At 38.9% G+C, this 144,179-nt stretch overlaps 1 long non-coding RNA gene across 1 annotated transcript; it reads right to left on the bottom strand.

The window, feature by feature from the left end:
* Nucleotides 1–27,412: 27,412 nt before the first annotated feature.
* LOC125162998 (uncharacterized) lies at nt 27,413–109,736 on the bottom strand. Its single transcript, XR_007151228.1, has 3 exons — nt 109,625–109,736; nt 38,432–38,491; nt 27,413–27,785 (listed from the first exon to the last, which is right to left on the bottom strand). It is a non-coding gene; the product is annotated as an uncharacterized LOC125162998 (long non-coding RNA).
* Between the last annotated feature and the right edge of the window lie 34,443 nt (nt 109,737–144,179).

Genomic DNA, 144,179 nt, shown 5'->3' with positions numbered 1-144,179 from the left:
GAATAATTAATGTCAATCCTTCTCAAACTCTTTCAAAAAATTAAAGAGGAGAGAACATTCTCAAACTCATTTTACTAGGCCAGCCATTACTGTGATAAGTAAACCAAGTAAGGATTGAAACTAAGTGTCTAAATTGCAATGTATACATTTTTATGCTCTCTGAAAATTTTACCAAGTGCCTATTACTTTTCAACAAATTAAACTACTGAAAATTATATAATTAAAAATAAAAGATGATTCAGGAAAACAATTCCAACCCTTAGATTGAATTGTTGGTTGTTAAGTCCCATAAACAGTTCCCTTGGATCCTGGAAGAACACTGTTCTTTCAGGTAGAAACAGGTTTTAATAGTTTGTTTTCATTTTGTTTTGTTTTATAAGGCGAGTAGGTCTTTAAAAGGGTGTCATCCAGGCAACAAATGCACAGACCTTTTATGTAATAGATCAGTGCTCTGCAAACCATAACACTCAAATAAACTGCTTGGGAATCTTGTTAAATGTAGTTTCTGGTTCAGAATGTTGGGTGTGAACAAATAATCTGCATTTCTGACTAGTCCCCAGGAAATGCTAAGCCTGCTCATCCATGCACCACACTCTGAATAGAAAAAAAATCATCTTCAGGAAAGTATAAATGAATCCCACTTTTTTGCAAGGGGCACTCAAGCTATTTTGTTCTCTCCACTAGTAAAATGGAGTTATAATTTCAGATGAGAAAGCTCTCTCTTTCAGCAAACAGCAAACACTGGGTTGGATTTTCTGTCTTGGCTTTTGGCTTTTGGCTTCTACTCTGTCATCTGGCAAAATGGTTTCCAGATAAATTCTTTATCTTATTGCCCTGATCAGTGGGATTGCGTAGTTATCATTCTCTCCAAGCCCTGCTAATGATATGTAAAAAGCCATCCGTCATTTAAATTGCCACAGACATGATTGAAGAATGGAGGTCCCTCTATGGAGGGGAGAGCAAGAAACAATGAGAAAATTTTGATTGGAACCCAGCCAGGGAAGATTTGGGTTAAGAAGAGGCCCACCTCCGGCTTCTTGATTGGGTCTGAAAGATGGGAGTTCATGGGGAGGAGACGGAACAGTATGGCCCCTAATTGTCCTGACTGATGAAGGCGCAGTGATTGAGAGGAACATAATCTGTACACCACAAACTGCTCCCCACGTCGGAAGGCTCACCACAAACCCACTTTCTGGCTGTTGATAGTAAATCAATGTGGGCTGAGGTCCAAGATTTTCCTAATAGCTCTTTCTAAGACCTTTGGGAATAATAGATGGGGAAATTACATCAGATTCTCTCAGCAGCCAGAGAACAGCTTTAGGTAGACTCTTTCCATCTGTGCATAAAGGAGGATGAGTGAACACAACCTGAGAATGTTGCAGCAAAAAGTACCTGTTTTCACCCTCTTATCTGCGACTACACATATGGACCATCATAAGAGAACAAGTCAAAGTCATTGAGGCCTAGAGGGCTGCAGATGTGTTTGTTTCCTCTTTCAAGGTTACCATAGTTCCATGTCAGAAAATATACATATTTTGGCTGTTGGGCTCTAAAACTTTTCCAACTGAGGATACAAAATTAGAACTAATGCTTCAGGGAATGCAACAAACTGGCTACAAAAGTGGTCATTATGGCAATTGTTATAAGAACAAAAAAGATGGCAACAATGTAAATGGCCACTGATAGGGCAATAACTAAAACAATTATGGTACATCAGACAATGGAGTATTGGGAAGTTATTAAAAATCATGGTTTCAAAAGATATTTTTTAAAAAGCAGTGAATTTAGGGGCACCTGGGTGGCTCAGTCAGTTAAGTGTCTGACTCTTGGTTTCTGCCCAGGTCATGATCTCACGGTTTTTGAGTCTGAGCCCTGAGTCAGGCTCTGCATTGACAGTGTAGAACCTGCTTGGGATTCTCTCTCTCTGTCCCTCCCCCTGCACCCCCTCCTCACGTGCGTGTGCATGTGCGCACGCGCGCGCGCACACACACACACACACACACTCTCTCTCTCTCTCTCTCTCTCTCAAAATAAATAAATAAACTTTAAAAAAGAAAAGCAATGAGCCTGGAGGGCAATTTCATTTATTTTCTATATGTAAAATGGCAGTTTATTTAGAAAAGATATATAAAATATAAAATATTAAGAATGATACTAGAGTTGAGGAACCAGATGAGAAGATGATTATTGCAGGGGGGGAGGAAAATGACCTGGTTTGGGGCAGCAGTCAGATTAGATCAGCCTCAAAAGGCCCATCAGGGCTACAATCCTACCTGTGCATATCTGAACGGAAATACAGAATAATGTAACATTGTGTGTCAACTCCTGCCATAAACTGTAAAAAATAATGTATTCCACAAAGACAATAACCATTCCAAACTAATGGTGTGCTAAATGCTACTTTTGGAAAGGGGAGGATAATTTTGCCCTGGGAGTGAAGCCAATGAACCCAGTCCAACTTTATTTATGTTTCACTGTGTTTAGGACTGTTCCTCCTGCCCCCAGTATTCCAGAGGCTCTTTGATATTTACGAGCTTTAAATCTCTTTCTCCAAGCTGTCTGGCTTTTAGAGCCTGGCAATGTCAGGCTCCCTTGTTCTTTCGGAAAGCGTAAGTTGCTGGTCTTGCAGTTTTCTCTGAATCAGAAAGTTCTTTTCTTTCTGGGGAAAACATTCTGTGGTGGCAACAGGTTGGTCGGCTGAAAAGCATTACAGCAGAGCTAGAAATACAGGCAGTGGGCTAGGAGGAGAACTTATGAATTCCTGTGAGTTTGTTGTGTGTTCAATTATGTTGCCCCCAAAATATGTTGAGTCCTAACCCCTGTTAGGACCTATTTGGAAATAGGGTCTTTGCGGAAGTAATCAAATTAAGATGAGGCCATTTGCATGGGCTCTTCATTCATATGATTGGTGTCCTTTTTTTAAAAAACAAAATTCAACCAAGTAAATTTGAAGATGTAATTGGCTTTATTAAATTTATTAAATGATTCCTGAATCTAGCAAGTAGAAGGGAGCTTCACTGAGCTGAAAGAGAGAGAGAGAGAGGGAGAGATTTTTTAAGATAGAGAGAGGACATAAAAAAAAAAAAGAAATTTATTAGCAGGAAATGCATTTGTTTAGACAAGGTGGCCTTCCTAAAGGGAGTGGATGGGGTCTATCAGTAAATTTCTTAGGATTGACCAGGAAATTCCATGTTAACTGGTTAAACATTACATTCCCAGGAAGTTGAAACCATGGTAGGTTAGGTACTGGTCTTGGTTTGTTGTTTTGGACTAAGTGATGCTATTTTGGACCTGTGGTTCTCTTTTTCTTTTTTTTAAATATATTTATTGTCAAGTTAGCTAACATACAGTGTAGTTTGGACTTCAGGAGTAGATCCCATGATTCATCACTTACATAAAACACCCAGTGCTCATCCCAACAAGTGCCCTCCTCGATGCCCATCATCCATTTTCCTCACCCCCTCCACCCCTGATGCACCTCTACCCTCAGTTTGTTCTCTGTATTTGAGAGTCTCTTATGGTTTGCCTCCTTCTCTGTTTGTATCTTATTTTTCCTGTGGGTTTCTTTTTTTTAACACTTTATAAGAGAATATGGTCATGTGAAGACTTAGACTTAACAGGGAAAATGTCCTGTGAAGACAGAAGCAGAAATCGAAATGATGCTAAGGAATGCTAAGGATGCTAAGGAACAAGCTAAAGAATGCCAAGGACTGACAGCTACACCAGAGCTGGGACAAAATAAGGAAGGATTGTCCCTTACAGTTTTCAGTGGGAACATGGTCCCGCTGACACCTTGATTTTGGACTTCCAGCCACCAGAACTTTAAGAGAACAAATTTCTGTTTTTTAAAGTCCCCCAGTTTGTGGCACTTTGTTACTGCAGCCCTAGAAAATGAAGACAGAGTTCATGAAATATGTTGATTCAATGGTAAAAATAATGGCCATTGAGTGTTGAATTTAGATTCTTTCATATTTTTATTTCTAATCTTTACAATAATCCCAAGCAGTGGAAATCATCACCTGTATTCACGAATGAGGAAACTGTTACTCAGGCTAAGAAAATTTTCCAGGTGGCCCAGTTAATATGCATAGAGATTTGAGCCTGGTCTTGATAGCACCAAAGCCTGGAGAATGAGCCAAACTATAGAAACAAAATGTATCTGTAGTTATGCCAATGAATTCTCTGTGTAATGTCAACATTTCTCTATAATAATGAACAGGTATAATCCTATAGAATATTTGTTTTCTCTGGGAAAGTCACAGTATCTGCTGCCATTAAATGGCAATTACCTTGCAAAACTCTTTCGTCCTTTTGATCTCAAACTTGCCAAGTGCCCTAACAGAACAATACATTGCAATTTCCAAACCATTTAAAAAAAAAACCCAAAAAACACCACCTGCAAAAAGGTTTAAGAACTTAGAGGAGAAAGGGAGAAATAAAATCATTAGTGTAACCTCAATTTCTTTGTTAAATATGTTTACCACTTGCTTACACGAAGGACAGGATAAGGTATATGTGATTTCTAGAAATAAAGCCATTAGGACAGCAGGCTAATACTTGCATTCATAGATTCAAGAAATATTTATGGCAGTCCTACTGCGTGCCAAGTGGCCAACACAACATAGCCTGGGCTCTCACTGAGCTTTTGTTCTCTTGTGTGGAAACAAATACATACATGGTTTGATAACATGTGATAACATGGTGGACAAAAGTGAAAAGCAGAAAAGAGGAGTTTCAGGGAATGGGGAGGATGCTGCCATTTGTGATGAGTAATCTGAGAAAGCCTCTCTGGCTCAGGGATTTGGGTTTGTTACTGTGTGTTACTATGTAACACAGTGTATTAGGAAAAATTACTACAATGCATTTTAAAAAGTGCCCTTGAAGTCACTGGTGAGCTTTTGCGTAGGTGCAAATCCTTTCCTTGGTGAATTTAATCTTTCCAAAATAACATTCCTTCTCCATCCTTACAAATGTAAAATGCAGCTTTCACTTTTAGTAGATTATGATTCCCATTTGGAAAGTAGGTACTGTAACTAAAGGGCTCTATGTGTTTTAATCACGTACAGCTAGAAGCCCATGCATACACCACCAGCAGTAATTCTATTGCAAATGTGTGGACTTGGTTAATAATCCCAGTTTCTTAGGCAGTATATACAAAAAATAATACATCTGTCATATGTGACAAAGCAATGCCAAAAATGGTGGCTCCAAGTCCAATTCTACTGAATACTACGTATAGGAACTCCCCATTTTTAGCACTCTCCTGGCCTTCAGGGAAAGAACATGCTGTGGCAATACCAAGAGTGTGGGATAGAAATCTCTGGTAGGCCTGGAAATGAGCATAGAGCCAGACCCACATGCAAGCAGATGGAGTCTCAGCTTTCACCAAGATAAATTACCTAAAGGTCCCTCCTATTTATTCACAGAAGTAACATAATTTCTCAGTTTATTTAAATCACTTTTATGCTAGGGAGGAATTTTTAGAAGGGTTTGAGGCTTTTAAGATGTTAATGGTTTTCCATGAAAAAGACTACAAAAATACCAACAACAACAAAAACCGAAATACAACTGGAATCAATTAAGTTAGGAAGACTGCAGATTAAGTAAAGTTAATACTGTTTTCAGCCCAAATATATCAGAGCCTTTAATAACTGAATGCTTACCGTGACTCTGAAAGGAAAAGGCAATATCCACCATTCTGAAAATTAGGTGATAGGACTTTTCATGAGAGACAAGTTCCTGGGAACACATTTTTGTAAAAACATTTGGCTAGTGTTTTCTAGAAGGGCACGATAATGGAATTATTTCCTGGCTGAAGAAAGACTTTGTACGTCATAGCCATTCTCATTCATTGTTAGACACATGGCTGTCAGGCCATCAGCTAGCTTCAGCCTAGGTCCATCCTTAGTGGAGAGCTGGAGTTATTTGAGACATGGAAGACTGAGATACAGAATGCACTGAGAAGCTTGGGATGTGCAATTCTAGGTGGGTTGGGGAGATGGCAGCATTAGATATTTGAGTAAGATGTTATAAGATCAGTTGAGATTGAGGGTGGCAAAGCATATCTACGTTTTAAAACTTGTTACTAGCTGAAACCATATTTAAAAGTAACATGACATCCAGGGTCCATTCTGCTCACCCAGTCTACCAGTAGGATGGGCAGTGTCTACGGTTGGGATGCTGCCATTTGATCCTTTGCACGCAGTACTTCAACACTAAATCTATATTCTAATTGAATAGGAATTCAGTGTTATTTGTTTGTGAATTTACCCAAACCCAGAGATTTCTCCTAGTTTTAGGGGACGTATGTTTTTGCCCTTTCTCGGCACACTTTTGCCCCTCTTTTAGTAAATAAAAGCAGGACCCCAGAGTCCCTCTGGAGAACCACCTCTCCCCCAATGTCAGTCCATGTGGTTTAGGTAAGCTTATCATTTGGACTTTCCTAAAAGTAGCACATAAGGTAAATAGAGACAGGTAGTTTATTTGGGAGGCAGTTCCTGGAGCAGGGTGAGGAATAGGGAGACAGAGACAGAAAAAGAGGAAATGTCTGCACAAAGTCAACTATAGAGCTGGTTTTCACAGTGTGCAACTGGAACAAAATCCTACTAGGACTCTCAAAGAAACTTTATAGAAGACACCTAATAATTGTCTGAAAGCTGAGACATGGGGACCGCTACCCATGAATCCCATGACCTATTATTTGACAGATGCAAGGGCATCAATGCTTGTGCACATCGAGACTGCATTAAGTTCAAGCTGAGAGAGCCTGCATGGTTTTGGAGTAATCTCTGATGCAGAAAAACAGATATGGCAGGTGTCTGAAGCCCTTAAATCTAGAGGTAGGTCTAGATTAACCTAACCTGATTGGCTATCACATCCGTAGGGTTACTGTAAAAACAGTGATTGGTTCAAGATGATCATGTTACTCAATTACAGCCAATAACAGTGAGAATTTTTCAGCAGTTGAGGGGGGAAATAGTCCCTTTTCTCCATCGGGCTTGGAGATTTGAGAATATAAGGCCGGGAGCACCACAATCCATTTGCAGCCATGCGGGAATTGCCAGTTCAAGGTCAATGGAGCCAGGAGAGGAAGAGAGACAAACTAGAAGCCCAGGATACTGCTTGAGTAGATGGAATTTGTCGTGCAGAAAGTCAGACTGACAGCCTGAAGTTTTAATTTTTACAAGCCAATACATTTTCTGTTTTTAAGTCAGTTTGTGTTAGGTTTCCAATTGAGACCCTTGATTTGGGTGTTAATTAGAGTGTAGTACCAGACCAGCAGCATCAACATTACCTGGGAACTTGTTAGAAACGCACAAGCTCAGGCCCCAGGCCAGACTTGAGGATTCAAAGTCTCTGAGAGGCTCAGAGAACCTGAGTTCTCAGGCTCAGGAACCTGTATTTTAACTCGTGATTCTTCTAGATGATTCTTAGGTATGCTAAATGTGAAGAACCACTGCCCTAACAAATGCATTAAGTTAACCTGCCAGAGGCCAAAATATCATAGGTAAAAAGAATTGGAAAACCTCGCATCTAAAAACACAACAAAACAAACTAAAGGCAATCTTAAATGTGATTTGATATTTGGAGCAAGTTGCTTTCAAAATGTACAAAATGTACTCAGAATCAAGAGCAATCACAGTAGCTTTAAAAATTCCAGGGTGACCTGGAAGGGCACTGCAGAATAACTGCCATATATTTTTCATTTTTTCCTTATTAAAATTTTAGATTTATCTGCACAGCTCTGTCTCATTAGAGGGCTTGAAGACTGAAAAATGAAGACAAGAGCTTTAGATTTATTTCTTTGGATTTTACTTATTCTGACCCAAACCAGATAGAAGAACAATTACAGTGGATTTTTTTTTTCCTTTCCTTCATGGCAAGAGTATCTGATGAAATTTCATTTATATCCTCAGGTTTGCTAATGCTACTAAACACGGTCACCTTTCAGACCTTGAATGGTACAAAATGACTATTTTCTATTGTCTGATTCTACAAAAATAATTACTCTGAGGAATTACTGGAGAGAAATAAACCCAGAATTTGATAATATTGTCCTCTAAAGCTACACAAGGAAACAAAACTTGGTATATTGGCCAAATTCATGGCTGCAGTCAAATCTTATCAAATCATAGAATATGAGGGAAGACCAATGTCCATTAAAGGAAGTAGAAATTATAAACATTTAAAAAGAAATAGAGATTTATTACTCCTCTATGGGAATCATAGCCTGTTAACCAACTGTTTACAAGCAGAAGTCCAAAAAGATCCCTTTTAATTCCTAATTAAGACTTGCAAAATTCATCCATATGGAAAATAGTCGATTTCTGGCATTGCTTAAACAATGTTTCTCTCAAACATCATGCTATAATTTGCCAGCAAAATTCTTCCATCATAGATTTAGAAGGTTTCTAATCCCCACAGGAATTGTGTTTCTAGGGCTTTTAAAACCGGTTATTTAGAATCTCAGAATACCTTTTCCAGAGACACTATGTCATAAAAAGTGATTAGTTCCCAGGTTGATTATGGAATGTTGTCAGCCCACAAAATCTTATTTCCTCTCTCCTTTGGACATGCGACTAAACTACGTTTCCCAGTCTCCCTTGTAGTTGGGTGAGGTCATGTGGCTTGCCCGAGGCTATGTGACTGTCCTTTAAAAATATTTACCACACTCTTCAGATCTTCCATTCTCCCTTTCCCTTGTCCGCTAAGGAGGGCCAGTGGAGGACTCTCAGACCATAGGGCAAGAGTCTGCAGGGGCGCCTGATGTGGCTCAGTCAGTTGGGCATCCGACTTCAGGTCAGGTCATGATCTCACCACTCATGAGTTCAAGCCCCATGTCAGGCTCTATGCTGACAGCTCGGAGCCTGGAGCCTGCTTTGGATTCTGTGTCCAATTCTGTCTCTCTCTGCCCCTTCCCCACTTGTGCTCTGTCTCTGACTCTCAAAAAAATAAATGTAAAAATTAAAAAAGAAAAGAATCTGCATACTACATCCTGTTTTTGGTAAATAAAATTTATTGCAACAGAGCTTATGTCCATTTGTTTATGTGTTGTTTGTGGAAACTTTGGCATACAATAGCAGGAGTTGCAATAGATTGTATCACTCAGAAAGCTGAAAATATGTACTATCTGGCCCTTTAAAAATACAGTTCGCTATCTGCTGAAAACTTGGAAGCAAAAAAGATGCCTGACAGATGAATGGATAAATAAACTGTGGTACATCCAGACAATGAGATATTATTCATTGCTAAAAAGAAATCAGGAATCAAGCCATGAAAAGACATGGGAGAATCTCAAATGCACATTACTAAGTGGAAAAGTCAATCTGAAAGACTATGTAGTGTATAATTTCAACATTCTGGAAAAGACAAAACTATGGAGATAGTAGAAAGAGCAGTGGTGGCCATGAGTTTAGGGGAGGATGGACAGAGGGATGACTAGGTGGAACACAGAGGATTTTTAGGACAGTGAAAACTACGACACTGTGAAGGTAGATACGTGTCATATATTTGTCTGAACCCACAGAATATACAACATCAAGAGTGAATATAAACTGTAATAATGTAATTTAATAATATAATTTAATACATTAATTAATAATATATTTTGATTTAATATAATACAGGGTAAACTATGATGTGTTGGTGTGAGTTCATCGACTGTAACAATTTTACCCCTGGTGGGGGATGCTGACAGGGGGCAGCTGTGCGTGTTGAGATGGGGACAGGGAGAATATGGAACATCTCTGTATCTTCTGCTCAAGTTTTCTGTGAACCTAAAACTGATCTCAAAAGTAAAGTCTAGAAATATAAATATAGATGATAGATAGATGACAAATAAGTATTCCAACCTCTGTCTAAGGGATTGTGGAACCAACAGATGGAAAGAGCCTGGTTTTCTGAACGACCTTGTGATCTAGTGTCTTTTGCCGCTACACTTACATGCTTTTGATTTTAATGCAAGCAGCAAATTAATATTTTGTTACACTTCAAGATCTGGGGGATAAGACCAGTTGTAGATGCCAAGCTGGGCTATCTGAACTAACACATCAGGGTACCCCTCAAAATTATTTGTTTCAGTGGCGATAATATAGTAAACCTGACCCCTAAGTCATTCTGAGGTCTTCCACAGTCAGTGAGTAACGCAGGGCCCCTTGGAGCTATGTTGGAATGGAGGGTGTGGGGTGGGCTGCCCCCACAGAGTCTGGCCCTAAAGGATGTGGCATCAACACTGAAGGAGAAGGTGGGTGAGGTGTTGGTTATTCTCATGAAGGGGATGTGGACAAATTGCATTCATGAATTGACATCTTTCTTCACTGAAGAAAAATCTGTAGATGGACCTGATTGTAAATACCAAAACTACGGATCTTGATTAAATAATTTTTTCTACATTTGGAGGTACCTTCAGTAGTAGTTTGGGGTCCAGAATAACAATCTTTTCATAAAATGGAGAAATACATTATTTTCCTGTCTTCTGTAAAACAAAACAAAACAAGACAAAACAAAACAAAACAAAAACTGTGTGTTTTTTCCCCCAGCCTTCATTTTTCAATTCCCCTGGATTCAATTTGCCCCAAGAGCTCTGAAATGCTTAGATTTTATTTTATTATCTTTCCTGAAACACACATTTGCTACATCTTTCTTATATTTTGCTGATATTATAACTCCTTTGGAATGAATCCTAGCATCTCCAATGTTGCACTGAGAAACTTGAGAGACAGGTTAGCCATTTGCTCTACATTAATGGGCAGAGAACTCTATCCTCGGGGTAGCTTCCTGATTGCTGACTATAATAACCAGTGTCACTTACACAATAAAAAGTTTTATGTGAATTTTTTTATTGTCTCCCTCCTGGAAAATTATAGTTGTTGCTCATCCAGCAGATGTGTGAGGCCGCAGGCTGAGTGCATCTGCCTCTCCTTTACATGGTCACTCTGGTCCCTCCCCCAACAGAGAGGCAATTTTCCCAAAGCTTCTTTGCAAATCAAATCTAGATCACAGGACACTTTTGCAAGCATATTTGTGACTCTGCTCCAGAGGTCTAAACTGACCTCTGTCTATCTTTTCCTCATGTATAGTTGAAGAGGACTTCACCTTTTCCTACTGTTTTAGTGTAGGTTTCCCTAGAGGCTGACCCTGAGTGAGAATTTCAGTGAAAATACTTTCTCTCAGGGGTGACCCCAGAAAACACTGGTAGGCTTATGGTAAATAGTAAGATGGGGTGAGAGGGAAAGCAGTCAAAAAGGGTGTGTTACCAAGCCAGTTACCACTGTAGACTCAATCCCAATGGAGAATTCTAGAAGCCCTTAGTAGAGCATGCAAAAAATTTATCTTATTCAAAGGATGGGGAGCCACATCCCACCAGCCACAGATGGATGCTTTTTGGTGGTGTCAGTTCCTTGGAACTTGCAGCTCATCACAGGGGTAGGCAAAGTGGGCTTCTTAGTCCAGAGAAAACCCTCAGGCAAAGAAATGCAGATAGTGGGCTTTGAAAACTGAGCTGATTTGCACCAACATGGGATGTGGCAGGCACCGACAGCATCTGCTACTTTGGAGGAGGGTTCAGTGTCACCTCAGGGCTTCTCCTCAGGTCTGAATTAACAGGCAGAACCTCAGATAAAACTATCCACTGGAAAAAGGGGTTTCTGCCACCTTGCTTTCTCCCTCCCTAAAGAGTGGCTTTGTAAGTAAACAGGGTATATTGTTGCTTCGATAATGGAGCTTCAGAGGAAGCTCGAACACTTAACCTTCTAGACTCTTCCCTTCCCAGCACTGTGATACCTAAAATTCCAAAGTTCATCAGTTAAATTATAAATTCTCTGGGGGCACAGAAAGTGAAGAAAAAACGTCACTTGCATTGATCTGCGGCATGAATGAGCACTTTGAAAATGTGAGGAGGTAGTGGATGAGAGGTGTGTTGAACGTGTACGAGGGGGCTTGTGCAGTGTATGTTGTGAGTATGCAGGTGGCCTGTGTATTGTATATTTGTGTTGACTGTGTGTGTGTGTGTCTGTGTCTGTGAAGCTGTTCACCTGAGGTACTCACCATCAAAGTGGTACCTGAATATATGGGTTTCACTGAGAAAGGCAAATATTTGAGATTCTAAGAACATCTCTGCCTTCTCCTTAAGGACCTGGCTGGCCGCTCGCTGTGAGGAAAAGCCCCTTAAACTATTTACTTTACAGCTCTCCCATCCCCTCCCCACCCAATGCTGTTCAATTCCTGCTGCTTTCACATCAGCTTCAACTGCAGACTCTGCTGGCTGGGGTGTGAGGAAGGCTCTGAAGTGCTCTTATATTCCCAGGTAACAGTCATGGATCCTGGATCTCCAGAGACCAGAAGAAAAGGCTCAGGCCCTGGGCTAGAAGACTGTCTAAGGACCATAAATACTGACTAATTTAAGTGAAGAATGTGTAAAAGAGGTGCCTTAAGCAAGAAGGCCAGACATTTCTTGAACTTGGACAAAGGGAAGTGAAAGTACCCGAAGAGCCAGAGAGAACCTAGGAATTATCTATTTTCTAGCAATAGTGCCTGCCTTGTTTCCAGTTTCCTTCCATCCATCATGTCCCCACAACTCATAGAGTGTGCCATGACCATCCTGAACCCAGAAACCACTGGCGCTAATGAACCTGTTTCCCAACCCTTGCCATGCATTGGAATTAACTGAAGGATTTTGAAACTGCCAGTGCCTTGGTCCACCCTGGAGATTTTTATATAACTGGTTTGGGAATCTTGGACATCAGAACTTTTAAACCTCCCTAGGTAGTTCCAATGTGCAGCCAAGGTTGAGAACTACTACACTGAACCAAGTCAAGTTTAGAGAGGTATCCCGGAGAATGTCCTGGCTATTGTTGAACATCTGATTGTCATCTTAAAATTAATGTCTCCAGACCTACACTCATGATTTACCCCAAAATGCCCAAATCTGCTCTTCCCACCGTTTCCCATTTGCTCAGGGCAATGACCTTGGTGTCATCCTTGAGGTTTCTCCCACACCCCACACCCCTTCTGTCACCAAATATTGAAAGCTCTGTCTTCCTCATTCACCTGGAAAGTGATGCCCTTTTGTTATCTACACCTTTACCATCAGGTTCAAATTAACCTTTTTGCTCATCTGTATTATTGTGATAGCCTTCTAACCCATCCACCTACTTTCGTCTCCCCAGGCCCCTTTAAACCACATCACACAGCATTCACATGAGCCTTATCAATCACAAACATCATTTCCTTCTTCTGTTCAGAGCCCTCCAATTGTTTCTCATCTTATTGTGGGTAAAAGCCTGAATCTTATATACCCTTATGTGATCTGCCTCCAGCTACCACACAGTGGGAAATCCTCTATGGAAAGAATTCCTTGGTTAGGAAAGTATGAGAACTTCAGTGTTAAACCAAATTAAACAGGCATGGTAGAACTTCTCCAAAACTATAACATGCTGTGTATCAGTATGAAGTCCCCAAGGACACACGGTATGCAGCACCTTCCAAACTCACTCAAGGAAAACTTTTTTGAAAAATACCATCTCCACTTCCCATTGACTATGACATTAACCTGCTTTGCTGACTCATAGTAAAGGGAACTGGATGGGCCTGCTAAACCCCATCACCTGAGCAAAACCAGGAGGGCCTTGAAGAAAGTGGCCAAATTCCTCACTTTCACAGGCCAGGCCAGGAATATGGGCTGAATGGTTGGGTTTCTGTTTATGTTCTTCGTTCTAGTTTCTGAATTTGGTAATAAGAAGCACAGCTGGTGGATTAACTGATGTTTATGAATTAAAAAAAGATACAGAGATTCAGCATATTGTTAAGAGTGGTGGTTAATGTGGGGATTGGATAGTCCAGATAGAATAATGACACCCTATGTATTTAAATTACACCCTATTTTATTTGAAAAGGCATATGTCTCTTTAAAAAGTTAATAAACAGGGGTGCCTGGGTGCCTCAGTTGGTTAGGCATCCAGCTTCGGTTCAGATCTTGGTTTCATGGTTTGTGGGTTCAAGTCCCGTGTCAGGCTCTGTGCTGACAGCTCAGAGCCTGGAGCCTGCTTCGGGTTCTGTGTCTCCCTTTCTGCTCATCCCCCACTCATGCTTTGTCTGTCTGTCTGTCTCTCTCTCTCCAAAATAAATAAAAAATATTAAAATAAAAAAATTAAAACGTTAACAAACATATTTTGCTACTTAGCTGGACTCAAGAAATATTGAATATGGTAAAAGCCCTTAAAGAAGCAGGTAGCATTTAAGTAAATTGGTATCTATCAAAAATGTCGACCATGCGGACGGAGTTGACTGCTCTTGTTTAGGGGATAGAAATCAGATGGTTTAAGAACCTTATTGCTATTGTGCATGCTTGTAACCAGTGCAAGGCAAAGATTCACTCTTTCCCAGGGTAGGTGTAGAGAGAATATTTTCCATCCCTGTATCGCTTGAAGCACCCTGACAGTGGTGGCATTTTGAAACCCAGAAATAGCTTTAAAAACCTGCCATCTGAACTTGGGAAAAGTAATAGGTTTTGATACGGCATAGACATGCTATGAATTTAGCAACCAATACACTAGGCTCCAGCCCCATGCTACCCAGTCTCACGGGCCCTCCTCCTTTATTGCTAGGCTTCTATTTGAGGGCAAAGAACCTCAGAGTCTGAGACATAACCTGACCCAGCTATCCTCTTCAGAAATTCATGCCTGCAGCTGTCCAAATGGTGCTGTTGTTTTTTCTTCAAAACCTGATTTCTCTTCCTATTCCCCAGCTGAGCTCAAACAAAGACGAACAGATGACATATTTCTACAAACGTAGCATGTTTGTTTTGTTGTAAATACATGCAGAGATCAAGAAAGTTAAGCCAAACTTTGCAAGGCCAGAGGTGTTACCAAGAGAATGCCATTACAGTCACCTTACCAATACACACACACACACACACACACACACACACATAGTTCGCCAAAGATTAAGAAAGAGAAAGCTCACAGTCCCCCACCCCTTAACATTTTATAGTCAAAGAGGGAACTGCAAACTGTCAGGAACTCCCTTCTTTCCAAGTGTCTTTGAAGCAGATGGATTTCAGTTAGATGCATAATAATGCAATTAGGGTTGCTTTATGTTTAATTATAAATCAACAGAAATAACCGTTGTTCTCATTGTTGACTGGGTTACTTTGCCATTTTGAAACTATCCTCAAATACTGTTTTGCTTATATTTTCCATTATCTTTGGAGATTTTCACAAAATCTCACGCTCAGAAACAGATGCATATACTGGTTTAAAAAATTAAATGTTTCCATTTTCATTATTTACTGGTATAATATTTATATAGTAGAAGCTTTCCTCCAATTAATCATGCACTGTGAGTGTTTGATCTAGGGATCCCCTTTAGGAAATAGAGGAAAAACGTATGAGTGAGGTCAGCGAGTGTATGTGGCAGATAGGAAGGATGCATTTGAGAGAGCAAAAGAAAATATATTCAGGAACAACTGAAATACTAGGGAAGAAAAGAAATTGTGTTTAGTGGAGGAGAGTGGGTCAGAGAGAGAGTGGTATATGCTTCATACCAGAAAGCGTCTGCATATATGATATAGGACTTGAATGACTTGAATGCCTTACTATGTAGCTGGTGGAACTCTAGGTCCCGGGAAAACAACAATTAATAACAATAAGAAAAATTTATATATATATAGATATAATCTATCTATCTATATAGATATATACAGATATATATATATATATATATATATATATCTGTCTTCAGGGAGCATACCTTCAGGTGAAAGGTATAGTCAAATGCATAATAATATCTTTTTTTTTTTTAATCAACGTTTATTTATTTTGGGGACAGAGAGAGACAGAGCATGAACGGGGGAGGGGCAGAGAGAGAGGGAGACACAGAATCGGAAACAGGCTCCAGGCTCTGAGCCATCAGCCCAGAGCCCGATGCGGGGCTCGAACTCACGGACCGCGAGATCGTGACCTGGCTGAAGTCAGACGCCTAACCGACTGCGCCACCCAGGCGCCCCATTAAGTGGAATATGTAATATATTAGGTGATAAGTGCTATAGAGAACATTTTTATAAAATAGGATGAGGGATAAAGAGTAGGGGAAGAAATGAGTAAAATCTTTTTTTCTTTAAGTTTTTTTATTTATTTTGAGAGCAAAAGAGCATTAGCAGGGGAGGGGCAGAGAGAGTGGGAGAGAGAGAGAATCCCAAGCAGACTCTGCACTGTCAGTGTGGAGCCCAATGTGGGGCTCGAACCCATGAACAATGAGATCATGACCTGAGCTTAAGTCAGACACTTTACCAACTGAGCTGAGCCACCCAGGCACCCCAGAAATGAATACAATCTTAAATAGGGAGCCAGGGAAGACCTCGCTGGTGACATTAGAGCAAAGACCTGAACCAGGTGAGGGATGAGGGAATGAACCTGATATACAACACATAGAAAAAGAAGTTGGAGTGGTGGAAACAAGTCCTAAGGTGGGAGTGTGCCTGTCAGGTTCAAAGAGCAACAAGGAGATCCATGTGGTTGGGTTGAGTAAATGCAGGGGAGAGTGGTAGGGGATTACTACATAGGGGTAATGGGAGGACCAAGATGCTGGGTAGAGCTGGAGCAGTTGTGTAGCATGTGCACTGCACAAAGACACAGGTTGAAGGAGCAAGTGGAGTCTGTCATCCAGCCAGCCCTTGACTTGCCCAGGTGTAAGCTCTGTTGTAGGGCTGCATCTGCCAAAGGAGATTAGAGCATTTTCATTCTCACAAAGGCACCAACCACTCAAATAAGGTTTCAGTAAGCAGACCTAAGAAGTATCAGAGTTGGACCCTTAAAAATGTTTTTTGACTAAAGACATTCTATAAACTTCTATACCATTGTGATGACATTGGTTTGAACTCTGGAGAAATAGAGGGTTTGAGCACAGATGTAACATGATCTGACTTATTTAAGATCAAGTTTTCACCTCTGTTGAGGATAGACTGAAGGGGGCACCATCAGATGCTTGGAAATCAGTCAGCAATTTATGAAACATTTAGCTAAGAAATGATGATGACTTACACTGGCATGTAGTAGACAATATGGTAAGAAATGGTGGGATTTGGGGTGTTTAGGAGGTAGAAGCAACAGAACTTGTTAATGGCACAGACTGTTAACAAAATAGAAAGGTCTATTGATACCGAGTATTTAGCCTGAGCAACTGGAAGGATGGGATTTCCATTACTTAGATGGAACATCTCTGGAAGAGCAGAGTTGGGGACATATTAGGTTTGAGATATTTATTAGCCATCCAGATAAACAGTCAAGGAGATACTGGAATGTATGAATTTGGAGTTGAAGGTGGAAGTTCAGAATGCAGAAATAAATTTGGAACCAGTATATGGATGTTTTTAAAACAAAGAGACTGAATGAGGTCACACAGAGAGCAAGTGTAGATGGATAGAGAAGAGGTGGAAATCCTGAGTCATGTGATTCTCCAATAGTAGGACATCATGGAGATACAAGCAAATAACTACCAGAGTCTGAGAAGGAACTGCCAGTGAGTCAGAAGGAAAACCTTAAATGTGTGAAGACCTGAAAGCCAAATGAAGAAAGAGTTTCAGGGAGGAGTGAGTGATCAACTGCCAAGGATCCACCTTGGGTTTAGCAATGTGACATTGATGAGAGCAGTCGAACTTCATGGAGCAGTAGAAAAGAAACCTCATCAGAGTGGGTTTAAAAGAAAATGAGAAGTGAGCAATTAGAGAGGGAGAGTATTGGACACTTTTGAAAGGGGTTTAACTATAAAGAAAAGGGAGGGAATGGGACAGTAGAAGGAGAAGTGGATCAAGATTGTTTCTCAGAAGAAATAATGACATATTGGTATACTGAGAAGGAAGATCCAGTAGATAAAAAAAAGCTGGTGAAGCAGGAGAGGGAGAAAATAATCTTCTCACACTTATAAGTAAAGTATAAAAGGACAGGATGTAGTACATAAGGGTACGGTTTAGCCTTGGATGAAAACCAGCCTGGGAATTCCATGGTAACAGAGAAAACAGGAGCTATGGGCACAGATACAGGTGAGTAGGTAAACGTGATGGTGGGAGTTTGTGCAAGTTTTCTTCTGAATGCTTCTATTTTCTCACTGAAACAGAAGATACATCATCAGCTGAAAGTGAAAATAAAGAAAGCTGTACTGAAGACTTGAGAAGAGAAAAGGAAGCATGAAACAGTTGTTCAAGAGAGCAGGAGAGTAAACTGAGTAGGAAAGTGCAGCATTATTGCCAGGCAATGCTACAAGCCAACTATGCTCAGCTAAATGAATAGGTAGAGAATCTAATTTATGGCTGGAGTTTTGCCAACAGAATAGGCCAAAGCAAGAGAGAAACAAAGGGATTGAGGGTATATCCAAGGGAGCAATTCTAATAATTAACTTTAGAATTGAAGCCAGGAAAAGGGTTCAAAGGCCATAAAGAGGTTTGGGACAGTGAAAAGATGATAGGAGCAAAGGACTGTAGATCCTGACCCAGGGGTTGAAGAACTGTTGGAGAAATTACCAGATAAAGGAGAGAGATGCTTGAAACTGAGATCATGAAGATCTTCTTGAGTGGTGATGATAATGTCTGGGGTGTGACCAGCAGTGTGAATGGCTAAGTTGGGGAGGAGGACAAGATCACTGGAGGAAAGGAGGTCAAGGAATGGATGGCATTGGAAGGATATCTATGTCAGTGTCTTTCAAACAAGAGTGTTATCACCTGGGAGGAGGTAGTTGAAAATATGTTAGGGAATTTTTAAAAATAAAATTTTTATTTTAGAATAGTTTCAGATTTACAAAAAAAAATAGGAAGTTAGTACCAAGTTTCCATATACCCTACACCCTATTTCTCCAATTATTAACATTTTAAATTAGTATAGTATATTTGTCACAACTAATGAACTAATATTGATAATTATTAACTAGATCCACACTGTATTGACATGTGTTTACTTCTGACCTTTTTTTTTTCTGTTCCAGGATCTCATCCAAAATGCCATATTACATTTAGTTGTCATATCTCCTTAGGCTCCTCTTGGCTGGGACAATTTCTCAGGCTTTTCTAATTTTTGCTTTGTGTTTTGAGAATACCTACATCAGCTGTTTTGTAGAATACACCTCAATTGGGATTTTTCTGATGTTTTTTCTCATTATTAGACTGGAATTATGGGTTTTAGAGAGAAAGACCCACTTTACAGAGGTAAAGTGCAATCTTCACATTGTATCATGTGTACATGCTATCAACGTGGCTGATCACACTTGACGTTGACCTTGATCACTTGACTGAGGTAGTTCATGTTTCTTCACTACAATTTGATTCTTTTCTTTCCCTTTCCACACTCCAGTCTTGGGAAGGAAGTCATTGCATGCAGTCCACAATTAAGGAATGAGGAGTTTTCTGGAATGCAAAGTAGCTACACGAATTATTTGGAAGTCTTCTGCATAATAGATTTGTATATTTTCCTTCATTTGTTTATTTATTCAATTATTTATTTATATCAGTATGAGCTTGTGGATATTTATTTTACACTTGGTGTTGTAATCCAATACTACTTTGCTTATTGTGTTATTCAAATTGTCCCAGACTTAGGAGCTCTTTCATTTGACTTCTGTGCCCCTTTGACATACCCCCATCATTGTGGAAGTTTTTTTTATTTTTAGCACTTACTTTCTAGTCCTACCATATGCACCAGGTTCATCTTGTAGATTTCCTGTTCCAGACTATAGTAGCCATTTCTCCAAGGAGCTCTGGCTTCTTTCATTGGAGAATGGTATTAGAAATGAAGATTAGAGTGTTAGCTTTGTTCATTATTGTGCTTGTTGTTGCTTCTAGGGCCTCTCAGTTGACAAAGCAAGAAAATATATGTGCGTATACACATGCACATTCACAAACGTACATATATATGCTCACACGCATATATGTATATATGCTTATGTATATGCGTATATATGTATCTATGCATATACATGTATAGATTCACTTATGTTTATACCTATATACACACATACACATATGTATGTACTTATATATACCCATATGTGTACATATACAGACATAATATGTATGCATATACATAGATATACCTGCATATATACACATATGTATATATACACATGTGTATACATACACACATATAGAAATAGACATATCTATACACACATGTATACATACACCCATATCTGTAAATATTTCTATATGTAACAGTTTCTATAGTATCTATATTAAGCTAAGCATGAATTCATACTGATGTTTCTGACTCCAACTCAGTATCATATGGATCATTCTAGCTTCCTCCACTTGCTTATCTGTGACCTCCTTCTCTGATGGGGCACTTTCAAACCTGGAAGCATTACCGGCAATTAAAGGGCAGGATTAAGACAAGTCAAATACTCTGCAACCCAAGAGATAGTTTCATATTTGTGAAGAATTTCCTTCCCCTAAATAATATCAGTGCCCCCTTGGGAACACTGATTTATGTGGACATCACATCCCCAAGAATTCCAATGGGAATAACATTGTATAGAGTGACAATGAGTGACAAAAACTTCAAGAAATGAAGGGAGTGTCCTGTAGGTGGGTGAGTGACTGTTTCAAGGATATGAAGTGAGAGTATATGAAGTGAGGGACCTTACTAACAAACTTACTAATTTGATTTTATTAATGGCCCCAATTTTCCAGACCTCCCTATATTTATGGCCTTTCAAATGTGGCCTTGCAGTGTCTCTTGTCAGCTATGGAATCTATTCCCCCACTCATTGAATCTGAGCTGGTCTTATGAATTACTTTGGCCAATAGAATGCAGTGAGAGAGATGCTGTACCAGTTCTGACCCTGAATCTCAAGAGTCTTTGGGTGTTTCTGCATGTCTTCCTATGCCTCTGGTATAGAACATGGCCCAGTTAATTTTCCAGAGGATGAAATACAGAAGTCTCAGAACAAAGTCATACATCCCAAACCATCCTAGATCAGCCAACATCAGCTGATCCCCAGGTATAGGATAAGTCCAGTCAAAACTAGAGGAAACTCCAGCTGAATGTGGCTGTATCTTGGATGGCTTACAATGATTCTGGTATTTATGCCCTGGTGAAAGCTTTCCTTTGAGTATGGGCTGGACCTAGTGACTTATTTCTAATAAACAGAATACAGCAATGTGATGAAATGTCACTTCAAGATTAGGTTACAAAAGGCTGATTTCTGTCTTGCTCATTCTTTTGCTTCTCTCCTGTAACCCTTGCTCTGGGGGAAGCAAACTGTTGTATTGTGAGGAGCCCTATGGAGAAGCCCACATGGTAAGGAACTGATGTGTCCAGCAAGAATCTGAGGCCTGCCAACACTCAAATGAGTAAACTTGGATGCTGATCAAGCCCCAGTCAAGCCTTGAAACAAATGCAACCCTGGCCAACATGTTTATTGCATCCCGTGCCAGACCCAGAGCAAGAGGACCCAGCTAAGCAGCACAAGATTCCTGACTCAGTGAAACTATGGGAAGATAAATGCATATTACTTTAAGCTGCTACATTTTGGGATAATTTGTTAGCTCAAAAATAAATAACTAATACATCAGCCTAAACCAGCAATCTGATGATCTGATAACTAAGCAAGCTCATTGCTTTAAGCCTCTAGTTGTGGAGATAGCTTGTTATGGAGCATTGTCATGGCAATAGACAACTGACATACATGAAATTCACACCTGGGTGTTTTAGGGAGCAGGGAAAGGGGATGGATTGGAAAGAGCAGTGAAGAGAATGGCAGACAGTGTCCTCACTTCCAGGCCCAAGGCTATAGAGAGGGTATCAAATTTGTTGATTTCTGTATACAGATTTTGCAATTTTATTGTTTAATAGCTTCATCTTGCATACAGAAATGGCCCTTTTTAGATCATAAAATCTTGTAAATCAATTGTGTAAGCTATTAATTTTGATAGACCAGAGAAGGATAAATTTTCTTCTCACAGCAGAGATCCAATTCTATTCTATCACAATGTCACAATGTCTATGTGCAATATTCAAGGGTGTTTTTGGTTTTGGTTTTTTGGTTTATCATAACAGAAGATCAAAAGCATATTGTACAGTTGTGTAATAGAAGTAGCCTACATTTTTTTAATGTTTATTTTTTTGAGAGAGAGATAGAGTGTGAGAGGGGGCAGAGAGAGGAAGAGACAGAATCTGAAGTAGGCTCCAAGTTCCAAGCTGTCGGCACAGAGCCCGACACGGGCTTCGAACTCACAAACTGTGAGATCATGACCTGAGCTGAAGTCGGATGCTTAACTGACTGAGCCACCCAAAAGCCCCTACATTTGAATTTGCTTTTTAAAATGTCACTTAGGTAATTATAGGTAGATAGAAACAAATGGAAATAATCTATAAGTACAGAACATTTAAGGAAAGCCTGAAATAGATCATAGGTAGCTAGACTAAATTAGAAGACAGATAGGTAGGTAGGTAGATAGGTAAATAGATGATAGATCTATTGATATAGATATAGATAGATAGATGACAGGTAAGTAGATAGATGACAGATGGTAGATAGATAGATAGATAGATGATAGATAGATATATAAGACAGATAGACAGAGATCCTCTCCATCCACAAATACACATATATTGAAACAGTAAAGTTACCCCAAGTGTAGTAGATGCTATCCCGATGGCCTTTACTTGGCCAGTGTATCCATCCCCCAGCTACAGAGAGTTTACTGCTAAAGAGCTTCAGGCTGCACACTTCTTTGGAGACTGCTCTCTGCAGTAAAGGAGCCATCTCACTAGGGAGGTTCTATGACAACACTTGGAGTGATCTGCAAGGATCCAAAGTGTCCAGCCCCTTGCCTCAATGTGGGGCCAACTCTTAGGTTTAAATTCATGATCTGGAACTCTCTGTGTGATCAAGCCAAGGTTAATCTCCAAAGAAGACCATATGCTTGCTTAGCTCTTCCCTCTGCCTCACCAGCCTCTCTGACTCTTCTTCTCCTGAGAGCCCTCCCTCAACAAATCACATGCATTGGAGTTCCCATCTCAGGGTCTGCTTCCAGGGAAAATGACCATGAGCTTTATACAGATTTTCTTATTTTCTTTTACAAATTTAACTTGTAATTTGACTTGAATATTGGCATTCCCCAGTGTGTGTAGGTGTGCATGTGTTTCCCATGGGTGGCTTTGCCCAGGACAAAAATACTTGACACCCTTTTCCTGAGTCATGTTGGCCGGTTATACCGTCATTCTGCACCAACTCTCAGTCCCAAATGCTGTCTTCCATTTGGTCTTGTCATGGAATGAAAGAGCTCAGTCAGCAGGAAAACAGAGATTCCTCAATTCATCTTGCAATATGGCTTTGGTAGACTTGGAAGTTTCTCTGGAGCATCATGAGAAAGAAATGTCTGGAGTCTGAGCTTGGTGCTCAGGGTACCAAGAGACAATTCACAAAATCTTTATTGTGACATTTGCCTCTGCCTCTTACATCTTTCTGAGACAGTGCATTCTTAAGATCAGAAACATCACCTGAAAGGCACTGGCAGGGAGAGGTTTCTTAAAGGCACAATGTTCCCTTTATGTACGTTTCTTTCCTTTACTGGCCCTTTGATAATTATCTAGGTGAAGAGGAGATAATGCAGACTCAGGGCCGGTTGGAGCCTCTAGTACAGTTGTACCTACTTCTTGTATAAAGTAACATGAATTCTAAATGTCAGTATAAAGGTACTTTATACAGGGTGTAAATCTTTTATTTCCACCACAAGGGGCTTGAGAGAACAAAGGAGTTTGTTTCCATTCAGAAAGGAAGAGAGAAGGAAATCTTGAATGTTTTTTTTTAATTTTTTTTAAATATTTATTTTTCAGACAGAGAGAGACAGAGCACGAATGGGGGAGGGTCAGAGAGAGGGAGACACAGAATCTGAAACAGGCTCCAGGCTCTGAGCTGTCAGCACAGAGCCCGACACGGGGCTCGAACTCACGGACCGCGAGATCATGACCTGAGCCAAAGTCGGCCCCTCAACCGACTGAGCCACCCAGGCGCCCCTTGAATTTTTTTTTAAATGTCATACTATTAAGCTGCTGGGTGGCTCAGTGGGTTAAGGCCCTGACTCGTGGTTTCAGCTCAGGTCATGATCTCACAGTTCATGGGATCTAGCCCTGCACTGAGCTCTGCACTGACAGTGTGGAGCCTGCTTGGGATTATCTCTTTTTCTCTCTCTCTCTGCCCCTCCCCTGCTTGCAACGCACTCTCTCCCTCTTCTTCAAAATAAACATATAAACTTAAAATATTTTTTAAATAAATAAAATGTCATATGATGATGGTGTAGAGTCACATACACATGCAAATAGGGTTAACCAGCTGGCATTTTGTTAATTTAAGAATCCAGGGCCATCTCCAATGGTACACTGTGTGGATATGATAATGGGGGCAAAGTTCCTGTTAAAAAAAGACAAAAGTCTGAGTCTGAGAAAGTTTAGAGTAAGGTTGAGGTTGACAAAGTCCACAAAGGGAATTGAAAACACATTGCTGGCTGACTAGACATCAGGTGTAAATCTCTTCTCCTAAGTAAGCTCATACAATTCTAATTACAACCCATGAAATAGGTACCCACTCAATCCCTATTTTACAGATGAGGGACAGAGTCTTAGGGAGATTAATATAATATTTCCAAGGTCATAAAATGTGTGAGTGGCAAAGTCTAACTCCTAATATCCTTACTTTTGTCAAGTGATGCTAGATGTGATTGAACAAATCAAGTGGCAAAGGGCTGGGCGAGACAGAGGAAGGTTTGCTATGCAGAGTGTATGAGACAGGGTAGCATTTGTACTGGACCCTGTACTGGACCCTAAATGAAGACCATGAATGTCTATAGCAGTTAAGAGCAGTCTAGTGAAGTGAAGAACAGTACAGCTTCTGTGTCCACTTTGATGTGTGATCTTACACAAATTAATGGACTCCAAGCCTTGATATTTTCATCCCTTGAGTAAGACAAATAAAACCTTACTTTTTAGAGTCATGATAATGATTAAAAATTATATATGTGGAGGGTCTGGTACATAGTAGACATAATAAGTGATAACTGATCAACTAATTTGTTTATTTGCTTACTTCATGGATTATATTGCCTTGGGTCCTGTAGATTAAAAACTAGGCAATGACTAACCACTCAAGACAGTTCAACTGCAATCCCATTGAGGAGATGTATGTTACAAAGGCAGAAAGGGAGCTTGTGAAAGGAAACCTCAGGTTACATTCCAGATCTCATCAGAGAATAAGAAAATGCCATTCCCAAGGTTATGTTTCCCTCTATTCCCATACACACTCTATTCCAGTCATTATGAATAATGGTGAGTTCTTTGCAATCCTACTGCTTCTCTGACTCTACTGCCTGATCTCCTACCATGTCTGGGTTTTTCTGGATATCTCATTTTTCACAGCTCAGCCTAGATATTATTTCTCTGAGAATCCTTCCTTCATGCACTAGATGCCTTCCCTATCTTATGCTATAGCACCTTTTATCTCCCTTATCAGAGCACTTATATCCCTGGATTATAATTGCTCACTTACTCACTTGACTGGAACATAACTGGGGTTCCATATGGCCCAGTTTCTGTACAGTACTACTTAAAGAAAACTGTTGAGGGCCACTCAAAATGTTACTCTCTTTCAAAAATACCAGGGGTACCAGTGGGTACATTTAAAGTAAAAAAACTTTTAAAATATTTTCTTTAGCTAAATCTCTTATTTTCAATATCTGTTTCATGCCTGAGAGATGCTGAAACAACAACAACAACAACAACAACACAGGAATAATAAAAGTTGTCTCTTTGCTTCGTTTCTCTCTTCCTTCCCCAAAACTCTCTCCCAAAAACTTTCCCAGACCTAGCCTACCTGGTTTTTCTTCCCTCTCTCTTCATCTACAACACAGATCTTTATTATGATGATCAATGTAGCATATCTACATTATTCGGATTTATTTTCCCTTTTGCTTTACTAAGAGATGTGAAGATGACTGGTAAGCAAGAATCTTCAGTTGGAGAGATGGAATAGAGAGGAGGGAAGACACATTTACACTTTTGGCTCTTTTTTTTTTTCTGTACTTAAATCCCCCAACCCCACTGAAGATAAGGATCAGGTCATGTTAAATAATATATTCTAAGCATTTAGCATGGTGCTTAGTAAAGAGTGGACATTTGGATACACGAACAAATGAATAGATAACACAAATGGGGGAAACAGACTTCCTATAAATGTTATGAAATAGGCAAATTAGTCTGATTTTAAAGACTGTGAATAGCAGCCTCTGTGCTTTCCCCGAGCTGAGGATACTCCTGAGATGACCCTTTTATCACGTTTAACAAATACTTAAATCATATGGTGTGGTTAAGGTTGACATACAGTAGTTCAAAGTCCAAGTTCATTCTTAAGAGATTTATCAAGTCTGAGGTAAATAATCCTGAATAGCCTTCAGCTTCATTTTACTTAGTCCTGAGGTACTTAAAAGAGATAAAATGACTCCAGGGCTAAGATTCTAATGTTTTCTGTTGAAAAGTTTATTTGTAATCATAGTATTTCTATCTGTTGTAAATACTTTGGGATCCTACTTACATTTTATTGCAATCCAGAGGCTAATCAACATTACCTGTTGCTAAGCATTCACTTTTACTTGGCCTCATTCGGTAGGGAAATACATATTTGCAAGGCTGGGCACAACCCATGGAAACATATAGATAAAATATTGCTTCAAAATAAAGCTAAAGTGGGGTACGTGGCTGGCTCAGTTGGAAGTGTACAAGACTATTCATCTCAGAGTCTTGATTTTGACAAAACTCAGTTGGGGGTAGAGATGGAATCCATCCATCCATCCATCCATCCAGAAAAAAACTAAAAACAAAATAAATAAAGTAAGCCCAGCAGAAGCATTAAAATTAAATTTTTACTGCTTCAATTATTTGAAATATGCTCACATGATGATGATAACACTAATAACAGTAATTATTACATGACCAGGAAATATACACCATGCTTTATGAGTACATGTGGGTTCTACAAGGTTACAATATGAAAGGAAAACTGACACTGCTCATTTCCGAGAGTACCACCAACTAGAGCAGCTACATGGTGGATATGGATATGGGTTCCAATCTGGAAAGAAGTGATGGAAACTACCTCAAAAGGGCAGCTAATAAAAATTCAAGTCAATGAAAAGCTTGGATCAGCCTGTGTATTGAGAGAGGAAATGACCGGTCTTTCATTATTCTCTTCATTGAGAAGAGAGAATAACTTTCCCATCAGGAGTTGAAGGCCCTGGATTGAAGATGAGGAGGGACTGACAAATGCAGAAATAAAAGACGACCATCCAAAGATAATGAATACAGCCTATTTATTCAGAGCTTGCCATAGCAAGAGGGTGAGCCCTCATCCTTTTGGCAGAGACTTAAGGCAGGCAGGGGAGGTACAAACAAAGGGAAGGCTTCATGTGTGCCCTGACTGGAGGCTATTGGTATGGGGAAGCTGGAGTCAGCCTAAGCTGAAGAGGGCATCTTTTGTGATTGATTTAGGGAGCATATTTGGCTTGTTCTTTTTGGTTCTGAGTTGAAAGCAGGGACCAAAAACAAGGAAGCTGGCAGTCATACACCAGGACTGTTTCAGGCTGGTTTGGCTTCCACGATGAGTTGCTGCAGAGGTTGTAGGTCAGAGTTCTGTTGTCATATATAGTCTGGTCATTGTCCATTTGTATATTTATTGTCTCTGGGGCTTCAAGTCTCAGGTCCCTCAGATGACTGGTTGTGTTTCATGAGAACGGGTAGGTCTACATCATCACTGACCTGTAATACACACAGGGGTCTTGAATTTTTCCAACCATTGGTCTGCCAATGTATCAGTCATGATCTTTGGAAAGGCACCCAAGTGAGAATTGTGAGTCCTAGAATTATTCGAGTTATTGCATTAATTTAACCTATATCCCTTAGCAAGTCAAATTTCAGAACTTTGCTTTTTATCTGCAAGTTGAGGACTCTATATGTTCCAGTTCCAAAGATGTTATTCTCTGACTCTAATCCTGGAAAGTGTGCTCATTGCTTTACCAGCCCGTTTACCATGGACATATGCTGAAAAGTAAAAGACACAATGCTTGTTCTCAGGGGAATATTCTCATGAGCCTCTGGATGAAGGGGAAAACAATTATTTTCTCAACCGTGCATTGGGAAACGTAGTGGATAATAAATAGTTATTTTCCTGGGACTGATTAGGAATGTCTCCCTATGTCATAAGGATTTTCTACTTTGTAAAGAGGAATTTTCCCATTTAACATAATTACATAAAATTATGGGTATTGGAACAAAACTCAATCAATATTTATTGAGTAGGGAGCTACCACAAGATTTTAATTGGAATTTTAACTTGAAAGCTATCTTAGCTGGATCTAGGGTCAGGGAGATAAAAGAACAGTTACGTATCAGTAGAATCCAGATGTAAATGGTAGCACTGTTTTCCTTTACTGAGTAAGATACTCTGACTATCCTAATGTTTTCCATTTCTGAGCTTGGGATAGCAAGTAGTGAGATTAACAGGGGTTCATATAGTGAGGGACAACTGAATTTGAAATATCATGATTGATAAGCATGTATTTGCAGAGACCAGACCTTATTCAAGTCTGAGTATAAACATTTAGTTCAATCCCTGTCACTATTAGGTGCTTTATAAATGTTTAATAAGTGAGCTCAAAATTCGCAATTCACAGGGGGATCCTGATTTAAGAATATTGATTCCATCTCCAGTAGCTTGAGCCATATGAAACTGACCTGTTGTTCAACCTAATATATGTATCATATTTATTTATATAAATCCAACAGCTTTATAGGTTTTTCTTGTTGTTTCTTGTTGTTTGAATTCTGAAGGCCAGTAGTTAATAGTTTCTCATCAGTCTGACAGGAGTGGACTTTGTGTTAGGAAATGTGACCATGTTTAAGGAAATTTTCTCTAGGATATTGTTTAGATTTTCCAACTTTTTTTTCTTTTTCTTTTTTAAATATGAATTTATTGTCAAATTGGTTTCCATACAACACCCAGGGCCCATCCCAACAGGTAAATTTTCCTACTTTTGAACAAAGTGGAATACACATTCCTTTAAGTACATTTTGGTTTAATATACATTTTTTTGAATAACCAAGGTGTGGATGATCTACTCCTGGTAAACAAGACCTGAATAGAAGTATGTTTCAAATTCCTTGTGTTTTTGACATGGTGTCTCCCTAAGCAAGAGAAATCACTTTTATCATCATAATTAGATATGTAGTTTTTCTTACTGGCATTTAATAATAGTTAAATACTAACAGATACTACATGGGGTTTCCTTAACTCAATGACAAAACCCTATGTCTGATGTGAAAACACTGGAGGAGGCAGACCAGTGGATGGTAGGCCAAGATGCTGGGGAATGAGAGAGGGGGTTATGGAGGGGGTGAATTGGGGCTGCTGTGATTACTATATCATTGCCATCCCATTAGAAGATGCCTTGTGATCAAAACCTGCTCCTCCAACCTCCTCCAAATAGCTTGTTAGTAAGTTCTGAAGACCCAAGTCATCATCTAGCAGGCATTGCAACTGTCACCTCTAACACAGGTCCTATTTATCCTGGGTAGACAATGTCCAGACCACTAAAATATGCTGTCTTAGAAACATGGCTGGGAGAGCAGGGGTGTGATAAAATTAAAACTATTTGGACTCCATCCTTTTTTATTTCTTTATCCACTACACTTGATAAAGAGGCTCTTTTCCTTTGTTGACCTTGTTGGGGAACCTGGATGGCTCAGTCAGTTGAGCATCCAATTTTTGATTTCAGCTCAGGTCATGATCTTGCAGTTTGTGGGATTGCGCCCTGCATTGTGCTCTGTGCTGACAGCCTGGAGCCTGCTTGGAATTCTTCTCCCTCTGTCTCTGACCCTCCCCCTCAAAAATAAATAAATAAACATTTTAAAAAAATCTTGTTAAAGAGAGATATTAAAGAATGCCCAGTTTAATCTAGCCTTCAGATAGCTTGAGAAGAAATACAATACACTCTCTATGCTGTTTCTCTGTTATTAAATTCACTAGCTCATCCTTTTTAAAAACGTAAAGAGCATAAGAATCATATGAGAATCTTATTGAAATACAGTTGTGATTCAGGAGGCCTGGTGGGTTTGAGATTCTGCATTTCTAACAAGCTCTCAGATGATGATCATGCTACTGGTGCAGGGCTTGCACTTTGAGAAACAAGGCTACAGCCACCTCGCATGTCCCAGGTCATGGGCCTACATGTCTTGGGGCTTTGATGCAGCTTGAATTCCCTTCCAATTTATAGTCCACTGTGTTCAGCTCAGGACAGGATCCTAAACAAGCAATCTTGAGCTTTACCTCTGCAACTGGCCCTTTAGTCTACTTTGGCCTCAGAATGTTCATGGTATTCTCCAGCTACTCAATGCCCCCTCTCTGGTGTCCACATTAGACAGTAATTCAGTGATTAATATCCTCTCTTCCATTCTTCTTCCTTTACTCCAATGAAGAAAGGGAGGGAAAGAATATGACCATATCAAACGAATCAATCCTTGGGACCCAAATGAAGTCTCATTTTTGTGGGGTCTAATGCCGTCAGCCATTAAAATGTACATATATCATTAAGAAGACTTTTAAGAGAGAAACACCATATCCTACAGGAATGAGTATTACCTTTCTATAATTAGCATTAGCACTCTGTCTAGTATAAAGTTTGTAGTTATAAACAGTTTCTCAATGAACCCATGGAAATTTTAGGCATTAAGAAAAAATGGCAACAGTAAGGTGTTTGGGGGTTAAGTTGGACTTATGATTCCTTGCCCCATAGGTCCCAACTGGCAAAGCAATATTAATCCGGTAGTAGTTTATACAATTATCTCTGATTCAGGCATTATTTCCCTAAAAATGAGGAGACAATATTCGATTGTGGTTTCCATCACAAGGATCTTACCTTTGGTGAGGAGCACACACAAGTATTTGAATGGAATGAAAATACATTGAACATTCTTGGAGGTCACACCAGGCAGCTTGGAGTTCACCAGAGTGGGCAATTGTGGGTGACCGTGCAACTGCAAGTAACTCATTCATTAAATCCCACCTTAATATTGGTAAGTCCAACCAAAGAAGAAGAAAAGGCAACTGGCTGAGTGGAAGAACTTAGGTTGTCACATGGAGCTCATCCTGGGATCCCAGACCCATAGGAGAGGGTTATATCATTAAAAGATGGAGGCTTTCTCTAAACCAGCAAAGACTCCCAAACCAACTACCATTTTGAATTTCTTTCTGGTGGCCCCAGTAGCTGTCTTCTTCTTTCATTGATTTTTTTTCTCATAAAGTAAAATAAATTGCTGTAGTTTTGCAGCAAAGAAACCATTTCTCTCTCCTCTCCAGAAACCTGTAGTAAATAAGACCATTGCTTTTTACACAATTTGCCCTATGTTTACCTTTCAGAACAGCACAACACAGAATGCTACTAAGAATACTAACCAGACTCTGAATTTATTTTTTTAAATAACTCAGAGAGGACATGAGCAGTTAGATATTTACTGGGGAAATTTTTAGCATGTCTGGTTTTTAACCGATTTCTACACAAGATGGCAAGTTTTTAAAACTCACACAGAAAATGGGTATAAGAAACATTTGTGTAACACTTTAAAATATATGAAGCACTTTTGTAATTCTCAAAGCTCACTTCCCCTTCAGAATAATCCAATGATGAGTACATGTTTTTATTCCCTTTTTCATACATGAGGAGATGAGGACTCAGAGAGATTTAGGAACACAAGGTCACACACATCAAGAAGGAAGGAACTCCATTCTCCAAATGCCATGCTCTTTTCCGATGCACCTTATTTATATCCCGTGCAGCGGTTTGGGTCTCCTGAGCTGTAAAAGAAACCTGTTTAAATGTGGCTAAATAAAAAGGGATCAAAATTGTCTGAGTGATGCGGTTTAAGCCATCTGAAGACACTGTGCTCCAATCACTCTCTTTCATGTTTTGCCTGAACCCTGCCTGCCACCTGAATAAAAAATGATTAGAGCAGATTGTCACTAAAGAGAATGCTGCTTTCCATCCAGGCAGCAGGGCATGATAAAAGAGATCTTAAGGATTCTGGCAAATTAGAGCTGCAAGTCTGCATTTTTTTAATTTTGTGAGCTGATATAAATCACAGGGACCTGTCAGGGAGCATTCAGATGTACTGGGCAATCCAACTTCAGAGATAAGCGAAACCTAAAAGCAGCTCACTGCACATCATAATTAAAGAGCTAGTTGTCTTCAGCAATTTCAGTTCCTGTGGGATTTTCAACAGATTTTTTTTTTTTTACTTTTTGAGCTTGGAATAAAAGAGAGAGAATCCCAAACAATCATCTCTGAAGTTTTGTAATGGAACAATTTCTTGCAGTAGTGTGCAGCTCACTCAGCTCCTAAGGAAATCATCTGGTTCCTAGGCTTTGTTCTTCCTCTGTGGATGTCTGGTAAGTCACAAAGTCACTCTAGAGACTTGATTTCCTTACCTGGAAGAAGAGTGATTTAACTGAACTCTGAATCCTAACACTAACATTCTGGGGTTCTATGAAATTTCTCATTTCTCAACAGCCATCCATGTATGCACAGCTTTCAACTTGAAATGGCCATTTTCATCCTGTGATCCTTGGACAGGGAGTCCCTTTAAATGACTGGCAGATGTCCAGGTTACAGATCAAACCTGGTCAGTGAAGCTCATCCACATAAAGAAAAGAAATGAAAACCGTGGTTAACAGAGCAATTGTGTTTCGTCTTGCTTCTGTCACCTTCTCCGTGTTGGTTCAAGACTGACATCCCCATAGTATTTGTAGGTGGCTTTTTTTTAAATGTTTTTCAATGTTTTTATTTATTTTTGGGAGAGAGAGACAGAGAGACAGAGCACAAGCGGGAGAGGGGCAGAGAGAGAGGGAGACACAGAACCCGAAGCAGGCTCCAGGCTCTGAATCGTCAGCACAGAGCTCGAAGCAGGGCTCAAACTCGTGAACTGCAAGATCATGACCCGAGCTGAAGTTGGACGCTTAATCAGTTGAGCCACCCAGGCACCCCATGTACATTGCTTTTCTTGAAATCCCCTGCTCTTGTGTATGATGAAAGCGGATTTCTCACTCAAATGTATGCACTATAATCATTTAGGAGCAGGATGATGCCTCACCCCCCTGGGTCCCCAGATTGAGAGCCGCTGCATTTCATAGGGGACATTCCAGCTCTAGCAACTAGATGCAGAATTCATGGAATGCAAAGTCTTTCCTGGCTCCCTCAGGTTATGACCATCCCTTTGAGGGCCTTTACACATATTACTGAACATCTAATACCGAACAAGCCATTCATGTCCACAGAACCTGCTATCCTCATCAGAGTAGGCTGTAAGACCCCCAGGTCAGAGATAAGACTTTCCCCTCAAACATTATAATTCAAACACACAGTGAAAGGAAGAGAATGACACAACCATGTACCCTCTATCCTCATCTAAGAGAGGTTTTTCCACATTCACTGCAGATTTTCCTCTATTTTTGTAAAGAAATAAAGTGTTACCCAAATAATTGAAGCCCCATACCCCCTCCCTACTCTTCCTTTGGAGGCTGCCCCAAGGAAGAAGTTGGTGTGTCTTTCTCAGCTATGTTTTTGAATTTTACTACATATATATGAATATCCATACACAACATTACGTTGTATTTGTAAAATTTACATCACTGCTATCACATTGCAATTTTATTTGTGCACCTAAAGTTGTGTTTTTAAGATTGATCTGCACAGCTCTACGTTGATCTAGCTTATTCATTTCAACTGCTGTACAGTATCATCATGGAAATGCCATTCAATTCATTATGTTTCTATTTAGATTATTAGATTTTTTTTTCTGGGGACAAAGTTCAAAAGGCATCTTGTTAGATTATTAGATTTCAAGTTACTTAGTGAGATTTAGATTATTATCAACTTTTCTCTTTTAAAACTAACGTCCCCTCTTCTTATACACTAGAGTTTCTCAATGGTATGTATTTAAAATTAGAGCACTCAGTATCTCGTTTTATCCTTATTGTTAGTAATCTGCCTTTACATCAAGTATATAGAAATTCAGCCCATGAAAAACTGTAATAATTGAATAATTTTCTTCCTGTAAAAGTAAATTAAATCAATAATGACCTTCCGCTCACTATTTTCAAGCCATCAGAGTTTCATTTTAACTACTGAAGACACAATCCTATTTTTATTTTTAGATGCATAATTTAGAGGAAATAACTATGTGAAAAAGCACTAAAATATAAAAAGAAATGGAATGTATCTCACTCACCTTTATCCAACATTTCCTATCCCAAAGAAGTAGAAAAATATCTCACTATTAAAAGTCTTCATTTTAACATGTCAAAAACCCAAAACCTTGATCTCCCAACATACTGTGCATTCACAGTTCCCGTCAGTGCTGCTTGAAATCTAATTCATTTCCTATTATTTCCCATTTCTCCTTTTATTAAACACAGATTTTATGATTAATGCCCTGGAAAATGCCAGAAGATATTTTTAAGAGATAGAGAAAAGTGCTATTATTTCTTCACTGAAATAACATTATAGGGTAACGACTCTGAAAGTGGCAGGATTTCAGCACTCAGGGCAAAATGACAGTAACCTAGCATTACATTGCTCTGGCTGGGGATGATTTATCTGTTTGTTCTGGCATATTACACACAATGTGAATGAGGCCTGGACCTGCACGAAGGAAGGAATATCTCAATGAAAAAATAAAGCATCATTTTAAAATGTGAGGTGACATCCCAAAACAAGAAGAGCAATCCTAAAATATAGTCATTCAACACGTGTTAAAAATAGTTATGATTCTGTTCTCCCAATGGACTCCATAAATCAGGTGACCATCGTTGCGTTCTTTGTGAGGGAACTTGGGTAATAACCAAGGGGAACTATGGCGATCAGCCTCTCTAGGAATTCCTCAAAAGCCTATATGTGCTCTTCTTGTCCAGATTGTCTAGATATTCCTCATTACAAGCAAGCAGTATCTACCTCACGGAGGATAACTCCATATGAGATGAAAGAGAACAACAGGTGTGATTTGTTGTTGTTTTCTTTTATCTTTTTAATGTATTTTATTTAGTTTTGAGAAAGAGACAGAGAGACAGAACATGAATGGGGGAGGAGCAGAGAGAGAGGGAGACATAGAATCTGAAGTGGTCTCCTGGCTCTGAACTGTCAGCACAGAGCCCAATGCAGGGCTAGAACTCGTGAACCACGAGATCATGATCTGAGCTGAAGTAGGACACTTACCCAACTGAGCCACCCGGGCGTCTCCATCTTCTTCTTCTTCTTTTTTTTCCAACACCTACACTGTTATGCTAAAGATGCAGGTTGTATAGTCAAAATCAACTCCTACTTCCATTTGTGGTATCTTACATTCATTCACTGTACCATGTTACTCATTCCCAGAGTTCAGGGTATACCTTACTTTTTACATTTCCCCTTCTACCCACAGAATAACAAATTCAATTGATTTAACTCAATCTTTGAGAAATTAGTGAAGACCAAATGTGGATATAATGCACATAGGGTGAAGAAAATGAAGAAGTGCAGTTACTGAAGCATCTATATATGTTATCCAATTTGATCTGCCAGTTACTCTATGGGCTAGAAGTTTACCTACTTTGTGAACTGCCTTAGGTGGGAGTCCACCAATCACAAGATATAGCCATACAACTTGAACCTTAAACAGTCCAGTGATCCTTCTCTCTGCTCATCTCAACTTTATAAACTGAACAATCAAGGGGCACCTGGGTAGCTCAGTTGGTTAAGCGTTCAACTTCAGCTCAAGTCATGATCTCACAGTTCGTGGGTTTGAGCCCCACATCAGGCTCTGTGCTGACTGCTCAGAGCCTGGAGCCTGCTTCGGATTCTGTGTCTCCCTTTCTTTCTGCTCCTCCCCCACCTGCTCTCTCTCTCTCTCGCTCTCTCTCTCTCTCAAAAATAAATAAACATAAAAAAAATAAACTGAGCAATCAATAAATACTTGCCCATACTAGAACTAACTATAGATAAGGGGTTAAAAATATATTAGAGTATAAAAATATATTAGAGTATTTCTCTGCTCTTAGTATCTTCAAAATAGTAGGAAGCAGTAAATAAACAAGCATATCTGTGAAGATGTATGTATACAATAAAAAATACTAGCTCAAGAAAAAGCTCCATATGGCTAAGTAGTATTTATTGTCAAGAAATAATATAAAAAATATAATATAAATAATTATAAATAAAATTTATAATATAAAATAAGAAAATATAAAGAAGGTTTTGTATAACTCTTTCCAATGCTGTACCAAAAGGACAAAGAAACGTTGTCACTTCAATAATTATGTTGAGAAAGGAGCACTGTAGATACCCACCTTTCCATATCTCTTTTTACTTATAGCCCATGACATCATCTCTAATAAGAGGAGGGATCTCATATGAACCCCATAATTTCTGTGTATTTCACTCATTTCAAGTATGAAATCTGAATGTTCATACTTTGCTTTCCTAAAACAAATGGTTCCTCTAAATCCTTAATAATGACTTTGATCAATGTAGGCACTTCAGACATTCTCTGGTTTGGGCTGTTCTACACTAAATTCTGTTCAAAAAGAGGATGGTGATAGTAATCGCCCAGGAAGTCTGAGGACGTAGCATTAAATTTTACATCATCTCCAAATGGGCAGGAGCAATGTGACCTAGGAATTTTGCTTCCCTTTGGCTAAAGTGTGCACGGACAACTGGACAGTCTGAGATGCAGTAAATTATCTGTGATTCATGAGTTATGATTGGCCTGAATTATAGCCCCATTTTGGAAGAAGTTAAGAACTCAGTGCTTTAAAAGAACAGAAAATATACTATTTTAACATTTTAGAATGGAAGCTTCTCATCTACCACCCACCTTCTGTCCTTTTTATAGCAAAAAAGAACATTTCTCTTTTGTTTCTTTGTACCCTTTTTTTTCAACACTCTTCCTACACATAAATTCACATCCCTCTCTTTATTATAGAACTATTTGCAACCACCCTGAATACCTCATCAAGAAGGATGGTACTGAAATAAAGAATATGTCTTCCAAATAGTATTTTCAGTGGAAAGTTTGAGTCAGGTATATGAATGAAAACATCTTTCATTTCCTAAACAAAGAAGTAGAAATAACCTTCTCTGTATCTTCCTCAAGAGAAATCTTTAGGGAAAAAAATGCTTTTCAATGAGACTTATTACATTTTAACTGTTATATGCAATAAGATGAAAGTCAAGAGCCACGGCCCAGAAAATTAAAGGGATACAAATCTCCTTCACTTTGTTTCTTAAAAAAAAAAAAAAAAAAAAAAAAAAAAAAAAAGGAATGAATCAGAAAGAAGTCTCTCCTTTTGCTTTCCAAAATGCCATCATGGAGGAAAGTCAGTGGATTTGAATATTATTTCTGTTACATTGTGTTACTTCTCCACTTCCAAAAAACATAATCTTGGCAAATCATAAATGTTTTGAATTCATTACCAAAAAGAAAAAAAAAAGGGAAAGAAAATCCGCGTCCACAACCCACAAAGCATAATAATCTGTTGCTTCTCTTCTACTTTCACTCATTTTGATTGGATTCCCCAGAGTTTAAAAACCACAGTTTGGTTTGAACAAGAACCTGAAATGGACACTGAAGAAGTCAAAAGGTGCCAACACCTCCTAAGTCAATATAAGATTACTCAAGCTCCATTTAATTATCATGTAGAATGCAGCCAAAGGGCCTGGGTTTTGCTTGTTTGTTTGTTTTCAAAATTATTTGAATTTCCTGAGAGGATGCCATTTCAAAGAGCCTCTCATCAGGATAATTTGGGATAAGAATAAAGGGTGTATTTCATTCAAGCATCCTTTATTCACAAGAGCCTAGGAAATAGGCCAAGCAAATTAATATATCTTAGATAAAAATGTCTAGGACTTAATTTAAATACAGCCTAAATGATTAATTAATTAAATCATTAAATAGAGCTCATTTGATCTATTTTGCATGATAACATGCTTTGGAAACAGTCATTAGAAAATCATGTAAATGATGTTCAACCCAAGGGTGAGGTGGAATGGGGGTAATTAATGACTAGAAAAAGAATAGACTAGTATTTATTGAGTGCTTATTATAAGCCAAGTACTTCTGTTTGTCTTTACCTGTATTATCCTGTTTATTCTAAATAACAATACTACAGTGTAAACATTATTATTATCATCAGTGCTTTATGTAAGTAAAATGGAGGTAAAGAGAATTTAAAGAACTTGCTCAAGCCATCATATTTGGTAATTGGTGTCATGGATTCACATAGGAAAAATCAGGTTCCAGGGCCCATGCTCTTAATCACCACACTGAGCAAAAGAAGGAGGCAAAATTAAATCAAGTACACAAGTAAGTAGGTTGGTACTTACAGATTTAATATTTAATGTACTTTCCTGAAGGTCTCTTCCAAGCAGTAATTTGCAATTTTGCTAGGATGAAGATATGAACAATGGTCACTATCAGGCTGGCAGACAGGAAGGACTTAGCAAGTTAGTAAGCCTAACCAAATACTTTCCTCAGTGGCTCTGAATGGGATTTCCATTCTCACCCATTGTCACTCATGCTACAAGTCAGTAAGTACCTATAAAGGGATACAAAATGAATGATTTCTTTTTGAAAAAAAATAAAATAAAATAAAGTACACGCTATTGTAGATGAAGTTAAAAGTAAGATTATATCTAGGTGTAGGCCTAAAAATGTTTGCTTGGTGTTTGTTAACTTATCAATAGAGAAACTTAGATGAAAACTTCAGTTTAATTTGAGATGTCATTGAAGATTCTTGTTTTTTTTAAAGTTTTATTTCAGTAATCTCTACCCCCAGCATGGGGCTCGACTCATGACCCCGAGATCAAGAGTTGCACGCTCCTCCAACTGAGCCAGCCATACGCCCCAAGATATCATTTAAGATTCTTGATCACAGTGTGAGAGTAGAATCTTCTACACTTAGAATCTGAATATATAGTATACTTCTTTGTAAAATGATGACAAAGAGAGTCAGGTACTCCAGCCCCAGAATGAAACATAAAAGCTTTGTTCCAGAAAGATTCTCAAGCAGCCATAGCTAGAAAAGCTGAGCAGATGAAAAAGAAGTGTTGACAAGGCTCATTTCAAGGTCATATTAGACCTTGATTTTAATAAAGTTTAGAGACAGCTATATTACATTAAAAATGCATTTCTCTCCTTCCTCTTTTTTTGTGACTATTATTATTAAAAATGTAACTTTTTTTCCTCTTTTTGACCTGGTAATTGTGTCCAGTTGAGCTGGTGCATTGTTCATGAACTTCCTGCTTTTCCTGGGGTGACAGAAGTAAACACATGATTCTGTGTGAATTTGTGACTACATTTGTGCCAACCATGGAAATGTGCTTTGCATGTAGGTGTTTGCAAGAAAACTGGGGATAAAATTATGAAGAATGCAGAAAAAATAAGTAAGAATAATCTTTCACTCATGTAGATGACCTAGAGATCATGAAACTTCACTGAACGGTCACTGGCTAGTATACAGACTGACTGACTCAATAAATGTAAGGACAGGCAAGGGGACAGCTGGACAGAAGGGTTCTGTGACTATTGTCTCCCTTTCTATCCTCACCTCTTCTTTCCTACTCCTGTGACTCTACCCAATGTGCCTTTGCTCTGCCTTACTCTCCCTTCTCCTTCCTGTCTGTCCAACTTCTCTAATCTTCCAGGTTCACTTCCCATCCTAGAGGGTGTGTGAAATCTGATTACTGCTGCTCAGACAGCCATGCCATTTCCCTTTCTTTTTCCTTAGTTATATTGGTTAAATTATTACCACCTTGGTATGTTTTCTATTGTTCTCTAATCATTTCATGTGTTTCTCTAACTAGATTGTATATTCATGATCTCAAATACTTAACAGAGAGTCGTAGGGTACTAAAGAAGGAACAAACAGGAAAGAAGGAAGTGAGGGGGGAGAGAAGGAAGGAGGGAGGAAGGGAGGGAGGGATGATGGATGGAAGGAAGGAAGGAAGGAAGGAAGGAAAGGAAGGAAGGAACAGAACAAAGGAATGGAGAGAAGAAGGAAGGAAAGGAGGAAGGATGGAGGCAGGAAGGGAGGGAGGAAGGGAGGGAGGAAGGAAGGAAGAAAGGAAGGAAGGAAGGGAGAGAAGGAGGGAAGGGAGAGAAGGAAGGAAGGAAAGAAGGAAGGAAGGAAGGAAGGAAGGAAGGGAGGAGGCAGTGAGATTATAACTTACATAACAAAATACCTTATAGCCACATAAGCACAAAGCTAGTGTTGAGCATATACAGGTACTCAGCAATTTCTGGTGACCAATTTTCTGTTTCTGGATCCTCCTTTAAACAGCAGTTTCTTTTGAACATCCCTCCCACTCCTAACCTCCCTGCATTGCTACTGTAAGTTAAGAAAAACAATTATTTCAGAGTGCGCAGGGGAATGGGAGGAGGGGTTAAATCCTGCATGGGTTTGACAGGTAATTAACTAGCAAAAGAAATAGCAGAAAAGAAAGGATTGAGATAGGAACAAGGCAGCTTCCCAGAAGGGTAGCACAACGTCTATTCAAAATATAAACTGGATCTAAACACCAAGACGTAAAGATGTGAAAGCGCTTACATGTATTTTTAAAATGTCCTTGGGAAAGATGAAGCATCATTTTCGCTTGCTGATAAGCTACAGTGTGAATTTCAAGCAATACATAGTTATTTCTTCACTTCTGCTCATGGACGTTACAACGCCAATCTCAGGATTTCAGACTACATATATATGTGTGTGTGTGTGTGTGTGTGTGTGTGTGTGTGTGTATGTATACGTATATATATGTACATATATATATATTTTTCCCCCAAGAGTAAGCATTATTTTCTATTTGCAGAGAAAGCGTGTGATCATTTAGATGTGAAACTTAGTTCCTGTTCCAGTCATGTGCTGTGCTGCCCTCCAGTACCTTCCCCACCTGTGCCCTTACTCAGCTCCCAGGGCAGTGGGGCTCCCCCTCACCTGCTATGTTTCCCAGGCTCCCAATACAGCACTTTCCCAAGGGGTGCCCCAAATGGGAGACTGGGTGAGAGTTTGGAAATGGGGGGGGTGGTGGAAAGGAGGGCACCTCTTATCTCTGGCTTCTGCCACAACATGCCTCAAAGTCAACATCCCCCAAGTCTCTGCAGCCCAGGGGTGCTGCTGGTCTCCTGCTACCAGGTGAGACACCACTTTCCTCTTTGGACCCTTTGTCCTCCAGCATCTGTGCAACTGACTTCCTGATCCTGAATATAGTAGTATAAAATATTACAAAAACAATTCTGTTTCCTAGACAAAATTCTTCCTGATCCAGATTTCACAAAGTTGGTCCAATGCTGCACCATTTGTAAAAATAAAAAAATAAATAAATAAAGAGAGAGAGAGAGAGAGAGTATTTGCTGGAAAAAAAAGTTAAACTATATATTTCTTTATTTTAAACTAAATGTTATATTTTTAGCAGTGGCTGGTCTCTCTTTTCAAATATCTCTTCCAACCTATACTTGAATGTTTATCTGAAATTACTTGTTAGCAAATCCCACTTCAGAGTGGGGTGAATTCAGAGAGCAGTTTGTTTATTCCTTAATTATAGCATTTGCCATAGTTTATATTACAGTTTAATTTTCATTATCTTCTTCCATGCCTGACTCTTAACTGGATTATAAATATTTAGAGGACAGGAGGCACCAGGCCTAAATTTCATATTTAATCTCGAGAAAGTAGAATAGAAAGTTCATGTAGTAAATTAACACTAAGTGTTGGTAGAATGAATAGTGGTTAGGAAGAAATGATCAGATATTGGATGCATCATTCTGGTTTTTACCAGGTCCTTATGTTGAATGAACTGTTTACATAAGAACTGATCCCCAGTTCCTTCAGCTGGAGGTGTGTAACCTTACTTGGATGCAAATTTAACTTGAATTGTGTTGCTAGATAATGCATATAATGTGTTCTAGAAAGATGGAAACTGCTGCTTTTTAAACATAAATTAAGCACAGATTAAAAGCTCCAAGCCAGATACCAAGTCAAGCATTGATGGCTTCAAGGTTTTTTGGTTTCAATCTGACATTTCTACTTCAAATTGAGTTATTTCATGATCTTAGTTTGTATTACCCAGAAGTATACTTTGAATCAAGGATCCAAGTACAGTGGTAATGAATTTATTTGGGAGATGATCCTATGAAGCACACTGGTAAGGACTAGAGAAGTGAGACAGAAGGGAAAGAAGCCAGTGGAGGATGTGTTAAACCAGGTACCACTGTGGAAGCCAAGGGCTCCACTTTGCTGGGGAACTTTTAATGAGCCAGGGGTCAAGGAGTTGAGGTATTTTCCCATCAAGTCTGCCCCATCTCTGGTTGAGGGCAGCTACTAGGGCTTTAACTCCATGGCTCATCTAGCCAATCCCATGCACAAGACACACATGCACCGGAGAGAAGAAAAAGCCTTTAGACATAGGACTGCAGGTTCTTGCAATGCAAAGCCATTGGTAATTACCAGAAGGTAAGAGGCAAGGAGAAATGGATGGGATACTAACAGCATTTTCTATAAATATGGAAGATAATACATATGGTCAACATTCAATACAATGTATCGTGTAAGTTTGTTTATGTGTAGAAATGGTGTGTGTACATTTTTTTCAAGCTAAGATCTTCTATATTGGAAATACAGTATAAGATGAAGAATACATGTAATTTCATGCTTCTCTGAATGCCCAAAATCTTTTCTCTGATTCTCGGAAAATATACTTATAAATTGCTACCTTGTGTTGACTCAAATAAGCATACTTAAATGAGTTTCTTTGTACATAGCATGTGCTTCTATTTAAAATGTGTACATCCCACAGCACATAACACAATATTTTGAATATAATTTAGTTGCTGAATGAAAGGTATAGTAAACTAGGCTGTTGTGTGGCAATATTTACTTCCTCCTTTTAACTGCAAGGGAGAGGTTACTTCTGTGCTCCATTGATGTTGGGCTTAGCAATGAGACTTCTTTGGGCCACATGCATGGGCAGGGTGTAGCTCCCACCACTTGACATAGGGCTTGGCTATGTGACTTTCTTTGCTCAATGGAATGTTAGTACATGTGACACAAGCAGATGCTTAACATGTGCTTCAGGGCTGGTGTTGGTCTCTTTGCAATTCTACATTTCTACATGAAAAGAACCCTCCCTCAGGTAGCCACTTGTTTAAGGAAAATAAGAAACACACAGAGTAGACCTGTATCCACTATGTAGCTGTGAGCCAAGCCCAAAGTCAATCCTTGATCAGCCTATCCACAGATATGTAAACTAGAATAAATAATTGTTTTAAACACTGACTTTTGAGATAGTTTGTTACACAGCATTACTGTGGTAATAGCTAACTGATACATAAAGTAAGCAACCAAATCCTTTAAATATTGAAACAGTACAGTAGTGGTTACAATAGTTACTGTTTGTAAAATATTAGACATACAAATGCGTAAATTATTTTAATATGCTAATATTCTTCCTATAATAATTGATTCAAACCTTGTTAGATATGCAAAGTAGTAAAAGTGAGGTTCGAAAAGTAGTGAAAAACAACACAAACTATAATTCCTTCTTTAGTTGTAACAGAGGTTAAACAACACACACACTTAGGATATACAAAAATATAACATGTAATATTTTATCCAAACTTAGGTTTTCAAGTCTCAAGTCACATTTCATAATCTTACAGAGATCTTTGCTAATCACCTTATTTAATACTGTCCCCATTTAACCCTTCCTACCATTATACATAACCCTATTATCTTTTTTTGTAGCATTTGTTATATCCCAAAGTTCTCTTGTTTATTTATTTCTTTATCATGTGTGTCTTCCACTAGAATGTAAGCCTTATTAAGAATAAAGTTCTGCCTTTTTTTTCTTATCTTTGTGTTCCCGCATCTAAAAATGGTATCTGGTACTTGGTATGTATCCAATAAATAGTTGTTTAAAAAGTTGATGTCTAATAGCTACCAATAATAAATACTACTTTCCATATTTAAGTTATTCTGGAGGCATTTTTGCTAACTTCTAGTCTTGAATTTCTACTCTGAATCAATTTAGTAAAAGCATCAGCCTTCATAATAAGGTGTTGTTGGATGCTTGGTTGAATAGTTCAAGCTGCATTACATTGGATTTTTGAACAGAGGGTCTTTTTTTTTCTTCTTTCTTAGATTCTAGTGAAATGTGTGCAGTGGTTTCAGGTATCCGTTCTTCATCTTAGTGGAACTACACCCAGATGATGGGGAAATTACCCACAAGCACACTTAGCCTTTATTGGATTTTTCTGATCTTGTTATTCATATCCTCTGGCAGCTGGCTCGAAAACAAGCAAGGGAGCACTACAATCCAAATTGCATTTTAAAATGTGAATATTGTGCTTGTTACTTTATGTTTTATGCATTGTTTGCAAATAGGAAATATGGTCACCTCATATTTTATGGATTTGCTTTGGAAAATGATTCAAAGGAAGTTCAACATTAGGAGCACAGAACTTAGCTCTAGCATTTTTGAATGCTTGATTTTTCTTCCCATGCCATCCATTTCCTTAATAAAGAGGATAAGTTAAAGTTATACCTTGCCTTTTGGCCTCATTATTGTAAACTGGTAGGGACTAGCCTTGAATTGTGTATGCTTAATAAATATATACTTAATGATAAACTGGAAAAAGCACTGTATGGGGCCCTAAATTCAGGAAGTAAAATATTTTTTCCCCAAAATGTATCAGGGCAAATTTTTCCTCCTAATAACATATGAAAGGGATCTTGGGCAAAAATTACACATTGTCATAGAATTGCAGATTTAGGGCCAAGTTGATCAAAAGTTCTACAAGCAATGTGACTAAGCTAAAATGGCTACTTTTAGCTATGGGTTACACTTTATTTTGGAGTATGGCTTTCTTTTTTTTGCCTTTGTTACTGAAATCATGGTACATCTTTTCAGTAGTAGCTTATCTTCCTGTGGTAGATTCATTCTATTGCTATAGGTTTCAACTGAAAGCTGGAAGTGTATCTTTCTCTTTCCACCACATTTTATGTTGTCTCCATTGTGGCTGTCACTGTTATAGCCCCCATTTTCTTACTTTTATAACATTTATTATTCTCAGACATTTTTCTTGCTCATTTACTTGTTTACTATTTGCTTTCTTGTTTTGTGCTGTTTTGTTTTGGTTATCTATACCTCCATTAGAATATAAATTCACAAAATCAGGAATTTGTATATATTTACTTCTTTGTGTTTGCAACTTTGTGTTTGCAAATTAATACCCAATAATATGTGTCAAATTCTTATAATTCAACCATAAAAAGAAAAATAAACCCCATTTAAAATGGGCAAAGGATTTGAATAGACAGTTTTCCAAAGAAGACACACAAATGGCCATCAAGGACATGAAAAGATGCTCAACATCATTAATCATTAAAGAAATGCAAATCAAAATGCAATATGATGCCACTTCACATATATTAGAATGGCTATAATCAAAAGAACAGATAATAACAAATGTTGAAAGGATATGAATAAATTGGTAGAAATGTAAGAGGGTGCAACAATTTTGAAAAACAGTTTTTCAGTTCTTTAAAACATTAGCCATATAATTAGCACACAATCTAGTATTTCCACTCCTAGGGATATACTCAAGAGAACTGAAAATATATACACACACAAACACTCATATATGAATATTCATAGCAGCATTATTCATAATAGCCAAAAAGAGAAATAACCAAAATGTCTATAAGTTGATGAATGGTTAAACAAAATGTGATATATCCATATAATGGAATATTATTTTGTCATAAAAAAGGAAAGAAGTACTGATACACAGTACAACATGAATGACACTTGGGCACATAATGTTAATTTAAAGAAGCCAGACACAAAAGGCAATATAATGTATTATTCCACTCATATGCAATGTCCAGAATAGGCAAATCTCTAAATACAGAAGGCAAAATAGTCATTGCCAGGGGCTGGGGGAATGGAAGAATGGGAACCACTATTAAAGGGCATGGTAGTTTTCATACAGATGATGGAAATGTTCTGGAGTTAGAGAGTAATGAAGATTGTAAAACTTTCTAAAATATTCTAAGCAGGACTGAATTGTATACTTCAAAATAATGAATTTTATGAGGTATCAATTAAATATCAGTAATGAAAAATGTAGAATACAATCAGTTATAATAATAACCATTAGTAGGATGCTTGTTATTCCAGGTATCGTGCTAAGGACTTTACATGTAACATGAATTATTGTCACTACACAACTCTATAAGGAAGACTGTCATTATGCCCATTTTGCAGAAACTTCTAGTTAGAAAGACTAAATAACTTGCCAAGGCCACAGAACTAAGCAGTGGTGGAGCTGGAACTATTGGGGATAGAACCTAGGTAGTACATCTGGTTCCTGAGCTGGGGTTATTGTATGTGTGGGAAGACTACAGCCAGAAAGATGTATTTTTGTTGTCATCATATTTACTTAGATATGTGCTTGCATTTTGCCTCAACTTTCCTAGAAAGAGTTTTTTGAACTCTTTGGGGTCAGGAGGGTTGTAAATATTTATAGATTCACTGTCAACTACAAATAGCATAAAATAACTCAACATTTTTAGACAATGGTTTTTGTCCAATAAGACAGAAACAGAAATCAATTTAAAAAGTTCCAAAGATTTTCAAGAAAGAGTGGAGGAATGGAATAAAATGGTGAATTGGGGGCAATAAAATCTAGAGTTTTAATAGGCATTTTCATTTTATATTTAGTCATGTATTTACTTTGTATTTACTTTATTAGGAACCATAAAACTTTGATTCTAGCATTGGTCTTGCAACCAGTGCATGGGTCACTCAGTCTCTGGGCTTTAGTTTCTTCCTTTGTGCTATAAAAGAGATAACTAAACAACTCTATAGTTTTGATAGAGCTTTACCACTCTATGATTGTAGGAACTGTGCACCTTAGAACAAATATACCTGAGTGTCCTTTATATCTCTAGTTTCAGAAAAGGATGTGGGCTGAAGGTCCTCTCTGAAGTTCAGTTAGAGCTTTTTCATGCTCTTCAGGAAGCCCAAGAGTATTTCCCAACAAGTCAGTCTGTTGCCCTGTGAGCTGCATGAGTCAGGGAAAGTGCCTGCTGCAAGAAGCCCAGAGAAGCCAGTGCTCAGAGACTCAGTAGATGAAGTAAAAATCCTGGGTATCATTCTGGATCTTTCCTCATTCCCAAATTTAATGGTAACAGAACCTCGGATGAAGTGGAAACAAAAATGGTGGACTTGTAGGAGAGAGACAATAATGAAATGTAGAGATTGAAGGTGATAGGAAAATTTACATAAAGAATCCAGGGCTTTTGGGAATCAAGGGGAAGAATCAAGAGTCCCTCACTTTCTCCCTTCAAGTTCAAAGACTTTAGGATAGAAAAAAATTGGACATGACAAAAACCCCAAATTCAATGAACGCAATGAGTCATCGATTATAAAAGCATCAAGAGATCACAAAAATATGGGGGCGGACCACTTCATGCATGAAACCAGGTATAGTTTGAGCACGGCTGGTATTCCTTGGAGTTCCCCTCAGGTACCTTTCACCATCCCTGTGTTCCCATCTCTCAGCTTTCTGTGCTGTAGCCTAAGGTGCATACCTGCAAACATCTGCAGGACTGTCCTGTGGCTACTGAAGCTTCTCTGCCCACATCACTAGCAGAGATCAGGAAGGGCCTGGTAGTTTACATCCCCTGGAATAGACCTTGTGCAACAAGTAGGAGAGCCCAACTCCTTGCCTTGAGTCAAGGAGAATTCTGAGGTGTTACTTACACACCATAGCTCCCTGTAGGATTAGGCTGAAACTGAGGCTTGGCCTGAAATTGCATCCTTGCTTGACTTATTCCTTCTTCCCTGCTCTATTTTTCCTCTAGAAGTACTTTTTAAATAAATCATTTTCACACCAATCATCACCTCAGGGTGAGCTTCTGGGAACTTGACCTAGGACATTGGTGTTGTACAGAAATGGTGGCTTTTATCTCTTAAGATGGCAGAGAATGGAGACCCTTCCATCCCACTTCATGGGACAATCTGACACCCTAAGGAAGAAACAATGTGATTGGATCTAAATAAATTTAATGTTGGGAGTTCATGACAATTATGTCAGGTATATTCTTTGCTGAGCAAAATACTGCTGGGGTTTGTGAAAGACTAAGAAAAAAATCACTGTAGCCCCAGCAGGGGTGTGCGCCAATGGTTGTGATAGACCAAGTACTCACATTGCTTTAGACACAACAGGAGATCACACAAATGTGACAGTAGCTACAGCCATGGAGGCAGGATAATCTTTCTTGAGCACATTTTATCTGTAATTCCCAGGCCTCTGGTACTGAAGGTAACACCAGTGCCATAACAGATCCTCCTAGATTAGATGATCCAACTTCTCATAATGGTACCATAGTGTTTCAAATTCAAGGGGGAGATGCATGAGGATGCTCCCTAAAGATTCTTGGATGTATCAACAAATGGAGACCTAAGCAAGAAGTATTAGACTTCCCATGAATGAGAGTGAGTTGGGGCTGAGATCTTGCACGGTCAGTCAAACTTCAAACAGCAAAGCAGGGAAACACAGTAACTAGTTAACTAATCACAAGTCCATGCCAATACTGATTTGTGGAATCCATTCACTTTTTCCCCATTTCTCCACCTCTGTATCTTCAGGAGGTCAGTTCATCATCATTGGTCTGGACCAATGTAGCCATCTCCACCAAGCTCTCTGCCTTTAGCTTTGCTCCCTTCCAACTCATTCTCCATTCTGTAAGTACAATAATCTCCTTATAGCACTCTTAAGATTCTCCAATGTCTTAAGACTCTCCCATGTCTCTCCATTATCTTCAGCATGAATTTGAAACTCCATAGCATGGATGTGAAACCCTTTAATGATCTGGTCTACACCCACCACTCCAGACACACCTCACATCATCTTCTCCTGGCGTTTTATGGCTTATACATTACTCACACACCCCTCTCTCTATTATGGCTCTTCCTCCCTAATGACTTGGTTTTGAAAATCCCCAGTACCTAGCTTTATCCCAGGTCCTCCTACACCATTAGTTTCTACCTGCCTTCCCTCCTGCTTCACAGAACCGAACCTGGTATCCATCCACATTCTTTAGCAGGCACCCTAGTATTTCCTTCCATTTTTTGATTCTGTACATCTTTTTTGGTGTTAACATCCACATCACAAGGCAGATAAGAGAGGACAGCTTTGAGATGAGGGTTTCTCCTAACTCACACTGCTCAGAAGGCCATTCAACATGAGATCAGCTGCTTGATACACATATTTTTCTAGCTTTTGCTATAGGTACCTACACATTCTAAGTGATTGCAAGGGAAGGACCACACCTTTGCCGTGTCACGGCTTCTTTTCTTCAACTGTGGACATATATGCTTATATACTAGTAGAGTTGTAACAATGCCAACACTCAACACTGGCTCTTTTACTTCCTGCCCCAGCCCCTCTTGCAGAAACACCTCCCAGTTCCTTGGACACTTACAGTTTCTATTACCTTTAGTGGTTGTTGTTGACGATGATTATGGAGTTGATGACGGTGATTTGCCTGCAGCTAGTGAGGCATAGAAAAATCCATGCAGATTAAAGACCTCCAAGAGGTCTGCCTTCTTTCCTTTCCCTAGTCCCTTTCTACAGTATTGATCCTACCTTTATTCCTTTCACAAATCTCTGCAATAACCTGGCTCCCTTCACCACTGGCTCTGGCTTTGTGGGGGGATTTATTATGAACTCTGGTTTAGAGACTTTAAATAGTCTATAATCTTGGCCAGGCTCGAGCTCAGCCAGTCCTGAAAGCCTGCTAAATGAAGCGTGACAAACGCATACTCATTTAGTGGTGACTGGTGACAGCTGGGACTATGATGTATCTATCCCAACAGCAGAAGCGGGACATTTATTTAGTAATAGCCTTCATCTTCTCTCTCCTCTCAACCTCACAAAATCCCACTTCTCGGGACAATTATTGGAGTAGTGGAACTTAAATCCCCATATTTCCAGAAGCACCTACATAAAATCATCTTCAGGCATGGATATGACAAAGCTAGGGATGCGAGTCGTGTCATTTGTTTCCCTGCCTGACAGAGCAAGGCAGCATCACTGAGGCAGGACCCAGGGGAGCCCATTATCCCAGCCCAAAATGGCACACAACCTGAATATCCTATGCCTCCCTAGTTCATTATGGGAAAGATGAAAACCAGCATCTTTAGAATTACCATTTTTTTTAAATTGGTCTAATGAAATCATGTATGCTCTCTCCCCCTTTGGGTTGGCTTGTTAATGATCCTGCTTACATTTGCCCTTGAAAATTGAAAAGACTTCCTGTTAAAATGCGAGAAGAAACCCTCCAGAAGTTAAATCAGGATGCTCTGGCTCCCTTTTGCCCAGCAGTCTGTACTGGTATCTCTTTGTGGTTTTAGTTTGCATTTCCCTAATGACTAAGGATAGTGAGTATCTTTTCATGTGCTTATTGGCGATTTGCATATCTTCTTTAGTGAAATCTCTATTTAAATTTTTGCCCATATTTTATTAGGTTATGTGTCTTCTTATTGGGTTGCAAGGGGTTTTTGTACATTCTGGATACAAGTCTTTTGTCTGATATGCATGTGTCATAAGTATTTCCTCACTCTGTGGTTTGCCTTTTAGTTTTCTCAAATGCCTTTTAAAGAGCTTTTTAGAAAAAAAAAATTGATGCAGTCCAATTTACCCAGTTTTTCCTCTAATAGTTCATGGTTTTTTATGTTGTAAGCAATCTTTGCTTAGCCAAAAATCACAAAAATAATTTTATGTTTTATTCTCAAAATTTTATAATTTTAAATGTACCCTTATGACAATGATCTATTTTGAATTACTTTTTGTATATACTATCAATATGTCCAAGTTTCATTTTTTTCCTATGAATATCCAGTTAATTCAACATCATTTGTTGAAATGATTTTCCTTCACTCATTCAATTGTGTTGATAATTTTGTCATAAACCAATTGACTATATAGATGTGATTTACATTCTGTTGCATTCCATCACACATTTTCACTAATACTAATATGTCTTACTGACATCTGGACTGTACCCAGGCTGGATTTTGAAACTTCCCTTGACATCATGATTGCTTCTCATTGGCATATATGTGTGTGTGTGTGTGTGTGTGTGTGTGTATATATATATATATATATGTGTGTGTGTGTGTGTGCGTGCGCGCGCACACACACACACACACACACATATATATATATATATAATATTTTCACTGTCTTCTTTAACTCTGTCCAACCTTATACCAACATCTGTGATCTCCCTGTCTCAAATATCAATATTTTATTCCTTAGTAGTCCATTCCTTGAGAAGCCTGCTGTATATGAGGAGGGAGATTAACTGTAATAATGTCTGATAATGACTGATATCTTAGTGGACACATTTACATTTTCCAATTTAGGACCTTTAAAAGGTACTATCTTAATCCAAAGATTTAGCTTTATTTTTTTTTTTAACGTTTATTTATTTTTGAGACAGAGAGAGACAGAGCATGAACGGGGGAGGGGCAGAGAGAGAGGGAGACAAAGAATCGGAAGCAAGCTCCAGGCTCTGAGCCATCAGCCCAGAGCCCGATGCGGGGCTCGAACTCACGGACCGCGAGATCGTGACCTGGCTGAAGTCGGACGCTTAACCGACTGAGCCACCCAGGCGCCCCAAGATTCAGCTTTATTGATGGTAACTTCAGACACCATAATAACTTTCCTATAATAAAGCTCACATCTTGGGATTAAGTGTGCCACTTGGCACCCCTTAAACCAATGCTCCTCAATGATGGTAGTGGTACCACCACTGGTGACATGAGAGAGGCTTTCAGGTTATAGCTATATATTGTTTTTAAATATTAATAGTTATATAAGTTTTTGACTATGGATTAAGAATTCAGGAACCTAAAAATATAGTTTCATACAGTATTGCTTCACAAAAGTTCATTGATTTACAAAAAAAAAAAGTCAATGCAAAGAAAAATACTGACTATATGATATGATGTTAATGATATATATATATATATATATCTTCACCCAAATGATGAACGTGATTTGCCTCATGGAACAGAGAGAAACTGGCCGATATCTTCCTGGGGTTTTGTAAACAATCTGACCTACTTCATTTTTTTCCTTCCCTTCTGATCATGTGTAAGAACCAGTGGATTCTTTAAAGAGCTATTGTCCACAATGAAGTACTCACTCCTCTTTCTGTGTCATACCTAATGTGTATTTCTTTACCTTTGTTTTCTCTTTTCCTACCCTCGTTCTGATGAGGTAAACACTACCGTGTCTTTTATGGTATAAGCCAACCCTCTTACTCTTTCTGCTTCCTTTCTACCCTATGTGCAGCATACTAGTTTGCCATTCATGAAAACTCTTCCTGGATCATTAAATTATATGGAAAGAGGGTTCCCCCACGCAGAGTGCTTTTAAAGTTAAACGAAAAGCTCCATTAAATGCCCTCTTATCTTTGTAAGCTTGAGGCAGAAAGAGTTCTTTTTATACTCATTATAGCAATTATTTTCTGCCTGCTCTTAAATATATCTGGAGATTTCAAATCATGAAAGCAATTTAGCTATCAAAACTGCCATAATAAAAAAATAATTTAAATCCAAACCAAATCAACTAAAAAATGATGGCTAAAACTGCTTAGAAAAGTCTGTATCGTGCTCTAGTCCAAGCAATCTTTATTTCCTTGAAAAGACTGATCTTCTACATCATTAAATTTTTATTCCCATCACTCCTGGATTGTTTGACCTACGGGAATCTTCCATTGCCTCATATTATACTTTTAAATTTTTCAAAATTGTATTCAGGTGTAACGTGCATGCAATAAAATGCACAAATCATGGGTGCACCACCTGATGAAATGTTATATATGCCTACTCTTGAGCAATCATCACACAGTTGAAGATCTAGAGAATTTCCAGCAGTCTGAAAGCTCTCTTGTTCTCTCTCACTCAGCACCTTCCACAAAATACCCATTGATCTGACAGCTATTACCACAGATTCATTGGTTTCTCTTCCCGATTCATATAAATGGACTAATACAATAGATACACTTACACAGATGGCTTATTTCCCTGAATGTTGTGTCTGTGACTGCTATACGTACTTCTGCCTAGATGTTTTGTCTGTTCTTTTCCATTGCTATTTAATATTCCATTGGTGAATACATCATTATACAATTATACATGGTACTGATGAGTCTTAGGGTCTTTTTAATTGTTGACAACTATGAATTGTACTGAAGTGAGCATATATTCTTTTGCATATATTTTGGTGGACATATGTACTTATCTCTCTTAGATATATATGTAAGAGTGGTACAGACAAAACAAATGCTTAATCTTAATAGACACTGCCAATTAATTTTCTAAAATGGTTGATTGTGGTGATGGTTGAACAGCTGTGTGAAAATAATTAAAAAGCATTGAATCATATAATTTATATGGTAGATTGTATGGTATGTGAATTAAGCCTCAATAAAAATCAGCTTCCATTATATTTCTATTGAGTATAATTGTTTTATCTTCACCTTCTACCTTTCTCATCTTGGTTTTTGATCCAGCTAGAATTGATTTTTTGTGTGTGTATGGAGTGAGTTAGGAATCAAACTAACTGTTTTTCATGTGGATTATGAATAGATATAGAACCACTGTAGAATAATCATTTTCCCACCTCATTGCAATAGCACTTTTATTGAAAGATAATAGTTCTTGGCTGTTGTGCATCTGTTTCATAATATTCTCACAAAATCCCCTTTTTAAAAAGTGTCTTATTTTTTTAATTATGAAAATATTATGTGTATGTATTACAAAATTTTTAAAAGAGAGATATGAAGAAGAAAGTAAATATTATATACAAACCTACGCAGATATCATATTAAGACATTTATTTCTGCCTTTTTCTTGATATTTCTCTGTATCTATATATAGAATTGTGATGTAAAATAAAATTTATGTTCTTTTCCCACATAATTTCATACTTTATGTGTTTTCTAAATCATTAAATATTCTTTGAAAACTCTTAATGTAGATTCATGTAAAAATACATGCTAACCTGGGGCATCTAAGTAGCTCAGTAGGTTTAGCATCTGACTCCTGGTTTCAGCTCAGGCCATGATCTCACAGTTCATGAATTCGAGCCTGGTATCAGCTCTACACTGGCAGTGAGGAGTGTGCGTGGGATTTTTCCCCCCTGTGTCTACCCCTCCCCCACTCATGCTGCCTCTATATCTCTCAAAAATAAACTTAAAAAAATATATATGCTAATCTATTTTCTTACTTTCTTATTATGAAAATTTAGAATAGTATTTTATATTTTCTTAAGTTACTTGATTTATTTTGAGAGAGAGAGAGGGAAGGGAAGAGAGAGGGGGAGACAGAGAATCCCAAACAGTCTCCATGCTGTCAGCATGTGCCTGACGTGGGGCTAGATTTCACAAACAATGAGATCATGACTTGGGCCAAAATTAAGAATTGGATGCTTAACTAACTGAGCCATCCAGATGCCCCAGAATAATATTTTCTAAATACCTAGGAATCAACTTAACCAAAGAGGTAGAAGGACTGTACTCTAAAACTATAAAACAATGATGAAAGAAACTGAAAATGACACAAAGAAATGGAAAGACACAGGCTCATAGATGGAAAGAACAAATATTGTTAAAATGTCTATACTATCTAAAGCTATCTACAGACTTAGTTCAATTCCTATCAAAATACCAACAGCATTTTTCACAGAACTAGAACAAGCAATCCTATGATGTGTTTGGAACCACAAAAAACCCCAAATAGCCAAAGCAATCTTGAAAAAGAAAAACAAAACTGGAAGCATCAAATTCTAGACTTCAAGTTATATTACAAAGCTGTAGTATTCAAAAGAGTATGGTACTGGCACAAGAATAAATACATAGAACAATGGAACAGAATAGAAAACCCAGAAATAAATCCACCATCATATGATCAATTAATCTTAGCATATTAATCATAGTTGTTGTTTTTAATTAATTCCTGATGTGATCATTACAATATCCCTGCCATGTCTGTTTTTCATGCTTGCTTGGTCTCTTCAAGGTTTGTTTTTGTTTTTGTTTTTGTTTTTTTGTTTTTTTTTGCTTTTTGGAATGTTTTATACCTTTTTCTTGATGGTTGGACATGTTGTACCCAGTCAAGGAAACTGCTATAAATAGGTCATTAGTAATGTGGTGGTGAGCTGGGGGGGGGGGGGGGGGGGGCGAACCATTCTGTAGTCCTGTGATTAGGTCATAGTCTTAGGAAGCCTGTGCCCCTGAACTGTGAACATTACAAGTGTTTCTCAGATATTTTTCTCCCTACCTTAGGTGGGACAGGATGGCTCAAGTGAGCTGGAATTGGATATTTCCCTGTCTTACATTCAGTTAGTCCCTGATAAAATCCCAGCAGATTAGGCTCTGTTTAATTAGTTTATCCTGAAGGCAGGCCTTGTTAAGAATTTCAGAATATTCTGGTGTATAACCCAATAACTCCTTTTCCTCTTCCCCTGCAAGAAGTATGAGGAGATTTTTCTTCAATATTTATCTTAAAAACCTGATCAATCTCCCAGTGGTAAATCTCACAAAATTGTGGTGCTCTCTCTACCCCAAGACTGGGTCTCTCTGAAATGTTTAACTCTCAGAACTGTCCTCACTGAGACCCCAGCAATTATTCAATCACTGTTCAGGCTTTCCTACCCAGGCACTGGTTTCCATGGAGGTTTCTATTCCTGAGTCTTCACTCTGATAAGCTGTGGTAAGTCTGTCTCTCCAATCTTGTAGGCAGCAGTTTTGCCCTGTGTTTTCCCCTCTAAATTCCTCTTATGGATCCAAGAAGAGTTGCTGATTATTCAGTCTGTTCAACTGTTTACTTGCTCTTAGCATAGAGTGGCAACTTCTAACCCAAAGCTGACATTTATTTTTTCAAGTCTTTAGATATCTACAATCAAACTTTAATGAAATAACATTTACACTTGATCAGCATTGTTTATAGGTCAGTTCAATGATGACTCAACAAAACAAAACCCTCATTTAAAATGGATGCATATATTAATATAAAGAAAGGAAGTACATAAAATGAAAAAAAAGTTCATTTTTAATTACACTCAATCGAAACCTTACAACACATGAGTTTGGTAATCTCCATTATATCCCCTAATCTCTCAGATGGGCAATCCCTCAACTGCAAAATGTGAACAGCCCTTACTTCTATGTGTCATTATAAAGATATAATAGATCACATATGGAAAGCCCTTGACAAAATTTGTCATGTTATGAAAGCTCAGTAAATGGAAGCCATTATTTTTCATAGACTCTAGTAAATCTTGTATTTTTGGACTTTTAGATTATTTCTCTTTTTTATTTTATAGAAATAACAGTGAGCTATCCATCTATCATCTATTTTTGTGTTTGTTTACATTTTCAATATTTTTACAGGCTCAGGTTCCTGAAGTTGTGGAAGGTTATGAATATTTTTAAACCTCAGACAAATGTTGCCAAATTGCAATTTTAAATAAGTTATACCAATTTATAGTTCCACCACAAGATTGTGAGAAGACCTATCTCAATACTCCTTTAGAGGCAGGTTACAAAGAAAAAGAAAAGTTGATTGAATTTCTTTGATTAGTAGAGAATTTGCACTACTTATTTTTAATGTATTGGTCAATGACATTTCAGTTTTTGTTTTTGTCCTTTTCTATGAATATTATTTTATATATTTTTAAAATTTATTTTATTTTTGAGAGAGAAAGAGAGAGAGACAGAGAGAGAGAGAAAGAGAGGGTGTAAGCAGGGGAGAGGCAGAGAGAGAGGGAGACACAGAATCAGAAGCAGGCTCCAGGCTCTGAGCTATCAGCACAGAGCCCAACACGGGGCTCGAACCCACAAACCATGAGATCATGACCTGAGCCAAGGTCAGATGCTTAACCGACTGAGCCACCCAGGCACCCCTACATATATATTTTTTTAAAGTCTTTGGCTATTGTGGTTTCCAGTTTGTATTTATTAAGTCAAATATGATTTATTTTAATTTTCATAATTAATTTTTAGAAAGATGATTTTATATATAAGTAATACAAGTATTATACAAGCATCACAAAAAATCAGACAAGTAAAAAATACACAAGAAAAAATTTTCAAAATTACTCCATATCTTACTACTCAAAAATAATCACTGTCAGCATTTAAGAACTAATATTTTAGGGATGTCTATATAAATGATCTAAATAATAAATGATAAATGAATAAATGTAAATTATTTTAGAAAAATGGTTATCACACCACAATGCTACACTTATTTAGACTTTTAATTAAAATTTAATTACATTTAACCAAAGGTAGGAAGCAAAAACTACATTGAAATTAAGGAATATTGAGCTTCAGATAAATGTTTCTTCACCACCTGACCTTAATTGCCAAAAGAGGCATCTGAAATCAATATATTAGATTAGAGATACTTTACTATGTTAGAGTATTTTTTTGAACTTATGCTTCAAATTTAGACAAGTTATATTGACTTCCTGCTCTGAAAAATAAGGAAAATAGTTTATCCTCTTCAAACTCCCCTCCCAATCTTTGGTATTTATATATTATAAATATATATTTAGCATTTATAGGTTTAACTCTGTCAAAAACTTTATGAGTAATAGAATGGTTATTATTTGATCTTAATTTTAAAGTTTAGGGGATACAATGCCTATCACTCTTTCTTTTACCATGATTTCTTTTTCTTCTCCTCATTCCTGATTTTAAACTTGGATTTATTCTAGACTGACCTGATATTTTTTCATAAGCTGGGCTTCTGATTACTCCGATCTCCAATATTGCACACTCAAACATGTCTCTGTATTGCCAGTATAGTTTAATGAAATCTGGTTGGGTACAAATTCTTGAGGCTTTATTATTTTTATCCCTTAGAACTTTGTTCCTGTATTCCAGTATTGAATGCTGTGGTGGAAAAATCTGAGGCTAGTCTGCAAGTGCCTTCTGTGCTCATGTGATTTCCTTATCTACTCTTGAAATCAGTAGTTCAACTTCACAGGAGATTCTTTGTCTCTTTTTTAAAACCCTCTGTGGTCCTGAATCACATCACCATAACCAATGGATATGTGGATGAGCCTTTTAGACAAATGATGCTCAGAATGCAGGACTTGTGTATTTGGCTCCAGAGAACACTATGATGGCAAGTGCCTGGGAGCATGTATGTTGCCTCCCATCTTGCTCAAGACTTTGCAGCGTTGAGAAGGCTTGCTTCATAATATTTTCATCATGTTTCTTGAAGAAACAGGGTTTTCTCAATTTTTCAGGGATTTTTTTTTCCTAATTGTGGTCAAGGAACAAAATGCGGAAAAAAAGCATTCAATTATAATAATGTTAAGAGGTGAGAATAAATCACTGTTTACCATGTCTAATTTACACTTTTCTGTGTGAGAATTCAAACTGCAAAAATAAAATTGTTCAGCTATTATACAAACTTTTATGTTTTATACATTAACTTATTATGTCTCTAAATGTAAACATATATTCTAACATAGACAAAGGGTAGTGAAGCAATTAAATATAAAGTATTGAAATTCAAATTTATAATCAATATCTTACATGTCATTTTTTTTTTGAGAGAGAGGGTGCATGAGTGGGGCAGGGGCAGAGGGAGAGGGAGAGGGGGAGAGAGAGAGAGAGAGGAGAGAGAGAGAGAGAGAGGAAAGAGAGAAAGAGAGAGAGAGAGAGAGAGAGAGAGAGAGGGAATCTTAAGCAGGCTCCACACTCAGCACAGACTCATGGCCATGACCGTGAGATCATAACCTGAACCGAAATCAAGAGTTGGACACTTAACCAACTGAACTACCTAGGAGCCCCTTCTTACATATAATTTTATAGGATTAGAGTTTTCTTGCTTCAATTTATCTTTTCAAAATATATACATATTAATATATATTAATAACATACAGTGTGAATATATTAGATGTTATATGGATTATATGTAGTTGATATATATTATATGTAATTAGTATGGAAATATAAATTTAATATTATATAATTAATTAAATATATGTATAATTGGCAATATTCTAATTTTATGGGGACAGCATAACTCTGATATCAAAACATGAAAAAAAATTTACAGGCTGCGATCCATCATTAACCCAAACACAAATATTCTTTACAAAGTTTTAGTGAATTGATTTCAAAAATATATAAACCATGACCAACTGGAAATTATCTAAGGAAGACAGAGTTGAATTAGCATTTGAAAAGCAATGAATATAGCCTACTAAATTCACTTTATAAGAATATGACCATCTAAATTGATCAAGAAAATCATTTGATACAATTTGACACCCATGTATAATTAAACCTCTTAGCAAATTGGGAATAGAACTTCTTCAACCGATAATATAATTTGAAACAATTCCATTTACATAGCATCATAAATCAGATTCTAGAAATAAGTTTAAATGAATGACATGAAAAACTTCACCAAAAGTGGCAAAAGATTGTGAGAAATTAAAGACCTAAATAGTGGAGAGAAAGACTATATTCATGGATTGAAAGTTTCAAAATTATTAAGATATCAATTTCCCCCAAATTGATCTATAGATTCAACACAATCACAATTAAAATTTAAGGAGTCTTTCTTGTAGAAATCGATAAGCTGGTTTTAAAATCCACATGAAACTGTAAAATATCTAGAATAGCAGAAAATACCTAGAATATCCTTCTGGAAGAAGGATAAAATCAAAGGAATTATACTACATGATTTCAAGATTTACTAAAAGGTGATAGTAATGTATGCAGTGTGACTCTTTTGTAAGGATAGAACAGTATAACATGGGATAAAATAGCTCAAAAATAGAACCAAGCTATCTAGTCAACTTAATGGTAAAACCTTTCAACAAATGGTGCTGGAACAACTGAATGTCTATATGGAAAAAGTTATCTGTGACACATACCATATACAAAAATTAACTTGAAAGAAATCACAGAAGAAGAGGAAACAGATATTTTTTTTAGAAAGGACATAAAAATACTAACCACAAGAGAAACAAATTCACAAGTAAGATATTATAAAAACTAAAATCTGCTTCTAATCAACTAAGACACCATTATGGAAATAAAAAGGTAAACTACAGACTGGGAAGAAATATGTGCAACAAATAACAAAAGTTTCATATCCTGAATAAATAAAGAATTTCTAAAAATCAATACTAAAATAAAGTGACCCCCTTTAACATTTTTTTTAATCTTTATTTATTTTTGAGAGAAAGAGTGTGAGCAGGGGAGGAGCAAAGTGAGGGAGACACAGAATCTGAAGCAGACTCCAGGCCCTAAGCGGTCAGCACAAAGCCCGATGCAGGGCTCGAACTCACGAACTGTGAGATCATGACCTGAGCCAAAGTCGGAGGTTCAACTGACTGAGCCACCCAGGCGCCCCCAAAGTGACCCCCTTTAAAACAGACAAAACAATGAGCATCATAAAACATTTTCTAAAGACAGGCCAACAAACACATGAAAAAAAATTATCAACTTCATTAATTGTCACCTAAATGCAAAACAATATCACAAGGAAATTGCATTATACACATGTCAAAATATCTAAAATTATAAAGCTTGAAAATAGGGAGTGTTGATATGTGGGGCATCTGGAAATCTCGTGCATTGCTAATGGAAATAGGAAATGGCACAATCACTTTGGAAATTAGCATTTCTTAATAAAGTTAAAAATAAATCTATGTTATGACTTAGATATTCCACTCTTCGATATCAAGGAGAAATAAATGTGTGCACAAAAATGATTTGTACAAGAATGTTCATAGTTGCCTAGCTCATAATAGGACAAAACTCAAAATATCCTATGTGTCCACCAACAGGTAAATAGATAAGCAAATTTCAGTAGGAAAATACAATGAAATACTACTCCAAACTAAGAAGCAACAAACTACCGATAAATGAAATATCATTGTTAAAAAAAAAGGAAAACATGTTGGAGAGAGAAGCCACATGGAAAAGAGTATATATTGTATAGTTAACTTTATATCAAACTCAAGAAGAGGAAAAACTAATTTATCTTCTTCAAAGTCAAACTAATGGTCACCTCTATGGAAGTGTTAGATAACTGACTAGAAAAGGGCATTAAGGAATTAATGAACTGCTAGAAATATTATATACCTTGATTTGTCTGATGGTTTCACAGATGCATATATTTGTTCAAAATTAATTGAAATATGTACTTAAGATCAGTTCATTTTCAATGTATATCATACCTCTCAATGAAGTGCATTTTTCAAAAGAGTAGTAATATTTGTCAGAACAAAAAAGTTCATTTTATTTATGATAAAAAGTTTTATCCATTGTGATTTTGGCTTCACACCTGCCATGATGGCTATTATAAAAAAACAAAGGACAAGTGTGATCAAGGGTATAGAGAAATAGTTGCTCTTGGACACTGTTGTTGAGAATGTAAAATGGCGCAGCAGCAATGGAAGACAGTATGGTGGTTCTGCAAAAAATTAAACATAGAACTACCATATGATCCAGCAATCCCACTCCTGGGTATTTATCCAAAGAATTGAAATCAGGATCTTGAAGACATATTAGCATTCCTATGTTCATTGCAGCACCATTCACAATAACCAAGATGTGGAAACAAACTGAATGTTCATTAACAGATAAATAAAGAAAATGTGAAATACACACACACACACACACACACACACACAATTGGAATACTATTCAGTCTTTAAAATGAAGGAAGTTCTGCAATATGTGACAATATGTATGAACCTTGAGGACATTATGCTAAAAGCAAGTCACAGAAGGACAAATACTGCATGATTAGACTTATTGTCTCTAATATAGTCAAATTCATAGAATCAAAGAGTGGGATGGTGGTTGCCAGGGCCTGAGGGGAGTGGGAAATGAAGAGTTAATAAATGGTTATGAATTTCAATCAAGCAACATGAATAAACCTTGGAGATCTGCTGTATAACACTGTACCTATAGTTAACAATAATGTACACTTAAAACTTTATTAAAAGGGTAGATCTCATGTTAAGTGCTCTTAACATGCTTTTAAAATATAAAATATTTTAAAGTTTTACACAAGCTTTTTCTTGAAAGATAAATAACAAAATATTAAAATGAGTTGACAATATGAACAAACATTTCACAAAATTAAATATAAACTGTCCATAAATTTTGGAAAGACACTTACTTTTATTTATTTATTTATTTTTAATTTTTTTTAATGTTTATCTTAATTTTTGAGACAGAGAGAGACAGAGCATGAGCGGGGGAGAGGCAAAGAGAGAGAGAGACACAGAATCGGAAGCAGGCTCCAGGCTGTGAGCTGTCAGCACAGAGTCCGACGCGGGGCTCAAACTCACAAACTGCGAGATCGTGACCTTAGCTGAAGTCTGAGACTCAACTGACTGAGCCACCCAGGCGCCCCAATCACTTACTTTTAAAGAAATGCAAATTAAGCAATCATGTGACAATATCTCTAAAATTGGTATCGTTGAACAGTGATAAAAAAGTTAATATTTGCTAATATATAGATCTTCCTCAACTTATGATGAGATTATTATCAGTTGTTTACCTTAATGATGTCATGGCTGATTGAGCTGGGGCTGCTGTTGCCCAGAGTCACAAGAAAATATCTTACCACATATCCCTAATCCTGGAGAAGATACAAATTTAAAATTTGAAGTATAGTTTCTACTGGACACATTTTGCTTTTGCAGCATTGTGAAGTTGAAAAATCCTAAATGAAAACATAAAGTCTGGGGTTGTCTGTATGAGCCTGTAGAAAAGCCCTACATGCATGCACTTTTTTATAGAAGTCTAAAATTGGTAAACTTGGCACACCCTCACTGTACTTAATTTAATCCATATCTTTCAAATTTTAAAAGGCCACGGTTTAACCTATAAATTCCACGTCTTGAATTTTCCCTAAATATTCTCTCATAAGTGAATCCAAAGGAATATGCTAAAGAATTCATTCCACATCATGGTCTGTAAGACCAGAAAATCTGAAAGCAGTAAAAATAACTATCTGCAAGGGAATAAGCAAATTATCTATGGAGTATCTCTGGACTTAAGAGGGACTGCTATACTATTTTTGAAAAATGAGTTAAAACTTGGGGTGCCTGGGTAGCTCAGTCGGTTGAGCATCTGACTCTTGATTTTGGCTCAGGTCATGATCCCAGGGTTGTGGGATGGAGCTCCATGTCAGGGTCCATGCTGATCATGGAGCTTAAGATTCTCTCTCTCTCTCTCTCTCTCTCTCTCTCACACACACACATACTCTCTCTCTCTCTCTCTCTCTCTCTCTCTCTCTCTCTCTCCCTCTGCCCTTCTCCCCCTCTTGTGCTCTCTCTCTCTTTCTCTAAAATAAAAAGAGTTAAAACTGTGCTATAGGGAAATGTCTTTAAGACACAGTGCTAAGTGAAAAAGCAAGGTGGAGGACGGTGTATACAGTATATGCCCATGCAGGGAGATCATGTCTGGAAACACATCTTTTGATATTGGTCACTCTTGGGAATAAGATGAGTTACTAGAATGCGTGGATGGGAGACTCAAATTTCATTGTATAACATTTAAATCTACTTTAATCTTGCTTAAAATAAAGATTTATTGTAGGGCTGTAGAGCTACTGATAAGATATTTTTATAATATTGCAGAAGAAAAAGAAAAAAGGGAATCAAGAAGCAGACTTTTGTTTCAGATGTGTACACTGATTTTTGTTAGTCATTAACATTAGTGATTTGGTTTTTCAGTTTTCTAATCTAATATTATCAATATTTTGTATGAAAAAGAAAGCACTAAATGTGATGGAAGGGTTTATACTGCATATTTACATATAACAAACAGGTACACAATGAGATTTCTGATGAAAGCAAAAATGGTTACAAATAATTCCTTTCCCAGTCTCCTTGCCCCTTTGCAATATGACTCTGAAGATCCTCCCATCAAAATATGAAGCCAATTTCAACCTTTGAATCTGAGGTGGCCTTTTGACTTATTTTGGCCACAAGAATTCCAAAGAAGTAATGATGTACCAATTCTTAGCCTAGGCTTCCTTTCATATTCTTATTCTCCTTGTTGAAATATGCCCAAGATGCTAGGTAAGCAAGCCCAGGATGGCCACTTAGATGATGAGAGAAACATGGCACACTTGTCCCCATCCCTCCAGCTTTTAGACAACCAATCCAAGAGGCAGTGCTGGATCACTGGCAGCTGACCACAGAATGCAAGAATGAGCCCCCCAAGAACAGGAGAACTGCAAGGCTGTTCCCAGCCCAAATTGTTCACCCATGCAACTAAGAGCTAAATTAATGTGTCCTGTTTTAAGCCACTAAAATTTGGGATCTTCTGTTGTGCAGCATAAGCTGATGTATACAAGATGAAAGGGATCCATGTTTTTATCCAATCTTATTTCTTTCGGTTCATTTGGTTCATTTTGGTTCACTTAGCCAAATAAAATGGGCACCTATAATGTGTTAGCATGGAGTGAGGCTTTATGGTGCCATGTTTCCTCTCAGAGTGGTGGTCATCCAGCTGGTGTCTCATGGTCTGGTGGCCACAAATAAGGAGTCTGGGCCTACACTGCCTAAACTCTAGTGGACCTCTGTTGTGTACTTTGGGCAAATTTCTTAAGCTTTTACTGCATCAATTTTTCATCAATAAAGAGCAATACCAATAGCACTTAAATGATTCACTTGTTGTTAGGATTAAATGAGTTAATAACATGGTGTTTGAAACAGCAAATGGTAATTAAATTAAAGATGCTAACATCTGAAATTGGAAGAATATTTTTCTTTGCATGGAATCAGCAGTCAGATTTCCAATCTAGATGAGGGAACTACTATTCAGAAAGGGTGTATGTATGGATAGTTATTAGTAAGTATCATAAGTTGCCCTTTATCCTCCAGCTGCAGTGAGTATTGGCTGCTTACAGCTCACTACTACCCACCTTATTCTGAGATTTGCCCATGGTCTGCAAGAGTTGCCTCATGGGAGGATGTCTGGGAGTTTACATACAATTTCTGGAGACAGCTTGCCGCTGACTTGCAAGAGGGTAAGAATGATCAACCTCTTTGCCTCAAGGTGGGATGTCATCTCTGGTGCCCTGCATGCTCCAGAATTCCCCGTGGGATTAGGCTGAGTCTAAACTTGAGCTGAACCCCCATCGGTGCATGACTTCTTTCCCTGGCCCATCCTACTTTTTTCACTTCTCTTCTACTAAGAGCACTCCTCAGTTAATCACATACATTGAAATCACCATCTCAGATCAGTATGAAATGTTACTTTCTGACCTTGCACCACACTTGTCAGAGAAGCTCAGAATGATTTAGCAAACCAAATTTGAACAATGACAAGATAAAAATATATGAATTACAGCAGCTATCAGGAGAGAAGATGTTCGCTCTAAGACAACTTGAGGGACAAAACGAGGGACAGTGTAAATGCAGCTATACTGCCTCCCTTCTGCCTATCTGAATATTAAGCTCTGCTTCATAAAGTTCCCATCTTCTCAGATCACTCAGTGGGAAGGTTGTGCCTGTGGTGATTCTCAATGGACTCTTGTTTGGGTGCAAATTGGCAGCCTGCTTCTTGACAGGGGAACTATGATCTTGTGAGTGACAATTTTGCCTCTGCAGACTTTCCTGGGCAGGGTCTTTCCCATGTCAAAAATTGAATGACAGCAGGGTGCCTGGTCTTATTAGTTTCCCTGATGTAAGTCACTTTTCTCATTTATCAACCATTTATAAATCACAAGGTCTAGAAAGTAGACACAGAAGGATACTCAGTGTCAAATATAAGGCAGGTTGCAATCTTGTTCTGATAGGTCAGGGTGTCTCATTGAGGAAAGACAGAGGTGCATTTGGGGGACTCTAGGGCAGTGCTTCTCTGATGTGCATACAAGTTACTCAGGAACCTTGTTAGAATTCAAATTTCCGGGCCCCACCCAATGTTGAAGTGCATGCCTGGCCCAGGATAGCTGAGGATGTCCACACAGCTACCACTCAGCCATCCAGATGCCCACAAAAATGAATCAAATAACATCACTGAGGTCTGGAAAAATTAAAATCAACTTCTGCTTTGAATTAACTCATTAAACTAAAGAGTCTTCTGCATTAGGTTTGAGACAAGTTCCCAAATCTGCATTTGTAATAAGCTAAGCTCCTATGTGATGCCACATTTAAGGAGCAAAGCTGAAAAAAAAATCTCTTTTTTTCCAAGGCTGGGTTTCTGATTTCCCCCTGGTTCCCATTCCCATTGACCTTTATTTTTGAGTGAGAATCCTGTGGATGATATAAAAAGCAAGATGGGCCAATTGATTGATTTTTTGGTTAACTACTATGAACTAGCACTGCTTTAGACACTGCAGATCTATCAGTGAATAAACACTCACAGTGCCTGTTTGTAGGGATCTGACACCCTCATGAGAGAGGCACACAATAAGCACTAAGTAGGAAGTACATATAGATGGAAATAAGGCTTATGTGATAAAATAAGAAGGGAAGAAATGGAGAAGGAAGGGGCAGAAGTTCCACTTTAGAGAGATTGGTCAGGGAAGGTGTCTCTGATAAGATGACATTTGATCAGAGGCTTATGTGACTTGAGGGAAAAAGGAATGTTCTTCGAGGAAGAAATTTCAGGGAGTGCAAACAGTATATGTAGAGGTCCTGAGGCTAAAGCATGTTAAGGCAAAAGCAGGGAGATTGGCTGGGCTGAACTAGAGTAGGTGTTGAGGAAAGTGGTAACGGTTGAACTCAGAAAGGAAACAAGTGACTGATTTCACAGGACCATAAGATTTTTTAAAAAATTTTATTGAAATATAATTAACATACAGTGTTGTATTAGTTTCAGGTGTACAATATAATGATTCAATAATTCTATACATTACTGAGTGCTCCTAATGATAAAGGCACTCAATCCCCCTTGTCTATAAGATTTTATTTCAAGTGAGTTGAGAAGTCACTGGAGGGCTTGAGTTGGAATAGAACATGATACGATTCACATTTTAAAAGAATCACTATGGCTTTTGTGTAGAGACTTTAAAGGGATAGAGCTAAGCAAAGGAGGCAGAGTGACAGACCCAGTATTGTTGATGGTGCAAACTGGGCACATGGGAAGAAAGGAAAGAAGTGTTAAGAGCCTAGATAAATCCTATGGCTAAGGCAACACATCTTTCTGATGGACTTATTAGATTTGAGGAGTCAGAGGAAGTCAGGGTAAATCTGAGAGTATGACTTTGCAACTTCAAGAATGGACTTCCATTTACTGATGTCAAAAAGACTTGAGGAGAACCACATTTGGGGGGAGAAGAAACCAATACTTAACTTTGGCTACATTTGGTTTGAGATGTTTTTGAGCTCCCAAAGCAGATAAACCAGTCAGGTGGTTGCAAATGAGCCTAAGTTGGGGGTGGGGGATATTGGGACTGGAGATGTCATCTCTGGAACCATCAAAAAGCAAGGGGACTTGGGCACCTGGGTGGCTTGGTAAGTTAAGCTTCAGACTCTTGATCTTGGCTCAGGTCATGATCTCACGGTTTGTGAGTTTGAGCCCCTCATCAGGCTCTGCGCTAACAGCACAGAGCCTGCTTGGTATTTTCTCTCTCTCCCTCTCTCTACTCCTCCCCTGTCTCATTCTCTGTCTCAAAATAAATAAATAAATCTTTAAAAAAAAAAAAAAAAGGAAAGGGGCCCGGATGACTTCAAATAAGGAGGATTAATAGCAAAGCTGTCCTAAGAGTGAAACTGGAGAGACCCCTGCCTTTACATGTTGAGGAGAGGAGGCAATAGAGCAAAGGAGACTGACAAGGAGCATCCAGAGGGGTAGGGGGACCTAAGCAAGAGTGGTTTCCTTAAGTGATGACAAAAAGTTGATGAAAAAGTGAACCGAAGTGACAAAATCCAGAGCTTGTCACTAAAATTTGTTGTCCTCTATTAAAAAAAAAAAAACAGGAGGGGTGCCTGGGTGGTGCAGTCGGTTAAGCGTCTGACTTCAGCCAGGTCGCGATCTCGCGGTCCGTGAGTTCGAGCCCCGCGTCAGGCTCTGGGCTGATGGCTCAGAGCCTGGAGCCTGTTTCCGATTCTGTGTCTCCCTCTCTCTCTGCCCCTCCCCCGTTCATGCTCTGTCTCTCTCTGTCCCAAAAAAAAAAAAAAAAAATGTTGAAAAAAAAAATTAAAAAAAAAAAACCCAGGAGATCCAGGAAGATGGCGGCGTAGGAGGATGCTGGGCTCACCACGCGTCCTGCTGATCACTTAGATTCCAACTACACCTGCCTAAATAACCCAGAAAACCGCCAGAGGATTAGCAGAACGGAGTCGCCGGAGCCAAGCGCAGACGAGAGGCCCACGGAAGAGGGTAGGAAGGGCCGCAAGGCGGTGCGCGCTCCACGGACTGGCGGGAGGGAGCCGGGGCAGAGGGGTGGCTCGGGGGCCAAGCAGAGCCCCCGAGTCGGGCTGGCAAAAGCGGAGGGGCCTGATGGACTGTGTTCTGACAGCAAGCGCGAATTAGCGTCTTGGAGGTCATAAGTTAACAGCTCTGCTTGGAAAGTGGGAAGGCTGGAGGACAAAGGGAGGGAGAGCTGCTGAGCCCCCGGACAACAGAGCTCAGTTTGGCGGGGAACAAAGGCGCTCGCCAGCGCCATCTCCCCCACCCATCCCCCAGCCAAAATCCCAAAGAGAACCAGTTCCTGCCAGGGAACTTGCTCGCTCCGCGCAAACACCCAACTCTGCGCTTCTGCGGAGCCAAACCTCCGGCATTGGATCTGAATCCCCCCCGCTGCCACAGGGCCCCTCCTGAAGTGGATCACCTAAGGAGAAGCGATCTAAGCCTGCCCCTCCCGCCCCCGTGCACCTTGCCTACCCACCCCAGCTAATACGCCAGATACCCAGCATCACAAGCCTGGCAGGGTGCAAGTAGCCCAGACGAGCCACAACACCCCACAGTGAATCCCACCCCTAGGAGAGGGGAAGAGAAGGCACACACCAGTCTGACTGTGGCCCCAGCGGTGGGCTGGGGGCAGACATCAGGTCTGACTGCGGCCCCGCCCACCAACTCCAGTTATACACCACAGCACAGGGGAAGTGCCCTGCAGGTCCTCACCACGCCAGGGACTATCCAAAATGACCAAGCGGAAGAATTCCCCTCAGAAGAATCTCCAGGAAATAACAACAGCTAATGAGCTGATCAAAAAGGATTTAAATAATATAACAGAAAGTGAATTTAGAATAATAGTCATAAAATTAATCGCTGGGCTTGAAAACAATATAGAGGACAGCAGAGAATCTCTTGCTACAGAGATCAAGGGACTAAGGAACAGTCACGAGGAGCTGAAAAACGCTTTAAACGAAATGCATAACAAAATGGAAACCACCACGGCTCGGCTTGAAGAGGCAGAGGAGAGAATAGATGAACTAGAAGATAAAGTTATGGAAAAAGAGGAAGCTGAGAAAAAGAGAGATAAAAAAATCCAGGAATATGAGGGGAAAATTAGAGAACTAAGTGATACACTAAAAAGAAATAATATACGCATAATTGGTATCCCAGAGGAGGAAGAGAGAGGGAAAGGTGCCGAAGGGGTACTTGAAGAAATAATAGCTGAGAACTTCCCTGAACTGGGGAAGGAAAAAGGCATTGAAATCCAAGAGGCACAGAGAACTCCCTTCAGACTTAACTTGAATCGATCTTCTGCACGACATATCATAGTGAAACTGGCAAAATACAAGGATAAAGAGAAAATTCTGAAAGCAGCAAGGGGTAAACGTGCCCTCACATATAAAGGGAGACCTATAAGACTCGTGACTGATCTCTCTTTTGAAACTTGGCAGGCCAGAAAGAATTGCACGAGATTTTCAGGGTGCTAGACAAAAAAATATGCAGCCGAGAATCCTTTATCCAGCAAGTCTGTCATTTAGAATAGAAGGAGAGATAAAGGTCTTCCCAAACAAACAAAAACTGAAGGAATTTGTCACCACTAAACCAGCCCTACAAGAGATCCTAAGGGGGACCCTGTGAGACAAAGTCCCAGAGACATCACTATAAGCATGAAACATACAGACATCACAATGACTCTAAACCCGTATCTTTCTATAATAACACTGAATGTAAATGGATTAAATGCGCCAACCAAAAGACATAGGGTATCAGAATGGATAAAAAAACAAGACCCATCTATTTGCTGTCTACAAGAGACTCATTTTAGACCTGAGGACACCTTTAGATTGAGAGTGAGGGGATGGAGAACTATTTATCATGCCACTGGAAGCCAAAAGAAAGCTGGAGTAGCCATACTTATATCAGACAAACTAGACTTTAAATTAAAGGCTGTAACAAGAAATGAAGAAGAACATTACACAATAGTTACAGGGTCTATCCACCAGGAAGAGCTAACAATTATAAATGTCTATGCGCCGAGTACCGGAGCCCCCAAATATATAAAACAATTACTCATAAACATAAGCAACCTTATTGATAAGAATGTGGTCATTGCAGGGGACTTTAACACCCCACTTACAGAAATGGATAGATCATCTAGACACACGGTCAATAAAGAAACAAGGGCCCTGAATGAGACATTGGATCAGATGGACTTGACAGATATATTTAGAACTCTGCATCCCAAAGCAACAGAATATATACTTTCTTCTAGAGTGCACATGGAACATTCTCCAAGATAGATCATATACTGGGTCACAAAACAGCCCTTCATAAGTTTACCAGAATTGAAATTATACCATGCATACTTTCAGACCACAATGCTATGAAGCTTGAAATCAACCACAGGAAAAAGTCTGGAAAACCTCCAAAAGCATGGAGGTTAAAGAACACCCTATTAACGAATGAGTGGGTCAACCAGGCAATTAGAGAAGAAATTAAAAAATATATGGAAACAAACGAAAATGAAAATACAACAATCCAAACGCTTTGGGATGCAGCGAAGGCAGTCCTGAGAGGAAAATACATTGCAATCCAGGCCTATCTCAAGAAACAAGAAAAATCCCAAATACAAAATCTAACAGCACACCTAAAGGAAATAGAAGCAGAACAGCAAAGACAGCCCAAACCCAGCAGAAGAAGACAAATAATAAAGATCAGAGCAGAGATAAACAATATAGAATCTAAAAAAACTGTAGAGCAGATCAACGAAACCAAGAGTTGGTTTTTTGAAAAAATAAACAAAATTGACAAACCTCTACCCAGGCTACTCAAAAAGAAAAGGGAGATGACCCAAATAGATAAAATCATGAATGAAAATGGAATGATTACAACCAACCCCTCAGAGATACAAACAATTATCAGGGAATACTATGAAAAATTATATGCCAACAAACTGGAAAACCTGGAAGAAATGGACAAATTCCTGAACACCCACACGCTTCCAAAACTCAATCAGGAGGAAATAGAAAGCTTGAACAGACCCATAACCAGCAAAGAAATTGAATCGGTTATCAAAAATCTCCCAACAAATAAGAGTCCAGGACCAGATGGCTTCCCAGGGGAGTTCTACCAGACGTTTAAAGCAGAGATAATACCTATCCTTCTCAAGCTATTCCAAGAAATAGAACGGGAAGGAAAACTTCCAGACTCGTTCTGTGAAGCCAGTATTACTTTGATTCCTAAACCAGACAGAGACCCAGTAAAAAAAGAGAACTACAGGCCAATATCCCTGATGAATATGGATGCAAAAATTCTCCATAAGATACTAGCAACTCGAATTCAACGGCATATAAAAAGAATTATTCACCATGATCAAGTGGGATTCATTCCTGGGATGCAGGGCTGGTTCAACATTCGCAAATCAATCAACGCGATACATCACATTAACAAAAAAAAAGAGAAGAACCATATGATCCTGTCAATCAATGCAGTAAGGCCTTGACAAAATCCAGCACCCTTTCTTAATAAAAACCCTTGAGAAAGTCGGGATAGAAGGAACATACTTAAACATCATAAAAGGCATTTATGAAAAGCCCACAGCTAACATCGTCCTCAATGGGGAAAAACTGAGAGCTTTTTCCCTGAGATCAGGAACACGACAGGGATGCCCACTCTCACCGCTGCTGTTTAACATAGTGCTGGAAGTTCTAGCATCAGCAATCAGACAACAAAAGGAAATCAAAGGCATCAAAATTGGCAAAGATGAAGTCAAGCTTTCGCTTTTTGCAGATGACATGATATTATACATGGAAAATCCGATCGACTCCACCAAAAGTCTGCTAGAACTGATACAGGAATTCAGCAAAGTTGCAGGATACAAAATCAATGCACAGAAATCAGTTGCATTCTTATACACTAACAATGAAGCAACAGAAAGACAAATAAAGAAACTGATCCCATTCACAATTGCACCAAGAAGCATAAAATACCTAGGAATAAATCTAACCAAAGATGTAAAGGATCTGTATGCTGAAAACTATAGAAATCTTATGAAGGTAATTGAAGAAGATTTAAAGAAATGGAAAGACATTCCCTGCTCATGGATTGGAAGAATAAATATTGTCAAAATGTCAATACTACCCAAAGCTATCTACACATTCAATGCAATCCCAATCAAAATTGCACCAGCATTCTTTTCGAAACTAGAACAAGCAATCCTAAAATTCATATGGAACCACAAAAGGCCCTGAATAGCCAAAGGAATTTTGAAGAAGAAGACCAAAGCAGGAGGCATCACAATCACAGACTTTAGCCTCTACTACAAAGCTGTCATCACCAAGACAGCATGGTGTTGGCACAAAAACAGACACATCGACCAATGGAATAGAATAGAAACCCCAGAACTAGACCCACAAATGTATGACCAACTCATCTTTGACAAAGCAGGAAAGAACATACAATGGAAAAAAGACAGCCTCTTTAACAAATGGTGCTGGGAGAACTGGACAGCAACATGCAGAAAGTTGAAGCTAGACCACTTTCTCACACCATTCACAAAAATAAACTCAAAATGGATAAAGGACCTGAATGTGAGACAGGAAACCATCAAAACCTTAGAGGAGAAAGCAGGAAAAGACCTCTCTGACCTCAGCCGTAGCAATCTCTTACTCGACACATCCCCAAAGGCAAGGGAATTAAAAGCAAAAGTGAATTACTGGGACCTTATGAAGATAAAAAGCTTCTGCACAGCAAAGGAAACAACCAACAAAACTAAAAGGCAACCAACGGAATGGGAAAAGATATTCGCAAATGACATATCGGACAAAGGGCTAGTATCCAAAATCTATAAAGAGCTCACCAAACTCCACACTCGAAAAACAAATAACCCAGTGAAGAAATGGGCAGAAAACATGAATAGACACTTCTCTAAAGAAGACATCTGGATGGCCAACAGGCACATGAAAAGATGTTCAGCGTCGCTCCTTATCAGGGAAATACAAATCAAAACCACACTCAGGTATCACCTCACGCCAGTCAGAGTGGCCAAAATGAACAAATCAGGAGACTATAGATGCTGGAGAGGATGTGGAGAAACGGGAACCCTCTTGCACTGTTGGTGGGAATGCAAACTGGTGCAGCCGCTCTGGAAAGCAGTGTGGAGGTTCCTCAGAAAATTAAAAATAGACCTACCCTATGACCCAGCAATAGCACTGCTAGGAATTTATCCAAGGGATACAGGAGCACTGATGCATAGGGGCACTTGTACCCCAATGTTCATAGCAGCACTCTCAACAATAGCCAAATTATGGAAAGAGCCTAAATGTCCATCAACTGATGAATGGATAAAGAAATTGTGGTTTATATACACAATGGAGTACTACGTGGCAATGAGAAACAATGAAATATGGCCTTTTGTAGCAACGTGGATGAAACTGGAGAGTGTGATGCTTAGTGAAATAAGCCATACAGAGAAAGACAGATACCATATGGTTTCACTCTTATGTGGATCCTGAGAAACTTAACAGGAACCCATGGGGGAGGGGAAGGAAAAAAAAAAGAGGTTAGAGTGGGAGACAGCCAAAGCATAAGAGACTGTTAAAAACTGAGAACAAACTGAGGGTTGAAGGGGGGTGGGAAGGAGGAGAGGGTAGGTGATGGGCATTGAGGAGGGCACCTTTTGGGATGAGCACTGGGTGTGGTATGGAAACCAATTTGACAATAAATTTCATATATAAAAAAAATAAAGAAAGAAATGGAAAGATTAAATAAATAAATAAATAAATAAATAAATAAAATAAAATAAAATAAAACAAATCCCTGGGCACCTGGGTGGCTTAGTGGGTTAAGTGACCAATTCTTGTTTTGGGCTCAGGTCATGATCTCACACTTCATGTGTTTGAGCCCTGCATCAGGTCCATGCTGACAGTGCAAAGCCTGCTTGGAATTCTCTATCCTTCTCTCTCTGCCCCTCCCCGATTCGTGCTTGTGTGCGCTCTCTCTCTCTCTCTCTCTCTCTCTCTCTCTCTCCCTCCCTCCCTCTCTCTCTCTCTCAAAAAAAAAAAATAACAATAAACTTAAAAAAAGAAAAGAAATCCCAAGTGAATAATAAAATAAAGCTATATAAAGAATTCTGTAGAAAAGCAGAACAAAACAAAATACTGTGCCTGACTGGGCATGCACCTGCAGCCTAAATCCTGCATTTCTTCTATTTATTGTCACAGTATTATACAAGAATGGGCTTTCAGAAGGATTGATTCCGGGCCTCTATGTGTACATAAATGATCAGAGATTTCATTATTTGCCCAAAAATAGAGTCATGCATTTTAGAAAAGATGTTAAATAATAAATGCTGACATTTTAAGAAGGATTCCAAGGCATCCTAAATACTGTAATGTGGTAGAACTGGGACAGGAACACAGGGATGAATGAAGACTACATCTTATCTCCCAATTTTGTCCATTCATTTTTTGAAGCCAATATTTTTGTTTATCACTCCAAATTTCAATGAAGAAAGGGAACTCAGTGTGGGGGAGTCAGTAATCCATTTCAGCATAGAGAGACTAAAAATGTTCTGTCCTGTAATTTCTCTACACTCGTCATCAAACTGCAGTGTGAGCTAGAAACCAGAGGCCACACATCAGATGCTATGTGAGTCCTCAAAGACAGTATCTGGACTTGGGATGATTCAAGGTCCATAAAAGCAAACTGTAGCAGCTGCCAATGTTTGCAGTTAATTATTGGGACACTGTTGCTCTTGACTGAGCCCCTGGTTACACTCAGCACTAGGACTCCCTTTTCTCTTCCCCAGAAAAACTGTTCCTGCTCATCTGGCTTCTTTACCCCTTCAGAGGAAGAGTGCTGTTGTCCAATCTGATGCCCAGCTAGATTCTGGTCTCTGGACCATGGAGCCCTCCTCACACTTTTAGGTAATACTCCTATTACCATCCACTCAAATCCCTCCATTTTCTACCAAATCTCATCAAATACCCAATGACCTCATCTTGTCTCTCTCATTTTTTTTTCATAATGAATAAGAAGGAGGATAAATATTGAAGCCTCCAATCCAGAGAGCTTTAAATCTCCTGTGTTTCCTACTCAAATGGCCAAGCCTTCCTCCCTTCACTCTAAGATGGCTTCCTTGGTAGCCACAGGGTAACAATTACCTCTGGGCTATTTCAGATTCAAAAAGCATGGTAGCGATCTTGGAGGAGGAAATGGAATTCGGCAAGAAGCTAAGAATGGGAAGGGAAGGATGGTGGGATGGGAGAAAGGTAAAGGACCATTTGTGTCAGGATGCTTTGAGATGGAATATTCAGGGAAGATTGCCCACGGGTCATGTTTTTGTCTTCAGATATTGTTATAGACTGAATTGTGCCCCTCCCTCCAAATCATATGTTGAAGCCCTAACCTTCAATGTTGACTATATTTGAAGATAGGGTCTTTCAGGAGGCAATTAAAGTTAAATGAGGTATAACTGTGGGGCCCTAATTCTATATAACTGATCTCCTTATAGGAAGAGGAAAAGACACCAGACAGTGCTCTCTCCACAGTGGAAAGGCCATGAGAAAACATGATGAGAAGAAGGTCCTCTGCAACCTAGTAAGAGAGGTCTCAGTAGAAACCATCCCTGTTGGCATCTTGATCTTGGACTTGGAGCCTCTAGGAATGTGAGAAAATAAATTTCTGTTATTTAAGCCAAAGCAACTCAGTCTCTGGTATTCTGTTATGGTGGCCTGTGCAGACAAAGAAAGATATGAATACATAAACCAATTATGCTATAAAGATCTACAGACCAGTTCTCCTATGTGTCCAAAGATTTCTCTTTTCAACTAGAAGACAAAAGAGGATGGAGATGAAGTGAGGATTCAGAGGGACAGGATGCTCATTACCATTAAAAATTCTGAGTGAGAAACAGGAGTTTAAATATAAATATATGCTGTGAAGATTACTACAGGCAATGAAGGAGTGGTAGCATCAGGTTACTACTGATGTGCTTTATACCATGCTCAGTCAGTAGCTTCCTGGAATCCATCTGTCCTTGGTGTTTATAGGAGAATAATTTGTTTCTAAACATTTTGAAGATATCAGAAGAAAGAAAAGAGTCCATGTGGATGGACAGAGTTATTAAGTACTAGAGAGTACATCACATTTATTTCAGGATATGCATTTGAGCAGCAATGAATTATCATGGATTATCATCTGACCAGTGCCTGGCTTTTTTTCCCCCTCTCATCATCTCTCCTTACTGTTGTTCTTCTTCTTTGTATAAATGTGCTTCTACAATCAATATTTTTTCTGATTACTACCATATCCCCTTGCCCCTCTTACATCCAAGATTATGCCTTGAAGAAGATGGCCTTGGGTTAAACAACGAGGGGTACGCTCCAAGGAACCAAGTTTCCAGGTATAGTGGGAGAGGGAGATGACATGTTGTAGGACCCAAAACTCAGCCATTTTCCAGCCAAGTGAAACTTGCATGAACACTCTGAGCTTTGATTGTGGCTGTCAAGAAAGAAGGAGCAAACTCCAAGCTCAGAGCCTACTATACAATTGATGGTCACTGAGACACAGCCTTCTATTGGGCTGTCTGACTTGCCATGGTGTCCTTCATTTCCAAGAGAGTACCCTCCTCTTTCCAGCCTTGATTTATATTCTCTTCCTTCCCCATTTTCCCCTGTCTCTACTAAATCTCTTTCCTCACTTCTAAAGTGAAAACAACAATGCCAATCTTTCATGATTCTTAGGGGACTCAAATGAATAGAGTAAATACTTTATAAACTATAAATTAAAATGCCTCGATCAGTAGATGTTGTTGTCATTACTCTTAGATGGTAAAGAAAAGTGTGAGCCAGGTGCAGAAGTCATTTAGAAAACAGAAGGCAGGCTGAATCCAGGGAGCTTGCAGATAATAGTAGAGTGACTTAAATAGGAAACATAGACAGATGTACACATTTTTCCAATTGTGCATGGTGGAAATTCTCCAAGAATAGGACAACCCAAGAGACCCCCTGCCTCTTCTCCTAGAAATCTTTTCATCCTTTAACAATACCCCTCTTCCAAGATGTATCCTTATTCACAGCCTGTTTCTACCAAACTAAGTGGAAATTTGGCACTTATTTGCTTATTTTCCTCAACATAATCAGGCAAAATGAATTGGTCCGAACATATAAATAATAAGAGCTGCATTACCTGATTCAGTTTTGTATACTTAGCAGGTTAACGATGCAAATGGAAGCTAAATGCATGCAATGAAAGAAGGCAAGAATGGATGTTAGAATTATTTGGCTTCCTGATTATCTTACAGAAGTCTGGGATATGGGTAAGCTTATTGACTCAACATTGTCAAAAATGGTTCAACCAAACAGCTCAGCCAAACCTGCAGACTTCCCACCGTGCCTTCATTCTAGCTTCCATTTGTAAGCTTCAATCATGCATTGGCATGATAAGATTTGCTCTACACCCTGTGTGCTGACAAAGTGCTTCTTGCTTTGTATGTTACCATATTGGTTCTCCTGAAGATCTGAGGTGAATACCTGTAAACCTCTTTTACAGATTGGAAAACTGAGGCCTATAAATTTGGCGCAAGGTTACTTGTCTGGTAATTGGCAGAGCTGGATTTCCACTGTATATCTCTAGACTCCAAAACTAATGCTTTTAGTCTACCTACTGTGAAGGCCACACCTCTATAGATTTTTTTTTAAGTTTATTTATTTATTTTTGAGAGAGACAGAGACAGTGCAGGTGGGGTCGGGGCAGAGAGAGAGGGAGGGAGAGAGAAAATCTCAAACAGGCTCTGCACTATCAGCACAGGGCCTGATGCAGGACTTGAACTCACAAACCCATGAGATCATGACCTGAGCTGAAATTAAGAGCTGGACACCCAACCGACTAAACCACCCAGGTGCTCCTCTGTGGATGATTTTTTTAAATTTTTTAAATGCTTATATATTTTTTAAATGCTTATATATTTTTTAAAGAGAGAGAGACAGAAAGAGAGAGAGAGAGAGCATGAGCAAGGGAGGGTCAGAGAAAGAAAGCACACAGAATCCAAAGCAGGCTCCAGCTGTCAGCACAGTGCCTGATGCAGGGCTTGAACCCACAGACCGTGAGATCATGACCTGAGCTGAAGTCGGAGGCTGAACCAACTAAGCCACCCAGGAGCCCCAACTGTAGATGATTTTTGATCCCCTCCACATCATGGTTCTGGGACTGACTTGACCCCACGATATCCATATATGTCCTACTTCAACTTTGATCTCTTCATTACAGTAGGCTTTTCTACCTCCAAGTTTTCCACCACCCACCATCCTAGATCTTTGCTATTCACCTGAACATTTTAGACATCATAGTTATTAGGCCTCTTCCTACTTAGTATGGGCACCAGCAGACCCTCCATGTATAGATTTGTAAGCATGGGTCCATGTCCCCAACTCACATTGCAGTTCTTGTAGGTAGAAAATATCTTATATATTATCTATCACTATACTATTTATCATAATATCATGCACATAATTTTCACTCAAAGTCTATTTTTTAAAGGCAAAGTAATTGAATTAATAAATAGAGGGGAAAAACATTTTGAATAACGTGTAGGAATATGTGCTGCTTGATGTGGAGTGTGGCTCCACTTCTACTATACATCTTTAACTGATCATGATGGAAAAAATTTCTTATTTTCCATTGTTTCAGATGCTTTGCCTATATTTCTCATTAGCCTTGTGGTAGAGCTGCTAATTTTCTGTATCAATCTTTCCAAAGTGAAGCATGAGTGATAATACACCTTAGGAAAGTATGAATGTTATACCTTATTTCCACATAGAGACATGAATTATTATTGTAATTATCCTTCAGGCACTGGCAGAAATTGGGGCTGTGTCTCCATTAAATCAGGAAAGGTAGAAATTTTCACAATTTGATTTGTATAGGCTCTCTGGGACAATCTTCTTGAGGCTGGATCACCTGAATTGCCATTCATCCATTTTCTTATACAGCCTACAAATATTGATTGAATTCCTACTACATGGCAGGCACTGTGCCAAAAGTTGAAATAGGACAGTGGCCAGACAGATATAGTCCCAGTTTCATGAAGCTAATATATGTTGGAGATCTCCTTCCGGGAGAAGCTAGTGGCCCACCCTCCTCCTAATGTCCTGCTGTGAACAGGGCAGCCTAGGAATCAGGCAAGAAGTGGAAATTTTCAGGAAAATTCTGTCTTCAGAGCTGCTGCCCACAGTCCCAGAGATCAGCACCCCAGATTTAACTGCCCAGATTTTGTCTTTCAAATGCTCCTCTGCATGGGAATATTTAGCATCCAAAGTATAGACTTGATGATAAAAAAAAATGAATATTTATTTTTGAGAGAGAGACAGACAGAGTACAAGTAGGGGAGGAGCAGAGAGAGACAGAGACACAGAATCTGAAGTAGTCTCCTGGCTCTGAGCTGTCAGCACAGAGCCCAACGCAGGGTTCCAATTCATGAGCTGCGAGATCATGACCTGAACCAAAGTTGGCTGCTTAACCGACTGAGCCACCCAGGCATCCCAGCCTTGATGATTTTAAACAAAGCATGACATTTATGAGCCAAAAGACACTTTGGCTGTTTTTGAAAAGCAGTTGTATGGAGTGTGTGTAACACACACGTGCATGTTATGAAGAGACTCAGTGACTTCTGCGAGGTCACAAGGCTGGTTGGGGCAGAGATGAAATTCAAACCCAGCCCCTGTTCCATTCTCCTTCCGTATCCTGCATTACCATCCAGTTATATGTAACTTGTACCTTAATATGAATTTTTAGGAACTACTATGGCCCACTGTCAAATAGTAAAGGCTTTATATGAATATCCATCCATATTCCACCTGTTAAAAATCTTCAATACACAAGATGTGTCTTCTACTTTTAAAACATGAGGTCATCTTATAGATTTTCTGTCACCAATGGTCGTTAGGTCTCTAGGCAAGTCCTTGAGTTCCACTAAACTTAAAAAAAAAATAGAATAAATCAGGGCACCTGGGTGGCTCAGTCAGTTAAGTGTCCAACTTCAGCTCAGGTCATGATCTCATGGCTTGTGAGTTTGAGCCCCACATCAGACTCTGTGCTGACAGCTCAAAGCCTGGAGCCTACTTCAGATTCTGTCTCTGTCTCTCTCTGCCCCTCCCGAGCTCATGCCCGCCACCCCTCTCTCTCCTTCTCAAGTATAAATAAACATTAAAAAATTAAAAAAATAGAATAAATCTAATTTAATTACATGCCAGAAGACCAACCATTTGGAACTTCTGAGAACCTAGTATTTCCTTTCTTTCTTCAGCCTTTATGTTCTCCTGATTAATAGGCAAGAGACACTAAGAAAAATAAGAAAATAACACTAATATTAATTGTTACTCTATTCTAGATTTCATGCTGACTGCTTTCTTTATAAACTTTTTTTTTAACATTTATTTATTGTTGAAAGACAGAGAGAGACAGAGCATGAGCAGGGGAGGGGTAGAGAAAGAGAGAAACACAGAATCTGAAGCAGGATCCACGTTCTGAGCTGTCATCACAGAGACCATGAGATCATGACCTGAGCTGAATTCAGACGCTTAACTGACTGAGCCACCTAGGCACCCCTCATGCTGACTGCTTTTAAATATGCTTACATGCAATCTTACAAGAACTCTCTTAGGTATATATCATTGATATGCTCTTTTTTAGATGAGGAAACAGAGAACTTAGAGTACTTTCTCAAAGCTCATCTGACCTCCATATCCATTCTGCCTTACCTCTCCCCATCCGTGGTCCATAAATGCGTCAATAGGTTTAGCAATCTGCCAGAGCCAGGACCAGAATGGGGCTGTGAATCAGTTAGGGTATGACTGAATTTCAAGCCAGATCTGAAAGATTTCTGTATCATATACAGTTTTAATTTAGCCATGTCTTGTCTCTCTTCCAACAGCACACATGAGGAACCTTGTAAACCAGAATGAAATTATGTTAGGTGAGACCAAGTAGGCCTGTAATTTGATACTTTTGTGCCCTATAGACGTCTAACCACTTTCATGATTTGGTATTCCAGACACAACTCCTTTCTTTCTTACTTTGTGTTGTAGGGTAAGCCTGTTCAGGGTGTCCAGGAGCACCTGCCCCTCAGGTCATAATGGCTTAGGGCTCTAAGAATAACAGATATCTAAGAACTGCCAGAAAGTGTGACTGAGTTCTGAAGGGTTTGGATGGTGGGTACAAAGTGCCACCTGGTGGGTTTCTCTGCCCAAACAATATGGTGTAACTCAGAAAAGAATCTCCCAGAACAAAGTGAAGATGAAAACTGCTGACTGCAGGAGCGTTTTATGATATTACTTGAGGCTGTAGTCCAAGTGCCAGCAACATCAGCATCACCTGCGGCTTGCTAAAAATGAAGAGTCTTAGGTTTCACCTTAGACCCACACATCACTCTCTCTAGGAGTAAAACCCAAGAATCTATTTCAACAAGTTCCTTGGGAGATTCTGATCCACACCAAAGTTTGAAAACCTTGCTCTACAGTATCACAACCAATGCAACTATAGCCCTAGCTTATATGCTTGATACTGAAAATGGTTAATACCTGCTACTTACAGGGCCCCTGGACTGGCAGAAAAATTAGAGATTTCAATGTCTGTTTCTCCTTTTATAGCATCAAATTATATAAGTAAAAATATCAGATTTTTTCTTTCCCAAAGAAAACAAATAGAAAGGACACAAGCATCTCTCAAATGTCATATTTCAAAAGGCCTCAAAAGTTTCCTGTTTGAAAATCTATACTTTTTTTCACAGACAATACTCACTAGACTCCTGGGGTACTATCCACATCAGTGAACTGAACTATTCACTACCCCTTTGGGACCTTTGGGATGAAATCACCTAGGGTTCTAGCTTCACATTGTCCTCAGCCACATGCCAGGCCCAAGGATGCTGCATGTTCTAGGCCACTGATGGTAACCTTGGCTTGGAATATCACAGAGGGGACACCTGAGAGTGAGTGGGGAACCTCAGGCTGGGAGCAGTGTCCGGGACTCTGTTCTGGCTGGTCAGCTCCCAGTGCTGGTTCTTTCCTTCTGAGGGACACAGCTCCACCTACCTCCCCATCAGGCTCACCATGTATGGGTCTGATCAGGGTTATGCCTCCTTGTGGAGCAATAAAAACATTACCAGCTTCCCTTCTGATCCCTGTCTTCCTCATCTCGGCTTCAGTTTTCATATGTCAACAGTGGAGGGAATAATGGTGAAGGAGAAAGAAAACTCACCAGAGAGGAAGGCTTTTAGGGAGGACTTGGACCCATAATTCAGCTCTGCCTCTCTATGAGGTGCTGAGTAGAGTGTCTGGCACAAAGTAATTGCTCACAAAATTTTCAAAATAAGACATTATAAACACAGTAGTGGCAATTGATGTAAGCAATTATAATAGTATTATTAAAGGTTTTGTTATTGTTGGTGTGGTCATTGAAACAACTGGCAATTTCTAATGTGCAAACCATTAACTTTTCACATTGGAAAAATAAACCAGGAGCCATGAGTCCTTTCTATTTCCCAACTCCTTTTCTCTTACTTCTCCCCCTAAGAGCCACTGAGAAGACAGATATCAGAGGGGTATAAAGGGTTATGCTTTCACTAACAACAGGGTGACCTGTTTTCTGAGTAGAGCAGGGAATGTGATGTTGTTTCTTGGATCCAATCCTGAGGCTGCCAACAGGGTGACACCACGGCAGGAGAAAGAAGAAAAAGGAACAAAGTGGAGGTAAAGTAAGTACATTCACTAAGTCAAACACTGATTGCTTTGAGTTTTCACAGTTCTTATATCTTTTGCAATGTATAGTGAGGAAGCTATTATTAGCCTCATATCCCAACGATAGTAGAAGGCAATGGAGACACCTGCCAATCAAGATAGTGGTCTAAGGTTGTGCAGGCCATAAGCACCAAGGGCTACAATCTGACCCAGCTCTGTGCACATCAAGGGCTGCATGCTTTCTACCGTAACTTCTTCTCCCCCTCCTCTCCTTTGCTGCCCTCACCAGAGCTACCTACCACTCTGGATTACTAATGGGGCCACTTGAGAAATGAGAACTCACATCAAGTTTAGGAGATGTGGAAAGATGGAAAGTGGATCCACTATAGCCAAGAGGAAGAAGAGAAAAAAGAAAGGGGAAAGTCATGGAAGAAACAAGTGGTGGACTGCAAGTGAGAAGTGAAGTTTCTCTGGGCATTCACCTAGGCCACTCTGCAGGCACTGTCCATGTCAGAGAACAGTACAATGTAATCACATCACTGCTGTAAAAGCAAGAGCATAAACTCTTTGCTAAATGAACAGGCATATAAAGTACCATTATCCACACAAGTGCCCTACTACAAGATCACATTCAAAGCCATGAATACTCTTCTAAGACTTTTGAGGAATCATGGCCACACATGTGAACTGTTTGAAGTGGAACAGCAACCTGCACTTATTATTGTGAATCAGTCTTTGTTGAGTGATTGTATTATGAATGTTATGAATGTCTCACAGAGGAGGAATCTGTTCTTGACAAAAATCTATTGGACAAAGCCAACTTAACATCTCCAAAAGTGGCTGGTACTTGCTGACTACTCACAGCTCCAGGGACCTTGCAAAAAGTTGAAATGATGAACTTTTGCAATCCTGCTTGATTTGACATAGAAAAGAAAGAGAGACATTAAACTAGGGGAGCTGGGGTTATTGCACCCACTCATTTTGAACCAAAGACTCACATATTCGGCTTTCTTTCTCAGTGGATATGGAAGTGGGTATCTATGATGCAATTCTTTTGTAACACCCAAAAACAATGCATTTCTAACTACCTTCGATTTGCAGAGTTGCAATAGATACAGAGAATTACTTTGCCCTTTAGTTTGACCTTGACCTACACAAGATGATGTTGAAACATGAGAAAATTGAAAGAAAAAAAATGTCTCAGATTCCTGCATCTGGAATAAAAAACAGATGGCTTTCCCAACACTACTAAAAAAAATGTGATCAAACTTTCTCAAAGGATTTGAACTTCCCCTTTGAGAATAAGTTGTATTTGGCATCTAAATCCAAACCTACTTCCTTTCTGCCAGCATAGGAGGACTGCAGAAATTTAGGATGCAACAAATGTACAGTAATAGTTCACTTCCCAAAGTCTTCCTCATCCAGTATATATGTTTGAAATCACCAAAACACCACTTTCTGATCTAAGTCATAATTGCAATGTACAGATAGAGTACAAGGTGAAATGTAAATTCTCTCTCCACCCCGAAGGCATAAATGTACCAATAAGTTGTCATCCCTCACGAGCTAATTTTCCTGATAATTGGTATTAGAGTACAGTGTTTCTAAACAATGCCCTTGTTAATTTATATTTATATAAAATATCTATCCCGTAATGCATTTAATTGAACTGGTTGACATCCAATTTTCTAAGCCTCGTTTTTTTCTTACATGTTGCTAAACGCTCAATTCTTTTTTCTAACATTAATTAAATTAATTAATATTTAATAGGTTTTCAGAATGACATACAATCTGAAACTATGTTCCTTACGAAGAATGACTTTCTGGTTGTCAAAAATCAAGACGCAGACAGTCCTTCAGGGTTCAACTATTTTTCCATAAGAAATCTTTAATTAATCATCAGTTTAGCTGTCGATGACTCTCTCATCTCGTTCTCAGATTTGCTCCCTTTTTTCTTCCTTAGAGCCGCAGTTCATGACAAGCTGCTCTGAGATATGAAGGTATTATTCAAGTGGAGGAGAGATGGTGTGGTTATTTTTGCAAATCACCAATGGTGGCCCTTTACAATGACTTGGTAGACATCAAACGCTGGGGGGTTTCCCATAGAGACTATAGACCCTCACACTTTGAAGGCAGAAAAGCTGATAGGTTCCAATTTGTCCCCAGTAGTTTCCATGCAGCTTTCTGTGGTGGGAGTGAGTAGAGATTCTATTGTTTTAGCCTTGTGTCATTCTCCTTGTACAAAAGATCTTTTTTTATTATTAGATTCCCACCCCCCACCACCAATCAAACATAGCAATGAGACTGTGTAGATAAATTGCTCTTGTCTTGTCACTGATCATAAAAGCTGAAGACCCATGCCACTGAGAGCATAAGGTCTCCAAAACACCGCCTGGTTATGTGGGAACAATTAAGGAAGGATGTCGAGTGATAAAGTACTCCTTTTACTTTGACAAGAAATGAACACAAATAGTAACAATTCACACTTCATCTGTTCTTGACAAGCCTTCATAATAGATCAAAAATGTACATAATTTTCCCCCAAAATTAGAGGATGCAGGATTAGAATTATAAGTAAATATGTTAATTGATTTTAAGGTGGCTGGGACCCTCACATAGCACATGCCACCCTAAGGAAAACTGAAGAAACAATTTAGGCCAGGCCTTCCTAAGAGGCCCTCTTAGGCAAAGGTTGTGACAGACCCTCTCTCCTACAGCAATCTTCAAAGGGCTTGCTTTAATGGCCCATAATAATGTTCACCTTCGTGTGCATAATTTAATTCCAAAAGGAAATATCCAAGTGCCATTCATCTCATTTAAATTTAATTCTACCTGAATCAGGTCTGGCTTTGATCAAAGATGGTAGTATAAGGAATTGTAAGACTATTAACCCTGATGGTGAAAATAACAGCCATTAGAACAGCTACCATTTGTTGAGTATCTTGTATTATATGCCAGACATCACCATAAGCAGCTTGTGGTATTACTTAATGTAACTCACACTTCAACCCTGAGAAGAAAGTTTCTTATATCTTATTCTCATTAATCCCACTATAGAGATAACAAAACTGAGGTTCAGTGACACAGCTATTAGATAGAAGAATCTTTGCTCATGTCTTTCAAACCACATATTCTCTAATAAGGCTCACAGGCCCCAGTGTACTCCAAACTTCATTTCACAAAGAAAATTTAGTAACTTCTTCAGTAGGTATTCGCTACTCGCTTTTATGCATAATTAAGAAATTATATGCTGCTGATAACTCTGGTAATGTAATGCCTAACCTCTCACATTCTTCCTTGATTGCCATGCAAAGGATTTGAAAAGAGATATTTTAGAATAATTACCCATCAGTAATCATCTCCACACAACACAAATCACATTTGATTCCCTATTAAGACAGACCAAGAGAATGAGAGGTTTTCACTTCAGAATGTTTTCTGCTGCAATCAGGTTAATTCTATGTTTCCATTCTATTGGTCTTCTGAATTTAAACATGGGAACATGGAACAAATTCTATATAGGGGATAATAATAACTCCAATCATGCGTCTTGGTCTACTGGGGAAAAGTGCTTAACCATTAGCTTTCCAAATGAAGTGCCATCCCATTTAGGAGTGTCACTTTCCAGGAAGGGTTCATTCAGCAAATGGGGGTGGACATTTTATTACTGCAGAACAGTTGTTACCTTGGTTCATTCCAAAGCTCAGAGCTTCACAATCATAGCCTGTCACATAAAATAATTCATACAGAAGAACAAAGAGACAAATGTCAAGCCACCATAGTTAATCGATGTCATTTTGTAACACCAATCAACAGTCCTCCAATCCATGGTGATAAATCATGTTTGATTTATAAATGTAGTAACCTTTCAAGATGATCAATATATCCATGATTCTTGTGGGACACTTGCCAAGATTTAGCTTCCTGACTTTTCCTTTATTTAAGTAGGTCTAGGGCCTTAATCCAGCATCTTAATCTTAACCTGAAAGATCTATAATTTTGCACTATAATCAGCAGGCCTACCAACAACACCTTCATCCAACATCATTTCCTCCTTCCCACAAATTTGCTTTCTGTTTCTCTTTTTTCCACTGTGAGGATACAGCAGCCATCTCTCTGAGAGGGGAACATGCCTCTCCATGTCTCATATGAACAGAATATCTGCTTCCCAAACCTGTCTACCAACAACTGCTTTGTGTCCTCCTTCAGTCTCAGTATAGATGCCCCTTTTCCATCTCTGGAGTGTTCTTCCCTTCCTTGCACTCACAAGAAAGCATCATGTGCATTGACATGGAAATTCAAGTCAGGTTATTACTTTACCTCGGGGCATTTTAATTTAAGTAGTTTTTAATTTTTTAATTTTAGCTTGGTGAAACACAAGTAGTTGGGTGGTTACATACATGTTTGGTTTATAATTTATCTTCAATTATGCAAGCACTTTTCTGTGTGTTACATGCACTTTTATACATACATGTTATGCATCATGAAATCTATCAAGCATTCAGAAGAGTGAAAATTTCAGGAATAGTTAGTAATTGAACATTTATGTATCTGCAGCACAAATAAAGAAATAAAATGTGGCTGGCACCTCAAAAGCCTCCTGTGTGTCCCTTGCCAGTGGGACCTCTCTCCTTCCTCTTGAGGGTAAAAATATCCTGACTTTGTGATCAACCACTTCTTTGAAGCTTTATCTTTTACCATAAAATGAATGTCCTTGTCCCGTGTTAAGTAACTTTAAGCACTCAAATCAGGTAGGGGAAGCTTTATAGAATCAAGCTCACTTTACCAGATATCTGTGGCATACAGAATAAGTGCCAGATATGAGAAGGAGGATATGTGAAGATAGGGGGAATACAAGTTATGAAGACATAGTCTCTGACCCCAAGAAACTCACAAGTGTTGGGAGGCTCTACAGGAGCTCATGAAAGCATAAGAGTGAGAAATTTTGTCAACTCTCACCATAATAAATAGAACAAGGGGAATTGGAAGGGGAGAGAAACAAAATATAGCAAGATTTGTCATTGCTCTGTTTCTCCAAACCAACACATGGCCTGACCACTATCACATTAGAAGAGTATGATCAAGTCTTTTTCTAGAAAATGAAGTGTGTGGAGCAGGATGAGAACCGCCTCCTAGGTGAATCTGACCAGTGAGCATGTTCTCTGTCTCTGGCACTATGAACAAGGTTTTTCCAGCTCATTTCTGAGACAAGACTTATGATGTGTCAGGGAAAGAAACTTTGGAAGTAAACTCTTAATCTTCTGAGGGCTTAATACATGTCCCATTCTTTATATTCCTTATTTGGAAAATAAAGATAATGGGCTACTGACAAAGTATACTGGGATGATGTTTGTGGGGGATTTGGCACAAAGCTTGGCACCCAGGAGAGAATAAGATCCAGCTTAACCTTGTAGAGTTGTGAGTTCCATTATCTAAGCCATAACTTTATCGAATAAAGAACTGGGTCGAAAATGAAACTGAAAAGAATCTTAAAAGATTATATAGAGGCCTTAACGGGGTCATGTATACCATCCAGATAGCCTCAATAACACATTGTTCTCTCAAGGCTGTGTCCTTGAAAACAGCTCCCATGTGGACAGAGCATACATTCCAAGGACATGGGAGGGAGTACGGAGCCTCCAATTGCCCAGGTCCAGCTTGGAGATCAACCAGCAGTCACGTTCTCTCCATGACCTCCTCCAACACCAGCTCAGACATTTCCCCAAACTCCAGCTGTCCTCACTACTTCCCCACATATTCGACACTGGTCAAGTCCATTTTTTTCTGCTGTAGTACTGTATCAATATTTATATCTTTAATAATGTTTCTTTTTCTACATTAAATTTTAATTTTTTTAATCTTTATTCATTTTTGAGAGAGAGACAGAGTGTGAGCAGGGGAGGAGCAGAGAGAGAGGCACACACAGAATCCGAAGCAGACTCCAGGCCCCAAGCTGTCAGCACAGAGCCCGATGTGGGGCTCGAACTCATGAACCGTGAGATCATGACCTGAGCCGAAGTTGGACGCTCAACTGACTGACCCACCCAGGCGCCCCTACATTAAATTTTTTTTAATTTTCTTGAATTTGTAGTAAAACTCTAGTTGAATGGATAAAAATTAAGATTTGTGGATGGGCAAAGCTGGGTTCATATCCTGCATTCACTGCTTACAAACTGGGTGATGTGAGCAAATTCCCTACCTTCTGTAAACCTCATCTATAAAAGACACCTAGTAATTTTGCTTCTGAGTTTTACTGGAAGGATTAAACGTAAGAATTTCAGTAGTGAAATCATAATTAGTAGTGGTTATTGTTGTTTTCTCCCTAGTTAGATTCTAAAATCCTTGGCTGTGTAGGTATGTGGCATTCTTTTTCATATCACCCTCAGAGCTGAGGAAAGAGTTTGCTGATGTAATCCGCTCAGTGGATGTTTGCAGATTAATTGCTTTGGGCCCAACATCATGATGTGTACCAATCCTGTCCTCAGCTCCAGTGGTGTGCTACTTTCTATCTGAAAACCCTCTAACTCCAAGAGTTGGCTACAAGGATGGTGTAACAATACAGAGGTGAGGGAAGCAGGAGGGGGTACTTAGAGAAAGTGCTTTTATGTGTTCCTGGGATTACAAAGCAACACTGGGTTGCTTATTAAATAAATGTGTCTGGTTGACAAAATGGCTGTCCCTGACTTTGACAAAAATGATCAATGAAACTCATTTTCTATAGGAAGATGCTTCAATGAAAGGCAAAGTCTAATCCTAATATTATTTAGCTGACTGAATGCTTTGTGTCTGTAAAGGTCCTGCCAATTAAAGGTGTTTCAGCCAAGTCATCTGCATATTTCTCTAGCAATATGATCTGTCAACCTACACAGCATGATTCCTGAGCCTTAATATTATAGTAAGAGAAGCAAGATATGGCATAGGGGCTGGCTGACTGGATATTAGTAATGACAATGCTTTGAAAGACCAAAGGCACATATTACCTGCTTGGAGAATCTGTGCTTTTGTTAGAAAATTCTGAGTTTTAACAACTAGAATTTATAGGGCAGTGTCACTTTGGGGCAGATATTTGGCAATTGTCAGTTACTAAAAGTCAAATCACTAAAGTGGCAAACAATCCCAGATTTGAGGTGCTTTAGGGTTTGTGATCCTAAGACCTTGGAGGTACTGGTTAATGATTCTCACTGAGTAATCCATTATAAATCTCATCTCGTCATCTTTGTTTAAATTTGCTTTTTATTAGAATAGAAATTGGTCTTCCTTTTTTAATGTTTATTTTGAGAGAGAGAGAGAGAAAGTGAGCACTAACGAGGGAGGGGCAGAGCGGGATGGAAAGAGAGAATCTTAAGCAGGCTCCATGCTCAGTGCAAAGCTCAACATGGGTCTAGATCTCACGACCACAAGATCACAACCTGAGCTGAAATCAAGAGACAGATGCTTAATCCACTGAGTCACCAAGGCAACCCAGGAACAGAAACTGGTCTTCTTACTGCACAGACATACAAGATGTACTTATCAAGAAGACTGGTAATCTTTGGAAAATAATTCTAAACTTAACTGGTCCCATAAGTTTTATTGCTCCTAAGTGGAAATATTCTAATTTTATTGCCATTGTCCACAAAACATTTGAAACTCCTAAGGATATGCAACTGTTATAACTGCAAGGACATGGTCTTTGACTTAGACATCAAAGGGATTTGAAATTGTATTTGCTTCTGCCACATTCTAGCAATGTGGTCTTGCAAAAATCACTGAGTTTCATTGGTAAGTATAGACGAAAGAAAGAATTTCCTTTGAATGAATTTCCTTTGAATTCCTTTGAAAGAATTTCCCAGAATGATGTTTGGAAGGTATTATGATTGGAACATACTGGTATTCAATAAATATTAGTTTTCTTTAGTCTAGAATTTACTTTGGATTAAATATACCAGCCCCATTGGAAAAATCAGTTTAACTGTATTCCAATCATAAACTTATTTTTGATACAAAGCATAATTGCTCTCATGTAGTCCCAACCTTCTTCAACTTGATTAAATATTCTCTGGTGAGGCTTGGTGACTTTGGTCAAATTCACTCCAAAAGATGAGCATTCATTAAAAAATAAAGATATTTGATGTTTTATTTTGTGCCTAGTGCCTAGTACAGCTCCAGGCACATTGTAGGCTCTCAATAAATGTTTGCTGAGTGATCAGTCCATAGCCAAAACTTCCACTCTGAAAGTTGAACATTTCAAAGATATCAAAGATCAACCCACTTGAATATGTGTATAGTTCTCCAAGAGAAAAATATGCATTTGTATGGTAAAGGTCTGGTATGAATTTTTTTCTGGTAGAAATATTTTTTTAAGTCACTTTAGATTTTAGTCATGCTTTGTCTATAAAACCTTTCCTATAATTCAAGACAGTCTTAATTCCTCCCACTGAAGGAAACCTCCACAACAAAATGAATAAAATGTGAAACTCCAGAAATGCCACCAGGAAAATAAAAATCTCTAATGGCAAAAGGAAAAACCTATTACTATTATTCAACTTTTGATGTAAAAATAGAAATACACATACAACAACTCACCTATATTATTTTTTTTGCCTCCCTAATAAAATGTAGGTAAGAACATTTTTATCTCCATTTTTATAGAAATGGAAACAGGCTCAATGAGGTAAAAATCCCCAGGCAGGTCATACAAAGAGAGTGGTAAGCATAGTACTTTCTACTCTAAATTCCCTGTCATTTACACTTGACAATCATCTTATTTGGTCAAAGACTGGTCCTGCCACTGGAAAGGGAGACCCACAGTGTTTGTTGGGAATAATTTTGCTTTTTGTTGATTTTTCTTAAAGGTAAATGATGACAATTACCTCAGTATTCAAAGCCTATTTAATAGTTAGACACAGTAGGAATCTGGTTTTGTTATGGTTTCCAGAGGCCAGAAAAGCCTATTTCTCTTTATTTTTCTCAGCTTTTCTTTTCAATAAATTTTAAACCCTAATCCTAGGCCAAGTTCTCTGGAAGCAGGAGAAGGGTGGGAGATTCTTATGCAAGTCAGTAATTGAAGGTGAGGCCTATTTGGAGTAGGAAGGAGCAAGATGAGAAGGGAGAACAAGTTGGACAAGGAAGTGGTTCAATTAAAACCTAGCCTAACTCTGATTCCATAGAGAGTTCTGGAGTCACAGAGTTATACCTTCTTGAGTCAAAGGAGGCAAGTTTGCATCCTTGTATCAGTCAATAATTGGATTTGGCCACTCCTGGGATGGGAAGTTATAGTCTTCCAGGAAAAAGGGCTCTTGTCAGCTGAAGGCAGTTATCTGGAGAAAGGGACAGTTGAGAGTCATTAAAATTCAATGCTCAAAGGAGGTAGGAACCCTTGCCTGGTAAATGGGAAATAGATAGGACAGCAACAGTGTCCACCACAACATCTTGAGTAAAATGCAACAAATTCATTTTATTTATTTATTTATTTACTTACTTACTTACTTATTTATTTTTAATGTTTATTTATTTTTAAGAGAGAGAGAGAGTCAAAGTATGAGTGGGGAAGTGGTAGAGAGAGAGGGAGACACCGAATCTGAAGCAGGCTCCAGGCTCTGAGCTATCAGCACAGAGCCCAATGTGGAGCTTGAACCCACGAACCATGAGTAATGACCCTAAGCTGAAGTGGCTGCTTAATTGACTGAGCCACCCAGGTGCCCCAAAATGCAACAATTTTAAACACCCACTCAAAGGCAAACCTTTCTATATAGTACATTCTTAAAGGTATAGTACATTCTATATATTCTATATAGTACATTCAGTTCCTACTAAGATGTAAAAGATTGAAATTAGGTCCTCAACAGAACTATGGATTGCATTAATTTAGGGTCAAATGACAGAACCAAAACAAAAAAAATAGGCAGTTAGGGACACCAAAAATGATTTTAATAATTTCATGATCTAGTATATAAAATTTGCATTATTTGAAGAAAGTATGTGGGGGAATTATAACATGTTTTAAACTACAAGGAAGACTATAGATAGCATGCTTGCAAAGTAAGTAACTTAAAATTATTCACACCAGAGTTTTCCCTTTGCCCATATGAATATATTTTACTCTATTAGATAGATATGACATCCAATAAAAGGCCTGTACACAATGTAATCCATTCTTCCTTTGAGTAACACATTGGGGGAATTTCAGGCCTGATGATAACATGTTCTGGGTCCCTGGACCTATTTATGTGTTTTCTTTGGCTTGGAAGGACCTGTTGAAAGCTTTTTAGTACAAATTATTTCTTCCAGTCTTGTCTAGGCCTCCTAGATTGCCCTGGAGAAGATCAGAGTCTCCTCTGGTGGCCCATGAAGAAATGAGACAGATCTGGGAGTACCCCAGAACTCAAGGCACCATTTCCTCTGGCATTCTCTGTGAAGGCCATTTTCATGGTCTGCAGAGAAAAGGTTAAGAGCATGTGGAGAATTTGGACAAGGCCTCTGGTTGTTTTGTTCACTGGAGTAAGTCAGGGGAAGGTATTATGTCTCATTCATCCTGACTCCCGCACAAGGTGGATACTGAGTGTGATAGACAGCTGTATGGACACTAAATGCCACTCTTTCCTTATGGACACTCAGCATGACATCATTTCCCAGGTAAGTGAGATCATGCATATTAGTTATCTATTGCTATTTTATAAATTACCCCAAACTTTAGCAGCTTAAATCATCATACAGTTGTTATCTAACACAGTTTCTGAGGGTCAGGAATCCAAGAATGGCTTAGCTGGGTAGTTCTGGCTCACGGTTTCTCAAGAGGTTATAGTCAAGCTGCCAACTGGGGCTACAAATATCTCAAGGCTGAACTGGTATTAGACCATCTCTTTCCAAGCTCACTCACATGGTGGTAGTAGGTTCTTTGCTGGGTGTTGGCTAGAAGTTTCCCAACATGGAATTCTCCCTATTAGGCTGCTCAAAACATGGCAATTTGTTTTCCACAGAGTGAATTATCAAAGAGAGAGCAAGCTCAAGATGGAAGCAGAAATCCTTTATAATATAATCTTGGAACTCATACCATCATTTCTGGCGTAGCAATATGAGAGGGGACCACACAAGGTGTGAATATCAGGGGGCAAGGATCACTGGAGGCTATGTTGGCACTGCAACTTAGTTCTGGCCAACAGAATATGGGTGGAAATGATGTATGCTATTTGCAAATAAGCATGTGGAAAACACCCTCCACAATCTTCCATGTCTATTTCCTAATTATCCAAGTGAGTAGTTAGGTCTTAAAAATCCAGAGAGGAATAGAACCAAAAGATCACAAGAGCCTGCATCCATGACTGACTGCACAGAGCAAACCCTCTATGACCTAAGGAAGAAAGAAACTATTAGTGTGTAACACCACTGAGATTCTCTCTTCCCTTCCTTCCTTCCTTCCTTCCTTCCTTCCTTCCTTCCTTTCTTTTACATCAGTTAGCTTCCCCTAATGTGTATATGTGTGTGTATGTGCATTTCAATTCAGAGTTTATATATTTTGATTTTTTCACAGCTTTATTAATATGCACTTGTTAGTATATTGTGCAATTTTTCCCTCTATGTTGTTAGTATTGGCTGTTCCCATTAACATGTAAATTTCTGGAGATCAGGAATCCTGTATTCTATTTTGTCTCTATCTCTCTCCAGCAACCAGGTGATTATCCTGCACCTAGAACAACTATTATCCACAGGTCAACTGCATGCAACCTTATTTCAATGCAAGGGAAAAGATGTCCCATGAAGCCTTAGCCCCAAAAGTCTCATTTCAGGGACTGACCTAAAGAAGAGGATATTACAAGTCTTAAAAGCTTAACTTTATAGAAAAGAGTCAAAATTTCAAAATCTATATTTAGCAAGGCCATTTTATGGAAAACAAATGAACAATTTTATACAATAGATAACCCAAATATCTGTATAGGAAAGAACTGTGCAATGGCACTTTTATGTACTCAAGCCAATTAAAACTTTTATTGAGCACCAACTATATTCAGTAAACACATCAAACTTTAGCTTTTACATAGTCATATTGTTTAGTAGAAGTGTTGTATTTAAATATATATTTAATATCATACGTAATTATAATTAATATATATTTAATATTATATATAATTAACATTTATATAATATTTGTATTATAATATAATATTGAAATCTATACACCTACATATCAAGAATTTTATTTTATCAAACTGGTTTACATTGTAATCTTTCACGACATTAGATTAGCAGAAATGGCACTATCTGCGTCCTCCAACTCCTGGAATAAAGCAGAAGGCTTTTCTCATTTCCTGTACCAAAGAGTTTCAGTTTTTTAGTCTAAGGATATAAATGAAGTGTAGTATCTAGGAAAAATATTCACGTCTTTTAAAATGAGAGATCCTTCCTTGAAAGGTTACCTTGATTTTAAAGTTTCAAAGTAATTAAGAGCACAAACCTGGCTGGGACACCATTGGTTGTCTGTGACTCCATTTTTTATCACTGTCTGAAAGACAGATGAGGCAGGCCACAGGCATGTGAAATTCCTGACAGATTAACTTTTGGGGAGTCAGACCAAACTAGAAACTGCTGTTCCATTTGCATGGAAATAAGAGCAAATATGGCTTACTTTTAAGTGATATCCACACATATGGTAAATAGAGAAAATGTAGTAGCCTCATTATTGGGCTCAGACAGACTAAGAATTCAGATCTTTTGTGAGAATTCACTTTTGTTTTTTAGTTGAACACCAAATTAAATTAAAATGAAGTGTATATTGATTCTACTTTTTATGAAGTCCTATAATTGGAAGTCCTGGATGTAATACACTTTTAAGTATCAAATCACAAATAACAATTCTATCTGTGAGACATATTATTCACCCTTGTCAATTAACCAATCGCAGAAATTTTTCTCAACTCTGATTACCCTGAACACAGATAATGAGTTCTCCTTCCAATTTTTATCCATTTCCTCCTTGCTCTATAGAAAATTATTGGTGTCTGTTTTCTTGTTAAGTTACTAGTTGATTTTATTTTTCACTTGATTTTACTTAAAGTGAAACTTTTTGTGATTATAACACAACAAAATCCTAGAGAAGAAAAGAGAGTCAGGACCACTTAAATGTATAATTTTTGGTGAAATCTCAGTAATCCCCTCTCTGAATTATATATAGTGAATACTATAAAGTAATAGTGAACGTCTCACTCACTGTCCCCTGACCCCCAGCCCTTATTGTTACACACATACAGAAACCATCTGTGTTGAAATTATTAGAGAATTTAAGTTTGGGGTATAGAATTTAACAAATAATGAGAAAATCAAGTTTGCTTCTATAAAATAAAACAAACCTAAATACACAAAGATACCTCCACACATACTTACATATATACACATATGCAATATACTCCCCATAGAGAGATGTATAATAGGGGATTATATTTTATTCCATGAGAATTTTTGCATCACAAAAAAGTGACTCAGGGTGACAGATGGTCCACACTCCCCAGGGATTGCAACAAGACAGATGTAACTGTAGAGGGGATGTAGGTGTCCTGCCTGTGGTCTTCAGTCCCTTGCAGTATCCTGGCATTACCCAATGTGGCTCCTAGTAGATTTTTACAATAATTTCCTCAATGAATTATGCCTCCCCAAGTCCACAATTATTTTTTTTAATTAAACAAAAATTTTTTTAAGTTTATTTATTTTGAGCGAGACAGAGACAGTGTGAGCTAGGGAGGGGCAGAGAGAGAGGGAGACCAAGAATCCCAAGCAGGCTCTCAGCTGTCAGCGCAGAGCCTGTTGGTCTCTGGGCTCAAACTCATGAAACCACAAGATCATGACCTGAGCCAAAACGAAGGGCCGGCTGTTTAACCAACTGAGCCACCCAGGAATCCCTAAAAGTTTTAAAAAATGTTTATTTATTTTTGAGAGAGAGGGAAAGAGAGAGAGAGAGCATGATCAGGGGGTGGGTCAGAGAGAGTAGGAGACACAGAATCTGAAGCAGGTTCCAGGCTCTAAGCTGTCAACACAGAGCCTGATGCAGGGCTGGAACCGTGAGAACCGTGTTAGTCGCTTAACCGACTGAGCCACCCATGCACCATCTCTCCAACCCTTTATAATGTGACTCTGCCACTCCTCTCAACAGGAAGTCTTGAATCTGGTCTGGCCCCAGGACTTGCTTTGGCCAACAGAATGAGGTAGAAATGATGCACAATTGCCAAGGGCAGGCATTTGGAAGCTTATGGCTTATGTTTTCACCCTCTTGAAACCACTCTGAGACCACCATGATGGGAATAAGCCCAGGATGAAAGATCACATGAAAAGAGATGCCCAGCCAACTCAACCAATCCTTACATCTGTGAGCTCAGGTAAGACAGAAGAATCACTTAGGGAACCCACAGAAGTGTAAGAAGCAACATATCATTGTGTATCTTTCTTTAACTTTTTAATTTGAACTAACTGTAGACTTATACAAAAGTTGCTGAGATAGTATAGAAAGTTTCCACATACCCCTTACTGGGCTTATATTATCACCACATACAACTATAGTGCAATGGTCAAAACCAGGAAATTAATACTAGTAAGCAAAGAGTTTATCCAAATTCCACCATTTTTTTTGCATGACTGCCTTTTGTTCTGTAGCAGGATCCAGTCCAGGATTCCACATTTCATTTACTTTTTGTCTCCTCAGTCTCCTCTAACTATCACAGTTCTTCAGTCTTTCCTTGTCTTTCATGACTTTGACACTTTTGAAGAGTACTTGTCAGTTATTTTGCAAAATATTCCTCAGTTTGGGTTTGGCTGAGGTTTTGCATTTTAGGAATGAAGTGATGTCCTTCTCAGTCCATTTTATCGGGGAGTACATAATGTGAAGTTGGCTTATTATTTGTGCTGCTCACCTTGATCAGTAGATTAAAGTGGTTTCTTTCTGATTTATCCATTAAAAAAATTTTTTTTAACATTTACTTATTTCTGAGAAACAGAGAGAGACAGAGCATGAGAGGAGGACGGGCAGACACACACACACACACACACACACACACACACACACACACACACACAATCCGAAGCAGGCTCCAGGCTCCAAGCCATCAGCACAGAGCCCAAAGCAGGGCTCAAACCCACAAACTGCGATATCATGACCTGAGCCAAAGTTGGATGCTCAACCAACTGAACCATCTTCTGATTTCTCCATTTTAAAGTTGCTATTTTATTAACTTTATAGTAGATAGTAACTTTATAGTAGATAAATATCTTAGGAGAGATAATTTGGAATATGAAAATAATGGTTTTAAGCTTCTAAGTCTTGGAGTGGCTCGTAACAGATAAATAGATATAGAGATAGATAGATAATAGATACATAGATGATAAAGATAGATATATAACTGATACAAGGCATAAGTCAAGCAGGGACTTCAGTTGGGGAGGTGAGACAGTGTGATATGGAAAATGGAAAAAAGGGAAGGGTCTATGTAATTTGAGTATCTATTGCACTTTTGTGATAGATTGGTGGGTAAAGAGATTAGAGTCATTCTGATACAGCAATATAATATTTGAGAGCTAGAGAAGAGAGAGAGGAATTTTTTTTTATTTTTTTTTCAACGTTTATTTTTTTTTTATTTTTATTTTTTTGGGACAGAGAGAGACAGAGCATGAACGGGGGAGGGGCAGAGAGAGAGGGAGACACAGAATCGGAAACAGGCTCCAGGCTCTGAGCCATCAGCCCAGAGCCCGACGCGGGGCTCGAATTCACGGACCGCGAGATGGTGACCTGGCTGAAGTCGGACGCTTAACTGACTGCGCCACCCAGGCGCCCCTTTTCTTTTTTAAATAAGGGCTTAAAGATGTAAGTTTTGACTTGACACCTGAGTGTGGAAGAGAATTTTTTAAATTACTTTTGGTAATTTGAGTACTTTGGGCATGTAGAGTCCCAAGATTTATTAGGGTTTTATAGAATTTTTTTCCTTAATGGGTAGTTAAAGGGTGAAGCTGTGGGCAGAACCATACATTCTTTAAACAATGTAATTGTAATTGCTAATGTTCCCATCACCCTATGTGTATAAGATGAATGGGAGTCTACTTATTGGACAAAGCTCAGTCATCCATGAACAAAAAACAGGAGTATAAGTCAGAATGTTATTTCTCAGAGAAAATGTGGCTGGTCTTCCTATTGTTTTGCAATAAGACATACACAAGAAGAGTCTGGCATGACACGGAATCTGAACAGCTCTAACTGCAGCTAATGGGAAAAAAAATGCACAGGTATCTAGGAAATTGTAAAGCAGAATAACTAACAGTTACTGAGTTCCTTGGCATTGGTGATAAACCAAAAAGCTAAACAGATAAGTTACTTGTATTCATGGAGTTTATATTCTAGTGTAAGAGAGCTTCAACAAACAAATGCGTTATTTAACATACATTTTAGATAATTCTATACAGTTTCAAAGACAAATAAAGCTGGACAGAGGCAAAGAGAGTGACAGGGTAGGGCAGTTGCTATTTTAGAAAAAGCAATCAGGGACAACTTGCCTAGGATGTGATATCTGACTCCACAGATGACAGAAGGCCATCAAGGGAGGAATAATGGGAGCCAGTCAACAATGAGAGGGACTCAACAGGTAGATGAGACCCAGCAGAAGGAGCCCAAAAGCATACAACATAGTAACACATAGAGAGAGGTGAAAGGCAAGTGATGTGTACTGAAGAAGATTCTCAGTAGATAAACCAGCTGTGGTTCTAAGACAAGGTACTCAGCCTGAGATCTATGCACCACCTGGGCCTGCAGGCAGATTCTAAGCCATGAATGTGGCTGGGGAAAAACTTAAATTGAATTGGATGTAATTTACTATAGTATGAAAACAGATCAGTAGTTTCTAAACACTTCATGAGAAGCATTTTTTTTCCTTTTTTTCCCCTTTCAAATGAAATTTCCTGCATAAGTGTTAAAATATTTTTAAAAAATGCTTCATTTCTTTGGCTGAAGTAAGTGTCATGGTCTCTGAGGCTCTCACTCCTGATCTGTCCTTGAAAGCCCAGTTCTTCACAGGGCACAGTTTGACTAGTGCGTCTTTCTTTCCTCTGAAATAAATATTGCCCTGCCCCACAAGCCTGTAAGTAGGAATACCAAGAGATTTTGACCATAGCAGATGGGGTGATGCACATTAAAGAGCTGGGCAGGCCATGCAAACTGGTGTACTCCCTTGTTCTTGGAGAGGTAAACAGTGATTCTACCGGTCCCTCCCCAGATTTTCCTCTGATAATGCTCACTTTGGCCAGCTAACTGACAATTACCCAAGCGGGTAGATATTAGCCAAATCCAGAATATCCCAAAATATCTTGAGCTAAGCCCTTTTTAAAAAGTATATAAAGGGGCGCCTGGGTGGCGTAGTCGGTTAAGCGTCCGACTTCAGCCAGGTCACGATCTCGTGGTCCGTGAGTTCGAGCCCCGCGTCGGGCTCTGGGCTGATGGCTCAGAGCCTGGAGCCTGTTTCCGATTCTGTGTCTCCCTCTCTCTATGCCCCTCCCCCATTCATGCTCTGTCTCTCTCTGTCCCAAAAATAAATAAACGTTTAAAAAATAAATAAATAAAAATAAAAATAAAAAGTATATATGGCTTAGAAACGCAGACATAAAACGTTATGTATATGTTATTGTGGGGGAAGAAAAATTTTACTCTACCCCTTAAAATTCTTTTGGCTGCTCTTAAGAATTAAATCGGCATAAGACAGATGAACAGGAGAAAATCAAATTTAATTATGTATGTACAGGGAATCCATGAGAATATGAGGCCCACAGGCAGTCAGACAACTGAGGCTTATATACCACCGAGCTAAGGAGAAGGTGGTGGGGGTCTGAGACTTCAAAGAGAAGAAAGACAATTCATAAGAAGATGAAAAGGATTAAACATCTGGTAAACAAATGTTTTCTGGGCCAACTAGAAACAATGGGACATGAAGGGGAATTTTAACAAACAGACTTTGGTAAGTTTCTCCCTGAACAACACATCTAGTTCATACTATGCTGTAGTTATCTATGGTGATAGTTCCCTTCCTGGAGCAGGTCCTCCATCTAAATTCTTTTAGGCAGTTAGGGAGCCTTCTGTTTCTTAACAACAATCATCCTAAAATAATCCACATGCCAAAGAGACACATTTTAAGGTGGTAAGTTTTGTTTCCCGGCAGTACTACAATAAAAAAACAAACAAACAAACAAAAACAAATGCAGACACTACTGATCAGTGGCATAGCACAATTTACCCAGCTTAAGAAAATGATTTATTCACCACCCCATAAGACTATACAATTATTCACTGACATGAAAATCATTTCCCAAGCTCTCTCTACCATGTGTATTTGGGAAGAAGTGACAAAGGAAAAAGTAAGAGGACATGTGGGGCAGCTTTTACTACTCCATGACTGTGCTTTGCTTATTTAATTCACAATGATCTCAAATGATTTTTGTAGAATGGCTGTCACTAGGATTTAGATCTTTGACAATAAATCCCATCGCTAAGTATTTCCTCAGATTTTGTTCAAAGCATTTTGTTGTCAAATTGAGGTCTTTAAGGAGCTATCATCTATTTAAAAATATATTAGAACAGTCATAAGTTCCCCTCTTCTTTAAGTTTCTCAAGTGAAGAGTTATTGCAATTGTGTTTCTGGAAGGTGCATACAAAAATCACAAATCACAGTGCATTCATGAGCCTGTCATGAGCCTTCCAGTAGTTAATGTAAAAAGGAGATGGAATTTCACCAAAATAAGACAGAACTTTCTGATAGATCTGTCTAAGGAGAAAATAAAAGAAAAATAATTTTAATAAGTTTCCTGTTACTGGAGAGGGTTTAAGCATAATTTTTTAAATGCAAGAGCTATATCAAACTCTACAATGTAAGCCATAGTAAATGCTCCCCAAAGGATGGCATTCACTTTCCTTTCCAGGTTCTTTTACAAACTATTACTGCCCTAAAAGATCATTAGAAAAACCTGTTGATTATTGGACTTAGTGAATGACAGTGGAATACTACCTTCACAGGTCTTAATAGGATCTAAGTAAGGAGAAATAAAGTGAAGATACGTATGGCACTTTAGGGCTAGTGGGTCAATTTTAAGGTGGGTTTTGGAAGGTGGAGAGCTGATTGAGACAGGGCAGAATTTATGGCATAGCTTTGAATTGCTGAGCAAAGTTTGTGGGTGCCTTGAAGAGAGAGTTGATAAGCATGCTATTAGTCATGACATTTAGGTAACTTCAGTTATTACAGTCATATTTATTTTCCTGGAAGAAGTATATTCTGGAGCAAATAGTTAAGCTACTTTGCTTGTTTTCAGTACTGTTTAACATACATAGAGAAAAATATCCCAGTCCCAATATTGTTTAACACAGAGACTGGAGTGATTCCATCTACACCTGCCTAAATAACCCAGAAAACCGCCAGAGGATTAGCAGAACGGAGTTGCCAGAGCCAAACGCAGACGAGAGGCCCACGGAAGAGGGTAGGAAGGGCGGCGAGGCGGTGCGCGCTCCACAGACTGGCGGGAGGGAGCCGGGGCGGAGGGGCGGCTCGCCGGCCAAGCAGAGCCCCCAAGTCTGGCTTGCAAAAGCGGAGGGGCCTGATGGACTGTGTTCCCACAACAAGCGCGACTTAGCGTCTGGGAGGTCATAAGTTAACAGCTCGGCTCGGAAAGCGGGAAGGCTGGAGGACAAAGGGAGGGAGAGCTGCTGAGCCCCCTGACGACAGAGCTCAGTTTGGTGGGGAACAAAGGCGCTTGCCAGCGCCATCTCCCCCGCCCATCCCCCAGCCGAAATCCCAAAGGGAACCGGTTCCTGCCAGGGAACTTGCTCGCTCCGCGCAAACACCCAACTCTGTGCTTCTGCTTCTGCGGAGCCAAACCTCCAGCAGCGGATCTGACTCCCTCCCGCTGCCACAGGGCATGTAAATGGATTAAATGCGCCAACCAAAAGACATAGGGTATCAGAATGGATAAAAAAACAAGACCCATCTATTTGCTGTCTACAAGAGACTCATTTTAGACCTGAGGACACCTTTAGATTGAGAGTGAGGGGATGGAAAACTATTTATCATGCGACTGGAAGCCAAAAGAAAGCTGGAGTAGCCATACTTATATCAGACAAACTAGACTTTAAATTAAAGGCTGTAACAAGAGATGAAGAAGGACATTATATAATAGTTACAGGGTCTATCCATCAGGAAGAGCTAACAATTATAAATGTCTATGCACCGAATACCGGAGCCCCCAAATATATAAAACAATTACTCATAAACACAAGCAACCTTATTGATAAGAATGTGGTAATTGCAGGGGACTTTAATACACCACTTACAGAAATGGATAGATCATCTAGACACACGGTCAATAAAGAAACAAGGGCCCTGAATGAGACATTGGATCAGATGGACTTGACAGATATTTTTAGAACTCTGCATCCCAAAGCAACAGAATATACTTTCTTCTAGAGTGCACATGGAACATTCTCCAAGATAGATCATATACTGGGTCACAAAACAGCCCTTCATAAGTTTACCAGAATTGAAATTATACCATGCTTACTTTCAGACCACAATGCTATGAAGCTTGAAATCAACCACAGAAAAAAGTCTGGAAAACCTCCAAAAGCATGGAGGTTAAAGAACACCCTACTAATGAATGAGTGGGTCAACCAGGCAATTAGAGAAGAAATTAAAAAATATATGGAAACAAACGAAAATGAAAATACAACAATCCAAATGCTTTGAATGAGTGGGTCAACCAGGCAATTAGAGAAGAAATTAAAAAATATATGGAAACAAACGAAAATGAAAATACAACAATCCAAATGCTTTGGGACGCAGCAAAGGCAGTCCTGAGAGGAAAATACATTGCAATCCAGGCCTATCTCAAGAAACAAGAAAAATCCCAAATACAAAATCTAACAGCACACCTAAAGGAACTAGAAGCAGAACAGCAAAGGCAGCCTAAGCCCAGCAGAAGAAGAGAAATAATAAAGATCAGAGCAAAAATAAACAATATAGAAACTAAAAAAACTGTAGAGCAGATCAACGAAACCAAGAGTTGGTTTTTTGAAAAAATAAACAAAATTGACAAACCTCTAGCCAGGCTTCTCAAAAAGAAAAGGGAGATGACCCAAATAGATAAAATCATGAATGAAAATGGAATTATTACAACCAATCCTTCAGAGATACAAACAATTATCAGGGAATACTATGAAAAATTATATGCCAACAAACTGGAAAACCTGGAAGAAATGGACAAATTCCTGAACACCCACACTCTTCCAAAACTCAATCAGGAGGAAATAGAAAGCTTGAACAGACCCATAACCAGCAAAGAAATTGAATCGGTTATCAAAAATCTCCCAACAAATAAGAGTCCAGGACCAGATGGCTTCCCAGGGGAGTTCTACCAGACGTTTAAAGCAGAGATAATACCTATCCTTCTCAAGCTATTCCAAGAAATAGAAAGGGAAGGAAAACTTCCAGACTCATTCTATGAAGCCAGTATTACTTTGATTCCTAAACCAGACAGAGACCCAGTAAAAAAAGAGAACTACAGGCCAATATCCCTGATGAATATGGATGCAAAAATTCTCAATAAGATACTAGCAAATCGAATTCAACGGCATATAAAAAGAATTATTCACCATGATCAAGTGGGATTCATTCCTGGGATGCAGGGCTGGTTCAACATTCGCAAATCAATCAACGTGATACATCACATAACAAAAAAAAAGAGAAGAACCATATGATCCTGTCAATCGATGCAGAAAAGGCCTTCGACAAAATCCAGCACCCTTTCTTAATAAAAACCCTTGAGAAAGTTGGGATAGAAGGAACATACTTAAGGATCATAAAAGCCATTTATGAAAAGCCCACAGCTAACATCATCCTCAACGGGGAAAAACTGAGAGCTTTTTCCCTGAGATCAGGAACACGACAAGGATGCCCACTCTCACCGCTGCTGTTTAACATAGTGCTGGAAGTTCTAGCATCAGCAATCAGACAACAAAAGGAAATCAAAGGCATCAAAATTGGCAAAGATGAAGTCAAGCTTTCGCTTTTTGCAGATGACATGATATTATACATGGAAAATCCGATCGACTCCACCAAAAGTCTGCTAGAACTGATACAGGAATTCAGCAAAGTTGCAGGATACAAAATCAATGTACAGAAATCAGTTGCATTCTTATACACTAACAATGAAGCAACAGAAAGACAAATAAAGAAACTGATCCCATTCACAATTGCACCAAGAAGCATAAAATACCTAGGAATAAATCTAACCAAAGATGTAAAGGATCTGTATGCTGAAAACTATAGAAAGCTTATGAAGGTAATTGAAGAAGATTTAAAGAAATGGAAAGACATTCCCTGCTCATGGATTGGAAAAATAAATATTGTCAAAATGTCAATACTACCCAAAGCTATCTACACATTCAATGCAATCCCAATCAAAATTGCACCAGCATTCTTCTCGAAACTAGAACAAGCCATCCTAAAATTCATATGGAACCACAAAAGGCCCCGAATAGCCAAAGGAATTTTGAAGAAGAAGACCAAAGCAGGAGGCATCACAATCCCAGACTTTAGCCTCTACTACAAAGCTGTCATCATCAAGACAGCATGGTATTGGCACCAAAACAGACACATAGACCAATGGAATAGAATAGAAACCCCAGAACTAGACCCACAAACGTATGGCCAACTCATCTTTGACAAAGCAGGAAAGAACATCCAATGGAAAAAAGACAGCCTCTTTAACAAATGGTGCTGGGAGAACTGGACAGCAACATGCAGAAGGTTGAAACTAGACCACTTTCTCACACCATTCACAAAAATAAACTCAAAATGGATAAAGGACCTAAATGTGAGACAGGAAACCATCAAAACCTTAGAGGAGAAAGCAGGAAAAGACCTCTCTGACCTCAGCCGTAGCAATCTCTTACTCGACACATCCCCAAAGGCAAGGGAATTAAAAGCAAAAGTGAATTACTGGGACCTTATGAAGATAAAAAGCTTCTGCACAGCAAAGGAAACAACCAACAAAACTAAAAGGCAACCAACGGAATGGGAAAAGATATTCGCAAATGACATATCGGACAAAGGGCTAGTATCCAAAATCTATAAAGAGCTCACCAAACTCCACACTCGAAAAACAAATAACCCAGTGAAGAAATGGGCAGAAAACATGAATAGACACTTCTCTAAAGAAGACATCTGGATGGCCAACAGGCACATGAAAAGATGTTCAGCGTCGCTCCTTATCAGGGAAATACAAATCAAAACCACACTCAGGTATCACCTCACGCCAGTCAGAGTGGCCAAAATGAACAAATCAGGAGACTATAGATGCTGGAGAGGATGTGGAGAAACGGGAACCCTCTTGCACTGTTGGTGGGAATGCAAATTGGTGCAGCCGCTCTGGAAAGCAGTGTGGAGGTTCCTCAGAAAATTAAAAATAGACCTACCCTATGACCCAGCAATAGCACTGCTAGGAATTTATCCAAGGGATACAGGAGCACTGATGCATAGGGCCACTTGTACCCCAATGTTCATAGCAGCACTCTCAACAATAGCCAAATTATGGAAAGAGCCTAAATGTCCATCAACTGATGAATGGATAAAGAAATTGTGGTTTATATACACAATGGAATATTACGTGGCAATGAGAAAAAATGAAATATGGCCTTTTGTAGCAACGTGGATGGAACTGGAGAGTGTGATGCTAAGTGAAATAAGCCATACAGAGAAAGACAGATACCATATGGTTTCACTCTTATGTGGATCCTGAGAAACTGAACAGGAACCCATGGGGGAGGGGAAGGAAAAAAAAAAAAAAAGAGGTTAGAATGGGAGAGAGCCAAAGCATAAGAGACTGTTAAAAACTGAGAACAAACTGAGGGTTGATGGGGGGTGGGAGGGAGGAGAGGGTGGGTGATGGGTATTGAGGAGGGCACCTTTTGGGATGAGCACTGGGTGTTGTATGGAAACCAATTTGTCAATAAATTTCATAAAAAAAAATAAAAAAATAAAAATGAAAATGAAAAAAAAAAAAACACAGAGACTGGAAATTATGGTGATTTCAGTTCTCATTTCCAACCCTGCAATTCTGTTTCTTCTCTTTGGTATGGCAACATTTTCAAGAAAGTGGTAATAATGATCAATTTCACTTTTGACTTTCAAAATCCTCTGTGGGTTACACATCAACAATTTACATACAAAACCAAGTTTTCTCCCTAACATTGTATTTGATTTTATCACTGTATAGTTATTAAAGACTTGTTCATTTAATATTCACATTTTGTGAGCACATTTTATGTCAGTTTAACTGGTAAAAAATAGCCAAAAGTAAATTTGTGCCCAAGATGAGTAAAGGAAAATACACCCACTGTGAAGTCTTTCCTACTTACTTAACAAATGCCTTTCTAAGAGTTGAGTGATGTTTTGAAGGGCCGGGAGGTGTGCATGTGACAACACACAGGTGTTTAATATGAGACTGACTAGACAATTGAGAATCGTGGAGGTGACATCTAGCTGTTTAGGGTTATGTTGACTCTCTTTATACTCTGCTTAAAATCCCTATTTTTATTTCTAGTTTCATCTCTAATATGTAAAGAACTTGGATCCATCTTGTCCTCATAGTAGGAAAAAGGTGAATAAACTAAAGCAAAGACTTTTCTTGGAACCATCAAGAATTCAGGTCATTCATAAGGCACACTGCCACACAAAAATCTGGAGAGAGAGACAAATCCAGAAAACCTCAGCCAAGATCTATTTACCTGGAGCAGAAGCTGTGGGAGCCATAAACTGGTTAGAAACACTCAAGTGGGGATTTGGAAGAATTGCTGGAAGCTGAGTGTACATGAAAAGCTTCTGGGGATGCAAGCTTGGAGTAGACCCTATACTTTGGTGTGTTTTACCTCTGGAACCCCAGAAAGTTCTCAGGGTAAAGATTCAAGAAAGATCACCTCGAGTAGGGTTATTTTTGTGAAATATGCACAGACCATTCTCCATAAGAAGGAAAGACACTGCAGGAAAAAGATGGCCAGAGCTTCATCCCAGCTAGGTGAGGAATATTCCTCCCACTCCAGCCCCTGTGAGCCTTCCTGTCCCACCTAAAGGAAAAAGAAAAGCTAAGAAACACATATGAAGGTCACAGTCCAGGGACATAGGAAGACTGAATTCGCTGGAAGACTGAGATTTAATCATAAGGTTATAGGACACTCCCACTCTGCCATACCTTACCACAACAGCAACAACACTGCAGTGCAATAACACTGGGTTTCAGCAGAAAGAGCTGCAAGATGCAAACTCTGAGGAGGAGTACTTATGAAAGCCCGAAGTCAGCAGGGAATATCAAAACAATATAGCTACAGCAAATGTTAAACACAGTAGAACTCCTAGCCAGATTAATATAAAACCTCAAACTAAAGGCCTATTTACTTCAAGTCCCATTACCTGATGTATAATGCTTTTAACAAAAACTTACAAGGCATTTTAAATGCTGTATATACAAGGCATGTTAAATGTATATATATACACACATATATATACACACATACATATATATATTTATATATATACACACACACATATATATACACACACACATATACATATATATGTATATATATCTTATGCTATATATAAATGCTTTGTTATGTATATATAATATATAAGATTATATATAAGAATATATTATATATATTATATTCTATTACATATCCCATTATATTACATATATATTATATCTTATGTATAAAATACATATATATTTTGCAAGGTCAGAGAATAAGGAAATACTCCAACAAATGAACAAAAAAAATCCCCACAATGTTGGGGTATGTTAGAGGGACGAAGTAATCAACTGAAAAACTCCCAGTGGCCAAGTCTGAGACAATTTAAGCAATAAAATAAGTAAATTAGATTATAACCCACTGTATTAAATCTACGAGTCCATAGTGATATAAATAAATGGTTGGCTAAATAAATAAATGGAGGATAAAAAGCAAATCTCCCTTTAGAAGAATTAAAAATAATTTAATGTAGATACTTGTCCCCTCAAGGAGGTAGAGATTAATTTTCTAGTCCTTATGCATGGGCTGCACATAGTGACTATCTTCTAAAATGTATAGTATAGAAAAAAAGAGAGAAGAGTAACTTACTGTGGAAAAAACCTACAAATACTGTCTTGGCCTGGTGATTAAGGTTGACACCAATAGCAATATCATGTTAAATGCACGTACTTTTGATATGATGTGATGACAATGGCACTTTACCCCTGTGGTCTTGTTCCAGAATATCCATCATCCCAGTAAGATCATGAGAAAAACATCAGACAAATCCCAATTGAGGTAATTCCACAAAATAACTTACCAGTACTCCTCAAAACCGTCAAGGTCTTCAAAAATCGAGGAAGGTCTGAGAAACTGTCACCACCAAGAGGAGCCTCAGGAGACATGACAACCAAATATAAATTGGTATCTCAGGATCCTAGAACACACACACACAAAGTATATTAGGTTAAAAAAAAAGAAACTAAGTTTCAGGGCGCCTGAGTGGCTCAGTTGGTTAAGCATCCAACTTTGACTCAGGTTATGATCTCGTGGCTCATAAGTTGGAGCCCTGCATCAGGCTCTGGGCTGACAACTCAGAGCCTGGAGCCTGCTTCGGATTCTGTTATCTCCCTCTCTCTCTGCCCCTCCCCCGCTCACACTCTGTCTCTGTCTCTCTCTCTCAAAAATAAACATTAAAAACATTAAAAAAAAGAAACTAAATATGAATAAATATTTGGATTTTAGTAATAATGTATCAGTATTGGCTTATTATTTGTAACAAATATATCATACTAATATAAGGTGTTAATGAGGAAAACTGGGTGTAGAGGATATGGAAACTCTGCATTTTTGTCCCAAATTTTTTCTGTAAATCTATCTGTTCTATGATACAATGTTTATTTTTTAAAAATACCAACCTTCAAGAAAAATTTTTTTGGAGAATACAGACTGAGTCATTTGGACAGACTTAACATAATAGTTACATAAAAGATGGCTACTATGTCAAGGAAGGCTGAGCAAATTTCCATGATGCCAAACAATTCTCAGGGTTCTCCTAAAGACTAGTGACCATCTGGGTGAGGTGTAAGGATGACACCAACATCTGGATACTTATATCTACACACCTGTCTTTCACCTGTAGAAAGATATGGTCACTAGGTCACAGAGAAAATCCTCACAATTTTTTAATACTGAGCCTTCAGTCAAGAGATGGGGATGAACTTCACATAACCTTGTAACAACACTGCCTGGCTCATTGAGAGTGGCTGTCTGTAAATGCTGACATTTTCCTTTGAAAGTCCATTGTCTTGCTTCAGGCAATAGACTACCAAAAAAAAAAAAAAAAGGGGGGGGGACAGAAAAGGCAGCTTGAGATTTATGATCTTATTGTGATTATGAAATTACAAAAAGGAGCCAGCCTTGTCCATGCTGGCCACAGACAAGTGTAGCTATAACTAAAATTTACAGGATGCATAAAAAGAATCACATCGGCAGAGTGCTGTAAATCCTGGCTGCCCAGTCACCCCAGCAAATTCCTAATAGATCATCATGCCCTCAAGTTTAAATGGTTGTTCTTAAGAAGTAAAGGTAAGTGACAGGTTAAATACATAAGCAAACAGTGAAATCATATCATTTCCTGAGTTTGGAATGGGTGGGATGGGAGGAATAACCCACATAGGGAAACAAAGCGTATGTCTGCAGGAAACTTTCATTCACGTTCCTACTAGATGCTACACTTTGAACAAGGCTCTAGGGATACTAATACACAAAAACACATTCTCAGCATCAAAGAGGCCACTCCTACACATGGAGAAAATCTGCTAACCTGTGGCAACACAGTGAAATAACTCCTGTGAAAGAAGTAAGCCTAGTACTGACTGAACCAAAGAGGTGTTATGTCTTAAGAAGTCTGGATTTTATGCTGAGGGGATGGAAACTTACTGAAGAATTATAAATGCTATTATTTGTTTAATTCTAGAAATATGATGGTTGCCATGAGGAAGCAAGTTATGAGGCTGCTGTGATTGTCCAAGAAAGAGACACATCAACTGGGGCAAATGGTCAGAGGGATAGAAAGGAGGGATCCATGCAACACTGGCATGTGTGGGAGAGAAGAATCGGAAACCATCCCTAGTTGTGTGGTTTAGGCAACAGGACGGATATTGGTGCATTCAGTAAGACAGGAAATAAGGAAGGAATCCTAGGCTGAATTCTCTGGATATAGGCTCTGGGATGGAGTATTTCATGCAGAAGCTGTATGGAAGTCCTCTAGGGAGGTACCTGTGGGACAGTGGGGCCAAGAGTGCTAGATAGAGTCTAACCCATGCTGTGGTTATAACTGAGGCCTCAACTGATCCTATGAGAGCTCTGAAGCTAGAATAAGCCCTTCTGAGTTTTTCCAAATTGAGACAAGGGGACTAGGCCTCCATATACCTATGGATCACTGGTCACAGGCTGCTCCCTCAGAAGTGTGTACCTTTGAGAAAATGAGTTTTCTACAGCCTAAGACAATTTCCAGGAAGGGACACAGCCAGAGATATCTCCAATAGCAGAAGGATAGGTATATTGATTCTAAAGAGGGACTCTGAAGGAGTACCACAGTATCCCCCACAAGGCTATTTTTTGGAAGGGGGTGGAAGTAAGAGTTCAAAAAATCATTAATTTTTGAGAATAAAATACTCCCAGACTCCAAATTCAAGAGAGGACAAAACTGATTGTGGGGTTTTTTTTGGTTGTTTTCTTTTACTACAGCAACAAGTAACCACCTGAACTAGTTTTAAGTTGGTCCCCATTAATATCAATCCAGACTAGCCCATCAGCAACAGCTTCACTAGAGCAACCACACTTCCATACCTTGAGATGGGTTCACCTGTGATATACCAAGATATAGACACCCAGTGGGCAATTGGACAGTTGCACAAATGTGCAGGAGCTGGGAACGGAAATCTGAGTTGGAAATGAGTTGCTGTAGTTATCAGTTTATGGAAAGTAGCTGGTGCTATGAAGGCAGAGACATTGCGTGGGAGCATGTGGAAGATGAGGAAAAGAACCAGGTCTAGCTAGGAAACCTCCATCAGTTGCCATATTTATAAAACTTTAATGTGCCTATGAATCCTCTGGGGGAGTCTTTTAAAAATGCAGATTGTCGGGACTCCTGGGTGGCTCAGTTGGTTAAGTGTCCGACTCTCAGTTTTGACTCAGGTCATGATCTCATGGTTTCATGAGTTTGATCCTTGCACTGTCAGTGCAGAGCCTGCTTGGGATTCTCTCTCTTTCTCCCTCCCTCTCTGCCCATCTCCTGGTTCATGCTATCTCACTATCTCAAAATAAGTAAATAAACTTAAAACAATGTAGATTCTGTGATTCAGTAGATGTGGTGTAGGCCCCTGAGATTCTACATTGACATTAGACTTCCAGGTGTAACAGATGTTACTGGTCACTGGATCACACCATGACTAACAAAGAGTTAAATAATGGGAAGAAGAAGAAGAGACAAAGACCAGAAGATGAAGCAAGATCCACAGAATTCAGAGGACAGCAACTGAAGTTCAAGAAAACAGTATCATTTGGCATGTCTACATGTGCTTCAATACAGGCATGGCTTGAGTGATCATGGAAGGGCTCCAATTGCTTAGAAGGTCCTGCTTAAACCACATACTTATTACCTTCTCAGAGTAATATAAAAAATGAGATCTTCTGACGTGGATTCATCTACTATATTAGCTAGCAGAGGTTATGTTACTAAGAAACAGAACACTGAGTGGAAGATAAAGTAGAAGGGGGAATAACTTATGCTGATTTTGAGAAAAAGGATGAGGCAGAGGAATGGTACCAGCGATAGATCAGCACTGGATAGGCAGCTGCAGAGGACACAAGGAAGGGACATCGGGGACAAGGAAAAGAATTTTGTAAGTGCAGACAAGAAAAAAGAAGATAGACATTGCCTGTTCAACACTATGGCTGAAAGACTGTACCAAACCCAAGAAGCACAAGAAAGAAATGCACTTTCTAAGGAATGAGTGGATAAAGGAATGAGCAAACATTTCAAACACACACATAGTTTCATAGATAATTCTGTAGGAGTGGGTGCCTTAGTTTGGGTTTCCCCCAAAGCAGAGTGGAGGCAGGTAGTTTATTTGTGAAGTGATGCCATAGATAGAGCACAGTAAAACAGGAAAGCAGGTAAAGCCAATACAAGTGCACATAATCAAGGTCACAGTTGCTGGCCACAGGGGCTCACTTCTGTCAGCACTTCTGAGAAGCTTTCAAAATGCCTCTCAGAGTGTCCATCAGTCTGTCCACCACCTTGAATTGGTGGAGCATTTTTCTCTGCAGGTATTAACCCTCTACACTTCTGGCCTGTTCTTCCTGCAGATTCAGAGGAAGCCCTCAGCAAAAAGGCATAAAGACCTGCACATCCAATGCTGGCAATCGGACTCTGCCACGAACTTGACCTCATGTGGAAATGCCCACCTGCAGCTGTGGCTGAAATCAGACTTGGGATGAGGGATGTGATGCCATATACGAAAGGCATCAACCACAAGGCAACAAAATTAGTGGATCTGTAGATACTTTCCGAGGCAGTGTACTTTGTAGCTCCCAAGTCTAGAATGCTAATACAAAACAGTGGTTAACTGGGGGTTGCTAGTAGTTGTCTAGCAGTCTAGAAGCTACAATCAGCCTGTTATCTCCATGCACAGAGATACTCTGTAAATACTTCCCTGGCAACTCTGTTCTTCCCCATTAATTGGCCAAGCTAAACCTTTGTAAGCAGTTGTACAAGAGGTAAACTTCAGCTTGGTCCCTGCCAAAATCATCACAAATCCTGAATTAGTCGGATGTGAATTAATGAGCTTTTAGCGGAGCTTGGTTTTTGTCAGACATATTGATCCTGGAGTGAAACAGCCCATTAAAGGCTATAATTAAGATGCAGTTTCTGTTTGAAGATGAAGTGCCTGGGCAGGGACAAATTGCAAGATGTTTGTTCCTGTGAGGCTGACAGGTGATCAGGGGATGAATGTGTAGTTGGAGTTTCTCTTGTTTTCCTCCTGACAGGAAATCACAGCCAAGTTTCAAATGAAACAAATCAAGTTTACACAATTAGTTAGACCCTAAAAGCTAGAGGAGCTCCAGATCCACAAATTACTGGTAGAAATAGTTTTCCTACTAAGCACAAGGAAGCTCTTTTGTATTAAATAAACCCTTCTCTCTGCTTGCTGGCTTGCCTGCTATAATAACAGGAGACTTTTTTTCTTTCCTAATTAGACCTCCTCTCGCTAGAGAATTGCATTTGTTGGAAAGACTCACTTGAATATATGTTTGGAGTGTTAGCAAAAACCCCACAAGAAGGAGCAGTAATAGAGACCAGGTGTAGACTCTGGCTGGGCAAGTGGCATGGTAAGAAGAGCTACTGGCTATGCCAGAGGGGACTTTAAGATCCAGGGGCTGGGGGTGGGGTGGCAGTGGTACCTGGATGGCTCAGTCAGTTAAGCATTGCACTTTGGCTTAAGTCATGATCTCACTGTTCCTGAGTTCGAGCCCCGCTCTCACAGTTCTTGACTTTGAGCCCCAAGTAGGGCTCTGTGTTGGGCTCTCTGCTGTCAGCACAGAGCTGGTTTCTGTGCTGTCTCCCCTTTGTCTCTGCCCCTCCCTCACTCATGCAGGCATGTATTCTCTCTCTCCCTCTCAAAAATAAACATAAATAAAGATCCCCTGGGGAGCAGAGGTCTGGAACAAATGCTGGTGGGTGTGTAGAAGAAAACAAGAACCCTTCTGCATTTTCCTTTTGGAAGATACAGGAAATTTTCTACTCCTCTCTAATATATTTGGCCTGGCTGGAATTTTTTTTTCTTTTTTGAGGAAAGTGAGGAGGTGCCAAGGACTTGTGATTTGGGTACAAGGTGAAGACAGACTGCAAACAGAGATCACAGGACAATTTCTTGGCACCCAAACTCAGGGCAAATGAGATCCTTTGAGGACAAGTGGCAAAAGGAAACATACTAACTCTCTTCTGCACAGGACAGAAGGAGTAAGGAGAAAGAAGGGCAGGGATAAGGAGCGAGGTGTTGTACAAAGCACTATACATTTCTGGTTTCATCCAACTGTAAACTGGAACACTGGTTATCACACTCAACAATACTTAGAGAGCAAATATAATGGTGCAGAGCCCAAGGAACAATAAAATACAACAGAATTTTCAAGTTCACATAATATCCTAAAATAAATAGACATGAGTAAATGAAGAAAATTGGCTTTTGCCTTGAATCAAAAACACAAGGATGGGGAAAACACAGATCAGCTTAATCCAATCCCAACTGGTGTCTATAAAATTAACTTTAAGAAAGAAGCATGTGATTTTTACATAGTTCTGTTCACAAAGGTATAATAAGATTTGTACTCACTTGGAAGAAAACCAACTAGCATAATAGTTACCTCTCAAGAAGACCTGAGCTGATTCAAACAAATGTACCAAGGATACCCAACCAGTCCCTGTAATATGATGATTTCGTGACACTCAGAGGTAGATGATCAAGCAATATGTGCACATGGAAGTATGCCAGATAACTGAAACTACTCAGAGGGAGAAACAGATCATCCTGAGGAGGTGGAGAGGGGGTTAGGGGGCTCCTTTGATGAGATGCTTTTGAGTCAAATTGGGATTGCATTAATCTTAACAGCCTGCTACTGTAAGAAATATATCCAACAATATCAATGGAGAAAGGAATTTGGGTAATGGTTTGTTTTGGTAATGGCTTGTTCAACCTCCTTTCTGTGCCTTCTACTTATCATTAATTTTATGGCAGTTTTACAAGCATTTTGGCAATAATAAGATTGACATTAGTTTTTGCTATAAAGAGAAAAACTAAATTATGCAGTTCTCATTCTTATCCCTTCTTTGACTTTAGAGATAAAAATTTTCATTTTGTTCTGATCCATTAGTTTGCATTTGATTTGAAAAATAAGCACAAGTTTCTTTAATTTATCTGAAAATGACATGAAAATATAGATGGCTTCAGAACATATTTTCGAAAGTTACATTTTTGGAGATGGAAGCTTCACTAGTCCAATAAAGGTTTGATTTTTGATATTAACAATCTTATTTCCCATTTGCCCTGTTCAATTTTAGCTACATATGTGAAGTTACCAGTATATATAGAGTCATATTCTGTATTCACACTGAAGACCTAGTTACTATTTATGGCATGATTTTATCTGGAGATAATCTCATGTTTTTAGTAGCATTTTTATTTTTAATGAAGTATTTCTAAATCATTCATCCATTTTCATCAATTGGGATATAACAGTATATGCCAGTAAGAATAAAAGACAATTTTACAAACAAACAAAACACAAGCAACTGATTTTATTGTTTGACTATTGAAAACACCATTGCCAAGACCAACCACTTTAATAAATATAATATTAGTCAAGATGAACTGACCGACCCAGTTCTTTAAACACAAGCAAAATTTCTGAGAAAAATATTAAGTACCTAAAGTGTTTCTGTGAAAATTAAAACTAATCTAACATTTCAGCCTTGTGAACTGTATATAAAAGAAATAATCATATTACTTATTCTTATGAACATGCCAAACTTCCTGTTGACAATTGGATAGACCCCTGGGTCGCACTTGGCATCCTATGACTACACTCTTGAGATACCCTTTATTAAACAAGCCTCAAGTCACCCATCCTAACCCGTACTAAGGTACCAGTTTGGTCAAACATTAACCCAGTTCAGGCACTCATCCTTTAGCAGCTGAGAAGAATTGAGACACTGGAGAGTTCAAGGTTTCCTTCCTCTCTCCCATGAATCCCAATAAGTTGAAGAAAGCAGGAAAGCACTTAAATTTCACATCAGTAGGCATCATTAAACACCTCTACTCCCTTACACCACAGGGCAGAAGAAAGTAACCACAGGGGAGAGAGAGAGAGAGAGAGAGAGAGAGAGAGAGAGGATATATAGATTAGATATAGATATAGATAGATACACATATATAGAGAGTATATAAGAGTATATGTGGTATATAAAGTCACCATATATATATGCATATATATACACACATATATATATATTTGTGTGTGTATATATAGATACAGATATACATTAAGTAGATAGTTACACAGATAGATACAGATATACATTAGCCATATATATTATATACGTGCCTACACACGTTCATACAAACATATACATGTATCACATATACACATGTATGTCCATATATATGGATACATATATACACATACAGATATATATATATATAAACATCAAAGTGAGGTCTTAATTTTCCATTGCTATAATTGCTCTAATAAATTACAGACAAGCAACACTATGAATTTGCTTTTTCATAACTACTCAAATATTTTCAAAACATGTTTGTAAAATGTCTAGCAGAGAGAAGCTTTATTTCTTTGTCTTTACCCTAAACGCCAATGGTTTGGTCTAAAACCTTTTCCCACTTGAAGAGAGCTAACTAGTGAACTCTGCAACCAAGAAATTCTACCTAAATCCATTCTGAAGATGCCTTTCAAGTAAGAACAGCCATTTAAACTGAGGTCTTCATAAGCCAATCCCAATAGGACCCAGTAATTTTATTGTCCTTTACTAGGAAATGTTGAGAAATGTTAATGTTATATGAAAATCAAGATATTTTTTCAAGGAATATGTTCTTCCTTCTCCATAATACTTTAGGTACTGAGCCAACTGGGTGGCTCAATCGGTTAAGTATCTGACTTCGGCTCAAGTCATAGTCTCACGGTTTGCAAGTTTGACCCTGCATCGAGCTCACTGCTGTCAGTGTAGAGGCTGCTTCAGATCCTCTGTCCCCCCTTTTCTCTGCCCCTCCACCACTCGTGCGCATGCACTACTGGCAGGCACGGGTGTGCTCTCTCTCTCTCAAAAATAAATAAGCATTGGGGCGCCTGGGTGGCGCAGTCGGTTAAGCGTCCGACTTCAGCCAGGTCACGATCTCGCGGTCCGGGAGTTCGAGCCCCGCATCGGGCTCTGGGTTGATGGCTCAGAGCCTGGAGCCTGTTTCCGATTCTGTGTCTCCCTCTCTCTCTGCCCCTCCCCCGTTCATGCTCTGTCTCTCTCTGTCCCAAAAATAATTAAACGTTGAAAAATAAATAAGCATTTTTAAAAAAGAATATTGGGTATCATTTTGATAACATATAAAATAAAAAAATAATTTCTAGTGCTTTTAAGACCTACTACCTGTCATTGCAAAGCCCTGATATTCCAACATACACATATATTTTTGTTGTCAACATATCTAAATACATAATTGTATCCATCATTGGGATGAATGGGTAAGTTTAATGATTTTTCCCCGAAATTTTAACACAAAATATATACCATATACAAATTTTGCTCTTTCTTTTTTCTTTTTCCTTTCTTTCTCTTCTTTCCTGATACAATAGAAATAACCAGCCCAAATAATGGTTACCCTGCCTAGAGATACTAAGTCCATCGATCACTCATCTCTTTTTCATGAAAGGTTCCTTTTGCTATCTATTTATTTGTACTATTATTATTTTTTTGACCAGCATGAACTTCCCATTGAAGCCTGTGGGAACTGAATCTCACCCTCCCTTCTGTGAACCCAGGTTCAAGTCCATTTCAGGAGGCTCCAAGTTTATGCCTCGGGTTTTCTCCCTCTTACATCATTCCATGTAAACTTCCGTAAGGTTTGTTGCAGGGAGTTTCCCACAGCACAGTCATTTTAATGGACCTTTCACTTTGTGTCTAATGATTCTTCTTCCTCTGAACCACAGAAGCAAAGAGGATATAATTCATTTTGTAATAGTGGAAAATTAAGCTGCTGTAAAATGCCTGTGCATGTCCTCAGTCAAGCTCGCCTCTCCTCTTGTTCCTCCAAAGCGAGGAAAGTGGCTTTTCTCCATCTTTTTCCTGAGGACACCGGAGTGTGTCATTAAAAGGGCCTGCATGAAGTGAGCACAGACTTCCATTCCAAACACAGCACAGTAAGCAAAGAAAGACAGCTTCATAAGAAAATGGCTCTAGTGAAGGGTTTCATGGATCAGAAGACCTAGTTGAAAAGTGGCCAGCCCCCAGCCTGAGGTGGTCTCACCACCTCAGGTTGGGCTCCCCAGTGTGTCCCAAGCTGCTCTCCCCACAAGGCATGGTCACAGCCCCACAAGACCTGCAGGACCTGGATGCTGGATGCTGCCCTGCTGGGAACAAGGGCTCTGCCTACCCTTGCCCATTCCACAGAGAGGACACCCATACACTGAGCCCTTATTTTGCACCAGGCCAGCCTAGGCTTCTAAACATAAATTATCTCACTACTTTTTCTCAACGGATATTAGAATTCCCTTTTTACAGGGTGTGTTGGTTTGGAGGGCGAGGGGGAACCGATGCCAAGAGTGGTGAAATAATTGGCCAAAAACACACCACAGAGCAGAAACAGACTTGGAACCTATGTCTGTTGATGCCAAATCCAGGGCTCTTTCTGGTGTAACAGGTTGCATTAGAACAATAAAATAGCCCAACAGGAAACATTATTTTTGAAGATATGTTCTACCACTACCACATTTCCTATAATAGATTATAGTTAGTTTGCTCCAATATGTTGTCATTTGACTTAATTCCTTAAGATCTTGGATACTCCTTGAGCACCTGTTTAAAGGTCACCTGTTTAAAGATAATTCCTTTGGGAACAAAATATACTGTATGCTATTACAAGCTTTGATTCTAAGGACACACTTGGTAAAACAGATCTCCATGGTAGCAGGGATTTTGTCTCTTTTGTTCATCATAATATCTCCAGTGCTCAGAAGGGTACCGGGTGTATAGTAACTGGACAATTAATGTTTGTTGAGTGAATGAACAGTGAACAGAGATCTCAAAGGTTAGCATCAATTTTGATTGTGTTGATGGGGAAGGCACCATAAGCAAATTGTTTCTACTTAGCAATGTTGCCATGGGAGATGCAAGTAAGCCCTACAGTAATGAGGAAGAGAAAGCTCCTAAAGATTCTACTGAAAAAAATAGAATAAAACAGAAGGGAGCAGGATGGAAGTATACTTTAGAATCAGTGTCAGGACCCATAGAGCCCTGGGCTATGGAAATTGGCAGAGTCAAGTGGAAGCCAAGGGTGTGGGGACAGTACTGAGTCTGAAATTCTTGGAAGAACCTTAGTAAAAAAATCAGCTTTTGGCAACTCTCGTGGCCCTCCTCTTTGGGGTTCCCTCAGCTGAGTGCAGAATTTCAGGGCCTGAGTACTCAGTATCCTCTGTACGTGCTCTGTGCTCTTAGTTGTGTCTGCTTAAACAAACTGGCATATGGAAGATTGGCCTAGGCCAGGAGTGGTCTGCCCCAAATTGTTTCAAACGTGATGCATGTGAGTTTGCATCCAACTTGGATACATAAGATCAAGCAACCTTGCTTTGCCATACACTCCTTTCAGAGTGACGGCTAGCCTCCCATGTCATGTCTGCCAAGAAAACGCGTAAGCTTTATGCAAGGGAACAGGTCATTTGTGAAGCCCAGTAGTCAAAGTAGAAACTACCAAATGAGGATAATTGAATGTTTACCCTTTAGATTGCTTCATGGTAGACTAATGGGACTCAAGATTGCAATACAAGACACAAGTAGCATAACTACCGATGAATGAAAGTCCAGATCACATTAAAAACCTTCATCAAAATCCCACTCTGCAATAGATAATATAAGGTTAGTAGAACTCATTACAAGGACTCTAAATTATGCATAGAAGAACTACTATAGAATGCAGAGAGACATTAAGTTGCCTGATGAAACCTGAATTCTCTGTCCAGGCCTCTGCTGGTATTAAGGATATTCCTTTTCTTGGTGCTGTATGAGCATTAGAAATGTATTGGTCAAAGGTCAAAGTGTTTATCTAATGACTTTTCTTCCTCCTTCTCTTCTTCCTCATTATTATTATTACTAATATCACTATAAAAGTAATACATACATATTACAAAAGATTCAAACAGTAAGAAAGGATATGAAATAAAAAATTAAAGACTGTCTTCCCCCAGGCCTTATTTCCAGTAGGATTTTACCATTATCAGTTTCCTGTCTGTTTCTATACTTATAAAATGGAAAAAAAGCTAAAAAAGATCCTACATTTAATATATTCACACAGATAAAGGAAGACATGACAAAGAGGGAACAGGAATAGAATACTATATAAAAAGAAAAATCAGAAATCTACATAGAGTCCTTGAAAATTAAAAATACATGAATAGCAGAAATTAAAGAGCTCATTCAAAGGATAGAGGAGTAAGTTCAAGAACAATTCCAGAAAGTAGAAACAGAAGAAAAACAGAAAGATCAAAAATGTTTTTTAAAGACCAGAAAAATTTGAGGATCAATCCAGGAAATTCAATATATAAATATAGCAGTTCCCAAGAACAATCTACATTTTAAAGGGATATCCTTGGCTTTATATTGACAGTAGACTGGATTTTCCTCTGTCATTCTGTGACTCTGTGTTATTTTTACCTTTTAGGAGAGGATGTCATAAAAGTCATCCTGACTGAAGGAAAAATATTTGGAAGTCTTTCTTCTTTCTGTATTCTATGAAACAGTTTTAATAAGGTTGGATTTATATCTTCTTCAAAATATTCATAGAATTGAACCCATGAAACTATGTCAGTCTGGCATTTGTTTTCAGGGGCTTGATATGCAATGCTTTCAGAACTATTTTATTTTATCCTATGGCCATTGGTTTATTTAAAGTTTTTCTTTAATCTATCTTGAGCTAATCTGTAATCATTCAAATTTTCAATTTCTACCAGGTTTTCAGATTTATTTGTATAGTTCAACAAGGTCTTCCATTATGATTTTCTAATATTGTCTTCTGATTTTTGGCTAATTCCTCGTTCTTCTAATTTGTAGTATGCTTACATTTCCTTTTCCCCCAATTTGTGTGAGTTAGTGCTTTATATGTGTAACTGATTTATTCAAAGGAACAATTGTTGGAAAGGTAGATGATAGATAGATAGATGATAGATAGATAGATAGATAGATAGATAGATAGACAGACATAGATAGGCAAATATAAAGCAAATTTTTATTTCTTAAGCCATTATTTTCTCTGTTTCCTCCTTATTTTTTAGTTTTATTTGGTAGCATCACATGATAGTTAAAAGCACAGACTTTGAAGTCAGACGTCCTGGAGTCTAATATTGATTTTTCCACTAGTAATCATGTTGCTTCTTCAAAAGCATAAATATAAATAAATATTCTTCTGCTAACCAGATTAATTCCTCCTTTGATGCATATTCCTGTAACAGCTTTTTGTTTTTATCTTTCTTCCCTTCATTTTCAATTTATTTTTTCATTTATTTTAATTGTGTTTCCATTTATTTAAAGATACCCTCTTGGAATATTTCTATTGAAGACTGCAACATGGAGATGCCATTCATTACAATTTTTTTCCAGCTTTCTTGAGGCACAGTTGACAAAAATTATCTATATGTAAGGTGTACAACTTGATATTTTGATATACGTATATATTTTGTGAAGTAATCACAAGATTCAAGTTAATTAACATAGTGATCCACTCCGATAGATAACCATTTTCTTTTGTTTTCCATTTCTTTTGTGTGTGTAGGGAGAACATAAAATCTACCTTCTCAGCAAATTGCATGTCCACAATATGGTGTTGTTAACCATAGTCACATTGCAGTACATTGGATCTCTAGAACTTATTCATCTTGCATAATGGAAACTCTGTACCCTGATCAAGATGGTTGTGAGTGTCTGGGATGTGAGGTGGAGAATCCAACTATCTCCCTTTGTCTCTGCCTTCTCACAGCATTCAGCAATTAATTACTCCTTCTGGCAAAGTAAATCACAAAGACTTATGTCTCAAAATTCCATAGCCCATAAGCCTCTATTTTGGTAACTTAATGTTCATTTATTTTTGCTCCTCTGTTTCTACTTAGCTGCTGAGCTGTTTGCAGTTTTCCACTCTACCTTGTATGTGGGCTGTTCTCTCAGGAATTTTCAGAGAAACTGACAATCTGTTTGAAATTTACATATCAGCATCCTTCATTGAAATTATTCACTTTCATTGTACCTGCACATTTTATCCCTATTTTTTCCTGGTGTTATTGTAGACTGTGACATTCTTGGTTATAGTCATAGCCATTAAGAGAGAAGGATAAAAACTCTCCTAACTTAGTTGCTTTAAAATAACGTACCAGTTGCTTTCAAACATTGTTCTCTTCACTTATGACTTTTTTTCTCTTTCTCCATCCTGGTTCTGTTGTATGACTTCCCCCCTCATTCTCTCAACTCATTTTCCTTTGTTAGTTTGGGACTTGGTTAGTGTTTGGGCCCCAAATGATACATTTCTCTTTATCACCTCTTAACATGAGTTTCTATGTTATTTCCTTTAAGCTAAGTGGTTTCTTTGTTCCCTGGAGGTGTGTATAATGGTCAGTCTATCAATTTAACAGTTTTCCAATCTATATACCTGAAGTTCCTAAATTCCCATCTAGTGGCAGATTTTCACCTCTGGCAGGACTAAATTCTGTTCCTAGACAGGATTAACATTTGCTAGGATAACCACCTGGCACTCCTAATAGGTATACCATTTTCCATTTCCCTAAGCTACAAAGCACTGCTAATCTAGTTCACCACCCAGCCATTGACCTTAGACCATGACCTTCAATTCTAGATGCTGAATTATTCTCCTTCCATTTACATGCTTTAACCTGACACATTAGGCTGATTTTCTTAAGTGCAATCCATTCAGAAATAAAGATCTTTGCATTAGTTATTTATTCTTGCATAACAAATGGCTCCAAGACTTAATGACTTAAAATGAAAACCATTGACTTTTGTATAGTTTCGGTGGGTCAGGAATTTGGGTACAGCTTAGCTGTGTGGTTTTTGCTTGGATCTCTCATGAAGTTGCCATCAGAATCTTGGTAGGGTCTGCATTCATCAGAAAGCCTGACTGGGGCTGGAGGATCTTCTCCCAACATGGTACACATACATGGCTGTTGGCAAGATAACTCAGATTCTCACCATATAGGACTTCCCCTTAGGATGCTTGCGCATCCTCATGACATGGTAATAACTAGTTTCCTTATTCAAAGGGGAAAAAGAGGACAAAGCTGAAAGACTATTTATCAGGCTCAGATGAAAGGGGCTACTGGGATTGAATGAGCCAAGATGAGTTCACTCACATGGCTGGAGGTTGGTGCTGCCTCGTAATTGGACATCTGTCTATGTGATCACTCATGATCTAATAGTCGAGCCCAAGCTTCCTTACATGGCAAAAAGAGTATTCCAAAAGCATGAACGCAGAAACTGTACTGAAGCTCTGAGACTCACCTCATGTCACTTCTACCACAACCTATTGACCAAAATAAATCACAAAGGCAGTGCAGATTCAAGGGAAGGGGAATAGACTCACTTCTTAGGATATCAGGATTTTTCAGTCAGCCACATTCTTTATTACTGATGTTACTATTCCCGGTCACATCTCATTTCCTCACCCCACCTTTTTAGTTTACTAATTTATCAACCTTGTTTACCCACTGGACTCACCTGGGCAGGTTTTCAAACACTTGTGCCAGAGAATGGGGCCAACCCATGCTTGTGCTTCTTTAAAAGCTATCGAGGTGGTTCCAATGTACAATCAGTATAAAGAAGTTCCTTAAAGGAGGACTAGCTCATTTTAAATATTTCAACTTCTCACCAATCAGAACCAAAGGAAAAATAGAAAACTCATTGGTTTATTTTATTTTTCCTTACAGTTAACTGGCATTGAATGTATTTTATTTTTCCTTACAGTTAACTGGCATTGAATGTATCCACTAGAAAATTGACCAGCAAGAGATTTTACCATATAATTTCTAGACTGGGTGATTTTTTTTTATCATTTCTACTCAATGGAACAGTGAAGAAGCATCATTATTCAATGATTTTTGCCTTTGAGGCTTCTTTCATACATTTTTGTTTCTTGTAGAAACCTGACCACCTTGTGACTTCTCTAAGACACTACTTCTACTCCTTAAACTGAAAAATAATTTACATGATAGAAAGTGATTCTAGCATCAGCTAGTCTCCTCTCAGGCTATCTCTGTTCCTGTCTAACACAAGACTGGTTGTGCTTACTTTCTTTGGTCATTGAAGAAAATTCCTTTGTGAATGAATTCAGCTATCATTGGCTGGCAGTAATACTGGGTCATAATTTCCTTATGTTCACCCGGACTTTAACTAGTGGCTCACTGCAATCCATTTTGTCACAAAAAACATCCTAAATTTTGGCATCTGGTCTGGGCCAGTGTCTTTGGCCTTATCCCAATGTCTATACTTCCACTACTGTTCATATCTTAAACATCTTTCATATGAAGATCTTTCATATGAAGATTTCATAATGAAAGCTACTCTGTTTCTTCACCCTGTTTTCTTTCCATTCTCCATTTATCTCACAAATGCTAATGTTGTTCACATTTATTTCCATTCTTAGGTACACACATCTGGATCTTACCAGGTTTCCTCCTGAGTCATAATTCCCTAAAGGTCATATCCACCAGGTGTGTATTTTTCTACTCCACCTTCAACCGTTGCTAGAATTGCTGGAGGCCACATATGGGAAGCCAAGAGATAAAGCACACTTTTGAAAGCAACTTGTAAATACATTCTCACTTTTTATGACCACACCCTTTAAGTTTTAGAATTTAATCTCCAGAAAGACTGCACATGTCCTTTTTATCAGTCAATGAAAATTGCATTATCTGTTGTGTTTCCATTACTCCCCTGAGAACTGGGAAATTTAGAACTAATTTAATTTAATGCTCAAACATAATTAACATAACCAAGGAGATGAGATCTGAATTTGAGGAAGGACATTTTCCACATAAGACCCTTTCTGGGCCCTCATTTTAGGGTCTGGTTATGAACACCACTACCTCTGTGATAAGTCAGAAACTTGACCAACCTTCTGGACCACCTAGATGATGGGAACCCTTTCTTTAGCACCTTTTGTTTCTTTAATCAGCACCTCCTACTCAAAACATCTGCAAGTGTCACAAATTCTATCCTAGAGACTGTGAAACACTTCATGAGAATCTGATCCAGAGTATCCCTTCTTAAGAAAGTGTGGGCCGGGGCGCCTGGGTGGCGCAGTCGGTTAAGCGTCCGACTTCAGCCAGGTCACGATCTCGCGGTCTGTGAGTTTGAGCCCCGCGTCGGGCTCTGGGCTGATGGCTCGGAGCCTGGAGCCTGTTTCCGATTCTGTGTCTCCCTCTCTCTCTGCCCCTCCCTCGTTCATGCTCTGTCTCTCTCTGTCCCAAAAATAAATAAACGTTAAAAAAAAAAAAAATTAAAAAAAAAAAAAAAAAAAAAAGAAAGTGTGGGCCAGAGGAGAAAAGAAGTAATGATAAGAAAGCAACAATGCATCTGAACACCCATGATGTGCGAGGTGTTGCAAATACACTATATTTCATTTTCAAAATTCACCTTCAAAATTCACACAGACATTCTGATGAAGTTGAGGCTCACAGAGGTTGTTAACTTACTGACCCAAAACCCATAGGTAAAAAGAGACAAAATAAAAGGGAGCTTGAATCCAGATTGCCTGAAAGTAGACCTAGGTTCCTTCCATCTGGTCATTTCTTTCTTACCTACAAACACATAACTTATTATATGTTTTATTAATTAGTCAATTAACTAGGTACTGCCTTATGATTGCTCTTTTACTTTAACTTTTCAGAAAAGTATGCCTGTTATTATCTAATAGATTGTATAGTGTAGAAAATGAAATGTATATTATACTTTATCTTTCATAGCACACATGAACTTCTGGTCAAATGGTGGGTGCACTATTCATAGTTACAGAATGAATGATTTTTTTAAAATGCTCTTGAGTGTAAGACTTCCTCTCCAAAACTGCTAGACTTCCATGACTGGTTCTGCTCAGAAAGTATAAAACTTGCATTCAATCCTGAACTATCTCCAAGCCATTCTGCTGACTATAGTCTAGTTCCACTAGCTTTAAGGAGGATTTCTTTCCAATGAGACCAAAATATCAGAATGTGGTAGAATTATTCATCTGTGCTCTTGTCCTCATCAATGTATTCTAAGGGTATGGATTATAATTAGCATTTGAAATAAATTATGCTAATGGAGACTTTCCTGGAGCATATTTAGAAACCCTCTTTACAGCTGCTTTCCACCAGAACCTAGCTTACTGGACCGGGTTAGGTTCTGTGCCTTCAAAGGTAACTCTCGAGTTATGTCCTCTGCCTGATCTCACAGTGCACTGCCTTTCTAAATACCAGAGAAGACTTGGTGTTCTGCAAGAGCCAGAGGTGGGACTGAATCATGCTCCAGAGAGAATGACAGAGGAAATAGAAACTCTCATTTTATGGCATATGACTGTTTACAACAGTTGGCAGGATGCAGCCTGACAGTGAGAACATTGCCCATTCTGGACATGGCTCTCAAAATGAGGAGAGCAAGATCAAACAGCTCCTTATGACTCAGTGCCACTGGCTTGGCATATTTTGTTTTCATGAAGTAGCATCTACACCTTGATGAATGTCCCTTTCAGTGTCTTTGCATTTTTCCAGCCACCCAGTTTTATTACTGAGGAGTGAGAGTAATTTTTTTTTTCTGGCAAATCTGAAGCTGAATTACCACAGGACAACAGCCTTTCATCAGTATTTGGAGAAATAAAACAACCGCTCCCTGCAGTTGGCCTGTGCTGTTCTCTGGCAATGGGAGAAATTTATGGTGGCTCAAGTGCCAGAGAGTTCCAAGGTCACTTTCTTTTCAGCATGAGAGGAAATGTGAATCCACACAGCATCCCTGCCCTGATTACACAGTCTGAGGTGAACTAAGCACTGGGGTGAGAAATTGAGTTTTGTGTACATAAGGACATCTCTATGAGGGAAGAAGGAACAACTGCAGGAAAAATGTAAGTGTAAACTGGCCTTATTTAATTTCTTGGTTTACTGTCAGGCCCTTCATGAGTATGATTGTTGTCATCTAACTGAACAGCTCCCCAAAACACTTCAGTTCTTGTCTTCTAATAGAGAAATATGGCTGCCCCTGCCTTGCTTCAGATGCCACATGAACGTTAGAAATAAGGATATTTCTACAGTAGACACTTTCATAACTTAGTTCCATTCTCAAACTTGTCAGATTAAATCACATCAATTTGGCCCTCTCTTTATATGGGAGCCACACTCCAGGACATCACTTAGACCCTGCTTTTATGGAATTTACAACCTACATTGACTATATGAGTTTCCTACAGCTGTTGTGACAGATTACCACAAGCTTGGTGGCTTAAAACAACAGAAATACATTCTCTCACCATTCTGGAGGCCAGAGAAATTCAAGCAGGCTTTTTTATTTTTAGTTTATTTATTTATGAGAGAGAGAGAGAGAGAGAGAGAGAGAGCACACAATCAGGGGAGAAGCAGAGAAAAAGGGAAAAGGAGAGAGAATCCCAAGCAAGCTCTGCACTGCCAGCACAGAGCCCAACCTACAGCTTGAACTCATGAACCGCAAGCTCATGACCTGAGAGACACAAAATGAAGAGTCATACGCTTAACCCATTGAGCCACCCAGACACCCCCTAGAGGCCAGAAGTTCAAAATCAAGATGTCCACAAAGGCTCTAGGGGAGATTTCATTCCTTGCCTCATCCAGCTTCTGGAAGCTGTTGGCATTCCTTGGCTAGTCGCTGTATCACTCCAGCCTCTGCCTCTGCTGTCACTTAGCCTCTTCTTTTCCGGGAATTTCTTATAAGGATAGTTTTCACTGGGTTTAGGGCCCAAGATTATTTCATCCTGAGATACTGAGCTTAATTACTCTGCAAAGACTATTTTTTAAGATAAGATCACAGTCACAGGTTCTGTGAGTTAGGACCTGGATATATCTTCTGGAGACATCATGAATGACTCCAGGCCAACAAGATCAAGTGAAATGTGACGACCAGTGTTCCCCTGATTACCAACTTTTCTGCTCATTGCCTTGGGTGAGAATGGAAGAGCATATCAAAGTTGGAATGACCCTCCACAATGAAGATTATATGCAAGGTACAAAGCACTGGGAATGAACTGGCCCCAGGACATGCCTGCAGAACATTTTACAGGCAAGAAAAACAGAAAGAGAAGAGTAAGAGAAATTTTAGGTAATTATTTCCCCTAAATTGTCTGTAGGAGGGGGAAAAGTCTATTATCAGGGAAATATTAGCAGGGGTGGGGGAGATAAAACAGCAGCTGTTTCAGGATTGGGCCATTTCATTTATAAATGCATCAAAAATGATTTTCTCTTCACCCTCGGGTTGAAAGCCTTTGATGATTAGAAACAAGCAACACTCTTCCAATTTTCATATTTTCTTAAGGAAACTTTTTCGAATCATTTTTAAAACTAGCTAAAACATAGTGTAAAATGTGGTGAGCCTTCCTGCATTTGGTCTCTCGGCTTCTATGGCAACCGCACCCCCCATCCCCAGCCAAGTACCATTCCCATAGTATCTGTTCACCTGCCAGGTGAGGGGCAAGATATGGAAATACAGGATGAGATGCCAATAAAGTGGTGGAAACTCTTTTCCTTAGGGAATCAGACCATGCTTTGCATTATTGCTCCCTGATGTTTCTTCCAGGACTTTGCTGACAGAATATACAGTTTTCTTCTCTTCTGCATATAGTGCCCACTGAGTGCTTGGATTCCACTTGAGACACTCTCTGGGGAGCTAGCTGCTTTTAAAGTCTGGAATCTTCATAGCATTTGAACCTATCTGATATTTTCTTGTTGGATTTATTGGATTATGTATTTATCATTTGTTTGATTGCATGAGGAGGGAACTTCATCTGTACTGTTCACTACTGAATTTCCCAGCACCCACCCAGAACAGAGTTTGACATTCAAATATGGTAAGTGAATGACGGTTCCGGGTGTCTAGGGCAGCAATCTACTGACACTCTACTGATGCCATTGCTTAAAAGCTAAAGTAAAAGGAATAAATTAAATTGAAATGGATCTGTAAATGTTACTTTAAAAATAGTTTGAATATATATCCTCTTTGCAATTTCTTAGCCTATAAATATCCTCTACATAAAAGAGAGGAAGAGATGTAGAAAACGTTTTCCTTCTACTACTTTCACCATGGATCTTTCTGCTGTTGTCATTACTTTTGAATACCAATACCAGATCATCAGAGAGTTGTACAAACCTACCAGTTGTAAAGAATCAGCAGAGAGAACTTGGACATGAAGTTGTGGTGGCAGTTCTACCTTTCTCCACTGGGTAGTGACAGTGCCAGGGATGATGGGAGCGTGGAACACCAGCTGGAGGTATGAATCAGAAATGAGTGGGTGATAGCCTGCTTCTGAAGGATGTCTCATAATGCAATTCTTCTCTCTTAATGGCAAAAAATAGACTTGTCAAAAAGGGATTTGGTTTTATTAAAATAAACACCAACACACACACACCCCCCCCACTCAATTATCAAATTGGCAGGGTCCCATTTCCCATGACACATTCCATATATTCCAAAATACTCATAGGTATCTCAAAAATATTTAATAAGATGGCAAAAGCCCAAGTGCCTCTGCATAGCCAGGTCTCCCTGGTGCAAACACATAACTCATTTGCCAACTCAGGGATTATGCCAAATACCATTGAGTATTAAAGTGTTAGACCAGGGCAAAGATATACAGATGTCGGTCTCTGCAGCTGGCATTCCACCAAATCTTGGTTACACCAGATGGTGTTCATGCATCTGTTACCCACACTCTTTTCTAGCTCTTGTCGAAGTGTCTGGACAAGGTGGAAGCTCTGTCCTTTCAGGCATCTACAGCAGTGTCTGTGATGGGTGGGAGGTTGGGTCGAGGTGGGGCAGAGGGCTGGGAGGTGGGGTAGAGGAGTGGAAAGAGGCACAGCAGACTCTTGAAGACAAGATGGAGTTGTCAAGGCCCTAAGGAAACTCTTGCCAAGGATGGTGAGACAGTGGCTGGCTGGACCCAACAGAGGTGCTGAAGGGCCCAGAGAGTGGCCCTGGTACGTGTGAGAACCCAGGGGAGAAAGAGGCTCTGGATAGAAGTACAGATAATAATTTTTGTGAAACATTGAAGTCCAAGGAGGAGAACGGAACCCAGGTGAGAAGGATGATTTACTGAATCCACTCACAGAAGAAATGGGGCTGTAAGCAGATTGGGGTGAAGTCATGTCATTGGTGGATATTGATCAGAAGTCAGCATTTCATTTCAAAGCAAATAAGGGGAAGGGGGAATGTGAGGAACAGCTTAGGTATGTAAAGATTATGAGCTAAGGCCCATTCTATGAGTACTTTTTTGATAATATTCCACCATAATTTAAGTGGAGACACACTAGTTCATAAAATGTGGCTATTAAATGAATCTGACCTACTACGTACCCATGTTTGGTGATCTTCAGATTACTTATTAATTCCATTTCATTAACATTTTAAAATACTTCCCCCAACTTCATACAAATACCCTTAATGGAAACGGACCTGGATGCAAATGTACAAACAAAAGAAAACCTGACCTAAAGAGCTTAAGGCAATGATGTTATTTGAAAAAACATGACTTACAAGATGAAAAACAGTGAGGGGGAAAAGAAATTAAGGTCTTCTTAAACCTAATGAAGTTTTGCCTTTCCGCTCATTGTTTTTAAATTTGCTTACTTCAAAGAAGAGTTTTTAATTAACTTAATTTCAACTCAATTACTGTGTTATTTAAAATAAGCTTCATAGCTTTCAAGACCTAAACAAAATTTTATCAATCTATTTAGCTTGGTATCATCCATCAATTTACCTGCAAAAGATCTTAACATTAATCACTAAAAGGTTTACCTCTGGGGAAAATTAAACCCTTGCTGCTCTCAATTTCTCATCACTGGACATTCTTAAAATGTGTGTAATGATACACACACTCAGAAATAAAGATCAAAAATAAAACAGTGTTTTTGAAAAGCAAATAGAAAAATTCTATTGTGTTATATTCACAGTTCTGCAACTCTACTAAAACCAGTAACTTGCATACCTTAAATAGGTGAATTTTATGGTATGTAAATTATATCTCAATAAAGCTATTTTTAAAAGAAGAAATAGAAATCCCAATTAAAACGATAAGTTATTAAACAACCCAAGGACATACAGTCGTTTTTTAAAATGCAGTTGTTTTGAATTACTGGTCATTCAAAAAATTGTTTCAAATAATATGGAAGTTTATGTAGCATCAGAAGGACACTTAGAGAGGGATCAATTTTATACTTGCTTATTAGTTTTAACGTGACCTCTAGTGTTTGAGTTACTAGCCCTACAATGTTGAATTATTTTAAAAATTTTTGTGAGCATTAGCGGATTTCAAAAGATAATATTTAGCTAAATATTATCCTTAGATTCAAAGTATATATGCTTCATTTAAAATCTTGCACTTACACGTTGAGAATTTTAGGTCTTTGGTTTTTTTTTTTTTTCATTAGCTTAGTTATTCCATCAATTGTATAGTGGTTTTGTCCATCTAAGTTATTTTAACATCCCTTCTTTTGTGACTTTTTTTAAGAGTGGAGAAATGGAGACCTCAAAAATGTGAATGTATAAGTATGAATGTACCTATTAGGATGGGCTGGGGGTAAAACATTGCCAAAGTGCTAGTGAGGAACTATAGCAACCAGAATGCTCATCCATTGATAGTGGGAATCACAACAGTAGACCCACTTTAGACAACAGTTTGGCAGTTTCTCATAATGTTAAATATACGCTTGCCATATGACCCAGCAACCAAGGTGAAATGAAAATCTAAGTTTACGCGCGCACACACACACACACACACACACCAAATGTATGCTAATGTTTATAGTGTCCTTATTTGTAATTGCCCCAAACTGGAAACACCTCAAATGTCCCTGCATTGGGGAATAATTAAACACAATTTGGAATGTCCATTCAGTGAAACAGTGCCCCAGAAGAAAAAGGGACCCACTACTGATATGCCCCAAAATAAGGATGAATCTAAAGTCTGTTATGCTACATGAAAGAGGCCAACTCAAAACTCAAAAGATTGTAATTCCATTAACATCACATCATATAAAGGACAAAGCAAAAAAAAAAAACCTGTAGAAACAGAAAAAGAAAGGCCAGTGGTTTCTAGGGGCTGTGGGTGGGGGCAAGAATTCACCATAAAAAGCATGAGGAAACCTTGGGGAGTGTTGGGCTGTTTCTGTATCTTGATTATGGTAGTGGTTACACAAATCTAGCATTTGTCAAAACACAGAACTCTATGCTGGAAGTAGTGGCTTTTACTATATATAAAGTATACCTAGATTTTTAAAAAACAGAAACTAAAAGTGTCTATGAAATATTGATAATTTCTTAAAAATGATGCCCAAGTCACAAAAGAGCTCAAACTGAATCTAACAATAAATCAGGAATCACATCTTTCATAAAATATCTTATGGGACACTTTCACTCTTCAAACTCTGAGGACCACATGGATAATGCCAAGAAGATGCTGGTAGCACATGGGTCCAATGGAAATCCTACAGCCGTTTTTTCTATGTGGTTCTAAGAGTTAAGATTTAGTGCTTCATATTAGTGCAGTATATATCTATTAACTTCCCTCCTATGAATCTAGAATGGTATTTTATATGGACTAAATTTTGGTGAATTGAAAAAAATTACCACTCAAGTAATTTTCTGTGTTTTGGGGTTGAGAGTAAGAACCCTGTCCAGGGAAAGCCCTTCTTGTAGATTCCTCCCCATTCCTAATAAAAGGCCCTTAGGGGAAATAACTTCCACTTTGCCCTGGTGAACATGTTTGAAATTCTGCTTGATTTCTGGGATTGGGTCATGAACTCCCAGGAGAGGGAGGAAGGGACTCTATGACAGATATAGATGCTGGGCACTGTCCACCACTGATTCGTACCACACTGGTCACACCTATAAAATGCATTTTTCCTAATTTAAAAAAAGGTTGAAATTAAGAGGAGAAGGTGTCAAAAGAATGTTGTTACAATAATTTGTAAAATGGTGTCAATATTCTGATTTAACGGGGGTTAAGGGAATTCAAAGTTTCATTTGTGTGTATGCCCCATACTTTTGCATGTATGTGTGCCCCCATCAACTTGCTTGGCTGTGATATCTATCTATCTATCTATCTATATATCTATCTATCTATCTCTATCTACCTACCTATCCATTCATCCATCCATCCCTCCATCTACCTATCCATCCTTATCTACCTTGCTTGGCTGTGGTATCTATCTATCCATCCATCCACCTAGTCAGCTTGCTTGCCTGTGATCTCTCTCTCCATCCATCCATCCTTATATCTATCTATCCATCTATCTGGAAAGATAGAAAGAGATTAAATGTGGTATACATGTTATTTTGGGACATATATCTCAGCCATAATATGTAGGTACCTTGAAACTTAGGGATAACGTTTTCTCGTACAAGTTAGTGAGCATCTATCCATTCTGTGTCCTGGCACAGTAGTAAATCCTTTGTATTCATTCACTATTTTAATCTTTAGAGCAGTTATTCTCAAATTGTAGTGCCAGAACCTTTGGAGTTCACCTTTCAGGGGATCTGTAAGGTCCGTATTTTTCAATTACAAATCTGTTTGAGGCTGAGTTTTCTTTAAACATTTCAACCAAAACAATGTATCACAGCAGACAGAATGCAGAAGCAGATAAGAGAATCTGTTTTATATTAAGCCAGACATTAGACAGATTTACAAAGTTATAAAACAATGCCAATGTTCTAAGTGGTCTTTTTTGAATGCATAATCATTGGTCTTAAGAAGTATATGTTGTTTATGTTAATATTAGTAGATCTATTATAATTTAAAAATAATTAGTAAGTATTTCTGGATGTCTTGGTCTTAATTTCCAATATGATTAACATCAAAACATAGCACCCATCTGTAACAAAGCAAAGCAAAACATAGCACCCATCTGTAACAAAGCAAAACATAGCACCCATCTGTAACAAAACCCATCTCTTTTAGGTTCCTAACAAATTTGTAAGTGTGAAAAAGGCCCTGGCGGGGGGTGGGGGGTGGGGGGGGGGCAGCAAGGAGGAAGGACTTGCTGATTCAGAGAAATCCTACAACATAGGTACGATCATCCCTATTTTCAGATGTCCAATATCTCATAAATGTTAAGTATCAGAGTTATCTGACCACCCCCCCCCCACCCAAACTTTGCTCTCTTCCTTATAGCATTCCGTGTCTTTATTTGGGGCATTTGCAAATGGTATTTCTCTCAAAAGGGTATATATGCCATTTAAGTTCTCTCCCCTGGTAACCTGCTTATTCAAGTGGGACAGGGTAATGGTAGGGTGTGGACAGACAATATTCCCACCTCATATACTCCCACTGCTGCTCAGTCTTTCCTGGAGGACCATCAGGGATATGGCTTCACTAATGTGCTACCGAAAAGTTCACAGACAGGAGGAGGAGGTATTATTGTCAGAAAAGCTGTGGACAGGTGAGTTCCTACCCCACCCCCTAAAACCTTTGCTTTCCTGATTCCCATAAAATCCACTGCCTTCCTGCATCCTTGTGAGCAGTTGTATATCATTTTGGAAGAAGTACAACTTTGGAGTCAATCAGCCTGCCTTTCATTCTATTCCTCTGCCACTTAACGAGCTCTTCCACTTGAGGCAAGCTATATTTCCTCTGTTGGCCTTACTCTCCTCCTCTGTAAAATGGGGTAATGATGTCCACATGAGACAAGGAGTGAGCGGACTTAATAAACTAACACAATTAAAATGCTTGTAGCAGAGCAGGCAAGGAGGACAGGCAGGCATTTGTGCTTCTCCTTCCCTTTGATTTGATCTCTCCTAAATGATCTTCTCTGTTGTCCGTGGATATATGGTCAAAGGAGATCTAGACAACCCTGAGGTTTTATGATGGTTGGTTTTGTATTTTTTTATTTAGACTTTCTGGGGGGTGAGGGGGTAGTTTACAGTTACTTCACAAATGTCTTGACAGATGTCTAAAATGTGCCCTGCTTCTTTGATGTGCAATGCATAGAATACTTCCATGTTATCCTATTTTCTCTCAAGAGAACTCCTTAAAGCAGGAAGAACTTATCCTTGATTTCATTATTGGGAGGCAGGGGCCCACCAGAATAAAGATAATGCCTGAGGCTGCTGGACCTCAAGTGTAATTTTTTTTAATGTTTATGTATTTATTTTTGAGAGGGAGACAGAGACCGAGTATGAGCAGGGGCAGGGGAAGGGCAGAGAGAAAGGGAGAAACACAGAACTCAAAGTGGGCTCCAGGCTCCATGCTGTCAGCACAGAGACAGACGTGGGGCTTGAATTCATGAACTGTGAGATCATGACCTGAGCTGAAGTCGGATGTTTAACCGACTGAGCCACCCAGGCGCCCCACTCTCTGGTTTTCTTTTACTCTTCTTTCTCTTGCCCCTGGACTGGAGCAGGACCAGGGTGGGGCAAATGATGCATAATGTACAGGCACCTCTCACCACTTCTATAGACCATTCTGATGATATTCCTTTCTAGTTACCTTTTTCCTTTGTCGGAGAACAGAAAATAAGACGACAAAGATCAGGCTGTTGGGGCACCTGGGTGGATCAGTCAGTTGAGCGTCCAACTTCAGCTCAGGTCATGATCTCATGGTTTGTGAGTTTGAGCCCCATGTTGGGCTCTCAGAGCCTGGAGCCTGCTTCGGATCCTATGTCTCCCTCTCTCTCTGCTCTTCCCCTGCTTATGCACCATCTCTCTCTCCTTCAAAAATAAATAAACATTAAAAAAAAACACAAAGAGCAGGCTGTTTACACCTGTTAGGCAATGCTTTCAATTCTTTATGAATTTCTTGCCACAGCAAATAAAGCTTCAACCATGTGACATTTCTGATATTCAAGCCATTTTTTTTTTACCTAGCAAAAATGGGAATTTGAACCTAATAATCCTCAGCACAAGAAGCTTTCACAGGTTTAGGAGAGATCAGCTACCATAAGAACACTTCCTATGCTGGTGAGGAACAGTGCAGATCAAATGGTCTCCAGGAAAATAGTAGAATACAAGGAACAAGAGAAGTTTTAAAAGAACTACATGTAGCAGGCAGAAGTAATACATACAAAATAGTGCTAATAGAGTAGACTGAGTCACTTCAATAGTTGTGTTTTTTTTTAAGTTTATTTTGAGAGAGAGCAAGCTAGTGTACAAGTGGGGAAGGGGCAGAATGAGGAAGAGAGAGAATCCCAAGTAGCTCCACACTTTCAGTGCAGAGCCCAATGTGGGGCTCAAACTCATGAACCATGAGATCAGGACCTGAGCCAAAGTCGGAAACTTTGAGCCACCCGGGCACCCCATAAACAAGGTACACATTAAGGGGACTGCACCTTTTTTGAGTCTGTCATTTTTTTTCCAAAGGAGTTGAAGGCAAGAAGGAGGAGATAAACAAAAAGTGAGTGAATGTGTGCACACCCCTGCTGTAAGGACTTCATAAAATTAGGAAGGCCCCCATCCAGCTCAGGCATTTTCCTATTTATCAGCAATAAAGAGTGCTGACGGAAACTTCATCATTACTTGTCCAGTCTCCATGAGACATTAGGAAAATATTTTAGTTTTGTTCTCCTTCTCAGTCCTCAACCCAATAGCAACTTAATTCAGAAACATCGTGCTTTAGGCAACTGAACCCACTTCAAAGGAAAGTAGAGCTCCTTCCTATGGGAGAAGAATATAAACTCACAGTTATGTTTATTATTAGTGGATCTTCCATGATGGATGATCACATGAAATACTGTAACTACATTTTAAAAGTTCTTGATTCTACCAAGTAACTTATGAAGCACCACACAAAACGCAACCCCTTCCCCAAACCTGCCAATTTGGAAATGGTTTCTGGAAATATGGCCTTTTAAATATCAAATGTTGAAGCCTACTAAAATGGGGATGCTTTATTGAAGGTATTATGATTTTTCATGAAATTGCAAGAATTATTAAAATAATTTCCCTCTCGGTGAACTTAGGTAAGAATCAAGCCATAACAGAAGTGGGTAATGTTACTCCAGTCAAGTAGATAGTGTTCATTTGGACTCACAGAAAACTGGACTTGAAATTCACCTTTTGAAACCTCACTATTTCTAAGAGATCCGTATGTCTGAAACTGAGATCACACTCAGGCCTTTTTGAATCAGCTACTCCTATCAAGGTTATCCCTGGAAATCATTATCAGTGTGGAGGTGACTTAATATGAGTAGCCAAGAGCAATTAATAAATGTCAATTAAACCAGGTTTTCTTTTCTTTCTACAATCACAGGCAGAGATCCCAAGAGAGCCTTGTGTGAAGCCTGATTTTTGATTATACCATAAGGCTCTTTTCCATTAATTAGGGGACCTCGTGAAGCATACACTTGTCTGCTGCTGGCAGGTCAACATCTGGACCCCCCAGCTCACAACTTTCCAAGTGGCTGTCTATTGCACAAAATAACCAAGAGTTTCCATCAAGAAAAATCAAGACAAATGCCTTGGAAATAAAGTAACAGTGGCTCTAAAGGGGCTCATTCAAGAGAGTTTGAACATGGATTCTATTTCAATAAGGATAGGCTAGGTTATGCTGTAATAACAATAACCCCCAAATTTTGGTGGCCTAGCCCAATACAAAGTTATTTCCCACTCACACTAACTTGGTCATGAGTCAGGACCACTGTCCTTACCGGCCACATCAATCCTGTGGCCCCTCCATGCTGACCTCTGCTTCCATGAACACAGGCATGGGGGAAGAAAGAACTCAAGGGTCAAGCATCAACAATTAGGTGTGACAGCCTAGAAGCCACATACAGCATTTCCACTCACATTTCATTGGCCAAACAAGTCTCACGGTCATGCCTCACTTGAAGCGGCTGAAAAATGAGATCATCTCATATGCCCAGCCAGAGAGAGGAACTTAAAATATTGCTGAGCCACAATAATAACAAAGGCAATGTCTGAATTAAATAAATGGAGACTTCACCCATCTTTAAAGCCACAGGATGAAATCATGAGAACAAATTCATCATCAAAGAAAGAAAACTCAGAGATGATTTACCTCAATCAAATTTAAGCCCTTCTTTAGGAAAACCATCTTTATGCTACTCCTTGTGTAACTCCTGTATATCAATTAGCCTTACTGATTCATTGACTTGCTGATGACAAATGACAAGAGGTTCTCTGGAAAGGGACAGAGCATTACCAGTCTCCTGGGATGAGCACCATCTCATGCTACCTTGTTCATTTCACAAAAATAAAACTTGATTGAAAACATTCTCCAATGTTTTACTTTTCTGAGGCTTTTCTCCAAGGGCACAGCACACTGTTAATAGTTATCATGCTACTTCCTTAGAAACAAAATAGCAGGTCCCTTCCCCTAGCCCTACTCAAAGTAAAGTGTGGAAAAAATCAGCCTTAGAGCACTCAGCAAATTTTGTCACCCTCATGGTTCCTTCTTGGAGTGATACCTGAACATCAGATGTTATCTTAGTTCAAGGACAGGCAGCTAATAGGCATAAGTTGATTCAATTTATTTAAAATGAGCTGCATGAGTGACCTGAATGGGATGTCCTTTTTATTGAAGGAGAAACTTGCTGCATTTTCCTGCTCACAGCCCTGTACAGAGAGCTGTTGTCGACAGGGGTGAAGGGATAGAGCAGGAGGGAGGTGGGGAGAAAATGAGTTAATGCCATAGCCAATGATTCTGAGAAAGCCTCCTGGTCTGAAACTGATAACACAGGGGTGAGATCAGTTGAAGGGTTTCAGCACGCTGGGTAAGGGGACAGTTAAAAAAGGTCAGGTCAAAGCAATCAGTAGAATTTACTCAAACATCTGTAGCTTCTTAGGGCTTTTAATGAGAATTTCCATATTAACATTTGGTTTTACCAGGGTACTGCATAATTTTCTACTCAATTTACCCCTGACAGGTTACAGACATAACAACATTCTTATCAAATTGACTTTCCATAATGTAGAAAGATGTGGAAGTTTTATGATATTCTTTGTAGAGTAAGAGAGAAAGGATAAGAGAGAGAATAACTTTAAGGCAAGGAAACCAAAACCAGGCTGCTTTGAATATTTATCATACTTTTTATTTTTTTTCATGAATTTTTAATATTCATCAAAAATACATTAACAACTCTGTTTCACTTCAGTCTGGGGATCATTTACAAAATAGACAGCGGTGTTCAGATCTAAACAGCAAGTCTTTACCTCAGCAAAAGAAACTAATTGGGTTTAGGAAATAAACCCATTAGCTCATTTATGAACTGAGGGTGTGGATTCAGTTTCTAGAAGTTTCCTTACCAAAAGGAATTCTGAAAAAACTCGGGAATCATCTGAAAAATGGAGTGTTGTAGCACTGAGTTAAATGGTGGACCTTGAGTTATTAAAGTCTATAGACAAAATGCTACTGATATTAGATTACCAAATAATTTACTTTTAAATGTATGAAACCTTTGCAGTGGGACCAAAAATTGTCACCTATACCTGCGTCCTACAGCAAAGTAGCACTATGCTGGTAGCCTAGGTCTGTTGCGCGCTCTACTGCTATTAGGGGAGACAGAGCTCCACCCAAAATACCCGGATAGAAAATGCTTAGATGCACTTTCCAGGGAATCAGCCCATTGGACTCCTTCTTAGAGCTTAGAGATAATATATCTTAGGTCGGATCTACACCTGCAATGTTGTCCTTCCTCTCTCTCCAATCAATCTGGTTCAATTTTGTCTTTATTTAGAAGTACACTGATTTGAAATAAGTTTATGCTGGAGTTCCATCCACAGGGAGGGTCCACAAAACTGGGGACTGAAGTCCTGTTATTCCTTTGCCAAGAAGCCCAAAAACCCAAAAGTAGATGTAAAAGAAAAAGGAGACATGAAACAAACAAAAATCTTCTGCATATAGTGTTCATCAAAGTGTTAAACAAAAATGAGACAAGGGTTTAATCACTTGATGGTATAAACAATATAAGAACTGTTGGACTTTCACAATTGGCCCTTCCTTCTTCAAGTGGTCTAGGAGGTCACTTTACTAGACCCATGGCCCTAGCCACCACCTGGCCTTGTACAGAACAGTATTTTGATAGTCAAAGTTAGATTAAAGCTCTTTGCTAATTTTCTGCTTTTTTTTTTCAATATATAAAATTTATTGTCAAACTGGTTTCCATACAACACCCAGTGCTCATCCCAAAAGGTGCCCTCCTCAATACCCATCACCCACCCTCCCCTCCTTCCCACCCCCCATCAACCCTCAGTTTGTTCTCAGTTTTTAAGAGTCTCTTATGCTTTGGCTCTTTCCACTCTAACCTCTTTTTTTTTTTTCCTTCCCTTCCTCATGGGTTTCTGTTAAGTTTCTCAGGATCCACATAAGAGAGAAGACATATGGTATCTGTCTTTCTCTGTATGGCTTATTTCACTTAGCATCACACTCTCCAGTTCCATCCACGTTGCTACAAAGGGCCATATTTCGTTCTTTCTCATTGCCATGTAGTGCTCCATTGTGTATATAAACCACAATTTCTTTATCCATTCATCAGTTGATGGACATTTAGGCTCTTTCCATAATTTGGCTATTGTTGAGAGTGCTACTATAAACATTGGGGTACAAGTGCCACTATGCATCAGTACTCCTGTATCCCTTGGATAAATTCCTAGCAGTGCTATTGCTGGGTCATAGGGTAGGTCTATTTTTAATTTTCTGAGGAACCTCCACACTGTTTTCCAGAGTGGCTGCACCAATTTGCATTCCCACCAACAGTGCAAGAGGGTTCCCATTTCTCCACATCCTCGCCAGCATCTATAGTCTCCTGATTTGTTCATTTTGGCCACTCTGACTGGTGTGAGGTGATATCTGAGTGTGGTTTTGATTTGTATTTCCCTGATGAGGAGCGACGTTGAGCATCTTTTCATGTGCCTGTTGGTCATCCGGATGTCTTCTTTTTTTTTTTTTTTTTTTAAATTTTTTTTTTTTCAACGTTTATTTATTTTTGGGACAGAGAGAGACAGAGCATGAATGGGGGAGGAGCAGAGAGAGAGGGAGACACAGAATCGGAAACAGGCTCCAGGCTCTGAGCCATCAGCCCAGAGCCCGACGCGGGGCTCGAACTCACGGACCGCGAGATCGTGACCTGGCTGAAGTCGGACGCTTAACCGACTGCGCCACCCAGGCGCCCATCCGGATGTCTTCTTTAGAGAAGTGTCTATTCATGTTTTCTGCCCATTTCATGGACAAATTCCTAAACACCCACACTCTTCCAAAACTCAATCAGGAGGAAATAGAAAGCTTGAACAGACCCATAACCAGCGAAGAAATTGAATCGGTTATCAAAAATCTCCCAACAAATAAGAGTCCAGGACCAGATGGCTTCCCAGGGGAGTTCTACTAGACGTTTAAAGCAGAGATAATACCTATCCTTCTCAAGCTATTCCAAGAAATAGAAAGGGAAGGAAAACTTCCAGACTCATTCTATGAAGCCAGTATTACTTTGATTCCTAAACCAGACAGAGACCCAGTCAAAAAAGAGAACTACAGGCCAATATCCCTGATGAATATGGATGCAAAAATTCTCAATAAGATACTAGCAAATCGAATTCAACAGCATATAAAAAGAATTATTCACCATGATCAAGTGGGATTCATTCCTGGGATGCAGGGCTGGTTCAACATTCGCAAATCAATCAACGTGATACATCACATTAATAAAAGAAAAGTTAAGAACCATATGATCCTGTCAATCGATGCAGAAAAGGCCTTTGACAAAATCCAGCACCCTTTCTTAATAAAAACCCTTGAGAAAGTCGGGATAGAAGGAACATACTTAAACATCATAAAAGCCATTTATGAAAAGCCCACAGCTAACATCGTCCTCAATGGGGAAAAACTGAGAGCTTTTTCCCTGAGATCAGGAACACGACAGGGATGCCCACTCTCACCGCTGTTGTTTAACATAGTGTTGGAAGAGCTAGCATCAGCAATCAGACAACAAAAGGAAATCAAAGGCATCAAAATTGGCAAAGATGAAGTCAAGCTTTCGCTTTTTGCAGATGACATGATATTATACATGGAAAATCCGATAGACTCCGCTAATTTTCTGCTTTCAAAATTAACCTATAGAGAAAGTTATATGAGACAACTTTGGCTGAAGAGAAGGTAAATAATGCTAAGCTTGACAATATGAAAGTAAGTACATATCTGAAAGAAAATAAAACATAGAAAAGAAGGAAGAGTAGGCAGATGTGGCACTAAAGTGGATATAAATAGAGGTATGATAAAGGCAAGCAATAGAGCTAAAACAATAAAACTACCATCCATGGGAAATGGGCGGTAAAGTGAATTAAACCCTCATTTTTCATAACAGTGAGTCAACAGGCTTCATGTAAAGTTATTAAATCAAGAAATAATAGATATGTTATGTAAAGTTAAGGAAGTAACCAACAGAGGAAAAGAAAATAGAAACAGGAGTTGGGACAAGAGAGGGAAGGAATGCATCATAAGCTCTTAAGTACTCTTTAAATTTTAAAGCCATGCACGCTTGTAATTTTTTGGAAAAGTAAAGAGTAAAGAAAGAAGTAAAGAAATAATTGGGAAGCATGTATTACATTGATTTACAGCACAGCCAAGAGCAGAGAACATTCATTTATAACTCTGACAGTGCAGAGAACAGTGGGTGGAAAGCGAGTTTTCATAAGCACACATTCTGGCCCACACCAGGTCTGCAGAAAAGAGAAGGGAGCAAGGATGGGCAGCTGTCAAGTAAAGGAGGGGCACAGCCTGGAACCCTGGCTTTGTCATAGGAGTTACAAGTTTGGGCCTCCCCTGGAGGCCACTTGGAACACCGACATTTGGAAACCCAGAGAGGCACACCCAGAGTTTATCTTC

The sequence above is a fragment of the Prionailurus viverrinus genome, chromosome A3, assembly GCF_022837055.1.
Source record: "Prionailurus viverrinus isolate Anna chromosome A3, UM_Priviv_1.0, whole genome shotgun sequence".
In the NCBI taxonomy this organism is placed as follows: domain Eukaryota; kingdom Metazoa; phylum Chordata; class Mammalia; order Carnivora; family Felidae; genus Prionailurus; species Prionailurus viverrinus.
This window is presented reverse-complemented; position numbering and strand designations above follow the sequence as displayed.